This window comes from Lampris incognitus, chromosome 8 (assembly GCF_029633865.1).
Source record: "Lampris incognitus isolate fLamInc1 chromosome 8, fLamInc1.hap2, whole genome shotgun sequence".
Classification (NCBI taxonomy): domain Eukaryota; kingdom Metazoa; phylum Chordata; class Actinopteri; order Lampriformes; family Lampridae; genus Lampris; species Lampris incognitus.
The window spans coordinates 45,599,359-45,742,862 of record NC_079218.1 but is presented as its reverse complement, the minus strand read 5'-3'; the positions used below and the strand labels follow the sequence as shown (position 1 = coordinate 45,742,862).

Genomic DNA, 143,504 nt, shown 5'->3' with positions numbered 1-143,504 from the left:
ATCTGCTGCCAAGGCCAAGGTTTCCAGTACCTCATTGACTGGGAGGGGTATGGCCCAGAGGAGCACTGTTGGGTCCCACGTTACAACATACTGGATTCCTCCCTCTTCCGCAACTTCCACCGGGAACATCCTGACAAGCCCAGTGGGACATTAGGAGGTGCTTGTTGAGGAGGTGTTGGTGTCGTGGTGGTGGTGGGGGGGTCCTGTCATGACTCTGGCCATGACTCCAGTTTTCCCTTGTTTTCCCCTGAGTTCCCCACCTCCTTTTTGTCTCTGCCTCCTCTGTCTGTCTCTCTGTGTCAGTCAAGTGTGTGTGTGTGTGTGTGTGTGTGTGTGTGTGTGTGTGTGTGTGTGTGTGTGTGTGTAGTGTGGGTGTGGTTTCCCTCTTTCTCCCCTGGCGCCCACTTCACCTCCACACCTGTCTTCAATTAGCTCATCAACCAAGCAGTATAAGAACTCATCAAGAACTCATCAACCCATTGCCAAATTGCTCTGCCAACTTCCGTGGTAGTTGATCTCTCAGCCTCTCCAGTATCTTGCTTACTTGAGTACCCAGGGTTTTGTTGCGCCACTTACTGTATTCTCCTGTGTTTAGGGTTCCCTGTGCCTTCTCCAGTATTTTTCCTTGTCTGCCCACGCCACTTAAGTCAGCCCTCTGCCTCAACCTGTCTGCCAGCTCATTCACTAATCTGCCTTCCTGCCCTCTGCCTCAGCCTGCCCCTCATCTTCATCACCACAACCATTCCCACTTTATCCTTCACTAAACCCACTTCTCCCTACAACCTTTGCATTTGGGTCCAGAAACAAGCATGCCATAACAAAAGAAGAGGAGAAGCCCTTGAAGCCACCCGTTTTTGATCAGCCAGGTTTTATGGCACACAGGTCCTCTCAATGTTCAGGGTTCAAACTCAGTTTGCTTCACACACACATTAACAGTGATGTATGGGACATGTGGAGGTCGCTCAGGCTTGCAGATGAACTTAACACATCACATTGAGGTCAAAGGTCAAGTAACCACTGGCACATTTGCACTTTGAATTCGGTCATAATCTCAGAGAGCACGCTCTGAGCCCTTTCCATTTTCTAATTTAGGCATTTATTTTCTGGTAGTGATTAGTGGAAATCCATTGTTTATGGCACTAGAATCTCTGTAATTCCAAATAATGGAACAATCTCTTTCCACTCAGGGTAGCAGACGCCGACCTTGACGGATTGTGTGTGTGTGTGTGTGTGTGTGTGTGCACGCTTGTCAGCGTTCGTGTTCTTCATGCACGCAGCTTAGCAGGCATCTGCATTCATGCGTGCACAAGTGTCATCATGTCATTTCAGCACCGTGCTCCAGGTACACATTATTTGCAAAGAAATGCGTCAGAAGGAAACCTTATACCATACACATTTGAAGCTCATACCCAGTTTGGCATGCACTTAAGTTACTCCAATGAGTGAAAGTGCAGCACGGCCAAGCCTATCAGGAAAACTTTGGGAAGGTAAAGGAAAAATAACAGCAGACCATAAAATGAAATAAGATGGAGTTAAGTCAATTTGTGCTCACGTGAAAGGTGGCCCAGTCTGGTTTTTGGTGTCCTGGTTTTACTTAAAACATGCTGGCTACATGTAAATCTACACTAACTCTGAGGGACTCGGCAATTGGTGATGGGGGGGACATTTGATTGTTGATGTTTACTGTAAACCAGCACATACTGATCAGCACTTAAGGTGGGACTCTCATTATCCACTGGAGCACAAACTAGGAGTCATCGGGACGCTGTACCGCCGAGCTGACAGCGTCCTCACCAACACAGCCGCCAGGGAAGGGGAGAAATCCCACATTAACCAGGCCCTGGTTAAGTGCGGTCACCCTAACTGGGCATTTGTCAAACCCAGGAAGACGCCCAAACAGTGCACCAGCCAGTCGAAGAGAGAAGGGCAACAGCTGCCTGAGTGTAAACCAGTGGTGATTCCGTATGTGGCTGGAGTGTCGGAACAGTTGAGACGCGTATTTTCCAAACGCCACGTTTCAGTTGCTTTCGAACCCCGAAACACGCTGCGCGGCCCGCGCCAGAGGTCGGTCCAGCCCAGTTGATCGGGTGCCCCGGCACAAACGGAGCAATATAGTGTACGCTGTTAAGTGCCAGGAGGACTGTAGTGACCTGTACATCGGGGAAACCAAACAGACGCTGGCCAAGAGGATGGCACAACACAGAAGAGCTAACGCGTCAGGCCAGGACCCTGCAGTCTACACCCATCTACAGGCCAGTGGCCACTCTTTCAAGGATGAGGATGTGCACGTCCTTGATAGGGAGGAACGCTGGTTTAAACGGGGAGTCAAAGAGGCCATCTACGTGAAGAGGGAACGACCATCCCTGAACCGAGGGGGGGGCTAAGAGTACATCTGTCACCATCTTACAATGTGGTTGCAACTATTCCCCAACCCTCTGTGAATAGTACACATGGCCACTAAAACTCTAGTTAATGGTCATGCCCATATTTGCATATGAAACTGGTCGTTGGTTTCGGTTGTTATGCCACTGTGTTGTTTATAAGGGTGGGGACACCTGCAGTCAGTTGAGACTGGAGAGGTCACTTAGATGAGTGATGACACGTTTCTCTCAATAAACCTTGTGTCCAGATGAACTGAGTCAACCTGTGATTTTCTTACCTGGATTATTGAGCATGCATAAGCACATAACTCTGAGGGAGTTTATATCGTTATATCTAGCATTGATTATGGGTACATAGGGTCAGAACTGCCACAAAGGGATTGTTTCTGAGCTGCAAAAAAAAATGTGGGGTAAAATGCAGCAAACTAATATATCTATTGTAATGACACTGTACAAGATTAGGTGCGTGTCTAGTATTCATTCCAGTATTGGTTAATGAGCAGATCAAGCGTGCTGTGCAAGACATGTAAATAAAAGGCTAATGATACCTCATCATAACAGTTTTAGAGAGCCGTCAGTTACGGAGGTTAGCTGAAAAGACCAGCAGGGATATTATTACTGGACCTCTAGTCCAGTAACATTAGGTCATTGTTTTTCGCCAAGGTCGGAAAAAATTATTAATAAGCTGAAAAATTGCTGGAGGCAATCCTTTAACCATCCTCGACAACATACTTAAAGTCCCCTTGTATCCTCCTTGAGCTTTCCCTGTTATGACGTCATGAGCGTCACTGATGTCGAAAATAGTGTTTGAGCTAAGAAATAGTCCACACGAGTTCATCATTTACTTCTTCGCAGCGGTATCTTCATTGTTTGAAAAAAAAGAGATTGCTTCGAAATGAAACGTTATATCATGACGTCAAATAGACGTCACGACGCCGTCGTGGTGTCATGACGTCATGTTATAAATATGTCCTAATTGAGCTTCAAGTTTTTTTTTTCTTAATCTTTCACAGTATCAGGACGGTTCCCCCCCCCCCCCCCCCCGTGTTTTTCAGGGTATGTCAAGAAGTGAAGTTTCAGAAGAGTAAACACTGGATGAGGTCAGCGTTTGCATTCTGTGTGATAAAGAACTCTTAGCAGAGGAGGCAGTTCCTGTGACTAGAGGACGAAAAAGCAGCGTGCAGTGTTGTGACTTCTCTTATGTACGCTATTGTAGTGTTACTATTCGTGGGTTACTAACTTAATCACTATTATATATATATATAAGTACACGGAGACGAGGATGCGGCACAAGTCTGATCTTTACTGACGGAGACGTCACACACTACTAGGCTCGACCAGTGTATTACAGAACTCAGTAGTGGTGACAGTCCAACACAATCGAGCACCGAGTGCTCGATCCAATACACCACATGCAGCGAGGGGACGGCGTCGCAGAGAGGTTGACTGCTCTTTCATCCATTGATGTGCACAAAATATGTCGTAAAAACTATACACGTCAATCTAGTATTCTGTCCGTGATTCATCCTTCTCCAGAAAAAAAACCCTCAGATCATCACTGCCACCATTTCACTTGAAACAGCATGCTTGTTTTGTTGTGATGACTGTGACAGATCAGTGGAAGCAAAAAAGCCTTTGGGCAGGCGGGAAAGTATACACAAAGTACGAACAGTGTGCTGTAAAGACACTATTGCCAAAGCAGCAGATGAACGCGATGGTGACACATGGTACTTTCGCGCGTTGATTCCGGGATGGACTTGGCGGCTGCTGAAGCCAAGTACCATGGCAAATGTTAGGCAGAGTTCCTCAAGTTGCCATCGGAACGTAAGCCAGGCCGTCCACAAGACAACGCTGCGGCCGAGGCACATGAAAAACTGCCCCTCATACCTGAGGGAAAATGATGAATGCCAACACTCAGTTGATGAGTTACTTCAAAAAACTTGCAGAATATCTTCCACAATCTGCAGAACTGTGTTCCGAGAAGACGTTGGAGGGAAAACTCAAAAGAACATTTTGAGGATGATGTCATCATTGCTTGCAGACGTGGAAAAAACACCAGTTGTTTGTTTTGAAGACACAGGATTTAAGATTCTCAATAACTCTTGGTATAAACAAAGATTATCAAGCCCAGAAGCAGAACGTTTGCGGATGGCGAAGACTGGAGCCACTATTAATGAGATATTCGCTCAGAGGCTTTCGACACTGATGTGTGTGAAGCTTCTGAAACAGCGTTCAGTGACACGTCCGTTGTCCCCGAAACCCTGAGGACCTTCATAGATGATGTGATCAACAGACGAAAGAAGAGCAACGCGGCTGATAAGACACGAAAGTGCACGGTTATCAATCAGGCTATAATTGCAGCTACTAGACCCAGGTCTTTCCTCTCAGGTTGGACTCTCCGCGTACATACACAGGCATTAGCATCTCGACATTTGCTAGATATACTTTCCAGTATGGGTGCCTGTGCATCATACAGTGAAGCGAGGCGGTATGAGGCGTCGGCAATGCTTGATGATCAGCAAACGCCTAGTGAAGAATCATTCAAGCAATTCGTGTTTGACAATGCAGACTTCAATATACGGACCCTGGATGGATATGGTACATTCCATTCCATGGGTGGAGTCATGTGTGTTACTCCAGCTTCCGGAGTTAAACCTCCTTCTGACAGAGCGCATAAAAACGTGTCCTGTCATATTAACCAACGTCTTCTCTGGGCACCCACTGATACAGACACAGAACTCCCAGATAGTGTGAAGAAACAGGTTTAATAGTGGACGCTGGTCTTGTCGGTCTGAAGGGGTCTCACTGGCGTGTGGAAATCCAAAAATGGAGGCTGGGAGTTGGAGAGACACCAGGTAGGACGAGGCAGGGGGACGAGAGGCTGGTCGAGCAGGGCAGAGCTGGGTCTTGGGTCTTGGGTCAGGGCGGCTGGAGACAGAGCAGGAATGGAAGCTGGAGCTGATGGTCACAACACAGAAAGGGAGTACGAAGAGCACACGGCTGGCACAGAGATAAACGCAAACAAAGAGCCAGTGCAACTATACCACAAAGGTAAGCGGACGATCTGGCGACGAGTGGGAGAATGAACCAGGTTTTAAGGACCAGGAGGGCAGGTGACTGATGAGGCTTGATAGAAGACAGGGGTGCGGGTGATTAGCTCCAGCTCCCGGCCAACTTCCAGACAGACAGAAGGAGATATACTGCACCAAACACCCAAGGCATTGATGGCACAACGGTGAAAGACCCTGCAGAAATCCGATGCTTTGAATCAGCAAACTCGGTTCATCCGTTCCTTGGTTTGTCGTGGATGAGTGGATCCTGGCTCTCTCTGCCTAAACATCCAAGCTGGAGTGGATATATGGACTTAGTAACCAAAGACATTACCAATTACCAGACTTCTAAGGTGATGACGTTACCGTTCGTCAACTTGCCACCCAGCAGCTTGGATGCGATTTACACAGTCCTTGCATTCGCAGTTAATGAATGCAAACGATACGGACAACAGACATGTTTTGTCACGTTTGATCAGACATTGTACGAAAACGCTGTGGATAGGGCGGCCTCTTCAGCTAGCGACAGTGAACTCTCAGCTGTCGTCGTTAGGCTAGGCGGTTTCCATCTGCTGACGTCATTCATGGGAGCCGATGGCTACTTAATGGCTGGTAGCGGACTGAAAGAGCCGTGGAGTCTTAAATATGCAGTTGACTCCATTGAGAAGATGCTGAGTGGACATGCTTATGCTCGAGCATTACGAGCCCACCCCCGACACAGCTTGCACTGATGGTCGTCATCTTGCACAAAGTTGAAATCGATGATTCAACACGTGAACAGATTACTTCTCTCCACGAGTCGGTCATGAACAACGGTACATCTCCCCCGTAGATGCTGCTGAATGTCCTGCACTTTTTAGTGTAATGGAAAAGATGGAGGCGGTTGAGCATTCGGCAAGTAGTGAAAGTTGAACAGCCCCTTGGTGGATACGGTATCTCAATCAGGTCATGCTGATGCGTGATTTCATACGCGCCGAAAGATGTGATTGGGAACTTCGCCTTGAAACAATCCGTAAAACCCTTCCACATTTCCATGCATGGGCTCACCTAGCATATGCCAAGTGTGCTCACCTATATCTCCAGCAGATGTCGGCGTTAGAAGAGAAGGCGTCACCAAATGAGTTCGAAGCCTTTACATCCAGGGGTTATGTAACCCACTCTTGGGACGCGCAATGCTTTAGGTTCGGGAGGAGCTAAGGGCAGAGTAATAACCACACACAAAAAAATTAATCGGAACTGAACCTTTAGTGTGCTGGAAAATACAAATACAGTTTACAATTATAATGAAAATAATAAACTGAGCCCTTAAAATAAATAAATAGTGCTGAAGTGTGATTTTCTACACTTCAATGAGTCAATGACTAGTCAGAGTTAATTGTCAGAATGCACTCTGGGGTTTTGTTCAAAGGATACCAGTCTGGGTGACTGGCACAACTTGCCACACTGGATGGTAAGTAGAGTTGTCCTGCCGAGGTTCAGATCCGCTTCTTACTGCTACTCTGGTGGCTCGCCATCTATCAGCTCTCAAATGACTTCTCAGGATTCCGGTCGTAACAAAAAAAAAACCTGACCAAGACACGTGGGATGCGATAACCTCGTTAAAACGGCACTCTTCACAGCCCGTGGCTCGTGCAAGCTCACACACGCTGCGAAGCAATTATCGCTTGATAAGCTTCTCGCAGCGTCCACGCTCTCGTCTCATGTGTCACTGCCCCTCCCTTCTCTATTCACACAGACACGCCCTCTATCCTAGACTCGAGCAATCGAGGCAGGTAAGAATGGAGCCGATAGAGGTAACCGATTTTAACGAAGTAATAAATCGTAACTATAATATGAAATAAAATAAAACATGAACTGAAAACAAATTAATATGTATAACTTATATCGTTTTTAAATAAGTTTCTTTTTCTTTAACCCATTATTTCTGGCTGGGTTACAGTTACTTCACGGTCAGGCGAACGGATAAAATGTGGGCGGGAATATGGACAAACATGACCATAGGACAGGTGCTAATGCGAGCTAAGAAGCCATCAGAAGGTCTCACCAGAGGTCGTGGGATGACGGAGAGCATCAGCAGTCTTTGGGTGTTGGGTATGCCAGGTTGCAGTGAAATTACTCAACACTTTGAAACATTTTGTGGCGTGGCCTATACCACCAGGGAACAACGTGTCGAACTGAGAATGTCTCGTCAATTGCGCGATAACAAAGATGTGGATACTCTACTACAATGGCTTATGGTCCATAGTCCCATCAAATCGGGAATTGATGTCACTAGCAACTGGGGTCGTTGGTGTCGACACGACAAATTGGGATTCTGCAGTTGAAGTTGGAACAACAGCAATGGAGAAGATATTGGGTAAGACATTTGGAGATATCCGTCTGCACCAAAAAGACAAAGTTCTTCCACTGTCCAGCATCACCAACTCAGTCAAAGTGTGCGAGGAGCTCATTCCTGTGAACACTATGCAGCTGTTCAACAGAATAGTTTGTGTCATCAGATCTGATGAAGATCTTGCCTCTTGTCTGGGGTATGAACTAGCTCCTAGACCTCTATCACATTTTGATGAGATATTCATGAAAAAAAAACAGAAATCAGTCATTTATGATGTCATAGAGGTGGTAGCTGGTAGTCAACAGACACATCCTGCAGAAAGCACAGTTGTCTTAGATGGCGGATATTTACTGAGACGAGTTATATGGCCCCAACATGGCTCACACAGTGACGTATACTCAGCGTATGTGAAATATGTGCAGAAACACCATGGAACAGATAGTGTCATCGTTGTATTTGATGGTTACAGTGATGCTCCAAGCACCAAGGGCGTGGAAGGAGCGAGGAGCGAGGAGTGATGAAGTCACAGTCGACAGAGATCTTGTTCACAGATGCTATGCCTATTACGATCCATCAAGAAAGACTCCTGACTAATGGAAAGAATAAAGCCAGGTTTATTCGAGGTCTAACCGGACATCTGGAACACGCAGACATACAAGTAAAACATGCTGTAGCAGATGCAGATACGTTGATTGTGTGAACGACAATTAAGCTGTCGACCAACAGCATTGTCGTTGTGGTGGGAACTGATGTCGACTTGCTTATTTTGTTGATACAGTTGTCGAAGCAAGACAGCCAACTCTATCTGTACGAACCAGGAGCTGGGAAATGTCCTGATAAAGTTTTTTCCATCAGCTGTGTTCAGCGGCACTTGTCAGAAGCATCTAGCACGTTGCTCCACATCTGACACCACATCTGCCTTGTAAAGACAAGGCAAGAAGAAGGCGTTCACCCTTCTGCAGAAAAATAAGGAACTACAGCGCCATGTGATGAGGGTATTCAATGATCCAACCTCTTCACCAGATGCTGTGTCATCCGTGGGAGAACAGTTCCTGCTGGCCTTGTATGGTGCTCCCAAGACCACAACATCTCTGAATGTGTACAGACACAGACGATTCATGAAGACAGTAGCTAACTGTCCTCTTCAAAACAAGATACAGCTAGCAGCTTTACCACTGACATCTGCAAAGGAACATTCATTCAGAGTTTATCACCAAGTGCAGCAGTGGTTAGGAGTGGCGCTGCCACCAACTGAATGGGGTTGGGAATCGACAAATGGACAGCTACAACCGGTTCTCACCCGCCAACCACCTGCACCTGAAAAACTGTTGACTTTGATTTCCTGCAACTGCGAGAGTGGTTGTGAGCGATCATATGAATGCAAGAAGTCAGGTCTGTTCTGTACAGTTCTATGTGGCCATTGCCATGGAAATGGCTGCAGCAATTCTGAAAAAAAGTCATTTATGAATCAGCCACTGATGAAGAGCATGACTTCGGTGCAAAAGAGAGCGAAGATGAATTCAATTCCGATTCGCTGGTACTGGGATATGAAGCATTTGATTTCCAGATGGCTGATGAGGATTTTGCTCTGGAGGATCATTCTGATGAATGTGACTTTTCATCAGCAACTGAAAATCCACGAAAGCGAAAATGCAAATCATAACCTGACATGTAGCAGCAGTCTGATACTGTTATATGTTCGAACCGTAATACTTCATGAACTCAAGCCCCCGAATTTGAAAAGTTGGGTAGAACTCTTAGCCTGGACTGTATAACGTCATGTTTTAAGTGTATTTTTCTGTTTTTCAACATCCCAGAGAAAATCCCTATTATTACCGACTATTCAACATGATGTCATCCTATTATGACATCATAAATGAGGTCATGAGCTCATGCTCTTGTGTTTATTTACATTCAAGGCAATGTTCCAAAGCATCATATGGCCGTTTAGTCAAAATTAATCAAATCAAATATACTCGTGTATACTAAAATACATCTCCGATAAGACTATTTTTCACGTAAATATAACATGACGTCATAACGGTAAAAGCTCAAGGAGGATACATGGGGACCTTTAGTATGTTATCAAGGCTACTGAGAGGAGTGCATACACCAATTTTCAGCTCTTTACTAATTTCTTCCGACCTTTTGCCTATTTTGACTGGACTACTCTGTCAGGGGAAGGAAACGCTCACACCCCTGGCTGTTCATGTCTCAAAAGTGTGGAGGCCTAAAACACAGGAATGATGGTGGAACTCTCCACAAATAAACTTCGGTCTCACAACGTTAAATTTCTGTGTTGGGATAGGTTGTCTGTCTGTCCATCCATCGGTCCGTCCGTTCATCTGTCTGTCTGCCTGTCTGTCTAGCCATCTGTCTGCCCATCCGTCTGTCTGTCTGTCTGTTTGTCTGTCTGCCTGCCTGCCTGCCTGCATGTCTGTCTGCCTGCCTGTCTGTCTGCCTGCCTGCCTGCCTGTCTGCCTCCCTGTCTGTCTGTTTGTCTGTCTGTCTGCCTGCCTGTCTGTCTGTGTCTGTCTGTCTGCCTGCCTGCCTGCCTGTCTGTCTGTCCGTCTGTCCGTCTGTCCGTCTGTCCGTCTGTCTGTCTGTCTGTCTGTCTGCCTGCCTGCCTGCCTGCCTGTCTGCCTCCCTGTCTGTCTGTTTGTCTGTCTGTCTGTCTGCCTGCCTGCCTGTCTGTCTGTCTGTCCGTCTGTCTGTCTGTCTGCCTGCCTGCCTGTCTGCCTCCCTGTCTGTCTGTCTGTCTGTCTGTCTGTCTGTCTGTCTGTCTGTCTGTCTGTCTGTCTGTCTGCCTGCCTGCTTGTCTGCCTCCCTGTCTGTCTGTTTGTCTGTCTGTCTGTCTGCCTGTCCATCTGCCTGTCCGTCTTTCTCTTTGTCTGTCTGTCTGCCTTTCTGTCTGTCCGTCTGTCTGTCTGTCCATCTGTCCATCCATCCATCCATCTGTCTGTCTATCGGTCTGTCTGTCTGTCTGTCTGTCTGCCTGCCTGCCTGTCTGCCTCCCTGTCTGTCTGTTTGTCTGTCTGTCTGCCTGCCTGCCTGTCTGTCTGTCTGTCCGTCTGTCTGTCTGTCTGCCTGCCTGTCTGCCTCCCTGTCTGTCTGTCTGTCTGTCTGTCTGTCTGTCTGTCTGCCTGCCTGTCTGCCTCCCTGTCTGTCTGTCTGTCTGTCTGTCTGCCTGCCTGCCTGCCTGCCTGCTTGTCTGCCTCCCTGTCTGTCTGTTTGTCTGTCTGTCTGTCTGCCTGTCCATCTGCCTGTCCGTCTTTCTCTTTGTCTGTCTGTCTGCCTTTCTGTCTGTCCGTCTGTCTGTCTGTCCATCTGTCTGCCTGTCCGTCTACCTGTCCATCCATCTGTCTGTCTTTCTGTCTGTCTGCCTGCCTGCCTGTCTGTCCGTCCGTCCATCTGTCTGTCTGCCTATCTGTCCATCTGTCTCTTTGCCTGTCTGTCTGGCTGTCTGCCTTTCTGTCTCTCCATCTGTCTGTTCATCCGTCCGTCCGTCTGTCCATCTGTCTGTTCGTCCGTCCGTCCATCTGTCTGTTCGCCCATTTGTCTATCCATCTGTCCATCCATCCATCCATCTGTCCGTCTATCGGTCTGTTTGCCCGTCTGTCTGTCTACCTGTCCATCTGGCTGGCTGTCTGCCTGTCTGTCTGTCTGTCTGTGCATCTGTCTGTTTGTCTGAACAACTCTCTCCAACGTTTCATTTTCGACCTGTGAACTGGTTTGAGAGGAAGCTGCTGCTTACTGAGAAACAGCAGCCCCGGAGATTCAGCACAGTGTGTGATTCATCATCAGCAGAGGGGTTTTTGGCATATTGAATTGGCTTTTTGGGCCACTTTTCAAACACTTGTTTTCGTGTGAGGAAGTAGACACTCAGTCGTTGGAAAGGACGACCCAGGAAGGAGAGGGATTAGAAGCTATTCATACATTTGCATGGCATAAGTCATATAATATATAAATACAAGAATAACCAACAAGTTTATCCTTTTTGAAAATGCAAGTTACTTTGCACTAATCCACCCCAGTAGCGTGATTCAGCACCTTTGTAGGCAAATCTCCTCCCCCCAAAGAAGCTGTATCGTATTCCGGCACGATACAAACGCCAACGGAGACTCACAACAAAGCTGTGACTGAAACGCTTCGCTTTGTTTGCAGAAGACAGCCGAGCCTTTTCACAACACATCCACCTGGAAAGTGACTGACCTGCTGCATGCCCAGTCCCGTTGCAGGGCTTTCATTTCTTGTGTGTGTGTGTGTGTGTGTGTGTGTGTGTGTGTGTGTGTGTGTGTGTGTGTGTGTGTGTGTGTGTGTGTGTGTGTGTGTGTGGATTCCTCCGTGTCGGTGAGAATTCACGGATGTCTTCTTCAGCGACAGGCCGCCACCTGGGGCGAAACACGAAGTAACAGGACCCGAGACATGAGAAAGGGGGAAAACCAAAACACCTTGGCTCCAGACATCCTGGCACAGTGGTCCCGTCTCCACAACCCCAGTCCGATCCAGCGAGCCAGGCCATGTGCACCAAAGGAAAAGAAGATATAGTTGATCGGTCTGAAACGTCAAAAATCAGCAACCTCCAAAAATGTGTAGAGCCAGAGAAGATTCTCTCTCTCTCTCCCCCCCCTCTCTTTCTTCCCTCTCTCTCTCTCTCCCCCCTCTCTTTCTTCCCTCTCTCTCTCTCCCCCCTCTCTCTCTCTCCTCCTCTTTCTTCCCTCTCGCTCTCCCCCCTTTTTCTTCTCACACTCTCTCCCCCTCTCTTTCTTCCCTCTCTCTCTCTCTCCCCCCCTCTCTTTCTTCCCTCTCTCTCTCTCCCCCCGCTATCTTTCTTCCCTCTCTCTCTCTCCCCCCGCTCTCTTTCTTCCCTCTCTCTCTCTCTCTCTCTCCCCCCGCTCTCTTTCTTCCCTCTCTCTCTCTCTCTCTCTCTCTCTCTCTCCCCCCGCTCTCTTTCTTCCCTCTCTCTCTCTCCCCCCGCTCTCTTTCTTCCCTCTCTCTCTCTCTCCCCCGCTCTCTTTCTTCCCTCTCTCTCTCTCCCCCCCCCCTCTCTTTCTTCCCTCTCTCTCTCTCCCCCCCTCTCTCTCTCTCCTCCTCTTTCTTCCCTCTCTCTCTCTCTCCCCCCCTCTCTTTCTTCCCTCTCTCTCTCTCCCCCCGCTATCTTTCTTCCCTCTCTCTCTCTCCCCCCCTCTCTTTCTTCCCTCTCTCTCTCTCCCCCCGCTATCTTTCTTCCCTCTCTCTCTCTCCCCCCGCTCTCTTTCTTCCCTCTCTCTCTCTCTCTCTCTCCCCCCGCTCTCTTTCTTCCCTCTCTCTCTCTCTCTCTCTCTCTCTCTCTCCCCCCGCTCTCTTTCTTCCCTCTCTCTCTCTCCCCCCGCTCTCTTTCTTCCCTCTCTCTCTCTCTCCCCCGCTCTCTTTCTTCCCTCTCTCTCTCTCCCCCCCCCTCTCTTTCTTCCCTCTCTCTCTCTCCCCCCTCTCTCTCTCTCCTCCTCTTTCTTCCCTCTCGCTCTCCCCCCTTTTTCTTCTCACACTCTCTCCCCCTCTCTTTCTTCCCTCTCTCTCTCTCTCCCCCCCCTCTCTTTCTTCCCTCTCTCTCTCTCCCCCCGCTATCTTTCTTCCCTCTCTCTCTCTCCCCCCGCTCTCTTTCTTCCCTCTCTCTCTCTCTCTCTCTCCCCCCGCTCTCTTTCTTCCCTCTCTCTCTCTCTCTCTCTCTCTCTCTCCCCCCGCTCTCTTTCTTCCCTCTCTCTCTCTCCCCCCGCTCTCTTTCTTCCCTCTCTCTCTCTCTCCCCCCTCTCTTTCTTCCCTCTCTCTCTCTCTCCCCCCCTCTCTTTCTTCCCTCTCTCTCTCGCTCCCCCCCTCTCTTTCTTCCCTCTCTCTCTCTCCCCCCGCTCTCTTTCTTCCCTCTCTCTCTCTCTCCCCCCTCTCTTTCTTCCCTCTCTCTCTCTCTCCCCCCTCTCTTTCTTCCCTCTCTCTCTCGCTCCCCCCTCTCTTTCTTCCCTCTCTCTCTCTCCCCCCGCTCTCTTTCTTCCCTCTCTCTCTCTCCCCCCCTCTCTTTCTTCCCTCTCTCTCTCTCCCCCCGCTCTCTTTCTTCCCTCTCTCTCTCTCCCCCCGCTCTCTTTCTTCCCTCTCTCTCTCTCCCCCCGCTCTCTTTCTTCCCTCTCTCTCTCTCCCCCCCTCTCTTTCTTCCCTCTCTCTCTCTCCCCCCTCTCTTTCTTCCCTCTCTCTCTCTCCCCCCGCTCTCTTTCTTCCCTCTCTCTCTCCCCCCGCTCTCTTTCTTCCCTCTCTCTCTCTCCCCCTCTCCCTTTCTTCCCTCTCTCTCTCTCTCTCCCCCCTCTCTCTTTCTTCCCTCTCTCTCTCTCTCCCCCCCTCTCTTTCTTCCCTCTCTCTCTCCCCCCTCTCTCTTTCTTCCCTCTCTCTCTCTCTCCCCCCTCTCTGTCTTCCCTCTCTCTCTCTCTCCCCCCTCTCTCTTTCTTCCCTCTCTCTCTCTCTCCCCCTCTCTCCTTCTTCCCTCTCTCTCTCTCCCCCCCTCTCTTTCTTCCCTCTCTCTCTCTCCCCCCCCTCTCTTTCTTCCCTCTCTCTCTCTCTCTCCTCCTCTTTCTTCCCTCTCGCTCTCCCCCCTCTTTCTTCTCACACTCTCTCCCCCCTCTCTTTCTCCCCTCTCTCTCCCCCCTGCTCTCTCTTTCTCTTTCTCTCCCCCCTTACCCCCCCCTCTCACTCTCTCTCTCTCTCTGTCCCCCCCCTCTCACTCTCTCTCAATTCAGTTCAGTTCAGCGATGCTTTATTGGCTTATTGGCGCGACTGCATTAGTTACAATGTTGCCAAAGCAGGTGACAGAGAACCAGGTCAACAGAGCACCACAACAACAAGGAAGGAAAAAGGAATATGCAGAACTGGCAGAAACATAGAACAGCAACTGACAGTAATTGAGAGTGTTGTTTTGGTCACTCACTGACCTTTAGGCTATGACATTCTGACACATATTGTGCCGCAAGGTGTGACCTTTGGCCCTCTCCTAAAATAAGTGGCCATTGTTCTTTCTCATCCAGGAGTAGAATATTTGGAATCTGATGTTCAAATTTCTCCTGGTCTTTTCCTCTTGTGTTCTGGAATTTCTCACAGTTTAGGAGGGAGTGCACCTCTGTCTCGACCTCACCTCCCTCCCTCTCTCTCTCTCTCTCTCTCTCTCTCTCTCTCTATCACTCCCCCCCTCTCTCTCAACTACTACTACTACCACTACCACTATGACTATTCTCACACACACCTCATCCCTCCAGCCCTGCCTATCACTCCCCCCCTCTCTCAACTACTACTTCTACATTACTACCACTACTACTACCATGACTATTCACAGACACCACGTCCCTCCAGCCCTGCCTATCACCCCCCCTCTCTCAACTACTACTTCTACATTACTACCACTACTACTACCATGACTATTCACAGACACCACGTCCCTCCAGCCCTGCCTATCACCCCCCCTCTCTCTATCACTCCCCCCCTCTCTCTCAACTGTACTACTACTACTACTACTACATTACTATCACTACCACTACTACTACAAATAGTCACAGACACCACATCCCTCCAGCCCTGCCTATCACCCCCCCTTGCTCTCTCTCCCCCCCCCCCTTGCTCTCTCTATCACTCCCCCCTCTCTCTCAACCATACTACTACTACTTCTACATTACTACCACTCCTACCACTCCTACTACTATGACTATTCACAGACACCACGTCCCTCCAGCCCTGCCGGGCCACTGCTGGGTTTGTCACGCGGGGGAGACGGATTTGGCCGTCCCCATTGGCACTGGCACACCCCTGGCTTTCCACGGCGTGTGGGTGTGTACGCAGTGATTCATGTGTGTATTCTGGTATTGATTTTGGCATTTTTTGAGCCTGGTCTGAGGATCACAGTTGATGTCATCACTCTGACATGCCAGTAAAGCAGACAGGATCCATTTGGGTTCAGAGCGTCTGCGGGTGGGACAGTCGGAGTGAATGTAGCATGGTCAATAGCACGCCGTATGTAAGCACAGCAGAATAACTCTTGAGTCTGAGTGTAGTTTTCATGCACAATAATTTTATTTTAACAGGCGAGTAAGATGAAGACAAGCAGATGAAGTGAGTGGCGGTCTGGTATTTAACGTGCCGAAACAAGATATGAAAATGTTGTCTTTTCCTATGCGTCACATTAGATTGTATCACCATCCTTTATTATAGAAACGGTGGTGGCTGGCACATTGGGGCTTTGCTGGATGAACAAGAGAAGGTCAGTCACATGGCAACCGGCGCTTCACCGCTGTGGAAAAGGTAACACAAAAATAACAATGTCACCAAGCTGCCACAGGTCTTTTGAGCTGTAAGGTGTGTGTAAAGTGTGACTGTGTTTAATATATAAGTGTAAAACCCTGTTTATTTCAAAGTATGAATTCAATATGCGGTTAATTTTTTCTTTTTTGGGGGGGGGGGTTTCAGTGCGTTTCAGCCTTATTACATCTCGACTCGAATATTTGATCACGTATTCAACCGTGGAGTATTTATCTGTGTCGTTGTTATTTTAGCAAATGAAAGCTGAAGCTGAAAGCTGAAACAAAAGAAGCCAGCAAGCCTGCTGTTATTTCAGCTCGCTGGGTATAATCACAACCGTATGCGGCTCTCGAACCTGTCCAGAGGAAAGCAAGACGTTGCGACAGGAACAAAAATCAGTCCCTTGAAAAGGCCTTGAGTCAGTTGGTCGGACCGGTGTCAATTCCCTCTGCTTTTATGGACCCAATTACTCTGTGCATTTTGGCAGACCTCACAGCATGCCTGCCAGGGGGAGTTTAGTGGTGGAAGACGTTTAGGAAAACACAGCCCAACAATCTGTACCCTGTGCAGGACTGTAAAGCCTGTGTCCAGACGCTCCTCAGCGCCTGCCAAGCTGCAGTTCAGTGAAATCAATGTGTTTTCCCAGTGAAATCTTCATTTTCAAAGAGATATGGAGTATAGATATATTCAGAAGAGATGTCGAGTATAGATATATTCAGAAGAGATGTTGTAGCTCAATGGCACCTTTCTGGTTAAATCTGGGATCAGGAACATTTATTTGTCGTTTCCCCGCAGCCCCCAGCAGTGCAACACAAAGGCAAAAACACATATCCAAACTACAAGAATGCATATATCCAACATATCAACAAAAAAGTGTTTCACTGTCCAAGAGAGCAAACACCAGGATGACTGTGGGAACTGCCGGTCTGCGTGGGCTAGCAGTTAGCTTAGCCTGCCCCGCTTCCTGGTCCTGTCAAACCGCCCTCGGTGTTTCCCCCTCGGGCGCAGCTCCAGGCAGGGCCGTGGTCCCTCGGCCCACCGGACTCAGCAGACCAGGCTCCCCCAGCCGATCCAACGCCAGCTCTTCCAGCCAGACACCTTCATCACACTCCACAGGACGACACCAAAAACACAGTCAATGCTAGGCGAGGCCGCCGCCAGACCGTCCTCGGTGTTATCGGAACTGCCTGTCTGCATGGGTTAGCAGTTAGCTTAGCCTTGCCCCGCTTCTGCGTCCTGTCAGTCCACCCTCAGTGTTTCCTGTTCGGGCATAGCTCCAGGCATGGTCGTGGTCCCTGTGCCCACAGGATGCAGCAGACCAAGCTCACCCAGCTGATCCAGTGCCTGCTCTCCTAGCCATCAAACAAAGACGCAGACGTGGACAAAGACACGTGTGGGACAGTACTGGGTGAGGCCGCCGCAAACTTAAGTTCGCGCCACCATCTTCCCACACCGGTACTGGGTGAGGCCGCTGCAAACGTGAATTCACACCACCGTCTTCCCACACCAGAAGCGGCATGTTAAAAAAAAATTTAATTAATTAATTAAAGAGGCGGCACGGTGGCGCAGTGGTTAGTGTGGTTGCCTCGCAGCAAGAAGGTCCTGGGTTCGAGCCCCAGGGTAGTCCAACCTTGGTGGGTCATATCTGTACTTATAGCAGGCATCCCAGCCTACATCAAGACCACCAAGAAGTTTGGTGGTTAAGAACAAGAGGGTTAGACTGATGCACTTTGTGAATGTTTAACATTGTAGTTATATCAGAACTAAATACCACAACATGAATCTATGATCAGGGCTGGCATGAGCGAACATAGCAGCTGCTAATTTCATCAAGTAACAATAACAATCGACAACTGTGATTTCACAGAGTGTGGCTGCCAAAAATCTTGGTGTTACATTTGATCCCAGCCTTTCCTTTGAGCATTAAAGAAATCACCAAGACTGCATTTTTTTTCACTTACGTAACGTAGCTAAAATTCGGTTTTAATGTCCATGGCTGACGCCGACATTGTTATACATCCATTTGTTTCGTCCAGACTTGATTACTATAATGTTCTGTGAGGTCTACCACATGCTAGTACTAAAAGTCTTCAGTTGGTTCAGAATGCTGCAGCTAGAATCCTAACTAAAACCAGAAAATTTGGCCATATTACACCAATTCTTGCCTCCCTTCGTCGGCTTCCTACCCATGTTAGATCAGACTTCAAGGTGCTTCTGCTGACTTATAAAATCCTAAACGGGCTGGCCCCATCACACCGGTCTGACCCCCTTCAACCGTACATCCCATCTCGAGCTCTTCGCTCTCAAAATACAGGGCTCCTGTGTGTACCCAAAATTAAAAGAGGTCAGCTGGTGGCAGCAGGGCCTTTTCCTATCGGCCCTCGTTCTTGTGGAATAACCCGCCTGCTGCCGTCAGACAATCGGAGTCTGGTGAGTCCTTTAAATCCAAAATTACAACTCATCTTATTGCCTTAACCTACAATTAGTTGCCTTTAAGTTGAGTGCTTCACAACCTGTACTGCATGGCGGGTCGGTTTCTGTCTCAATGAATTTACCGACCACTGTTCTGCCGATGAGATTATAGAGTATAGATTGACTATTGCACACTCTTCTCTTCTCTCTCATGTCTTTTCTCTCTCTCCGAATGATGTCTTCTCCTTTCTCTTCTCCTGTGTGAATGGTGTGGTGGGAGTCTCCCTTGTGTGCACGTGCAGTCTGTCCTCCTCCCAGGCCTCCGTGGTGATGCCGGTCGCCACCTGGGCGCTGCTTGGCATCCCACTCATCACATTTTATTTTTATATATCTTATAAATCCGTATAATTTTGTTACCCTGTTTCAATGATATGTCCTTCTCTCACTCAGACGTGTGACTAATTTATTTATTTTACATGAGTTATAGCGGTTGCGTGGCTCAGTTCTTGGGCTGGTCCGGTGGCGTCTGGACACTGCTTGGCATCCTCCTCATCATATTCTTCATATATTTTATAATTCCGTTATAACTCTGTTATCCTCTTCATCGGCAGATGAGTTCGACGTTCATGCACTGATCCAATTCCAAAATGTACATTTCGGGAAAAACAAACCAATGTGTCATTGAAATCACATAGTCTAATATTATGTTTGTTAAAATGTGTGTGTGTGTGTTACATGGCTTATTTCCACAAAATCCGCGCTTGAGAAATTCATGATTCATGCCCGAGATCAAGCCCAAGACAAACTGGGTCCGAGACCAAGACCAAGGTCCAACACGTGACAACCGTAACTTATAGAGCATATTTTTAGGGGTTTTTTTTTTTTTACATACGTGGCAGCAATTTCCAACTTGTTCTGCAATCATGGTCCATAAATATCCGGGTAATCTGCTAGGACAATAGTCATCACATAGGCAGTGTGGTGCTGGAGTGAATTCGTCACTCCTCTGGGGGGGAAAAAGAGAGGATATGCATTCATTCTCTGGCTCTCTTTGTTTCTTTTGGCCGAGGCCTCATACTGAGCTGTCCTATCAGGGTTGTTCCACTGGTCCAGGCTCACATGGCTCCTGGCTCACAGACTATCTCACTTACATGCACACATGCAAAAGCCATGTCACACACAGCCTTGTTTTCCAAGCTCATCAGCATCAACACAACAACACACTGATTAAGCATCCCAGTGGATGGCCCCACATGTTTAACTGTTTGTATTCCTTGTATAAAAGCTTCTTTTTCTCTCCTTCTTTTTCTGCCCAGTTGTACCCGTCCAACGGCCCCACTCCTTCGACCCGTCCTGGTCGCTGCTCCACCCCCTCTGCGATCCGGCGAGGGCTGCAGACTAGCGCGTCTCCTCCGATACATGTGGAGGTACCAGCTGCTTCTTCTCACCTGACAGTGAGGAGTTTCGCCGGGGCGGATGTCCCTCCCCGACTAGAGGAGGTGCTACTGCAGCGAGCAGGGCACATAACCACATCCGGCTTCCCACCCACAGACACGGCCAATTGTGTCAGTAGGGACGCCCCGACCAAGCTGGAGGTAACACGGGGATTCGAACCGCCGATCCCGGTGTTGGTAGGCAACGGAATAGACTGCCGCGCCACCCGGATGTCCGATGAGGCATTTTATTTATTTCATAAGCATGTAACTTGTGAAAGTATAAACTGTAAAGCTTATAGTAAACACACAGACTCGCTTCCAAGGCACAGGCGGAGGATATCAATGATGATGTGCCCATGGGCCACCTCGACACCTGTGAGGAGAGAGAGACAGAGAGAGAGAGAGAGAGAGAGAGAGAGAGAGAGAGAGAGAGAGAGAGAGAGAGAGAGAGAGAGAGAGAGAGAGAGAGAGAGAGAGAGACAGAGAGAGAGAGAGAGAGAGAGAGAGAGAGAGAGACAGACAGAGAGAGACAGAGAGAGAGAGAGAGAGAGAGACAGAGAGAGAGAGACAGAGACAGAGAGAGAGAGAGAGAGAGAGAGAGAGAGAGAGAGAGAGAGAGAGAGAGAGAGAGAGAGAGAGAGAGACAGAGAGACAGAGAGAGAGAGAGAGAGAGAGAGACAGAGAGAGAGAGAGAGAGAGAGAGAGAGAGAGAGAGAGAGAGAGAGAGAGAGAGAGAGAGAGAGAGAGAGACAGAGAGAGACCGAGACAGAGACAGAGAGACAGAGAGAGAGACAGAGAGAGAGAGAGAGAGAGAGAGAGACAGAGACAGAGACAGAGAGAGAGACAGAGAGAGAGACAGAGAGAGAGACAGAGAGAGAGACAGAGAGAGACAGAGAGACAGAGAGAGACAGAGAGAGAGTCAGTATTACGTCAACATGCTTCTGACATGGTGCCGTCAATCTTCTTAAAGACTTTCCTAGGAAAGCACCCGGCGGGGTAAAATTTTGCCCTCTTAACTTGAATCTATCATAGTCAAGTCGTCAGTGCAAGTTATCAATCTCAAACCTTTTGCATGTGATCAGAATGGATTGCTTGTAAAACTCGTCTGAATTTCAGATCCACCGTGTCACCGGTGTGGAGTGCTGAGTTAAACGTTCCCACCCCGACGTCCGACACCGTCGCTGCTTCCAGTTCGTTTTCTCCTTCGCTCTCTTTGACAACCGGGCGACGTTTGTGTCATAAATACTTCTACTTTGTGTTGCGTGTCACAACCGTATGGCTTCAACGTACACGTTGACTAACACGATTTCTGCTCCCGGTGTGGGAAGAGGGCGGCACAAATTCACGTTTGCAGCGGCCCCAACCGGTACCGGTGTGGGAAGATGGCGGCGCGGATTCACCTCTGCGGCGGTCTCGCCCGGTACCGTCCATGCGGTGTCTTTGTCCACGTGCTCTGGGCCCACCTGCATCCTGTGGGCCCAGAGACCACGGCCCCGCCTGGAGCTGCGACCGAGGAGGGAACACCGAGGGCGGCCTGACAGGACGCGGGAGCGGGGCAGGCTAAGCTAACTGCTAGCCCACGCAGACCGGCAGTTCCGATAACACCGAGGGCGGTCTGGCGGCGGCCTCGCCTGGCATGACTGTTGTGTTTGTGGTGTCGGAGTGCAGGGAGGTGTGGCGGGGGGTGTCGTGGTGTCAGAGTGCGAGGAGGTGTGGCGGGGGGTGTCGGCTAACTAACTAAGGCTAAGCTAACTGCAAGCAGACCGGCGGTTCCGACAGTCATCCTGGCTGGCGTTCCTTCCCTTTGACAGTGATTTTTTTTTTTTGGATTTAAGTGTTAGTTTAGATATATGTGCTCGGAAGTGTGTTCTTGAAGTTCTTGTAGTTCTGGGATATGTGTTTTGGTCTTTATGTTGCACTGCTGGGGGGAAACCATATTTCCGAAGTACAGGAAATGACAACGTGTTCCTGCTCCCTGATAAGATGCTGATCTCATAACCCACGCAAGTAGATCTGGGTTCAGCTAGTCTGGGCTCTGGACACCTTATGCAGGAGGGAAACGTGGTAAAGTGGGTAAACTGGGTTCTGTCCTGTTCGCACTCGTCACCTCAGTCTTCAGCGAGGCCGGACCAACAGGAGCACATTTTACTATAATTACTTCCTTCATTCAGAAATCAGAAATGCTTTATTCGTCCCCGTGGGGAAATTGGATAATTCTCGCTGTCATTCGCAGGAAAAAAAGTTAAACCTGAGGGATTTAGAAAGTGCACCTTTGGATGTGTGTTATGACAGGCGGTAGCTACTAAGGATGTATGATGGCTCCTAATAGCTGGAAGCTGTCAGCCTCCAGCATCGCCTCGTCTCCCAACACACAGGCATTTGTTTGTCCGTGAGTTGGCCCGGTCTATTTAGTTTATTTACTCGCACCAAAATCCTCCCTTACATAAAAGCTGAAAATAGAGAATTAACCCCAGGGGTTTCCCATCCCAAGGGGTGAGAAAATGTATTTATTTGACTTTCCCCTTCTTGTTGGTGTCCCCCCACGCCTCCCCTGTCACTCCTTGTTTTCTTTCGGCTGGCCACAGAATGTACGTGACTCAGAAGGATGATGTTAGAAATAAATCATTTTCCCCATCAAAAAAAAACAGTACATGTTCGGCGTTCCTGGTGAGGTTATGGAAAAGAGGATTATCCGCCCTGCTCGAGAGAAAAGGTGATTGTTGTTGCTCTCCCCTCTTCGGGACTCATCTCTTCCATTTCCTTATTTTGTCGATGATGGTGTTCTTCCAGCGCCGGCGATACCCCGCCAAGTAAAGATGATTCGATAAATAGAGGTTACGAAAAACTGACCATCATCTCTCTCTCTCTCTCTCTCTCTCTCTCTCTCTCGCTCTCTCTCTCTCTCTCTCTCTCTCTCTCTCTCTCTCTCTCTCTCTCTCTCTCTCTCTCTCTCTCTCTCTCTCTCTCTCTCTCTCTCTCTCTCGCTCTCTCTCTCTCATGTTTTTCAGCTTATGACTCACCAAAAGTAAGGGGATATTTTTAAGTAGCCCCTCCATCATGTGCGTACGTATCAGCACATCTGTTTTGGCCAGTGTGTGTGTGTGTGTGTGTGTGTGTGTATATTCATGATGTGTGTCTGACTTTGCACGTGTGCATGCTGTGTGCATAATTCCAAAGTGTTGATAGGTGGTACATGCACACACGTCCAAGTGTGTGTGTGTGTGTGTGTGTGTGTGTGTGTGTGTGTGTGTGTGTGTGTTTTGGACTTTCAGTCTGCTGGTTGAATATTTATAAATACATGTAAGCTTTGGGCCCGGTGGTGAATTTCATTAAATAGGTCCTTTAATCTGCCCTCAGAAGAGGTTCGCTATCCAGCTGCTGCTGGGGCCTTGGCAAGTCGGGAAGCCAGCTAATCCCCGCTCCAACCCAAACACGCCTTCCCCTCCTCCTATCAGAGGGGGCGGGGGGAGGGGGGGAGACGCACAGTGTGTGTGTAGCCGTGTGTGTACATGTGTATGAGTCTGTCTGTTTTTGTTGCTGTTTTTTTTTTTTTTTTTTTTTTGCACGTGTACAGTACGAGTGTCGGCGCGTGTGTACTTCAGCTTGTATGTTTGGGTCTGCGTGGTTATGAGGTGATGGGACGGGGAGCGATACAGGCTGCGGAGCGAGAGAGCGAGAGACCGAGACCAGATCCTGGCCAGTCATCCTTGCCTCTGCGTGAATGCACACATTCACGTGTCTGCGCTTGATGCTGTTTCTCGCCGGTGTCCTTTCCAATACGTGTGATGGCGGCACAACAGAGTATCTGCAGAGTTCTGCTGATCGCGAAGTCGTGAGTTTGCCCCGTTTAACAGAAGACTCCTGCGGCGTGGGAAGGTTGTCGAATGTACACACAACATGCACACAACATGCACATATACATGCACATATACATGCACATATACATGCACACAACATGCACATATACATGCACATATACATGCACATATACATGCACACATTCATTTTTGTTTTTACTGTTGAGCGCCCAATGCTCTTTACCTACAAGGACCATGATGGATATATGTTTTTACTTCTTCTTTTTTAACCCCTGACAATATAAGACTCTGTCTTACCCCGCCCCCCGCCCCCTTTTCTCCCCAACTGTACTTGGCCAATTACCCCACTCTTCCAAGCCGTCCCGGCTGCAGACTACCACATGCCTCCTCCCATACATGCGGAGTCGCCAGCTGCTTCTTTTCACCTGACAGTGGGGAGTTTCACCAGGGGGACGTAGCGCGGGAGGATCACGCTATTTCCTTCCCCCCCCCCCAGTTCCCCCTCCCCCCGCAAGGCGCCCCAACTGACCAGAGGAGGTGCTAGTGCAGCGACCACGACACAATTGTGTCTGTAGGGACGCCCGACCAAGCCGGAGGTAACACGGGGATTCGAACTGCCGATCCCCTGTGTTGGTAGGCAACAGAATAGACCGCCACGCCACCCGGACGCCACTCCGTCTTATATTTCTGTCAAACAAAAATGAACTATCCCACTGCCTAATCTACTGCCTTCCCTAGTATACTTAGATATTCTCACATTTTCTACTCCATAATTTCAGGTTATGTCCTTTATAAGTTTTATTCGATCGTCCCATTAAGTGAGATTTCTTGTATTGGAAAACCTACTCGGTTAATAAAGCAGTTTCTGTTTCCGGACGCCACGTGTTTTGAGTGAAACATGACTGGCGCCAAAAGGCCTCGACAGTAACATATGGGAGAAAGTCAAGAGTTGGGCCGAGAGAAGAAGGATCCAGCATGTCCCCTCAGGATAATTATCACCTCTAGCCCGTTTCAGCAGCGCCAATGAAAACAGGGGAGCGTGTTAACAGGAGAAACTGAAGATTGATGGCCCAGTTAAAATGTGTTGAAAAATGAGCAGATGACGAAAAACATTAATCAAGTTCCAAGCGCAAATGAGGGGGCGGCTCGTGGCACCCTCAGATTTAGGGCGAAAACAAGCTTCGGACCGGTGGAGGGTTGCCCCGCTGCATTAGTCACCCACTTGCTCTTTAAGCTAACTCATGTGGGTAAACGTTGTCAGAGGCCTGTCATGCGTGAGCTTGTGGTTTTCACCCTTTCCTGGTGTGTGGAATGGCTGCGTGTAAAGAAACGCCCTGGAAATTGTAATTTTATAATGAATTCTGTATAAGACGGCTTATTGTATGTTCCCATATCGTCCTTGTTATTTTTCCACCTGCCATTTTTTATAGTTTGGGGGGGAATTGTTGGCCTGCAAATTCCAAGGCATTTTATTTAGACACATTTTCTAAACGTGGCTTGCTAGTTAAAAGCACTTGTTGCAGTTTTTGGGATTAGTTGGAAACGGGTCAGAAAAGCGAGGACACATTCGTTTAAACCGCATTTAGATGTGTTTATGCCCTCCACCACACCATTGGACATTATGTAACTTCATGCCCCACTGCCTTCTGGGAGATCCACCATATTGAAGCGCCTTTGTTGTGCAGCTAGCTAGCTGTAGTGCAGTGGTTGGCTCTTGTTTATTGTTCCCTTATTATTTCCCTTACATTATATAACCGACTGTGGGAGTCATTAGCGCGGGAAGACGTCATTGCATTATAAACTGCCATGACTGTCGGGGGACAAAAATAGAATAGGCAGTAAGATTTTACAGCTGTCTTACATATGGAGGCAAAATGAGCGAAGCCAGATAGCCAAGGCATCAAATGACTTGGATAACAGCCATAAGACATACCAACATGACATTCTTCAACATTCTCACAGCAACAAAATGATGTCGAAACGAGCAAGATATCCCCTTCCACACAACACACTTCACCCTCCACTGAGAGGCAGATGGGGTGAATTGGGGGAACAGTCACACAGCATATGGTCACTTGTACTGGTCACTCATACAGGTCTCTCATACAGATCACTCATACGGGTCACTCATATGGGTCACTCATACGGGTCACTCATACAGGTCTCATACAGGTCACTCATATGGATCACTCACACGGGTCACTCATACAGGTCTCTCATACAGATCACTCATACGGGTCACTCATACAGGTCTCATACAGATCACTCATACGGGTCACTCATACAGGTCTCATACGGGTCACTCATATGGGTCACTCATATGGGTCGCTCATACGGGTCACTCATATGGGTCACTCATATGGGTCACTCATACAGGTCGCTCATATGGGTCACTCATACGGGTCACTCATATGGGTCACTCATACAGGTCACTCGTGGGTCATTCAAACAGGTCGCTCATATGGGTCACTCATACAGGTCACTCATGGGTCATTCAAACAGGTCGCTCATACGGGTCACTCATGGGTCACTCATACGGGTCACTCATGGGTCATTCATACAGGTCACTCATATGGGTCACTCATACAGGTCGCTCATACAGGTCACTCATATGGGTCACTCATACAGGTCGCTCATACAGGTCACTCGTGGGTCACTCATACAGGTCACTCATATGGGTCACTCATACAGGTCACTCATGGGTCATTCAAACAGGTCGCTCATATGGGTCACTCATATAGGTCACTCATGGGTCATTCAAACAGGTCGCTCATACGGGTCACTCATGGGTCACTCATACGGGTCACTCATGGGTCACTCATACAGGTCACTCATGGGTCACTCATACGGGTCACTCATGGGTCACTCATACAGGTCGCTCAGTAAGAGTGTCATGAGCAGAGCCATTTATCCACCTTGGTGGATGTGGGGTGAGAGTGATGTAGTACAGTAATATAGGCAGAAGAAGAAAACTGGGCTTTGTTCAGTGTATGTTAGCTGTTAATAGTTTAATCATCTAGCGTTGCTTCTATAGTTCAGAGAATAGTTTCTTTGTTAAAAATTGTGGCGTCGCTTTCTGTTTCCCTCCCTCCCCAAAATGCCTCATTGAATTTAGCTCGCTCTTCATTCATAGTGTGATCAGACACATAAAAATGTCAAATAAACATGGGGCTCTTTCCACGGGCTGTCACTCAAATGCGCTTAACACTGTCAAATAAATCCAGCCACATTATATATATACTGTACTGTACATTGTAGGTAGACTGGTACCCTCTGTCATGTACGTCTACCTCAGGCGTGTATGTAAGTAACCTGCTAACATCTGTTTCAGCATCTCTGATGTGTTCTCTGCACCACTGCACTTCATCACCTCTTATGTCACCTGTATAAGTCAGTCCTTGTGTACATATCTGAAGATTGTCGTATTCCCAAACCTATATGGCCATTATACGTGATTCTGATTCTGACCCCCCCCTATTTTTTCTCCCCAATTGTATCTGGCCACCCCCTCTGCCGATCCGGGGAGGGCTGCAGACTACCACATGCCTCCTCCGGTACACGTGGAGTCGCCAGCCGCCTCTTTCCAACCTGACAGCGAGGAGTTTCACCAGGGGGACGTAGCGCGTGGGAGGATCACGCTATTCCCCCTCCCCCTCCCCCCAAACAGGCACCCCCAACCGATTAGAGGAGGCGCTAGTGCAGCGACCAGGACACGTACCCACATCCGGCTTCCCACCCACAGACACGGCCGATTGTGTCTGTAGGGACGCCCGACCAAGCCGGACGTAACACGGGGATTCGAACCGGCGGTCTGTGATTCTGGTTTCCTGTTATCGACGCTATTTATTTATTGATTCATCTTTTGGCAGAGCGGTGGACCGGCCCGAGTCTGCTGTATTTAAAGTAGCAGTCTCAAAGAGTCTCGCTTAAATAAATGTCCGTTAAGTTACTGTCGTTCGCCAAACGAGGTCGCGGCGTGGCCGATCGCCCACCGATGAAAGCGCGCGCATTTGCAGTTATACAGAGAAATACAACGGCGTGTCTGTGGCGACGTTCCCTCCCGAAATCCCAAGCGTTGCAGAGGAAGTGACGCGTTTCCCATCCTGCGGCAGCAGCCGCCAGAGAGGATGTGCAGAACAGACGCTCTGCGCTCTGGTATGGTGGTGGACAAACTAGCTAGTGGTTTGGTGACGAGTCCTGGGAGGTGTAAGAAGAACATAACTCGTATCTTCAGGAACGCCCGTTCAAATGTACCAAGTTACAACCCTGGAGCTTTGCACCAATCACACCGTTTGTCCTTGTCCCCTTTAAGGCCTTGGTATTTGTAACAAAAAAAACTACAAGTGGCGGCACGGTGGCCCAGTGGTTAGCGCGGTCGCCTCACAGCAAGAAGGTCCTGGGTTCGAGCCCCGGGGTAGTCCAACCTTGGGGGTCGTCCCGGGTCGTCCTCTGTGTGGAGTTTGCATGTTCTCCCCGTGTCTGCGTGGGTTTCCTCCGGGTGCTCCGGTTCCCTCCCACAGTCCAAAGACATGTAGGTCAGGTGAATCGGCCGTACTAAATTGTCCCTAGGTGTGTGCGTGTTGGCCCTGTGGTGGACTGGCGGCCTGTCCAGGGTGTCTCCCCACCTGCCGCCCAATGACGGCTGGGATAGGCTCCAGCATCCCCGCGACCCCGGTTGGGATAAGCGGCTTGGATAATGGACGGATGGAAAAACTGCAAGAATCAAAATTAGACCGGTTAACACAACTGAATGTTTCTTTTTGATTATTAAAAAAAAAAAACTCAGTGTACAAGGAAACCGGGAACGACCAATCCAGAGCCTCATTACACAGTAAATAAATAAAAACTGTTTATTATTGTTCTACAGAGAAAACACGTCCGAGACTAATTGCCGCACAATGCTAGCGGACTGAAATCAAACGAGGTTTGTTGGCATCCATTAACAGCGCCCATTGTTCGCTCCTCCCTTCCCCCCAAATCCATCCATCCCTCTCTCCGCAGGCCGCCCCGGCTGGTTTGTGGCCCGTCGTCCAGCGTGGATGTGTTTCTGCTGCTCCTGCAGCCCTCCTCCTGTGGCGACTCGGCCATATGGCCTATTAAACTACCGCTACGTCAGGAGGCTGCCAGAGAGCTGCGTTACTGAAATGTAGACGAGCCGTCTGCTGCCAGGCCAGTAATAGAAGACAGCAGCCGGGGCTTTAAGTCTCAAACTTAAATCTCCTACCCTGTTGTAATTGAACATGTTTACGGCGACGGTGATTTTAAATCACTGTCGGGAAAAAAAATCCAGGGTCGTAAAAAGTAAACTTTCATAGTTTCCGCTTACGGGGGAGGGGGGCCAGAGGACCCCCGTCGTTTTTACATGTGGATGCGTTCGCATCCACCGACCGCGCATGCACGCGAGTCGAGCGCGAGTGTTTTGCGATATTGACATGGCAACGGAAGCTGTCTCGGAGAAAGGAAACCTTTACGGGCCTCCATTTTCGTTCGCTGTCCCGAACCAGCTGCGGCTGTGGAGGACGTAGCCCGCCGGTTGTTAGCTGTAAACCTGTTGTGAGAGGATTCACATCCCAACCCCCCCCCCCCCCAAGCTGTTCTGCTGTCCAGTTCGGATGCCAAGCAGCTTGGACTGCTTGTTGGCCTTCGGGGAGGGGAGATTTAGGACTGCCAGGCCTTTAAATGCAAGAAGGAGACCAAGGGGGGAGTCACTGGGGGGTATTCTCTGTGTGTATATCTCTTTCTGACATATTCTTGGGCTCTTGCTCAAACACACACACACGCGCTCTCTCTCTCTCTCTCTCTCTCTCTCTCTCTCTCTCTCTCTCTCTCTCTCTCTCTCTCTCTCTCTCTCTCTCTCTCTCTCTCTCTCTCTCTCTCGCTGTCTCTCTCTCTCTCACTCACTCACTCATTCTGCCTCTTTCTTTCACTCACTCACTCTCTCACTCTCTCTCTTTCACTCACTCTCTCTCACTCACTCTCGCTCTCTCTTTCACTCACTCACTCTCTCACTCTCTCTCTCACTCATTCTCTCTCTCACTGTCTCTCTCTCACTCACTCATTCTGCCTCTTTCTTTCACTCACTCACTCTCTCACTCTCTCTCTCTCTCTCTCTCACTCACTCTCTCATTCACTCACTCTCGCTCTCTCTTTCACTCACTCACTCTCATTCACTCACTCACTCTCGCTCTCTCTTTCACTCACTCACCCTTGCTCTCTTTCACTCACTCACTCACTCGCTCACTCACTCTCTCATTCACCCACACTCACTCACTCACTCACTCACTCTCACTCACTCATTCTCGCTCTCTCTTTCACTCACTCGCACTCATTCACTCTCATTCACTCACTCGCTCTCACTCACTCACACTCGCTCTCATTCACTCACAATCACTCTCTCACTCACTCTCACTCACTCTCTCACTCACTCTCTCACTCACTCACTCACTCTCTCACTCAATCTCTCACTCACTCACTCTCTGTCATTCACTCACACTCACTCACTCGCTTTCTCTGTCTTTCTCTCTCTCTCTCTCTCTCTCTCTCCCCTGAATGTGAAGGAAGAGGTCAGCTCAAACATCACACAGTGAACATCAACCAGCAACAATATAGAAAACTGATCAGAGATCAGCTGTATGTTTGCAGGATGTCAGTAGCACAAATGTCTCTGAATGCAAGATGCCTAAACTAAGTTCAATTGTTAAAGGCGAGAAAGCCTTTACCTTTGTTTCCTCAGACAACATAATTTCAGTTTATCAACAAAGCATCTACGCCGTAGATAAGTTGTACAACTTTGCCCCCTTATTTGAGTACACAGTTTGAAACCGACACACCTGACGTCCGGCTGAGAGGTGACTTGATGTTTAGTAATTGTTGAATCAAACTTAGAATTCATATTCCATGAAAAAACACTGCTCTTTTTTAGCCACTTATCATGTTCAGAATCGAGGCACTATAGCTTAACCAGATGTATTCGGAGAGCCTTTGCTCCTGTGCAGATAACGAGTAGTTCTGGTTGGGTCTATATCGTGTTCTCTGCGTATTTATCCTCACATCGCCTGACTGTTCCACAAAACTGTAATCCCAGGCAACAAGAGAGAAGGCCATTGTTGTGAACAATGGGTTGATTCACGAGCTGAATTCTGAGAGGCAGCCATAAACCCTGGGGGATCGCGAACAGACCCCATAAACTGTTTACCAAACTGATGATGACTGGCCCCCCACCCGCCGCAGGGCAGCCGAGGGTTTCCCAAACAGCGGCACACCTGATGCTCCCTCTGACGCTTCCCACCCCGCCGTTTTACTGCAAGCCGAGGCTTTTCCCCAACAAGCTGACAATTTAATGCTCTAAAACCAGTCAGATCTTTTCAGTGGCTGGTTCGTCGAACCTTTCGCAGTGAGCTGTGCTAGAACAACAGCATTTAAGACTTTTATTTGAGCTTTTAATTCTGTTACCCTCTTTCAATATTGTATTGTGCAAACACAACATCCATTGCACGTTGTCCGTCTTGGGAGGGAGATCCCTCCTCTGTTGCTCTCCCTGAGGTTTCTTCCTCTTTTTTCTCCCTGTTAAAGGTTTTTTTTTTATGGAGTTGTTCCTTATCCGATACAAGGGTGTAAGGACAGGATGTTGTGTTTGCCCCTTGAGGCAAATTTGTAATTTGTGATATTGGGCTATACTAATAAAATGGACTTGACTTGACTTGACTTTATACTTTGCATGCAGGCCTAGCGGCTTCTGGGAAATAAATCTGTGGTGTTGTAAAGCTTTATTGGGCAATGGGATACTGACGCTGACTGAAGTGGGAGGTGATGTGTTCAAGCTACATTTCTTCCAAATGAAGGTGAAGAAATCAAAAAACGAATGTTTGGATCGTCCATCCAGCCATCCATTTTCCAAACCGCTTATCCTGCTCTCAGGGTCGTGGGGATGCTGGAGCCTATCCCAGCAGTTTGTAACAATATTCAGTTAGGACAATCCCAGCCATCAACTTCCGAGGAAGTGAAACATTTTACAGACAATCAGAAAAAATAACTAGAACAGCCAAGGTTAGTCATTTTGACTCTTGGATTTTCAAAGTTTCATAACTTTGTCAACAAACAAAAAAAAGAAGATAGAAACCTGCCGCTGCCTGAATGCTCCTAAAATTGCATATATTTGCATTAAAATTAGTTTTAGATCAATTGCACAAAAAAGTTATGATAAGATCTACCTAAAAAGACCACGGGCGGTCAAAATGACCGCCGGTTTTTAACCTTTATATTCTGAGTTCAAGATAAATACCCAATTGAGATATTAATGCATTGCGTGTTAGTATGTCTGTTAGGAAACGACTGACACCAAAATTAACATTTTAACAACTATAATATTATTTTTTAAACAATTTGAACTTCAGAGAGACATGGTCAAACTTGCATATCAAAATCGAAAAAGTGAAAATACAACCTGGAAAACAAAACGGAAAACACATGTTGCTAATCTAATAAACGTACCAAGGCATATAAAACCTGAAATGAGAAAAAAAAGAACTGAAAATAACCATTGAAACGGTCCCAAACAACGACCGGAACTTTAAAAACTACTAGAACGACCAATGCGGTCATTATGACCGTTTTGGATTTTCAAAGTTTAATAACTTTGTGGTGGGGGGGAGGGGGGATACAAACCTGCCGCTCCCTGAATGCTCCTAAAATTTGCATATATTTGCATATTGAAATTAGTTTAGATCAACTGCACAAAAGAAGTAATGGTAAGATCTACCTAAAATGGCCGCGCGTAATTTGTGCGTCAATGTGCGCGTTATGTCACGTGTGTTGTCGCGTCATTTCCTCCGCGACGCTCAGTTCTTTTTTTTTTTACATTTCACGTTTTGTTTTCCAGGTATTCTTTCCAACGTGTCTGGTTACAGACGCTTTTTCAGACGCACCATGACTACCACCGAGGCGTTGCAGTATGTACTGACGTTGGACAGCGGCGATTTTAAATTGTTTGAAAAATAGTATTAAAAATTTGTAAAATGTTAGTTTCGGTGTCAGGCGTTTCTTGATGCTAAGATTTTCACTGGGAGTAACGAAGAAGGACAGGATTAGGAATGAGTATATTAGAGGGACCGCTCAGGTTGGACGGTTTGGAGACAAAGCAAGAGAGGCGAGATTGAGATGGCTTGGACATGTGTGGAGGAGAGATGCTGGGTATATTGGGAGAAGGATGCTGAATATGGAGCTGCCAGGGAAGAGGAGAAGAGGAAGGCCAAAGAGGAGGTTTATGGATGTGGTGAGGGAGGACATGCAGGTGGCTGGTGTGACAGAGGAAGATGCAGAGGACAGGAAGAAATGGAAACGGATGATCCGCTGTGGCGCCCCCTAACGGGAGCAGCTGAAAGTAGTAGTAGTAGGTGTCAGGCGTTTCTTAACGGACATGCTAACATGCAATGCATTAATATCTCAACTGGGTATTTATCTTGATAGAATATAGAGTTTTAAAACCGGCGGTCATTTTGACCGCCCATGGTCGTTTTAGGTAACGAGTGAAATCCCGGTCGTTCTAGTGTTAGAGGTTTTGGATTGAACGTAAAACATCGTGAGTAAATCACACCACACTGTTGGCGGCAAGGTGGCCCAGTGGTTAGCAGTGTTGCCTCACAACAAGAAGGTCCTGGGTTCGAACCCCAGGCTGTCCCGGGTCCTTTCTGTGTGGAGTTTGCATGTTCTCCCCGTGTCTGCGTGGGTTTCCTCCGGGTGCTCCGGTTTCCTCCCACCATCAAAAAGACATGCATGTTAGGGTTAATACGCCTGTCTGTGCCCCTGAGCAAGGCAATGGAAAGAAGAACTGGAGTTGGTCCTCGGGTGCTGCAACTGCCTGCTGTAGGCTGCAGAAGACAAATTATTGTTAAGAATACAATTTGTTGTAACAACACAATGACAAAATAAAGTGGCTTTATAAAGCTTTATAAAGTGTCTTTAGTTTGATTTATGATCTCATCAAGGACATTATTTCATCTGACGAACCACTTATTGAAAGCATTGGAACTGACAAATCCTAATAGTCTTTCATCTGGGTTTGGGGGTCATTATAAACCCCTACACAGCTGCAGTCCTCATCTCTCCAATCAATAGGAAAAAACCAGGCTGAGATGGAAAAGTGGTCCCTTTTGCAGTTAACAGCCCCACATCATTCAAGATAAGAGGGGGGGGAAAGTGGAGAAATGCGAGCGTTGCTGGAAGGTGCAAGCAGAATTGTTGAACCGATGTCGATAGAAGAGATCTGTCAGAGAAAAAACAACGGTAGTGAGCCGTGACAATCACTCGGTCTAGAAAAGATAAGATCAAGAGACACGGCGGATTATCAAGTGGTCTTCTGCTACTTGTCAACATGTGTTAGAGTTTATAGCTGTCAGTCACACCGGCCTTCACGCTTCTCCCCCTCTCCTTCTGTCTCATCCAGACAAACACATTTGTGCACAAATGCATGTTTATACTTGTGTGCACGCATGGAAGCACTCAAACTCACATACACTTGTTCTCATGTACACAGAGGAAGAAATGTGCAACTGTTTTAAAACGGCAACCTTGAAGAACGTCGATTTAATTCTGGTTCAGCTCATCCCTCCTTATCAGAGTTGTGTGTGTGTGTGTGTGTGTGTGTGTGACACATCTCCTTGAACTGGAGACGCTGGAACGGTCCCCATGGCACAGAAAAACCAATGACTGCATCCGGATAAAGTGGAGCCACCCAACATCCGCGATGTAAACACACTAACAATGGCTCGTATTATTTCTTAAAATTCAGTTACAGATGGTTTAACAAATTCTTATGCTTCAACGCTTTCTGGATATGAAATCCTCCAACTGCGTACCTTGAAAAGCACGACACATCAAGGATACAGCAGGATAGCCTTTATTCTTATTGCTGTATCTATAATCTCATCTCTCATCTCATCATCAGCCGCTTCTCTGGGGTCGGGTCTCCGTGGCAGCAAGCTAAATAGGGCACTCCAGACACCCCCCCCCCCCCCGAGCAACGCCCTCCAGCTCCTCTTGGGGCATCTCAAGGCACTCCCTGGCCAGATTGGACATGTAGTTCCTCCAGTGAGTTCTGGGTCTACCCCGGGGTCTCCTCCCAGTTGGACGTGCCTGGAAAACCTCCAAAGGAAGGCGCCCAGGAGGCATCCTGATCAGATGCCCGAACCACCTCAGCTGGCTCCTTTCGACGTGAAGGAGCAGTGGATATACCCCGAGCTCCCTCCGGATGTCTGAGCTCCTCACCCTATCTCTAAGGCTGAGGCCAGACACCCTACGGAGGAAACTCATTTAAGCCACTTGTATCCGTGATCTCACCCTTTCGGTCACTACCCAAAACTCATGACCATAGGTGAGGGTTGGAACGAAGATTGATTGGTAGATTGAGAGCTTTGCTTTCCGGCTCAACTCCCTCTTCACCACAACGGTGATGCTGCACTAATCCACCTGTCAGTCTCCCGCTCCATCTTACACTCACTCATGAACAAGACCCCGAGATACTTAAAATCCTTCACTTGAGGCAACAACTCATCCTCAACCCAGAGGGAGCAATCCACCATTTTCCGGTAGAGAACCACGGCCTCAGACTTGGAGGTGCTGACTCTCATCCCGGCCATTTCACACAGCTGCAAACCGCCCCAGTGCGCGCCGGAGGTCGCGTTCTGATGAAGCCAACAAAACCACATCATCTGCAAAGAACAGAGATGCAGTTCTGAGCTTCCCAAAACGGACACACTCCTCACCTTGGCTGCGCCTTGAGATGCTGTCCATGAATATCACAAACTGAATTGGTGACAAGGGACAACCTTGGCGGAGTCCGACACCCACCGAAAACGTGTTTGACTGTGTGCCGAGAATGCGGACACAGCTCTCACTTTGGTTATACAAGAACTGGGTGGTATTTTTAATTACCAGTTAAAAATGTTTTTCACCATTCATTAGCTGTTTCTAAGTGTTGTCAGACAGGTGAGGTCAGCCGAAAAGACTCATGATCAACAAGTATTACCAGTCCAGTACAATATCCGAAGAACTCATTAAATACCAGCGTGTAACTGCAGAATACTGCTCATATGAATAATGATTTATTGCATGACAAAAACTTTCCTCGTGGCAAATTTGAGTATGGAAATCCTGATGTATGTGACTTCAACAAAAACATTATGAGACCTGAGAAATCAAGAGACTAGACCCTCGCCTTAATGACGTGCCAAGCCTCGGGAACTCATGTCAAAGTAGCTTGCCATGCAGACGCCCCTTCTGTCCATATGAGAGGGTTTTGGTGATGCTCTGTGTAGACGCCAAAGTCTGCAAAACGCTCAGACCCGGCGTTTGAGTCCATCCTCCTCTCTATATGAACCGTGAGCCAGTACACTAAACCTATGTGAACAACTCTTACAGGTCCAAATTTGTATGGTAGAATGATGAACCCTGACGAATCTGACTCATCTTTTGCATGATTAATCTTTTACAAGACCAGATGGTGTTTAATGAATATAGTGAAAATACATTTTCCAGCCTTTCATTAATGATCTGTGGTAGGTTTTATGATCACTTTACCGTGGACAGCCATCAGCTCTTTGGCTCGGTTCATGTTCCTGAGGCTTCGCTATGATCCAGTTCACTTTAGCAGCTCGCTCCATTTTCTACTTATTACCTACACACACACACACACACACACACACACACACACACACCACAACAGCCACAGAAGGGCCCAAGAGGATTTCCCTCAAGCCTTTGACAATCAAAAATGTTTAAAACGCAGGATCAAGTGCAGAGTTAGTCTGTCTGACACAGCAGCCATAAATAGCTCCTGGAGCACTTCATGTTGTGTTGAAGCTATACAATGAGCTCATATGACCAGGAAATACTTATGGTTAAAATATAAAGACCCTTGGTTGTACCGTCAAACACACGCACACACACACACACACACACACACACACACACACACACACACACACACACACACACACACACACACATACAAACACGCACACCCACATACACATTGACAAACACACACATACACACACATACACACACATCACACAGACAATATAGACAGACACTAGCACACACACAGACAAACACCCACATACACATTGACAAACACACACATACACACACATACACACACATTGACAGACAAACTCACACACACCCCACACACATAGACAGACAATATAGACAGACACCAGCGCGTGCACACACACACACATATATACACACACACACAAACACACACACCTCCGAATACACACACACCCCACACACACACCTACATACACATGCATAAACACACACACATAGACAGACACTAGCACACACACACACACATACACAAACATACGGAAGAACACACACACACAGAGACAAACACATGCACACCCACATACACATAGACAAACGCACACAAACACACTCATACACAAACACACACACACACCCCACACACACATACACAAACACACACATGCACAGACAAGCACACACACCCCACACACATAGAAAGACAATATAGACAGACACTAGCACACACGCAGACAAACACACATATACACACACACACACACACACACACTTACACAAACATACAGAAGAACACACACACACACACAGACAAACACACGCACACCCACATACACATAGACAAACGCACACAAACACACTCATACACAAACACACACACACACCCCATACACACATACACAAACACACACAGACAAACACACACACAAAAACACACACATGCACAGACAAGCACACACACCCCACACACATAGAAAGACAATATAGACAGACACTAGCATATACACACACACACACACACACACACACACACACACACAAGCAAACACACACACATACACATAGACAAACACACGCACACCACACACACAGACAGACAATAGAGACAGACACACACACACACACACCCACATTGACAAACACACACAAACACACCCACCCACCCACCCACCCACACACACACACACACACACACACATACACACACAGACAAACACACACATAGACAATATAGACAGACACTAGCATACACACACACCGCACACGTGCGCACACACACGTGCGCACACACACACACACAGTCGGCTGATGCTTGTATGAGCTTGAGTGTGTTAGCGCTGATGAACGCCTGCAGCTGTTTACAAGACAGTCCACACACTGTGGACATTTGTCCCCCACATGGTAAATCAGTACTGGCCCTGTGCCGTGTGGACTACCTTAGAGGAGAGAAATAATTGATTGCAGGTCCTTATTCAACCAAGAGCTTAGTCAAAATCTTTAAATCCTCTACCTTGCTTGAGGCTCAGGGCGGAAGAGGCGATGTGATGTCATATTTGAAATATCCCCGGGCGCCCAGCATACACAGTACTGATCCGGTGACACTACTATTTGGGTTTTGCGTTAACAGGCGAATGTAATAAAGCAGCATACATACCATCAAAAGCGTGCCGAGGCATCTTTCTAGCACACTACTTTCTTTTCTTTTTTTTTTGTTCCAGTTCTGTCCTGATTTTTATGGGGACTCAAACTGTAATAAAGCAGTCAAATGTGACAGTTGCTGGAAAGATCTGAGATGCGGAACGGCGATGAATTGTGCAAGCTTGTGGCACACGCAGGCCTTCCAGAAACTTCTTTGGGTTTTCATTGTAGAGTGAATTCATCATCATCATCATCATCATCATCATCATCATAATCAACACTGGTAACATTATGTTTATAATATTAAACTCCAAAATTCCCTCAACAGATTTACTCATAAATCAAAGTGATAAGCTACAAGACCGATCACGAGGACCCAAAGACCCAAGTGGGTGAACGGTGCATTTCGCTGAATGCAGATTCCCCACTTGCCAGAGATATTTCATGCACTGTAGCCTCCTCGGCCATTATGTCTTTTTTCAATTATAAAACTCCGCAAAAATCTGTAAAATTCCCCCAGCTGTTCAACATTACATGCTCACTCTTTCCAAATCCCAGCCGAGCGCAGCATTCCGTGGTACAGACCTGCAGAAGGCTCTTGTTCTATTTATCGTCAGAATCAGAAACACTTTATTTGTCATTTCGTCTCATGCACTTGCGCACATGAAATGAAACGAGCCATCGTTTCCCCCCCAGCCCACAGCAGTGCAACACGAAGGCAGAAACACGTATCCAAAAACGACAAGAACACATAGATCCCAAATAACACAGATATGTATATGTCTGCATGGGCTAGCAGTTAGCTTAGCCTTCCACGTCCTGTCAGACCGCCCTCAGTTTCGCCCCTTTGGGTACCGCTTCGGTCAGGGCCGTGGTCCCTGGGCCCACCGGATGCAGCAGACCAGGCTCCCTCAGCTGATCCAACGCCAGCTCTCCCAGCCAGACACCTTCGACACACCTCTCCGCACTCCACACGACCACACTAAAAACACAGTCGAGGCTAGGCGAGGCCGCCGCCTCGGTGTTACCTCTTCGGGCGCAGCTCCAGGCAGGACCGTGGTCCCTGGGCCCACAGGATGCAGCAGACCAGGCTCCCTCAGCTGATCCAAAGCCAGCTCTCCCAGCCAGACACCTTCGACGCACCTCCCCGCACTCCACACGACCACACTAAAAACACAGTCGAGGCTAGGCGAGGCCGCCGCCTCGGTGTTGCCTCTTCGGGCGCAGCTCCAGGCAGGACCGTGGTCCCTGGGCCCACAGGACGCAGCAGACCAGGCTCCCTCAGCTGATCCAAAGCCAGCTCTCCCAGCCAGACACCTTCGACACACCTCCCCAAACTCCACACGACCACACTAAAAACACAGTCCAGGCTAGGCGAGGCCGCCGCCTCGGTGTTACCTCTTCGGGCACAGCTCCAGGCAGGGCCGTGGTCTCTGGGCCCACATGAGACAGCAGACCAAACTCTCCCAGCCAGTCCGGTGCCAGCTCTCCCAACCTTCAGACGAAGACAAACTTAGACGCAGGCGTGGACAAAGACACTGCATGGACGGTACTGGCTGAGGCCGGCGAAAACGTGAATTTGCGCCGCCCAAATGTCCCTATAATATATAATATATGATATAACTTCGTTAAATGAAACACTCAACGGTAGGGAAAGTGTTCAACAAATAAGAAGCAAAATAACCCAGTGATTCAAGTAAATTCTTTAACGGGCAGTACAAGCCTGATTGCCCATTAAAGAATTTACTGGAATCACTGAATTTATATATTATATCATATCATATTACATTGTATTATATTGTATTCTCATATCATATCATATTATATTATATATTATATTATATTATATCATATTAATCCATGATGTGATATCAGGACAGCTCATGTCAGTGGAACAGAAATGCCCGGAAACTGATTCTGAATGAAAATGAACGGGACGAAACTCACTCAGATAGGATGAAACTCGTTCGCCCCCTCAAGTCTCTAAAACTTTCACTCACCCCCTTTCTTACTTTCCTTTGATTCTTACCTTTCTTTTCCTTCCTGTCTAACACACAGACACACACACACACACACACACATGGGAAGGTTTGATAATGACATGTTGTTAGCTTAGTATTTAACACGTGGTCTTGTGAGCGAGACTACTTGAAATCAAGTAGAGCAGAAGGAAAGACCGGTTCTGATCAAGTCAAATCTCTGCGACTGGAGTGAGAAACGTGCATTATGAAGGTAATCCGAACCGTTTCAGAGACGCCGTGGCCACACGATATCCTTTGCTTTGTTTGCAGGGGAAAGGCATGCTTTTCCAAAACAAACCTCTGCAGGAGGGACTGACCCTGTGCAAGCCCAGTCATGTGAGCTGGCGTGGAGCTCTTGTTGCACTTGTGTGTGTGTGTGTGTGTGTGTGTGTGTGTGTGTGTGTGTGTGTGTGTGTGTGTGAAAAAAAATGTACAGTTTGTGCAGGTGAGGACTGTTCCTGTCTGAACTGAACCCCACCCGGAATCCTCCACCCTGATAAATGGGCTACTTAAGGTGATGAGACATTGGCATTGAAAGAACACCCTTCAGAAGGGACTCCCAAAGAGGGGGGGGGGGTTACTGATGGGTTCAAAGACTAAAAAAAAAAAAAAAGGTACGTAATATAATCACGTGGAAGCATTTCACACTGTGAAATCTGCACAGTTGTCCCCCCGGCTCTTTGCTTCTTCTCTTTTTTCCACCTTTTGTCAGTTTGTCCCCCGATAACACAACAGAGCTCGGCTCTCTCGTCGACTACACTGGAGTCCACTGTGCTGCTCTATCCGTCATCCTCCCAGTAAGTCTAAAAAAGCACCGCCTGACAAAAGACAGATGGCTGCGGGTGAATCATGTGAGCGATTCGATAGCCAGCGAATCCCAAATAGCAAGACACACAGTCTCGCTGTTGGGGTTTCACACCAAGTCGTCGGGACACCATCAGGACACCGTCAGTTTCCACCGTTCTGTGTAATGGACCCTGGGGGGGAGGTCAGAGTGCTTGGACGAAAGTGTAGCGATGGGGGAGTCTGAGGTGAATGTTGAATAATTTTGGAGAACAGAGGTGAAAGGTCACTGCGGGGTCTCTGATGAGCTGACCGGGGCAGTGCAGGTCTGCAGCTGCATCCTTGCTGTGTCTAAAACCCCGTGACGACCGATTCCTTCCCTGCTTTCAAGGCTCAAGATCTGAGAAATAGCTCAAATCACACATCTGAAGTCCAAATTAATACACAGCGGGGGATTTACTTGCACCCCTTTTCAGTTTTGTCAGGGAACTATTGTTTTCTTTGACAGTATTGTGACTGTGATAGGCCAAGTAAATATATCGCACATATGACGGACACACTGTTGCCGATCACACAAGATCCATTTCAAGTTTAATTGTTGTTTTAAATTTCTTTTGTTGGGTCGTTTAACTGAGCCAGTCGGCCTACTTTAAATCTACTGTCCTGCTCTTCCCCCTAGTGTACAATCAAGGGACCGTCATAGTACCACTATCTTCTTTTTTAGGTTTTCAGTTTCTTGGTTATTTGACATTACTGTGCATTTTTCTTTTCATGGGAGACTCGAGATAAAGCCTCACTGGCTCCATGTACAAACAGGGACGATGACTAGTGTTGTGACTGTAATGTAATTGTAATGTAAGGCTAACGTGACAGTGTTGTAATGTAAAAATCCTTGCATGTTAGTTTGTGAAATGCTAATGTTGGAGTTGGATATGTTGGAGTATTTGTTGTTGGTGTCATGAGTAGTTTAACTACAAAACACATCGAGAGATCCTACATGAAGCTCGGTGGTTTAAAATGTGTAACTACATAACTGCAGTTAACTAAACTAACTAAACAGCTAAACGGCATAGAGGGTCTCCAACTACTAGAGAAAAACAACAGACTGACATTATTTTTGGTAACTTGGCGTATGTTTGCAGTGGCTACAGTAAATATGTCATGAAATTGGAGGCGACCACATTAGAAGTGGGAAAATTAAAACGGTGGTTTGACAAAAACAAAGTAACCTTAAATCGGGCATCAGGAACATTTAGTTGTCATATGAAATATGGTTTCCCCCAGCCCACAGCAGTGCAACACAGACAAAGACACATCCAAACCACAAGAACACATATATCCAAACTACAAAAAAAAAACTACAAAAACACATATATACAACATGTCCAGAAACAAAAACAAAATCATTTTTTTCACTGTCCAAGAGGGCGAACACCAGGACGGCTGTCGGAACTGCCGGTCTGCATGGGCTAGCAGTTAGCTTAGCCTGCCCCGCTTCCGCATCCTGTCAGACTGCCCTCGGTGTTTCCTCCTTGGGCGCAGCTCCAGGTAGGGCCTTGGTCCTTGGGCCCACCGGACGCAGCAGACCAGGCTCCCCCGGCCGATCCAACGCCAGCTCTCCCAGCCGGACACCTTCGACACACCTCCCCGCACTCCACACGACCACACCAAAAACACAGTCAACGCTAGGCGAGGCCGCTGCCAGACCGCCCTTGCTGTTATCGGAACTGCCTGTCTGCATGGGCTAACAGTTAGCTTAGCCTGCCCCACTTCCGCATCCTGTCAGACCGCCCTCGGTGTTTCCACTTTGGGCACATCTCCGAGCAGGGCCAGGGTCCCTGTGCCCACAGGACGCTGCAGACCAGGCTCCCCCAGCCGAACCAGCGCCAGCTCTCCCAGCCTTCAAACGAGGGCACAAACTTAGATGCAGACTTGGACAAAGACACTGCATGGACGGCACTGGGTGAGGCCACCGCAAAGGTAAGTTCACGCCGCCATCTTCCCACACCGGTACTGGGTGAGGCCGCTACAACCGTGCATCCACTGCAACCATCTTCCCACAATGGAAGTGAAAAAAATACTATGTGTGTGGGGGGTGGGGGGCCTGCTGGTCGTGTAGGTGAAGCAGATAGGAACGTAAGAAGAAGGGAACAGTGAAAAGTAGAGTTGATGCATTAAATCTATAAGGTGTGTGGAATCAAATAGAGCACATTTAAATGAAATCATGTGGGCACTGTCAGTGACAGAATTTTGATAATTGTGGTGATTTGTTTTGCAGGATTATAGAGAGGGCTGTCCCGGTGGTCCGCTGTGCTTCTTAGATTAACTGCATCAGTGCTGGGTTATGGATTGCTCTATGTGTGTATTTCTGTGAGAATGTGGTGTTTCTTTGTTGGATGGTTTGGCTGTGGATTTAGTGGGTGCCGGTGCAGAGTGGGAGTCTGTATGCCATTTCTGTTGCCTTGTTTTGGATGGTTTGTAGTGTGTTGAACTAGTGTTGTGAGGCTGTGATCCAGGTTGGTGCTGCATATTCAAATACTGATCTGATATATGTTTGATAAACCCTGAGGATGATTTCCGGTGATGCCCTGTGTTTGAGGTGGTTGAGTCTTTGACTGCCTTCTTTTTCCAGAGTCCCGAATCAACAGGTTGGCACCAGTGATTTTCTCTGCAGACTTAACTGCCCGTTGTAATCTGTCCCTGTCCTGTTTGGTGGCTGATCCAAACCAGACAGTGATAGAGGACAGACTGGATTATTGCAGATTAGAGCCGAATCGGCAGTTCCTGGAGCAAGTCGAACTGCCTGAGCTGGCGGAGAAAGTACATCCTCTGCTGAGCCTTTTTGATGATTGTGTCTATGTTGGATGCCCAGCTTAGATCCTGAGAGATTGTGGAACCCAGAAATCTGTAGGTTTTCAACCCAGACACCGTGCTGTTGAGTATGGTGGGGGAGGGGGGGGTTGGGGGGAGGGCTCCTCCTGGAGTCCACTGTAATCTCCACAGTTTTGAACATGTTCAGCTCCAGATTGTTATGGCAGCTCCAGAGGACCAGCTGTTCAACCTCCCATCTATCTGCAGACTTGTCATCATCCTGGATAGGGCCAATGATGGTTGTGTCATGCGCAAACTTCAGGAGTTTAACAGATGGGTCTCTTGAGGTGCAGTCGTTTGTGTAGAGCAGGTTTCCCTAAATAGTTTCCCCCAAGGGTGAAGTTATGTTATGCATGCCAAGCCAAGGGCCAAAACAGCCAGGATTTTTTTTTCATTGTGCCAGTAAAAGTTGTCTTAGGTGCAGGTGTTGTTGCTGCTATTACGATTATTATTATTATTATTATCATTGTTATCATCATCATTACTTATTATTATTAGTACTAGTAGTAGTAGTAGTAGTAGTGGTGGTGGTGGTAGTAGTGGTGGTGGTGGTAGTAGTAATAATTTAGGCCTTGGATTCTCAAAGCCTGTGTTGAGAGTCACACAAGAAAAAAAAATGCACTCTTGAAACAAAATAAGTCCAAAACCAACCATTTAATTATCGACAAACGGACGAAAATAAATGGAAGTTCATTCACCAATCAGTGAGAGAAGTGAGAGTGACGGGATGAGGCAATCCTTCTGATGGCGGGCCTGTTTCCTGTTGTGGCAAGCCTGAGGCACTGGCCAAGATGTGCGTTGAAGAGTCGGTTTCTTTCCTGGTTCTTGATCGAGTTCATTGGAGAAAACAGTGACTCACATACGTGTATGTGCATGGAGGGGGAAACTGTGAGTAGGAGCATTGCAATAGCGCTCATGTTTTTTTAATCGAGCTCGTGGAACCCTGTTGATCCAAAAGTCACTCACCCCAACGTCCATTGTGCTGTGCTCTTGAGCAAATCAGACGTTCCCATCTCCAAGACGTCCATCTGACGAGTTGCCTCATCTTTGGAAGGGACCGGGCCTCTGCAGTCCACTGGTCGTCAGCTGAAACGGCTGTCTCAGAAAGGCAGGAGGAGGTCACCTGAGGGTTTAGGGGAGCTTTCTAATCATTCCTTGAAGCTTTCTGCCAGGCTCGTCACAAAATCCTTCATCGCCGGATCCTCCCGCATTTCATTCTCCTCGTAATGCTCCTGCAGACATAGAAAATCCACATTTTCCCATGAATGTCTCTCTCCAAAAGTTTCAGCCTTGACCGGAAAGCTTCAAACATCTTGTACATGTACACAACAGTGTGGTTCTTGCCTTGTAATTGCAGATTAAGGTAATTTAGATGAGACATGATGTCACACAAAAAAAAACATGCCATCACCTTATTGTCACTTAAAAACCTCTGATATTCTTGGCCTTTTTGGCTCCGAGGTCCGGATAAAAACGGCAAAGATCTTCGCGCAGGTCGCACACCCTCTCCAACACGTGGCCTTTGCTCAACGAGTGAACATCATTATGCAACGAGAGCAGTGAGGCCACCGTGCCCAGCTCAGCATCAGCGAGCGGCTTCTTAGCTTTAACAAAGTTCCATGAAACATGCGATGATGCGGCTTGTCTGTGAATGTTCTCGTTCATCCAGGTCGTGGTTATCCAAAGGAGTTGACTCAAGTGCAACTGGACTTGGTATATATCCGTGAAGACGTTTCGCCTCTCATCCAAGAGGGGCGAAACGTCTTCACTGATGTAGTCCAGTTGCACTCGATTCAACTCCTTTGGGCGATGATGCGGCTGTTGCACTCTCTTGTGCCAATGTTGATTTAGAGATAGTAGAAACGGAGCGCTGGTACGATGTCTTATTTACTACTTTTTGTTGGTGGTGATCTGATCTTGTAGGGTGGTTGGCATTAAAACCGGCAGCATGCACATAGTGTTGACGTGCCACTTTAGATTATTCGCTTTGCAGGCAGCTGCGGTCTGCATACATAAAGCATGTCTGTTTGGCATTGGCGCAGTCTGGTGAAATAAAACAAAGCTGATCGGTCCAGTCAGATTTGGAACTGATAGTTTTCCTGGTCGACTCTGCGCTTTTTTGCACAGGCCGTATTCTTGGTTTAGGACCGTTATTGATTATCTGGGACTTAGCTGGTGAGTGGCTCTGTCTAGTCAAGGACCGTAGAGAGCACGGGGTATGTTTTTTTCTCCCCTTTTCTCCCTAATTGTATCTGGCCACTTACCCCGCTCTTCCGAGCTGTCCCGGTCGCTGCTCCACCCCCTCTGCCGAGCCAGGGAGGGCTGCAGACGACCACATGCCTCCTCCGATACATGTGGAGTCACCAGCCGCTTCTTTTCACCTGACAGTGAGGAGTGTCGCCAGGGGGGACGTAGTGCATGAGAGGATCATGCCCTGGATCACACTATTCCCCCTCTCCCCCCCTGAACAGGCGCCCCAACTGACCAGAGGGGGCGCTAGTGCAGCAACCAGAACACATACCCACATCCGGCTTCCCACCCACAGACACGGCCAATTGTGTCTGTAGGGACGCCTGACCAAGCCGGAGGTAACACGGGGATTCGAACCGGCGATCCCTGTGTTGGTAGGCAATGGAATAGACCACCACGCCACCCGGAGGCCCAAGACAAGCATTTAGAGTCATAATAGACCAAGCCAATGGTCTCACTTGCTTATTTTAGCCATGTCGAGGCATCAAACGTAAAATGAGACTGATCATAAAAATTAAAAATAAAATCTATGAAGCTTGTCAGGGGGGAAATAACATCTACAATACCATATTCTTTAGTTCTGATTTCATAAACCCAAATTACTTGCCGCTTACCCTGATGTGTCCATCTTCTCATCCTCTTTTTCTTCCTCTTTCACTTCTAGGAAAGAGAGGGAAAGGCTGTTATTCTCTTTGTGTGTGTGCATGACCGATTTGGATGAATGAGTGAATGAATGCCTTTATTTGTCATTGCACAGCTGTACAACGAAATTAAGCGCAACTCCCCAGGGGTGCAAAATAAAAAAATAAAATATATACAAATAGTCAAAATACAAATAGACACACATTTGCAGCACAATCAACATACAATGTATGTGTACGTGTAAAAATAAGTGTAATATCTGTTACACTAGATAAATAGTCTGTGTATCTGTACATTTGGCATGTGCAACAAAAAATATATATATGCTGACTTGGGTTAGCTTGAGTCAGCATATTTTTTGTGATTGGTGATCAATTTGATTGGTAAAGCAAAACGCAATCAATGATCCAATGCGTCTAGATACATTCTAAGCATCCATTATCTTAACCGCTTATCCTGCTGTCAGGATTGCTGGAGCCTATTCCAGCAATCATTGGGCCGCAGGCGGGGAGACACCCTGGACAGGCTGCCAGGCCATCACAAGGCACGCACACACACACACACACACACACACACACACACACACACACACACACACACACATTCATTCCTAGGGACAATTTAGTATGGCCAATTCACCTGACCTATATGTCTTTAGACTGTGGGAGGAAACCCGAGCCACAGAGGACGACCCGGGATGACCCACCAAGGTTGGACTACCCCGGGGCTCAAACCCAGGACCTTCTTGCTGTGAGGCAACCGCGCTAACCACTGTGCCACGGCAATCCCCCTGGCACTTAACAGCGTACACTATATTGCTCTGTTTGTGTCAGGGGACTCAATCCTTGGGGTGGACCAGTATCTGCCGTAGCGTGTTTTGGGGTTTGAAAGCAACCGAGACGCATGTTTGGAAAATATGTCTCTCAACTTTTCCGACACTCCTGCAACATACGGATTCGCCACTGGTTTACGCTTAGGCAGCTGTTGTCCTTCTTTACATTTTGTCTTAATGCCTTTTATGTATTATGTAAAGAACTTTGAATTGCCTTGTTGCTGAAATGTGCTGTACTAGATCTACCTTGCCTTGCCAGATGAACTGATTCAAACTCTGGGATTTCCTTTCATGGATTACAGAGCTAATGAATCATATAGGCTCCAGCATCCCCGCGACCCTGAGAGCAGGATAAGCGGTTTGGATAATGGATGGATGGATGGATGGATGGATGGATGGATGGATGGATGGATGGATGTAATATTACTGAGTCATATGTAATATGCAATATGTGAACAGTAGCAACTTGTACACTGTAAAACAGTACACCATGTGCAATATGCAAGATACGGTACAGTCACGTGGGTGACTAGGTCAAGTCAGCCTAATCATAAGTCAGAGGGCTCAGTGGCGGTCTACGGAGGTCAAGGAGTCGGTCCTAGTCAAAAATTCAGGATATCTGCAAAAAAACTTAGTCAATTCCTATCAGACTACCATAGACAGCATCCTTACTGGAAGCATAATGGTGTGATTTGCCAACCTGACTGAAAAGGGCCACAGACAACTGAGAAGGGTAGTAAAAACGGCTTCAAAAATCAGAGGAACAGCACTGCCACAGCTTCAGGACATTTACACCACCCGTCGCAGAAGGAAGGCCCTAAGTATCATGAAGGACACCAGCCACACAGCACATGGTCTGTTCTCACTCCTCCCCTCAGGACAACGCTTACAGCGCATCATCAAAGCTCCAACCAGCCACCTCAAAGAGTTTTTACCCCCAGGCAGTCAGAGTAAGGGAAAGTAGGCTTTCCCTTACTCTTCAGTGTTTTGTTATTTTCTGGGGTTTCTAATTTCTTATTTATTGTTTTTATTATTATTTCCTTACACACACACACACACACACACACACACACACACACACACACACACACACACATATATATATATATATATATATATATATATATATATGGTGTTAGGGGCTGAGAGAGCCAGGGCACATGCATTTCATTGCATTTGAAGGTACATGGTATTTTATACAGGCCCTGTGATGGCCTGGCGGCCTGCCAGTGTGTCTCCCCGCCTGCCGCCCAATGACCGCTGGGATAGACTCCAGCATCCCCGCCACCCTGAGAGCAGGATAAGTGGTTTGGATAATGGATGGATGGATGGATGGATTACTGAGCATCAAGACATTCCTCCTCCTATGTTATTCTTCAGTACCTGTATTTCTGAGTCTGTTTTAAGCCAGTAGGTCAGTACGTATGAGTCTTAATTGTTTGTTATATCTTAATAATAAAAGTGTAACCGGTTATTTTCTTGCCCGGTGGGGGATTCGATACGGGGTGTATTGCACCACAAGGCGACGTCACTAACCGCTCGGCTAAAGGGTCTGACCCGTTAGCTAGGGGCTAACGTGTCTTTTTAGTAGTTTACAGTCGTCACTCTCCCCGGAAGTGCGCCCTCGTGCTTTGTCATTCCTGCGCTCTGAAGAGTCTTCCGAGGATCTGCACACTTCCGGATCCCACCGCTGCCACCAATGTAACCGGTTATTTTCTTGCCCTGTGCGGGATTCGATACAGGGTGTGTTGCACCACAAGGCGACGTCACTAACCGCTCGGCTAACGTGTTTTATTAGTAGTTTACAAAAGTTACAAGAAATCATTTCCTTTTGTGAAAATAAACGCCCAAATAATTAGAATATGTTGCGCTTTTACATAACTTTGTGGCACGATTGAACATTACTTTGCTTTTATACTTTGGGATGAGTTATGAAGACGTATCCCCACTTTCTGCATACATTGCTGTTACCAAAGTGTCCAAAGTAAAAGAGAACTGAACGTGTAGCCAGTCAGCAAAGTTGGGCCGAGTTTGAGCGTCAGCTTAGGGCCCCTACTTGTTCTCGCGCGCCCGCCGAGGCAAACGCGACCCTCTCCACTTCCGCCCGTCGCCTCCCAAATCGGAAGTTCGGCGGTTTGTTGTCACACTGGAAGAAAATGGCTGCTGTTCGGACTTTTTTTCAATGAAGACACTGAAATTTCGTTTCGTTTCGTCCCTCGCGTCGGAGTTGCAGACGGCCGCCATGCAGTCTAAAAGGCGAGTCCGCCCCGTTTGTTCGCGCTGACGCCGCCTTATCGCTTTGTGTCCCGGCTGACGTGTAGCGTAGCTCGTAACTCGCATCACGGCCAAGGAACAGACTGGCATGCTAACGCTAGCCATGTTAGCCGCCGCCGTCGGCGAGCTTGTTGCTGTGCGTCTCTGTCCGCTCGTTCGCCTGCTCCCGCGGTCATCGCAGCAGCCAGGCTTGGTTAACTGACCTGAGGATACCGCATTTGCTCGTTATTCCTGTCTGATGTGCGGCCTTTCTCTGCCGAAACCTGCGAGGCGCCCCCAACGTTTCTTACAGTTTAATTAAAACTGTTAAGCTTGGAAGCCTTACGAGCTGTCATGTCTGGCAGCTGATTGAGTGCCGGTCGAAATATCTCTTGACTGCCTTCTTTCAGTATCAACTTCCAAGCTACGTCGAGTGCATGTTCATCTTGTTGATAGGCTATTTTAGTTTGCCGACATTACATGTGACATATACCTGCTATGCCACAGGGTGTGAATGGTCACTTTCGGGAGGTGACAGTGTGGGGCTGAAAGGACAGTATCGTCTACCCACCCGCCTTGTAACTGGCGGTGGACCACAATGGTAAGCATCCCATTTGTCTGTTCGTCACTGGCAGAATTAACTCGACTTCATCTTTGGCATCCTGGGGGTCCACATTTGGCTTTGTGTTTCTATTTAATGACTTTCTAACAATAAACCTTGATCAGTGCCTGCTCTGTTCAGTCTCTTCCCATTGTCTTAGTTCAGATGTGGTTCTGATCAAATGTTTCTTATTCCCCATTACAGCAACAAGTTTTGGAATATGCATTGGATCGAGCCGAGGTAAGGGCACTTGGTGCTAGTCTGTGTTAACTGTGTGTGTGTGTGTGTGTGTGTGTGTGTGTGTGTGTGTGTGTGTGTGTGTGTATACACGCATTTGCATGCATGCATACATAGATAGTGTTATATGTATTGAGTATGTCACTACCTATCCAGTTGTGCGTAATTAATATGGTTTATTATGTGTTTCAGTACATAGTTGAAAGTGCTCGACAACGACCAGCCAAAAAAAGACTGTCATCCGGTGGGAGGAAGAGTCTGTATCAGAAGCTGTATGAGCTGTACATAGACGAATGTGAAAAAGAGCCCGAGTTAAAGGTCAGTATAAATACCCATCTATTGTGACCTGTCGACATCAAAACCTTATTCGTCCCAATCTCAATGGAATGAATGTTGTTTGGAAGAAAATGTCCAAGCCACTGAAGAGCATTGACGTTTAGATTAGAGTAGGGATGCACCGATACCAATTTATTCAGACCAAGTACAAGTACTTACATTTGGGTACTTGCCAATACTGAGTACCGATATGAGTACTTAATAATACCACTACAGTTCTAAAATTGGCTTTGAAAACATATTTTATTTTCATCAGATGTTCCTCACTTTCTGACTGTAACAAATTAAATATACAACATGGTGCTGTTGCTGACATTTTAACATTCAACTTATCATTTTCCTGAACAAACGTGGCACTGTGTTGCGCGTAGTTGCGTGCCAGGCGTGTTTTCTGAGGAGATTTCTGCGTGCATATTGAGTTATGCCAAGCGATAATGTAGTTGGTTATGCAGGGTTTGGAAATGTAGGCTCTATTAGCCGGTACTGAATTAACTAGAGTGTTTTAACTACAGGATCATGGACACACATTGATTTAACTGATTTAGTTTAATGTGCAATAAAAAAAAAGGGTTACCTTTGGTAATCACAGAAAGTTGAATCAGTGAGTCATTTAACAGCATATACTATATTGCTCTGTTTGTGCTGGGGGACCTGGTCCTTGTTTTGGGGTTTGAAAGCAACTGAGATGCAGTGTTTGGAAAATACGCATCTCAACTGTTCCGAAACTCCCACCACATACAGAATCACCAATGGTTTATTCTTAGGCAGCTGTTGTCCTTCTCTCTTCGATCGGCTGTACTGTTTGGGCGTCTTCCTGGCTTAACAAACGCCCAGTTAGGATAACCACTCTTAACTAGGGCCTGTTTAATGTGGGATTTCTCACCTTCCCCGGCTGCTGTGGCGGTGGGGACGTTGTCAGCTCAATGGTACAGCGTCCTGATGACTCGTAGTTTGTGCTGCAGTGGATGATGAGAGTCAAACCTTAAATACTGATCAGTATGTTTTGGTTTACGGTAAACATCAACAATCAAATGTCCGCCATCACCAATTGCAGTTTCTTGGGGGATATTGATTGTAATTTTAACGTTTAATAATGTAATAATGTTTGATCATTTTGATGTTTGATGGTATCGGCTTTCACAGTACTGCAGCAAAGCCAGGCATGGTTGGCATTAATGTTGTCAGGCTTATTAAGACTAAGAGGAGAAGTGATGGGGGATATTTTTCATTATTTAAGTAATGTTTTTCCACGTGACAATTATCAACTTACCATGAACACAGGTGAGCTCCATCGTGGGCTACTCTGCACGACTCTGCTTGGGTCAGCTGATTGTTGTGCTTGATGGCGTTCCAAACGTGTGTTGCCAACAGTGGAGTTTCAAAATACTCAACAACACTCATAACATAGATGAAGGATCCATCTTCCGTTTCTCCATTTCTTTTTTAATTGTCATTTATTAGCCTTTATAAACACAGATATCGATTTATCGGCAATGAGCTCATATCGGCCGATAATATTGGCATGGTCGGGCCCTAATCCCCACTAGTTGTTAATTACTACAATTTATAAAAGCTGGGGTTCATTTGATAGTATTGGCAATCATATTGCAGCAACTAGTTTGGAAAAAGGATTATAACAGCTTCCCTCATTGGTGGATAGAAATTGTGCATGTTTATGTTTGTTTTGGGTTTTTTTATTCCTTTTTTTTTTGGAATTGGATACTTATGTCTGTGTTTTGTGGTTTCCTCTTCAAGAATTTAAGGAGGAATGTGAATCTACTAGAAAAGCTGGTGTCTCAGGAGTCTGTATCGTGTCTGGTGGTCAATTTGTACCCTGGAAATGAAGGCTACTCTCTGATGCTCAGGGGCAAGAATGGATCTGGTGAGAGACCTTAATTAATCAATTACCTGCCCCTTTGTAATGAAGGCTTTTAATGAAGGAGGTAAACTTAAATGAAACTCCTCCAACAAGCAGTGTCCTTTACACGTTTGGTATTTAGTTTTTCATTTGGCATTTTATAGGGCAAAGCAAATGTGAAGCAGTGCTTTCCTGTTTCGTTTGTATTTTAGTTCTTCTCAGTGCTTTTCAGAACCATTTCCTCTGTTTTATATCTTTTTATGACTCCAGACTCCGAGACTATTCGTCTGCCTTATGAAGAGGGAGAACTGCTGGAGTATCTTGATGCTGAGGAGCTTCCCCCTGTTCTGGTTGATCTGTTGGAGAAGTCACAGGTATGTATGCACAAGCATATAAGTTGTTTTCCAACATTAGTTGGTGTGGCCAAGGTTTCTTTTCATTAAACTGAATAATAGTTTGTGTTGGTCTACATGGTGATGCTGGTCACATAGCTCAGGTCCTGGGCTGTTTTGGCGGCATCTGGACACTGCTTGGCGTCCTCCTCATCATATTCTTCATATATCTTATAATTCTGTTATCCTCTTTCGGTATAGTATTCTGTACATTGTGTGAACACAACATCCATTGCACGTTGTCCGTCTTGGAAGGGTGATCCCTCCTCTGTTGCTCTCCGTGGGGTTTCGTCCTATTTTTTCTCCCTGTTAAAGGGTCTTTTTAGGGAGTTGTTCCTTATCCAATGTGAGGGTCTAAGGACAGGATGTTTTGTTGCTGTAAAGCCCACTGAGGCAAATTTATAATTTGTGATAAAGGGCTATACAAATAAAGCTGACTTGACTTGACTTGGTATTTTTGCTGAAGAGTTCCTCTGTCTCTCTGATGGTTCTTTCCATCTGCATATTTCTTAGGTCAACATCTTCCATTGTGGCTGCGTGATAGTAGAGGTGAGGGACTACCGGCAATCTGGCAATACCAAGATGCCAACCTATCAGAGCAGACACATCCTGCTGCGACCAACAATGCAGGTAAACCCCATACAATCCTACAATGAACAGTGCGGGAAAGTCATTATATTTTTAGATGAATGTACCTTGGGATCATCATCAGGGGAAAATTACTCTTAGCATTTGTTGTAAACTGCCTAGTATCAGACAAGTGGGGTTTACATCGTAGAGAAATATCATATCACATTCACTGAAAAGTATTTTCAGTTGACTTTCAAATACTTTTTGCTATGACTGTCTTAACTCTGTAACATTGAATTGTCTTATGAAGGGATATAGCATCCAAACATCACTTTAAATCTTCTTTATATATTTGTATTGTCTCCTCCCTAGACTCTGATCTGTGATGTCCACGCCATGACCAGTGACCACCACAAATGGACGCAGGTAAGGTAACCCTGTGCTTTAAGCAAAATGCTACATCCCTCTTGGTCTTTACTTTTTTCTGTCGAAGTTCAACTCTGTACGTTCTACCTGCCCTTTCTAAATGCCCTCTCACTAGCCTCAACACCACCACCACACAGATGCACATACACTCCTTTATCTCCTGCTGCTCATAAAATTTTGTCATATAGCCTCAACACCACCACCACACAGATGCACATACACTCCTTTATCTCCTACTGCTCATAACCTTTTGTCATATCTATCCACATACACTACTGCACAAAGTTTGGAATCACTAGTGAGTTTCACATAGAATCAGTGTTTCCAGTATACATACACTACCGTTCAAAAGTTTGGGATCACCCAAACAATTTTGTGTTTTCCATGAAAAGTCACACTTATTCACCACCATATGTTGTGAAATGAATAGAAAATAGAGTCAAGACATTGAAAAGGTTAGAAATAATGATTTGTATTTGAAATAAGATTTTTTTTACATCAAACTTTGCTTTCGTCAAAGAATCCTCCATTTGCAGCAATTACAGCATTGCAGACCTTTGGCATTCTAGCTGTTAATTTGTTGAGGTAATCTGGAGAAATTGCACCCCACGCTTCCAGAAGCAGCTCCCACAAGTTGGATTGGTTGGATGGGCACTTCTTTGAGCAGATTGAGTTTCTGGAGCATCACATTTGTGGGGTCAATTAAACGCTCAAAATGGCCAGAAAAAGAGAACTTTCATCTGAAACTCGACAGTCTATTCTTGTTCTTAGAAATGAAGGCTATTCCATGCGAGAAATTGCTAAGAAATTGAAGATTTCCTACACCGGTGTGTACTACTCCCTTCAGAGGACAGCACAAACAGGCTCTAACCAGAGTAGAAAAAGAAGTGGGAGGCCGCGTTGCACAACTGAGCAAGAAGATAAGTACATTAGAGTCTCTAGTTTGAGAAACAGACGCCTCACAGGTCCCCAACTGGCATCTTCATTAAATAGTACCTGTTAGAGCCTGTTTGTGCTGTCCTCTGAAGGGAGTAGTACACACTGGTGTAGGAAATCTTCAATTTCTTAGCAATTTCTCGCATGGAATAGCCTTCATTTCTAAGAACAAGAATAGACTGTCGAGTTTCAGATGACAGTTCTCTTTTTCTGGCCATTTTGAGCGTTTAATTGACCCCACAAATGTGATGCTCCAGAAACTCAATCTGCTCAAAGAAGTGCCCATCCAACCAATCCAACTTGTGGGAGCTGCTTCTGGAAGCGTGGGGTGCAATTTCTCCAGATTACCTCAACAAATTAACAGCTAGAATGCCAAAGGTCTGCAATGCTGTAATTGCTGCAAATGGAGGGTTCTTTGACGAAAGCAAAGTTTGATGTAAAAAAAATCTTATTTCAAATACAAATCATTATTTCTAACCTTGTCAATGTCTTGACTCTATTTTCTATTCATTTCACAACATATGGTGGTGAATAAGTGTGACTTTTCATGGAAAACACGAAATTGTTTGGGTGATCCCAAACTTTTGAACGGTAGTGTATATATATATATACTATGTCTGCTGTTAGTATTATGCACCTACATTGCTTTAAAATAATTTGAAAGAAGTTGTACAAATTTAAGACATTTTGAAATTGTCCAGAATCATTACATGAGTTGTAGATGATTCCAAATTCATTTAGAGAGCTGTATGTGGTTCCAGAGATTATTGGGAAATTCTAGATTATTCCCTAATGCTTTAGAAACCTCCCAGAATTCTCTGGGGTTGTCTATAAATTGATGGGTAACAGGTGAGAGCTGTTAGATAACCACTTGCAGTTAGTTAGAGGTGAATTGTACAAGGTTGACAAGGGATCATACCTTAATTATGGCAAGAAAAAAAAATCTTGAAAACAGAAGTGCTATTGTCACTCTTTATAAAGAACACCATTTCATGAGAGTCATTGCAAAAAAGGTAAAGCTTTAATTCAAGGAAGTGCAAAGCACCATTCAATGGTTCAAGCAGACTTGGCAGTATAAAGGAGAGGCCAAGAGCAGGAAGACCTCGGGCAACAACAACATCAGAAGATAAGAGACTGACACTCACTAGTAAGAGGAGTTGAAGGCTTACAGCAACCAGAATCAGTGCAGATCTCAACATAAACAGAGAAATTCCTGTGTCGTGTCAACTTTAAAATGCCACCTAAAAAAAGCTGGATTAAATGGGTGTGTAGCTGTCAGAGAACCATTATTAAGATGTCAAAATAAAAAGATAAGGTTGGCCTGGGCTCAGAGACATAGGCATTGGACCATAGAAGATTGGAAAAAGGTACTCTGGACTGATGAATCGAAGTTTTGTGAGACGAACTCCTCAAGAAAAGACGATGCCAGCATGTGTAGTGCTCACTGTCAATTGTGGTCATGATTCAGTCATGATCTGGGGTTGCATTAGCTGTTCTGGAGTGGGAGACTTTTCAAATTGACAGGATTTTGAAAAAAGAAGGCTATAAAAAGATTGTTCAAACATGCAGTACCCTCAGGACTAAGATTAAATGGCATGAAGTTTGTGTTACAGCAAGACAATGAACCAAAACATAAATCCAAACTCTTCAGGGACTTTCTGGAAAGGAAAGAACATGAGAGGGAATTACAAAATATGGAGTGGCCAGCTCAATCACCCGATTTAAACCCCATAGAGCTGTTGTGGGGTCACCTGGGTCATGAAGTTGATGGAGTGAAGTGTGCCCATCTTCAAAGACACACCCGTAGGAAATCTTGCAGTTCACGCAGAAATCCATTGAGAATGATTCCATTCCATTATCCAAACCACTTATCCTGCTCTCAGGGTCATGGGGATGCTGGAGCCTATCCCAGCAGTCATTGGGCGGCAGGTGGGGGGACACCCTGGACAGGCCGCCAGACCATCACAAGGCCAACACTCACACACATTCAAACCCAGAGACAATTTAGTATGGCTGATTCACCTGACCTACATGTCTTTGGACTGTGGGAGGAAATCGGAGCACCCAGAAGAAACCCACATACATAGGAAACCTATGCAATGCATCAACATCTCAGCTGGGCACCTATCCTGACAACACAAAGTTTAAAAACTGGCAGTCGCCCTGACCGTCCATGGTCGCTTCAGTGCTAAAGCGAAAGAAAGTAGTGTAAAGCTAAATTTGACATCGCTTCAAGGCACATTTAAGACTGATTCAAAAGTATGCCTCAACCCTGGACAGCCAACTGGCCTGTTTTAGGCATTTGCTAAAACTAGCTGAACCGAGAGCATCATGAGTACGAAAATAAAATTAAGATTTAGGAAATCTCCTCAGAAATTTGGTCATAGGATGAAGCTTTCTGTTCAAGCACAATGTGTCATAGTCCTAATGAAACTGCATTTGGGAGTGAGCAACAGTTTTCTTTCAAATGTTTCTGGCGTAAGTGCGAACTCGTTCTCAAAGATGTTCTTTTCATGGATCAGGTTGTTGAACAACTTAGTGTTTTGGCCAGACAAGTCGTCGGTCAGGCAGATGATACAAAAGTCATTTTCAGTGACATACCCCAATCTGAGGTATGCAATAGACTGTTCATAAACTTTTGAGTTGCCGAGAGACCTCAAGTTCCAGACACCAACATGGTCTGACTGTAAGCATCACAACATGCTCCATTGAGAATTATACCTTAGTAAAATTAATATCCGAAATGCCTACAATTTGCAAAGCAGTGATTAAGTCTCACAGTGATGTGATCACTTTGATGAGAAGTCACTAAAATAGATAACTGTGTTATTTATCATTTTAAAACTCTTTTTTTCCCCCCTAAATACTTGAAATACTAAATACAACGTCTCAAAATACATTTTGGTGTTTGTTTCATATAATTAAAAAAACACCTATTGAATAAAATGGCAAGAACTACTTAGATGACAAGTGATTCCAAACTTTTGAGCAGTAGTGTTCATCATGATATGAGATAGTTATTTGTAATTCGCAGTGTCCGGCCTATAACACAACCTGTGTATGTATACATAAGAGCTAGATTAATTACCTGACATTTTCTCATTGCCATGAATAAGATGTGCTACATAAAATCCACATTTTTCTGAACGACGCTGAACGATATCTCAGGTCTTTCGTAATCCTCTTGACTATAAGGATAATCAAATACAAAATGATTTTCATCTTAATTTTCCCTGAGGCAATATAAACAAATTGTCTTTTTCTTGTGTACTTTTGAACTTAGAGGTGATTGTGAAGTAATTGTGCACACTAATGTTGTTGTTAGGGGCTAAGCCACCTCTTGTTAGTTGTGCGCACATAATCTCTTGCCAGTGCAATGATATAAGCATCCTCTGATTCTGCAGTCATTGTCTTAATTGTGTTTGTTGTATCTGATGTAGGATGACAAATTGCAGTTGGAGAGCCAGTTAATTCTGGCCACGGCTGAGCCTTTGTGTCTGGACCCTTCCATCTCCGTCACCTGCACAGCTAACCGACTGCTCTACAACAAACAAAAGATGAACACTCGCTCTATGAAACGGTATTGCATATACACAGACACACACACAGAAAGAGTTGGGGGTCATTTTACTTACATGTCAACCTATTCAGGTGTTTTGGCTTCAGCATCCCAAAGATAATCTCTTATGAATGCGTTGTGTATGAATATTCAAACATTTTATTCCTTGTAAATAGACAGAAAATTAATGCTTCATGACTAGCAGTTTCATAAACACATTTTTTTTCTTTTTTTGGGGGGGGGGATTTTCCCCCCAGTTGCTCTTGGCCAATTACCCCACTCTTCTGAGCCGTCCCGGTCGCTGCTCCACCCCCTCTGCCCATCCGGGGAGGGCTGCAGACTACCACGTGCCTCCTCCGATACATGTGGTATCTCCAGCCGCTTCTTTTCACCTGACAGTGGGGAGTTTCACCAGGGTGACGCAGTGCGTGAGAGGATCACGGTATTCCCCACAGTTCCCCCTCCCCCCAAACAGGTGCCCCAACCAACCAGAGGAGGCGCTAGTGCAGCAACCAGGACACATACCCACATCTGGTTTCCCACCCGCAGACATGGCCAATTGTGTCTGTAGGGATGCCTGACCAAGCCGGTGGTAACATGGGGATTCGAACCGCCGATCCCCATGTTGGTAGGCAACGGAAAAGACCGCTACTCTTCCCGGACGCCCTCATAAACGCATGTAGAAACATCTGAATCCCCCTGTCTCTGGCATGCACAAACATTCACACACACACAGGACACAGGAGGAGGAGGCGACACAGGAGTTGAATCATTTCTGACTATGTTCTAGGTGTTTCAAGAGGCACTCTCGCGCAGCTCTGAACAGGCAGCAGGAGTTGTCCCATTTGCCCATACCGCCACAGCTACGTCTCTATGATTACCTGCAGAGGAGGAAGGAGAGGAAGTCTACCCCTGTCATAGACCTCAAAATTTCCAAGACTGGAAACGTTAGTCAGCAGCATGCTCTCTTCCTACGGAGACAATCATACACATACCATACAGTGTACACAGGCATATTCTATACATATACCAGATAGTTGTCTGTGACCATTTGCCTTTTATGATGTTGTCATGGTGACCTTGTATTTTTAGTCTCCCTTTGAGAAACACACAATAGGTTTTTCATGTTGTGATGCTGGTCTGATATTGTTCAGTTCCTTATTTCTTTATTCTGTCTCATTCGCTCCTCTCTCTCATTGGCTATTTCTTTTGGCAGTGTGTTGACATGTGGAAACGGAATAGCTGCCAACTAAGTGTACCGAACGAAATCGATGTAAGTCAGTCAATAGTCCTCATTAACTCAGAGCACACAACCCACAGCTCCCAGCTAAAACCTCACCATGAAGCATTACAACCCGAATGGATTTTGCTTGTTTTTCTTCCTTAGGTGGAGAGGTATGCTGTGGTAGAGAGGTCACTGCAGCTGGATGACCCTCAGCCCACTGTGATTTGGCCGGCTGAGGTAAATTCAGCAGCTTAAGCACACTTGTGCTAGCCTGAGAACCAGACAAATTCGCAAATGCTAATTAGTCTGACTCCTCTCAGTTCATTTTCATCCAAGAGGCTTTATCAATGGACGCAGACCAAAATGCCTCTGGACGCAATTGGATAGACCTACAACCAATCAGAGCAACAAAACGTGTGACGTAGGGCTTAAAATTTAACGAAATCCTGTTTGAAGTACGGCAAACACATCTTTCTTATCAACAAAAAGCTTTAAGTGCAGTTGTTTGTTATTCTTTTTGAGAAAATATCCCATCCAGTTCATTTAATACTGTCGCAATAACGGATTCAACAGACCGTTCCAAATCAGCGGCAGCCAACGGCTCTCCTCTGTATATCAGGGTTATTTTTTTTCCGCACCCGCATTCCGGGAAGACCTGCCCCTACTCTGCCTCCGATTGCCTAACCCTATCCCTAACCCCACCCTAACCTTAACCAACAAAGGCAATGAGTACTAGCCAATCAGAGGCAGAGTTCCTAGAATGCATGTAGGGGAAAAAAATAGGTTGTATGTCATATCAAACCCGCTCCATATTAAATAAACAGTTGGGATTGGCCCGACCTGGGCCAGGTCGGCTGGGAATCTTTCTGGAGGGTGTCCAGATGTATATGCCAGAGCAATTGTAAAACATGAGCTCGCAGATTCATCTGGCTCGCAGACTATACTCGTAAGTGTACAAATTCAGTGCAGTTTTTCATATGGACTAGCTGAGCATGACTGTAGAATTCTCCAGAACTCATCAGTCTGATCCCCAGCAGTGTGTTAGGAAATAACAACACAACTTTAAAACATATTTATTTCATTATAAATCATGAGGAAAAAGACTCCGCGCGCAGCAAATGCACCTCCAGTGGATCCATACCTCTTGGCCATCTCCTGCTCTGTTAATCAGTTGCACATACTGTTGTTTTAATCTCAAATTGTCTTGAGTAAATATTGAGCAGACCTCACTCGACATGTCACACACAGCTCTGCTTCTCTGAAACATATGGGGCTATTGGGCTTTGCTCTGCACTTCCTATGAAAAGCCCATTGTTACCCCTCTGCTGCTCCTGTTCATGCAGGAGGTCATAGATGACTACACGTTTGAGTGTGAAGTGGGGGGCCAGGCCCAGAGGACCAAGGTGTCAATCTTCCAGTCCATGGGAGACCCACTGGTGTATGGCAAGATATACTGTGCTAAAGAACCAAAAACCGAGGAGGACGGCACAGACCTAAAGCTCATACACCCACCGTAAGAATACTCTATTTGTAGGTGTGGGTCTGTGTGCATGCGTGTTTGTGTTTATTTGTCTCATTACATTAGCTTTATTCTGAATTTATTGTCCGTGTTCTCTTTTGTGGACAGATTCCTTATAGGCTCAAAGATAGATGCAGACAGGTACGATACTTTGTTTGCTTCTGTCGTGACTAGTCAGTTCAATGCACAAGTCAGCAGATTATCTTTTTAGAAAATATATCATACCTTTTAAATTTCTCTTCTTTAAAACAGGTTTCTTATTCAATACAAAGGAGTATATGAGAGAGATGTGAAGTGTCAGGTGAAGATGTCCCATAACTCAGGCAACATAGGGCAGGGGCCCCCCTCACCCAGCAAAGATAATGAGGTAGGTATAGCCAGCTAGTGCTGCAAAACTATGTTTTCTGGAGTTTCAACTCAACACCAGCTCTTGCATGGACATTGACAGGACCTGATTCCTTAACACCATTACTAAGGGGAGATGCAATTTGTCAGTTTTGATAGTTATGCAGCCATAGATTCTGCAAGACAGAGTGCTTCAGTTAACCATATCTTAACATCTAGCATCAATTATTTTTGCTGGATGTACCAAAAAATTGTATTGAAATTAAAAAATAAGATTGTCATATAGTTGATTCTACCACATTTTAACTCTACAAATAACTGATAAGAACTAACTGAAAAGTGTTTAAATATGTGCTATTGTATTGTAGGGGTTGCAAAGAGTACTCGAGCATTCAAGTTCTCAAGCAGTTACATCAGTTCTTGAGTTTGTACATTAACATCACATACTCCTTAATCATGTGATGCTACATCTCAAGCGCATTCAGTTTCCAGTTCGCACGCACTCAGTTTCCAGTTAGAGCCCTTGGTAAACAAGAGGAAAGGAGTACTATTGTTGTAAAATCATGCACTTGTGCAACCCCTGTTGTATTTTAGATTTCACTAAGGTTTCACAAAGGGAAGTAGCCTGAGCTGCTGTGGGAGGTGGAGCGGTACCAGCTAGATATAGTTGGGCTCACCTCCACACATAGCATGGGCTCTGGTACCAAATTCCTGGAGAGGGGCTGGACTCTTTACTTTTCTGGAGTTGGCCAGGATGACAGGCGTTGGGGAGAGAAACCACTTGTGGGATAATAGCAACTCTCAAATTAGCACTCTGTATTAGAACCAAAGAACAATGCACTTTGCCATCTAGCTCTGCAGTTAGTATTTTAATGAAACAAATTACCTTTTTTATTTAAGATTTGATGTATAGGTGGATGAGAAACATTTATTCATTATTTATTTATTTGGAGATTGTGTTTGCTTGAACCTAAATACTCTTTGCTTACATCTACAGGGTGATAGTTTTTCTGCACTGGTCCAGACATCTGTGCTGGGGAAAGGAGTTAAGCACCGGCCCCCACCAATCAAGCTACCTTCCGGATCAAGTAGCAGCTCCTCAGGTACAAGTGCTACTTGACTTTCTCGACTTTGGTTCTGTACGTTTTCATCTCTGTGGCTGTGAAAAGAATCCTAGGGCTCAGGCATTACCGGACGGCGTGCATAGCTCCATGAAACATGAGCATATTATGCTGGCAAACAGGTGGAGGAAGGAGACAGAGAAACGAGTTCTGCAAGCTCATATTTGATCCAACTATTAGCACAGACCACTGACTAAGATGCTGTTCTTCTGTTTGTCAGGTAATCCATACAGCTCCCAAACCACCAGTAGTCTACTCAAGTGTCCTACGCCCCCTCCAGCCAAAAGCCAATCACTGAACAGGAAGCACTCCCTGGAGCTAGGCCAAGTGGGCCTGCTGTCCCCCGCCGCCCTCTCCCCCATGGGATCCACACAGAGTGAGTGCATTCAAGCCGTAGAGAATGGTCGATGGATTGCTTTCATCAGGCAACAGGCACAGTCCTAAGCATGAATTTTATTGGAATGTCTTACATCAGCTCTTCTTAAGGCTCTTCAGTTTCCCAGGTCTAGGGTGTTTGAGCATGATTGCAAATGATTTTCACACTGTGCAGATCTGAAAATAAATGGAAGAGCTCTAAAGCACAGAGTTTGGGGAAAATGTCTGGAAACTGACTAGCATACAGCAAATTGCTTTGACACAAGCTTTTGTCTCCCTCAGACTCTGAATCCAAAGCAAAACCAGCTGTAAAGAGAACCACCAGTCCTAATCACATTGCTATACTTTACACTGCTCCAGGTTATGCCCAAAGACATCGTGAAAGAAAGAAAAAAATACCATTGCTATTGCAGCAGATGGGAGAATCAGTCAGCTTTTAAAAAAAAGAAGATAATCCCTTCCCTAAGAGTTGAAAGAAATGGAAATTTGAATGCAAATGAAAAACTGACCTCGATGGAATTTTATAACAGAATGCATATAAATCCTGTCAGACTACAATCCAGATACAGCGTTCATTGATCCATCTGTAAATAAGTATTCCTTTGTGACATAGACTTTCCTTAATCTCTTTTGTCACTGTTCTGAACCATTTCCTACCTGTCCATCCCTGCAGGATCTGGGACCCCTAAGCCATCCACCCCAACGCCGACCAACACGCCATGTTCCACCCCGCACCCTGCTGACTCCCTTGGTGCACCTCTCTCAGTGACCCCGACACCCTCAGACGCTCCCCTGGTGCAGACCCAGTCACAGCCCACCCTCCTCGCTCCTTTTCCCCAGCAGCAGCTGGCTTTGAGCCAGCCCCTGTCCGCCGTTATGAACATCCCTCTGCCCACCATGGGCACATCCATTACCACAGGCACCACTTCTTCCCAGGTCATGGCCAACCCTGCAGGCCTTAATTTCATCAATGTGGTGGGCTCTGTATGGTAAGAATATGCACTTTTGCCATGGTCATCCCTTTGTTCACATCATTCAACAAATTTTTTGTTCTGTGTTCTAATCTGAAAAGATGTGCCAAGAGTGAGACATGACTGTGACTGTATGTTTGTGTTTCCTGCACAAAGATTTTCTTTCCTCCCTTTCATCCCTTGTTCATTTGATATTCCTAGATATATAGATACTCTTAAGGTGTTTTTACACAGAGATCCCGTAATAACAGCATAATGAAGACTCGTCTTTATGTCGGCTTTGTACTTTTACACTGAACCAAACAAAGGCGGCATAATCGCGCCCCATTGTGGGATTTTACAGAGCATGCTGGCGTTCCAGAAGCAGAGGCGCCACGACGTAGAACACAACAGCATCGGCCATCCCGTCTTGCCGGCTGTTCCTTTTACACAGAAGTTGATTCGGCTTTGTGACTACCTCCGCTGCCGGCTTAATGCCGGTACAACAATGACACCCCCCCCCCCATTCCATCTTCGTACCTTTTACACAGAACGGCGAGGCGGCTTAATGGCGCCACATTACCGCCTTGAAAAGGCTGTGTAAAAAGCCTCTTAGATACTCATAGTCTTCTTTTAGAATGTTATGGCATGTGCCTTGTGCATTGTATGGGAGCATCCCACCAAGTCAGTATAATACCGTGTATCTGAGAACTTACAAGGCTAAAGCCTTGCTCACTCTATCACAGAATCTGTCTTCGAAGTTAATTAAACGTCACAATGCATGATGGGACAAAAAGAAATTCTTAACATAGGGCCGCCAGGCTAGATTGTGCAATGCTGCTTAAAACACTAGAACGCCAGGGACTTCACTCCTACCTAAAACCACCATGGGCCGTCAATATGACCGCTGGTTTTTAAACTGATGACGTGCCAATACGAGCGGGGTCATTTTAAGTAGATCTTGTAAATTTTTTCCATGCAATTGATCTAAAACTCATTTTAATGCAAATATATGCAATTTTAGGAGCATCCGGGGAGTGGCAGGTCTGTATTTCTTTTCCCCACAAAGTTATTAAACTTTGAAAATCCAAAACCGTCAAAATGATGGCCTCGGTCGCTCTAGTGTTAAATTATGACACTACGATACACTGTCGATGTGATGCAGACAGGGCTTTGTTTGGAGAAATGAAAGAGAGGATAATGGAGAAAGAAAAGAGGATATGGACTCAATCATGGCCAGGTAGGAGAGAAACAGTATGGGCTACCGTTATTTCATCAAAGAGGAAGTATTTTATCTTTTTTTTTTTCTTTTTTTTTTTTGCCTGTCCTGATATTCTGGGCACGAACTGTTATAGAGAGCCTCGTGATGTTGCGACAGTTCCACAAGTCTTCCATCATGTATTTTTTTTTCATAGTATGCTTCTTCTTTGAAGATGTGATCCCAGCTGACTATCTCTTCTACTGTGTTCCACATGCAAGCACGGTGATGCCCTTTGCAGTCATATTCCAACTGGTCGCACACTCGAATCGGCTCATAAGTGAAGCCACGCCAGATGATCTAGCAAATACATTTCTGACACTGCCAGAACTCTATCGGAGTGTACAGCCGCATGCCATGGGTGGGCGTAGACTCTGTCACATTGGACCAATCGAGACGAGCCAAAAATGTGCACGCTGAGGAATTTGGCCACAACACAGGACATTTTTCTGTGACTCGCAAATGTGACAGGCCAAAAATTGCACAGTATGTGTTGTCCCATAAAACAATAAAACTTGAACTTCTTTTGTGTGTTTGTGTGTGTAGCAGTCCGCAGACCCTGATGAGCGGCTCAAACCCGATGCTGGGTCCAGGCCTTAACCTGAGTGGAATCCTGCCACCTGGTGGGCTAATGCCCACCATGCAGTCTACAGCTCAGCCCGGTAAGACACCTGACTGTGAACTCCTCCTGTGCATTTACTCTTTAAGTATTCAGGGCACTCCATCGCTATCTAACATCAACACAAACCAGGGTTGCTTAATGAGTAAGGAGGCTGTTCCCAACTGGAATATTTGGGTTCAAGCCCCCCGTGTCCCCCTGTGTCAATTAGTTTTCTCTCTGAGCAAGAAAATGAATTTGAACCCTCTCATGGGGGCTGTATAGCTGACCTCATCCTCCCAATGGAATCCTGACAGCCCTTTTTTCCAAACCCCCTCCTCAGTGGAGGGTTAGAGAAAAAACTATTTCGTAAACAGGATTGGCAAATCATCACATTATGAACACATGTAATCTAACAAGGTCAGAGCACAACCCACGCATGGGTTGGGTTCGGGGTCTTCTTACTCAAGGGCATTTCAATAGGGATATTTCAGTTACAGGAAAAAACCCTACAACTACCCTACAACTTCTAAAAGGAAAAAAAAAACTTCTGTTGCAACCCATGCTTCCCTCTTAGAACGTCACACCTTGAACAGGTATTTTGTCCTGTCCGTTATCAGTCGGTATAATTGGTAGCGTTGTGTCTATGTTAAATTTTGCAGGGAGTCCCTTTGGCCTGAACAGCAGCGCTGGGCTGAGACCGCTGAATCTGTTGCAGGTATGAGGCTGTACCGGTTGTCCTGTAATGCTGTGGGCGGCATGCATTCAATGTGTTGTTTTGCCTACAAGCCTGTGTGGTGCTTTTAACAGTACCTGAGATGGAGAAGGACTTTCCATTACTTCACAACTCTTACTGCGCCTCAGTACCATTTGATAGGCTAGCGTTATAGTACATCTGGGGTGTATATTTTTAATATGTGTGGTGCCAGTGGAAATCAAACTGCCAACCCTGGCAGGAAACGGTTAATTTGAACACAGCAACAGATTGCTTAATAAACCCCAACACCCCACCCCACCCCACCCTTGTCCTCAGTTATATTACGATGATAGTTAGTGAAAATGGGCTAGCTACCCTGTGTCGGTGGACTGCTCTGTTAACTCTCCCCCATCCTCTTGCTCTTGTCCCTTTGGCTTACTTGTGCATCGTTCCACCCCTCTCTCCTTCCTCCCTCTTACTCCCCCCCCCCAACTTTTTTGTGTGTGTGTGTGTGTGCGCGCGGCATCTCCAGATCCCTACTGGTCCTCTGATCTTTAACTCTCTGCCGCAGCAGCAGCTGTCTCAGTTTTCCCCTCAGCAGAGCCAATCAGCCACTTCCAGCCCTCAGCAGCAGGGGGAGACGGTGAGACCCATACACAGACAGACACATACCCCCCGCCCATGCACAACTTAGAAAGACACCATATATTTTCCCCTTATTTTCACGTGGGGGGGGGGGGTCTTTCATTGAACATGTAAATGTGAAATTGTAAATTAAGGAAGTTAACCTTATTTCCCCCATGACATAAACTTAAAGACTTTGCTCTTTGTACACAATAAAGGAGATGGCACCAGAACTGAGACTTACACAATGACTAAAAGTTAACTTTATTGGGAGAGACTCGGTCCCGTATTCCCAACAACCCCCAGCTGCCAGTGCAGGGTTCTCACACATCCTGAAATACTTGTAAATTTATAGACTAATATTCCAATCATGGAAAACACCTGGAAAATTGTAAAATTGGTCACGTCCTGGATTGAAATTATAAAGTTATGAATTGGTATACATTAGTATACATTGATAAATTGGTATCTTAATCCACTGAGATTGCATATTTTTGCCATACTTCTAACCCCCAAGATTGTGCATCAGTGCTTAAAGTTTGGTGGTATTTTCAGTGACCCGCTAAACATTAATGCAGTCCGGGGGCATCCAGGTAGCGTAGTGGTCTATTCCATTGCCTACCAAAATAGGGATCGCCGGTTCGAATCCCTGTGTTACTTCCGGCTTGGTCGGGCGTCCCTACAGTCACAATTGGCCGTGTCTGCAGGTAGGAAGCTGGATGTGGGGGTGTGTCCTGGTCGCTGCACTAGCGCCTCCTCTGGTCGGTTGGGATGAAGCTAATTAGCTTTCTCGCTAGCGTCAAACAATCACAGCAGAAAGGGTCCAAAAATAACAGTCCAGCTTGAAATCCTCCTTCCAGCCGAGTGCAGGATACACGCCAGTGCCGTTTATCCTCGTCAACACTTTATTGTATCTTCACTTGGAGTATTTCTCCAATTTATGTGGGTGTTTATTGACAGTCATTCAGTTCGCATGTCCATCCATAAGGGTTGTAAGTGAGGCTTCCACTGATAGTTCATACTGAATAACACGACCTACCATGAGCAGCAACTGCTGTCATCTATGTTCAACGGGAAGGTCATGGCAAAAAGTCCTGGAAAATGAATTTTTGAAAAGGGTGGGGAACTCTGCACTGCTGGAAAAAGCTAAGACCTGCATCAGAGTAGATTTAGCCCTCGTCCCCCGGGTAAAAGGCAGTGAAAGACTTTCAATTAAACATACAGCATCCCTAAACCTAACACTACTATCATTGTTTTAAGTCATTTTACGATTTGCTGGCTCAAGCCTCCTCCCTTCCATCTGTTGGAGATTTCTGTGATCGCAGTAATCATGTGAGGATATAGAATATGCTGATGATGATGACGATGACCTCATCATCTTGTGTGACATTTGACCCTGGACCTTTGCAGGGTGACCAGGGATCAGATCAAAGCTTAGGAAACCAACAGACAGCAGTTATTAATCTGGGGGTAGGAGGCTTCATGTCTCCACAGGCAGCAGGTATGACAACACACACACACACACGCACAAACACACATAAACATGCATAGCTCTTCACCTATTACTCACAATGATCCCACACGTCTTTCTCTCTCTCTCTCTCTCTCTCTCTCTCTCTCTCTCTCTCTCTCTCTCTCTCTCTCTCTCTCTCTCTCTCTCTCTCTCTTTCTACGCATCGTTCTCCAGTAACCTATCAAACCTGATATTTCACTAATAAGATGAGTTATACTAATATTTTCATTGTTCTGATTCCAACAGAGAAGGCCTTACGTTGTGTGTAACTACATGTAGTCATTTTGCAGCAGTCAGCCATTGTGTTGCTCTCTGGAGCATTCATCATTTATCTCACAGTTAGGAGAAACTCAACTTCCCCTTTCTTCTTCTTTTCTGCTACATTCTCTTGTTTATGTTTTTCCTCCGTTTTTACCCCCCCCCCACCCTTATTCCTCTTTCACTCACTCTGCTCCTCTGCTGCACATCCTTCTTTCGTTCTCTTCAATCCTCTTTCTTTATCCATCCACTCATATCTACTGTGCTTCCTCCGTGTTGCTGGCCCCCTTTTCAAACTCGAAACTGTCCTGTTTATTTCACACTACGGTTCTGTTGCACACACACACACACACACACAATATTTGTCCTCCATCAACTCTCTTCCTTCCACTATGTCTCCTCTGCTTGTGTCCTTGTGTGGCCTTTTGGTTCGTCACGCGCCACTGAGTTTCCCCTTTGCTCCCATATCCTCTCCTTCACGTCCGGCGGCCTCTTCTGTGTCTGTCTGTTTGCACTGTCCCTCCATACCTTACTCCCAATTCCTACTTCTCCCCTGTCCTCCCCTGCGGGACTCCCCCCCCTCCCCCCCTTAGTGCTGTCCCAGCTGGGCTGTGGGCTGGACGGGCCTGGGCCCCCACTGCCCCCTCCAAGGCTTCAGCAGCAGCACCAGCCACAGATCCAAGTAATCCAGCAACCTTAACATCTATCTACACATATGCATCACTGTAGGACCCAACCGTGGTTGTAGTTGTGGCTTATCTGTGTGAGATTAGATTCAACAGGAGAACCAAATTGGGGGGGGTGCAAAGCCAGCTTTTCACAGCTTCTTCTGTGCAGACGAAAGAGGCACCCTGGCCTACATACTGGCAAAGATTTAGGAAATTTTTGTAATGATCTCTGTATTATGATTCAGAAGAAAACACACTTAAAAGGCTGTATTTTCATGAGACTTGTTTTATTTTATTTTTTTCAATCAACCACAGAACTATAACAAAGCAAGTATTTTTTCTGCAAATGGTTAAAAAGTCCCTGAAAACATTCATAAAATATTTTAAAGGTTTAAACACTTGCATCTATATTTTACTGTTGTTTGACTTTAACCATAGAGACAGCCGTCAAAACAACATCCATCCATCCATTATCTAAACTGCTTTATCCCAATTGGGGTCGCGGGGATGCTGGAGCCTATCCCAGCAGTCATTGAGCGGCAGGCAGGGAGACACCCTGGACAGGCCGCCGCGGTCTATCACAGGGCCAACACACACATTCACACCTAGGAACAAACAACATTTTACAACATTCAGTTCTAAAAAATGAAAAAGTTTTGCTGTTTTTTTTGTCAACATATGTGGTCAACAGATAATGTCCCTCATCACATGGCGTTCATGTAAATGTAGAACAGACTTAAATGGACAAATGGTATTTAAAAGGATGTCTTTTACTTATAAATGAAAAGCAGGTGAAGTGGAGTAAAGTGAAGTAAAGACTGCTCATCCCAGATCTGATTCTGATCAAAATTTCTTTATTATCTGCTGTCTGGATTTTGTTTTTTGTTTTTTTGCTGTTGTAGCTTTATTTGGTGCGCTCACTGCCCCTTGCTATCTCCACACCATTTTGCACTTCAATGTTTTGGTTTATATAAATTGCAATGCTCCCAACTCTCCCAATTTCCAGAGCTTGCGGCACGTCCGCCACCATGAACTAACAATGTGTCCCGCTGGGAGGCATGTCCCTTACAGAGCACTGAGTGACAGTCTGCTTTTAGCACCACACATAATGCTGCCACGCTGTGCAAGCTGCAATATAAAGGTCTGACAGGGGAGCCATAGCTGGCTGTTAAAGACTGTAAGCATGTGACATGTGACACATTTTGGATGTCACTCGTAAATCCGACCTTCAGTTTTTGCCCACTTGAAGTTGAAGTTGCTGGCTCGCTCTGGGTGGAAAGCACAGTTGCTAAGCTGCATGTGTGTTGTTGCCAGGTTGTCAAAGCGGGTGACAGTTCTTGACATGACATGACATCCGCAGGGCGGGTGACGACATCTAATGTGACTGGTGCTGCTTGACTGTATCTTGCCTCACCCCCTCACCCAACCACAGCCCTCCTCGGTCTTGAGCCCTTTTTTTCCTCCCTTTCTCTCTTCTCCCGCCCTGTGCAACCCATTAAAACCACTCCTCTCTGTTTCTTCGTACTCTTCGGTTTGTGTCGCACCAGGCTTCAACCCAGCTTCGCTAACTCACGCCATCCTTCGGACTCTCTACAGCAAAATGTTTCTGCTGAAACTCTTAGGGCAGTTCTTGGACGAGCCCAGTGTCAAGTCACAAAGCCACTGGTGCCAGTGGATGTGTGTCTGTGCTGCAGATGCACATTCAAATATTTCTGCTGCTTATTACAAAATACCCTAGTGGAGAGGTTCAAAAAAAGTTCTGTTTGTATTGCATTGAAAGACCCTCTGATTTTAGGTTTTTGTTTTTTTTTTCTTCTCTTGTCTTTCTTTCTCCACCGGACAGTTGCAATTCTTGCAGCACCAAATGCAGCAGCAGCAAATGGCTATGGGAGCAACAGCTCCTCTGGGGGGAGCGCCACGGCAGCATACCGCCAGCCAAGCAAGAAGTAAGAGGAAGAGGAGCATGCCGCAACCAATCCCTAAATCATGACAAAGAACACAATCACACACTAAAACCCTACACACACACACACACCCTCATCACTAGGACATGAACAATCCATACTGTGTTCGCTGCCTGTCTCACTGTGGAGACTGCAGACAAAAAAAAACTTTTTTTGTCTTTTCGTCTTTTTTGTAGCTGAGAAACGGAATGATTTGTACGTAGTGGTTGTCGGAGGTTTTGGAGAACCATATCAGACGGGATATAATTTTTTTGAAAATGGAGCACTACGTGTGAGGAACCATACACATTTTTTTGGAAAAGAAATGGGTAACAATAGTTCTCACGGGCAGGGGGCTTCCACAATAAGACCGTTCTTTCCCCCTCTGGATGGCTTCCTTCGTGGAGGTCCCGTCGACGCACAGGATTCGTCACACATTCTCCAGAGAATTCCTTGCGAGCCTGCCCGATCCTCGACGTCTTAGATTGGTTGACCACGGTAGAAACTGCCCTCAAGCACAGGTCCAGGCTGAGCCTACTTTCACCAAATCCTCCATGTGACATTACCTGTGAAAAACAAACCAATCTGATCTTCAGAGTAGTGCTTTGGGGCAGCCCCTCTACCTCTCAAGTGTGTAGGAAGTCTCTTTAACAATCCTGGTGCAGGGCTCCACTGTGAACTCAAGATCCCAACATGCAAGACGGCGTATCTGCTTTTTTTTTGTACAGCACATTTTGAAAAAGCATTTCCTTTTAATTAGTTCGGGAGCCGTGAGTGTATATTCTTACAAGATCAAGAGAGTGTGTGAGCGTTGAGACATTTCTGGACACAGGAATAATTTTTTAAAGGGTCTTTGTCAGCAGTTTTATTGTTATTAAAAAAAGAATATATATTGACAGTGAAAAATAAAACTTTTAGATAAAAGTGTTGTTTGTGGTCCTTATTGTGCTTCCTTGATGCTCTGTATGACTTTGTCGATGAGCTTCTGGATCTCTCTCTGCCGTGCCGTGGCTCTGCTGATACATTCCTGTAGCTTCTCCTCCGATAGTGATGTCCCACCTGAGCCAAAGAAAGCAGAGGCTGGCATTAACTTGGCACTGATTCCTTAAAACAAGCAACACGTAATCCCCGAGAACATTTATTAGTCATTTCAGTCAAAGGGGGAACTTTCACTGTAAGGAGATTTGCCTCCTTAATCACCTCGGTGACCAGCCTGCAATAATATACCCGACCCTGAAACATCAGGATTAGGAGGCTTAGTTGAAGGGTGCTGCCTGTGAGATGGTCTGGCACAGTGATACACCAGACCATGTCGCCCAACGTCCTCACCGTTAACCATTTGTCGACAAGAACGTAACGTATGAGCATCTGGGTAGCGTAGCAGTCTAGTCCGTTGCCTGCCAGTACGGAGATCGCCGGTTCAAATCCCCGCGTTACCGCCAGCTTGTTCGGCCGTCCCCACAGACACAATTGGCCGTGTCTGCGGGTGGGAAGCCTCCTGTGCTCTGGTCGCTGCACCAGCGCCCCCTCTGATCGGTCAGGGAGCCTGTTCGAGCAGAAGAGGGAACTGGGGGGGGGGGGGGTTGGGTAGCATCATCCTCCCACGCGCTATGTCCCCCCTGGAGAAACTCCTCAGTCAGGTGAAAAGAAGCGGCTGGCGACTCCACATGTATCAGAGGAGGCATGGCTTCTGCAGCCCTCCCCCGGATCGGCAGAAGGGGTGTGGAACAGTGACCGGGACAGCTCGGAAGAGTGGGGTAATTGGCCAAGTACAATTGGGGAGAAAAGGGGGGGGGGCCCAAAAAAAAGAACGTAATGTATCCATTTATTTATTTATTTATTTCTATTAGGTGGGCTTCTGTGTGAATGCTTGTCCTAAGTTTGGTACAAGCAGTTGTTATATTTAGTTTATTGGTTAGTAGGAGATTAAAACTCATGCAGTAGGGGTGGACTCTGTTCAGATGGCTGCCTAACCTAATGTTTAAGTCCCTGGCGGCAGCAAAGAACTAAGAACAATGCAACATTTCTTAAGTTTTCTAAGTCAGCGGTTGGTTGTTGGTAGTCACACCATGAAAGCACCTTCTGAAGTGGCCAAAAGTAACCAATGGCCAATAGCTCTGGTTAAAAAGATGCCTGTTGGTTCCAAAACGTGAAAGTCTATGTCATGACTACAACGGCTCCTTAGTTGGATAATGGCAAAGTTGTTTTTGCTGAGGTGGGTGGTCATACACTGTTACTAGCTCTTCGTTTGCTTTTTTTGTTTGAGTTATTGATATTAGCCTGATTGTGATCCATAACAGAAATGTGTGGTCAATAACAAGATCAATGAACTTGAGTTCCTGTTCTATCATCAAATGGGCGGCATGGTGGCCCTGTGGTTAGCGCTGTTGGCTCGCAGCCGGAAGGTTCTGGGTTCGAACCCTGGGGTTCTCCAACCTTGGGGGTCGTCCAAACTTGGGGGTCATCCCAGGACATCCTCTGTGTGGAGTTTGCATGTTCTCCCCGAGTCTGCGGTGGGTTTTCTCCGGGTGCTCCGGTTTCCACCCATCCATTATCCAAGTCGCTTATCCCACTTAGGGTCGCGGGATGCTGTGGAGCCTATCCCAGCGGTCGCTGGACAGCAGGTGGAGAGACACCCTGGACAGGCCGCCAGTCCATCACAGGGCCGACACATTCACACCTAGGGACAAGTTAGTAGAGCCGATTCACCTGACCTACATGTCTTTGGACTGTGGGAGGAAACCGGAGCACCCAGAGGAAACCCACACAGACAGGGAGAACATGCAAACTCCACACAGAGGACGACCCCCAAGGTTGGACTACCCCGGGGCTCGGACCCAGGACTTTCTTGCTGTGAGGCAACCGCGCTAACCACTGCGCCACCGTGCCGCCCTGCTCCGGTTTCCCCCACCATCAGAAGAAACATGCATGTTAGGATTTATATTCCCGTCTGTGCCCCTGGTCAAGGCAATGGGAAAAGAACTGGAGTTGGCCGGGCGCTGCATGAAGGCGGCAGCCCACTGCTCCTAGCTACACAGATCACAGCGCGGATGGCTTAATTTGCAGTAAATGCATTTCCCCAAGAGGATTAATAAAGAAAACTTGGGCTAGAATTGGTAAATGTACAAAACCACTTGTCTTTCTAATCAGACGCCAAACCTCACTTTCAGGACAGAAGTGAATAGAATTGATAGCAAAAAGATCCTGGAGTAAGAATCTAATTTTCAAAGCTTTTCAAATAATTTCACACTTTCAAACTAACGTGCAATTAGAAGGCCCAATATGGAAAACTTTAGTTTAACTGTTCTACTGGACCAGATGCAACTTTATTGTAGGAATTAATTATAGTGTAGAAGGGAAACTTGTGTTGTTTGATCCCACCAAGAGCACAATACAAAGTCTGCATTACCTTAAATGTAAATATAGAACAAAGTGAAATTGGGATATGAGACGCAATCTCACTTGGACACTCAAGAACAAAATTCATAAAGGAAAGCTTTCTTTCCCAACCCGAGAATTTCTTCAGCTTTGCATTCTGTACAGACAATGCAACTGAAAGTTTCTCTTTGAGGCAGATTGGTTTGTGGGGATTTCTAGGCTAAAAAGTGAGGCATTTTCAGTACTGGTGCTGTTTCTTACCTGGTTTGTAGACAGAGCAAAGACGTCCCTCCTCATCTACGACCACAGTGAGATGAGCGGTCGAAAAATTTTCCTCCTCCGCAGTCGGATCCACTGTCAGCGATGAGCTACACATAAGACATGGCAGGCAGGGTTTGCAAAAGATGCACACCGCATCAATGGAAGAAAGCTACATTAACAAGGCGTCCAGGTTCTTGATGATTCACTTACTTGTCAAACACAGAAAAAGAGATGCCCACTGGATGTTTGTGAATTTGCAGCCCGCTTTTCTTAGCCAGGTTTACCTCTGGTGCGTCTGTCTCCGCATTGATTGTGACCTCTGGAAGTTTTGCTGCAGGTAGAATACGGAAAAGTATGCTATCAACAAGCGGTCAGCAGAAGAGGTATGAAGCAGATGAAAACACTGATGTATCAATATATCAAATTATCACTGGACAATCAATGGCAAATGGAATCATGGTGATTTTCTCAGTCATCCCACCAACATCTTACTAAAGATTTGTTATGAGAGTTCCTGCCGCCGAGCTTGTGTTGTATTGTGTATGACTGAATGGGAGGAGGAAGAGACATTGTTAAATGTAGAGGTGGTGGTAGTGGTGGGGGGGTGAGCAATATAAATGCAATATAGTGCTTATACCAACTGCTGCTTATACAAACTGCTAGGTCTCATTTATGGTGTGTGACACAGTACCTTGGATGTTTAGTTTTACTGTTACTTTTTTTTTGGCATATTACGACTATCGTAGAAATCATCCGTCAACATCCCGAGCTCCATCAGACAAATTTTAAATACTTTTGTAAAAATAATACATGTGCTAAACCTAATCTTAGCTAACTTGCTCCAGCCCCCACTATGTTTGAGCTAAAATTTGGATGTCAAAACACAGCACCAGAGATCATATTAAAGCCAGAATAAAGACATTTTTGCAATGAAATGGCAAGAAACTGATCTGTAGGACAGTTTATTGAGGTGTGTGTGAGAGTGGGGCGGGTCATTGTCTATTAAAGCTGTAAAATATAGTTTTGTTTTTTTTTGGGGGGGGGGTCCCCATTTTTCTCCCCAACTGTATCCGGCCAATTACCCTACTCTTCCGAGCCTTCCCAGTCGCTGCTGCAGACTACCACATGCCTCCTCCCATACATGTGGAGTCGCCAGCCGCTTCTTTCCACCCGACATTGAGGAGTTTTGCCAGGGGGATGTAGCACGTAACGTAATGCTATTTCCCCCCCGAACAGGCGCCCTGACCGACCAGAGGAGGCGCTAGTGCAGCGACCAGGACACATACCCACATCCGGCTTTCCACCCGCAGACACAGCCAATTGTGTCTGTAGGGATGCCCGACCCAAGGTGGACCCAACATGGGGATTTGAACCAGGATCCCCGTATTGGTAGGCAACGGAATAGACCACTACACTACCCGGACGCCCCTGTAATATATAGTTTTGATGGTTGATGCTAAATTAGATTCAATGGTAAAATCTTTTGGACAAATCCTTTCCAAGTTATCATACATATGTACAAAAATCTGTGACTCCTGAAAGATAGTTTAAGTTGCTGTAACAAGGAATTGCACAAATACTCGTAACATGTCACCCAATTCCGCAAACACTTACTGGTTTTCATTGCAGCCAGCAAGGCAATGATGCAAGCATCCATCACATTCCCATCGTAGTCGAGACACATGAGATCACAGTACAGCACCCAGCAGAGCTAAAACCAAAATCGCAACAGTCACTCACAAAAGGATTACGCCTTAACGGCACCATTGTGTTGTTTTCATGTAGTGTGGATTTACCTTTTCTCTCACAATACACAGGTCTTCTGCCAGTATCACTTCAGAGCTACAATGCCAAACACCATGAAGTCAGTAAAAGTTTGCGGTTCGGAATCAGATGAGTGGACACATATCTGTCCCCCCGATGAAATTCACAAAACTGAGAAATGTGGACAGCAGCCTATGGTACCTCTCTATGACATCAGCGATGAACTGGCTGGCAGCCTGTGCCTGTTCTCCCGGAGGCCCCTGGCGGAACTGAGAGGAACACAGAGGTGGCAGGTCCACATTGGGTACTAAGACACACACACACACACACACACTCAGTGTTGCATACTGAGGTTGCCTTGACATAAAGAAGCACAGCCCTTCATTACTCTAAAAGCTTACCAATGTAACCCTTGTTTGGTGTATCAACAGCAGGGTTTGCCAGCTCCTTCGGATGACAAATAAACAAAGTTTACCTTCATCACAGAAACAATGCGGAACGGGCCACTTTACAAAGTTGCTAAATGTTCTCTGTATCATTTACCGCTTTGATCCCACAGATGACAGTGGTGTTTCCGACTTTCACTAAGGCTGAGCCATCTGCTGTGGATATAGACCCTGAGAGAGCAGTCCAGAGGAGAGATGACTCCATGTGGATTACACAATGGATTTTTTTCAGGGATCATACAAACAGTGTATCAGTATTGTACCTTACCTATATTCAGCGTTGTGGTTCTAAATTCCAACAGGTCCCTTCCATCGGGCCGACAGTTTTCTTTCTGAACAAGAAAGGTTTGTAATGTTAAAAATGTATGACACTAGTAAAATCCCCACTACTAAGTAGTGATGGTGTGTAATTCTCTGATCCTGTCAATCAACTGATGAAATTAGGGTTGCCATGGATAACCAATCGGATGCAGAGAAAACAGAGTTGACTTTGTGGCACCAACCAGAAAACTCCTGTGGTATTCCAGGGGCTCAGCAGTTCTGAAAGTGAGGAGGAGGAGAGAGATGTTAAGCTAAAGATGTTATTATACCGGCCACTAACATGGGCCCACATCCAAAATAAGCAGCCAGTCGCTGATAACGGTCGGGAACTTGGACAGCAGCCAGTCAGAGCGGTGTACAAGAGAAGCCGTTCAGTGTTTGTTACGTATCGTGGGGGTGTTTCCGGTTATCGGGCGGAAACATCAAATCTACGTAATCTGTGACCCGAGTTACATCAATATAACAAAGCCACAACAATATAACAAAGCCACACCAGTCCCATCCAGGTGGCCTGTGAATACAGGACAGACCGTCTGGAGGGGGCATAACGCTAGCAACGTTTAACGGAAAGCGGGACCTAGACTTCCTGTTTTGTTTTGGGGTTTTTTTAAACTAGCGGCAAGTTTTGAGATTCTTTTACTGCGGATCAACTCACTTCTTGTCTCTAGTAAGGACATACGTACAGAACAAACTGTTTACTACAACGTAGACACGCTTACTTGTAACCAGCCGCCATGATGTTTTGATTATTCACGTGGGTTGTGATGACGTAAGACGGAAGCCGTGTTCATTCTTCTTCGTTAGTTGTATTGGCGGTTGGCAAACAACGATTTGGCGCGTTACCGTCGCCAACTGGAGTGGAGGGTGGATCAAAACGTCTGCTTACTTTAAAGAAAGCCGTGTCTTCTCAATTAAACGAGTTATTCCACAGGTTTCTGAGAGGGACTGAAAGCCGCTCTCGGCAGCTGCTGCACACCTTCCCCGGAAACTCCTACAACACCCAGAAATGTCCTCTCTGCATCTCCTACTAAGATACTACTAAGGTAGACATCCTGACCCAGTGCGAACCTTGCAGACCCTTTAGGTTGGCTGGTTCTGGATTACTGGCTGTTCCCAGGGTCAGAACTACACGTGGTGAAGCTAGCTTTAGCTTCTATGCGCAAATGTGTAAAATAGCCATAAGAGCTGAACATGAGACGATGCTGACTACTTTCAAATCCAAGCTAAAGACCTACCTGTGTACCATTGCATTTAATTAACTTTCTTTGAAATCAAATCTGTTTGCCTGTTTGATCATTTTTACTCTGTGTGCTTTTGCTTGCTTGCTTTATTGTTTTTTATTATTTGTTTCTTGTGCGTTTGCCTGTGTACTTTGTAAAGCACGTTGGGTTGCCTTTGGGTAGGAAATGTGCTATTTAAACAAATGTGCCTTGCCTGGCCTCGCTGCTGCTACTTTCAGCTGCTCCCGTTAGGGGGCGCCACCGAGGATCATCCGTTTCCATCTCTTCCTGTCCTCTGCATCTTCCTCTGTCACACCAGCCACCTGCATGTCCTCTCTCACCACATCCATAAACCTCCTCTTTGGCCTTCCTCTTTTCCCTCTTCCCTGGCAGCTCCGTCTTCTTCATCCTTCTCCCAATATACCCAACATCTCTCCACACATGTCCAAGCCATCTCAATCTTGCCTCTCTTTGTCTCCAAACCGTCCAACCTGAGCTGTCCCTCTAATATACTCGTTCCTAATCCTGTCCTTCTTCATCGCTCCCAATGAAAATCTTATCATCTTCAACTCTGCCACCTCCAGCTCCCCCTCCTGTCTTTTCATCAGTGCCACTGTCTCCAAACCATATAACATAGCTGGTCTCACAACCGTCTTGTAAACCTTCCCTTTAACTCTTGCTGGTACCCTTCTGTTACAAATCACTCCTGACACTCTTCCCCACCCACTCCACCCTGCCTGCACTCTCTTCTTCACCTCTCTTTGGGACTCCCTGTTACTTTGGACAGTTGACCCCAAGTATATAAACTCGTATGCCTTCGTCACCTCCACTCCTTGCATCCTCACCATGCCACTGTCCTCCCTCTCATTCACGCACATGTATTCCATCTAGCTCCCACTGACTTTCATTCCTCTTCTCTCCAGTGCATACCTCCACCTCTCCAGGCTCTCCTCAACCTGCTCCGTACTCTCACTACAGATCACAATGTCATCTGAAAACATCATAGTCCACGGAGACTCCTGCCTGATCTAGTCCGTCAACCTGTCCATCACCATTGCAAACAAGAAAAGGCTCAGAGCTGATCCTTGATGTAATCCCACCTCCACCTTGAATCCATCTGTCATTCCAACCACACACCTCACCACTGTCACACTTCCCTCATAAATATCCCACACCACTCCTACAAACTTCTCTACAACTCCCGACTTCCTCATACAATACCACACCTCCTCTCTCGGCACCCTGTCATACACTTTCTCTAAATCTACAAAGACACAGTGTAACTCCTTCTGGCCTTCTCTATACGTCTCCATCAACATTCTCAGAGCAAACATCACATCTGTGGTGCATGAAACCATACTACTGCTCGCTAATCGTCATCTCTCCTCTTAACCTAGCTTCTATTACTCTTTCCCATTTTTTCCTGCTGTGGCTGATCAACTTTATACCTCTGTAGTTGCTACAGTTCTGCACATCGCCCTTGTTCTTGAAAATCGGCACCAGTATACTTCTTTTCCACTCCTCAGGCATCCTCTCACTTTGCAGAATTGTGTTACAATCTAGTTAAAAATCCCACTGCCATCTCTCCTAAACACCTCCATGCCTCCACAGGTATGTCATCAGGACCAACTGCTTTTCCACTCTTCATCCTCTTCATAGCTGCCCTCACTTCCTCCTTGCTAATCCACCGCACTTCCTGATTCACTATCCCCACATTCTCCAACCTTCTCTCTCTCTCATTTTCTTCATTCATCAGTCCCTCAAAGTACTCCTTCCACCTTCTCAACACACTCTCCTCACTTGTCAGCACATTTCCATCTCTGTCCTTCATCACCCTAACCTGCTGCACATCCTTCCCAGCTCGGTCCCTCTGTCTAGCCAATCGGTACAAGTCCTTTTATCCTTCCTCAGTGCCTAACCTCTCATACCACCATACGCCTTTTCCTTTGCCTTTGCCACCTCTCTCTTCACTTTACACTGCATCTCCTTGTACTCCTGTCTACTTTCTTCATCTCTCTGACTATCCTACTTCTTTGCCAACCTCTTCCTCTGTATACTTTCCTGTACGTCCTGATTCCACCACCAAGTCTCCTTGTCTTCCTTCCTCTGTCCTGATGACACACCAAGTACCTTCCTAGCTGTCTCCCTCACTATTTCTGCAGTGGTTGTCCAGCCATGCGGCAACTCTTCACTACCACCCAGTGCCTGTCTTAACTCCTGCCTGAACTCCACACAACAGTCTTCCTTCTTCAACTTCCACCATTTGATCCTTGGCTCTGCCTTCACCATCTTCCTCTTTTTGGCCTCCAAAGTCATCCTACAGACCACCATCTGATGCTGCCTAGCTACGTTCTTCCCTGTCACCACCTTGCAGTCTCCAATCCCTTTCAGATCGCGTCTCCTACATAAGATATAATCCATATGTGTGCACTTTCCTCCACCCTTATATATCACCCTGTGTTCCTCCCTCTTCTTGAAATATGTATTCACCACAGCCATTTCCATTCTTTTCGCAAAATCGACCACCATCTGTCCTTCCACATTCCTCTCCTTGACACCAAACCTACCCATCACCTCCTCATCACCTCTGTCCCCTTCACCAACATGCCCATTGAAGTCCGCTCCAATCACCACTCTCTCCCCCTTGGGTACCCTCTCCACCACTTCATGCAACTCACTCCAGGATTCTTCTTTCTCTTCTATCTCGCACCCAACTTGCGGGGCATATGCACTGATAACATTCGTCAATACACCTTCGATTTCCAGCTTCATACTCATCACTCCGTCCGACACTCTCTTCACCTCCAGCACACTCTTGACATACTCTTCCTTCAGAATTGCCCCTTCCTCATTTCTCCTCCCATTCACACCATGGTAGAAGATTTTGAACCCACCTCCGATGCTCCTGGCCTTAAGATATAATATAATATAATATAATATCCATCCATCCATCCATTATCTGAACTGCTTATCCTGCTGTCACAGTTGCAGGGATGCTGGAGCCTATTCCAGCAGTCATTCAGCGGCAGGTGGGGAGACACCCTGGACAGGCTGCCAGGCCATCACAGGGCCGACACACACACACACACACACACACACACACACACACACACACACACACACACACACACACACACACACACACACACACACACACACACACACACACACACACATTCATACCTAGGGACAATTTAGTACGGCCAATTCACCTGACTTACATGTCTTTGGACTGTGGGAGGAAACCGGAGCCCCCACAGGAAACCCACACAGACACGGGGAGAACATGCAAACTCCACACCGACGATGACCCGGGACGACCCCCAAGGTTGGCCTACCCCGGGGCTCAGGACCTTCTTGCTGTGAGGCGACTGCGCTAACCACTGTGCCACCGTGCCACCATAATATATATATATATACCTTTTTTTAAAAGAAACAATGGTAGGGAAAGTGCTCAACAAATAAGGAGCAAAATAATCCATCAGCTGATGATTGCTTATGGCACGAAACAGGCTTGTACTGTCTCGTAAGGAATTTACTTGACTCACTTGATTATATATATATATATATATATATATATATATATATATATATATATATATATATATATATATAGTCCCATGCTCTTCAAAGTCGTTCGAACACATAATTTCTTGAAGTTTAATTTCCCTCTCAGATTATATTCCCCTTTTCTATCTGAGAATATTTTTTGTATATTACTCGGTAGTAGATTGTTTCTTGCTTTGAACATTATTTGTGCTGTGTTAAATTCTACTAAATCCCTGAACTTCCAGGCACTTGACTTGAAAAATAGCGTGTTGGTGTGTTCACGATATCCTACATTAACGATCCTTATGGCTCTTTCCTGTAGGTTGTAGGTTTGTTTTGGAGGTGTTACCCCGTACCTTCACGCAGTAGATCAGATATGGCAAAATAAATGAACAATACAGAGTGTGCGATGATTTATGGTCCAGACGTCCTCTCACTGAGAAATTGCCTCGCACTTAAACAGCCCTGCCTTTTGCAAACAATTATAATTTTACCTTCACACTGTGTGCTGTTTGAGAATATGAGGTATTTACTAGAAGAACCCCGCTACAATGTAGCGGTTTGGTTATCCACCCGTCTAAATCTCCCTCCTCTTCATCCTGCCAGCTAACCACCTTCCCCCTGCCCTAACCCCCCCCACTCCAACTCCCTCCCCCCAAATGCTCAGAATCATCTGAAATGCCGAGAAAAGTGGTTTTTAGCCATTTTTAGAACATGCATATTTTGCATAATTTTTACAGTTATTTTAATTTTCTGCTATTTTTCTGGTCCTCTCTGGAACAATACCTACCACCTCCAAAAAGAATTAGGATCTATCTACACTAACACACACACACACACACACACACCCACACCCACCCACACACACACACACACACACACACACACATTACGAAAATATATGAGTAAGATAGTCGTAACACATTACAGCGCCGTAAAGCGGAAAGTCCTTCACCTCCACGCTACGGGCGCTTTGCAGTCACGCCGTCATTCCCTAGGGGGCGCCGTTTATATCTCGCGCTCGCGCGCGTGGCTCGGCCGGATACGCTGTCGTCTGAGAACGATGACGTGTTCCGGAAGGACGCGGGCACTTCCGCGTCGGCGTGGTTGTGTTCGGTTGTGATTGGGAGTGGGCTTCGGTGCGCCGCGTCCGCAGCGGAACGGGATCATAAACGGTGTTGCTTTCCGCGTTCCCCTCAAAACATCTGCGCGGCCCGGAGGAGCTCCGAGACCGGCTCGAAGACGGGGAGAGGCACAGACGGGTCGAGGAGCTAACGCTGGGCTAGCCTGTCTTAGCTAGCCGCAGCGAGTTGTTGGTGTGTCTCGTCAGTGGTGCCAGGGCATGGAGGATGGATTTCATATGTGATGTGGTCCAGGGCTCGGTTGCGTTGGCAGCGGCCGGATTGATTGCGGTATGTAAAACACTAGCTGGGTCTTCCTGCTATTAGGGAGGGGGGGGGTCGGTAACAGTCTGTCGTTTTTGCAGATCTGTCATTGCTGTAATGCCCCTCATAACCCCCCCCCCCCCAGTAAAGGTTCAGGTAAAGATGGTAGAATGCACAATCACAGTCTTTGTCTCGCTTTTTGAGGTTGTGGACTGTCAATGGATGTGTTTTGTACTGCTGCACAGAGTTGTCAATAGCACTACATTTACACCATCACTGCACCGGTATGGACTTCTTCAGCCCAGGCTGAGTTGGTCTCTTGATGATTGCAGTGTTCAAAGCAGTTGAATCGTCACTGCTTGTAACACTGCAGTTGTTTTGATCGAGGCCAAGAACTATGAATGAGTTGCTCACCCTGAAATGTCATTCTAGCACTGCTCCAGAGCAGAACCAACTCTTGTGATTTGCCAGTTTAAAAATGTATGTATGTAGTTTATGTCCCGGCACAGTCAGTCCAGGCTGAAAAGGGTTCTGGACTAAGCAACCAACCGTCTTTTCTCATCCACCTCCCTTTTCAGGTGTTTGTAATAGCACATGTCACGGCTACTATGATAGATGTGAAACGTCATGAGAAGGAGAAATACTTCATCACTGACACGGGGGAGAAGGAGCCCTTCCCCAGCCTACACGATCCCCACTCCAGGGAGCTCTCCGTCGTAATCCCAGCCTATAATGAGGAACTCCGAAGTGGGTGATGTATATGACAGTGGTTATTACATTATATACAATACCTCTCTGGAGTCATGTAACTGGTGTGAGCTTCACCCGTAGTGTGAGCTGCTTATCGGAGTACGGCGTGCCTTAGACTTAACAACACGGTGTTAAGTTCATGGATGAAAACCGTAAGAAATGTAAAGATGGCGTTCTAAACCGCTTCTCGGCGCTCTCCATTTAGAAATGCACTTTGATGTTGATTAGGGTTGGGCATCGAGAACCGGTTCCAAGTTCGAACCGGTTCCAAAATTCCAATTCCAAAGGAATCATTAAGAAGTTTTAATTTCAATACCGCTTATTGGTTCCTATTTCACTCACGCTAGTTTCAGTTTCAGTACCAGGACCTGGCTATTCGTCTGCACGGCTGCCCCTATAGTCATGCGAGTTGAATGCGTGCATGTCTTCCCGTCTCCTAAGCAACACACCGGTGCTCTTTTTGGACTGGACGATGCTGCACAAAGCGATACGTTTGGTTTTTGTTTAGTGGGAAGATCAGTAAGAGTAGCGAGGGCTCGAGTCTAGGCAGAGCCGTGCGCCATCATGGACTGCAGCAAGAGCTCAAAAGCGTGGCGTCATTTTGTTGGAAAAAAAGACGGGTTGGCACAGTGTAACACCTGTGCCAAACGTATTTGGTGCAAGGGAGGATGCACTACTGACATGACAAAATGCCTTCGTCAGCATGGGATACAAATCAACGAGTGCACCATGTTTGACGTGTTGCGCCACCGTGTTTGACATGTTGTGCCATTCTCCCTCTCCCTCACATGCCTCGTCCCCCTCAGTCGACCCTCGGCCAACAGCCAGCACATCACTGTAATCGGAAAAGTGAAAATTAAATAATGTTTGTCTTATTCTTAACAGCGAGACAGCAAACTAGCTATACACTTCATCGAATTGCTAAAAATTTGTGCAAATACTTAAAAAAAAAATTTGTTAATGAACATTCACACAGTCATTCCTACTTCTCTCTCATCAACTCCCACATGGGCTGCAGCTCCCTAAACAGTAAATTAATTGGTTTTTAGGCTGTTGGCATGTTGTCATTTCGATGGGTTTCAGTGTTAACAGTTACAGCACAGTGAATGAAAAAAGAAAACAGATTATTATTGAATCATATTTAAAAACGGCAACCAAATTAAACTATATGAGATTAATTTACAGGCTCCATCAACTGTATGAAGTCAATTGTGAATATGAATATAATTGAATATGACTTCTGTAAGGTTTTTAAAAAATAATAATTGTGAAATTAGCATATGACCTGTTTTGACTGAGCCCCTCAAAGAATCGGAATTGAGACTCGTTAAGAACCAGAATCAATAAGCAGAATCGGGATCGGCATCAGAATTGTTAAAATCCAAACGAGCTTCACTCATGATGGTTTTCCAAGAATATTGGGTAAATTGCAAAAGCATTTTCATTGTGAAGCTGTTAACTGCACCAACCCTGCCCCTTTTTATTTTATGGAATACTAATCATTCTGTAATTGTGATTATAAATATAATATTATTATAGTAGCCAATATTTGGTTTGCATCCAACATCTGTCTTCCTCAGCACCATCTACAAATGGCTGTGGTTGCCTGGTGTTAACCCAAGTTCTTTTGTGTGGAGTTTGTGGGTTTACGGTGTCCTCCATTTCCTTTACATGGGTGTTTGCCCTTGTTAAGGAGGACTATACTCTTGGAAACATTATTTAATAAAACAAGGGAGCCCTTACTCAAGTGTGCTGATAACTTTCTCACCTCTTTTTTTGGCATTCACTCTGGTTTCCTACAGCGATTTAAAAAGCAAGCCTTTCACATGAATTGGTGATTCTAATTGGCCTGTAGGTAATCCCGTCCTCACCACTGGTAGTCCCATTTAGACTCCAGTTCGTACTCTCATGTGAGTGGGTGTGTGTTACTGTTAGAGGGTGGATACCCGACCCAAGCTCGTCGGGACCCATGAGGTCCGGATTGGACAAAAATTTAGAAATTATGTTTGGGTGGGGTTGGGTCACGTAGGCTTCAAATTATTTTTAGTGAAAATATAGTGCTGGGCGGCACAGTGGCGCAGTGGTTAGCGCAGTCGCCTCACAGCAGGAAGGTCCTGGGTTCGAGCCCCGGGGTAGTCCAACCTTGGGGGTCGTCCTCTGTGTGGAGTTTGCATGTTCTCCCCATGTCTGCGTGGGTTTCCTCCGGGGGCTCCAGTTTCCTCCCGCAGTCCAAAGACATGTAGGTCAGGTGAATCGGCCATACTAAATTGTCCCTAGGTGTGTGGGGGGGGGGGGGGCGTCGGCCCTGTGTGATGGCCTGGCAGCCTGTCCAGGGTGTCTCCCCACCTGCCGCCCAATGACTGCTGGGATGGGCTCCAGCGACCCTGAGAGCAGGATAAGCGAATTTGGGTAATGGATGGATGGATAGTGCTGGGGTGACGGTGCTGAACACAACACGTAGGCTATTTCAGGCAGCAAATGCAGCCTAGCTAAGGATAGAGGACGTCAAACAAAATGTGTCATCGGGGGAGTTTAAAGCTGCCAAAAACCATGCTGGGAAATTGATGGTATGGGGGCATTTCAGGGCTTCAGCTTACATTAACTGCGTCGGGCTCAGGCCGGGTTCGGCAAAAATATGCGGCCCGAGTGACACTCTAGTTACTGTGTGTGTCAGTTAGTTATGGAGTAAATATTCGTTCAAGTTATCACCCTGCCTTCTGCCTAATGCCGGGATCAAACTATTTGAATTTAGCCCGACCCCCCCCCCTTTTTTTTCTCCCCAATTGTATCTGGCCAATTACCCAACTCTTCCGAGCCGTCCCAGTTGCTGCTCCACCCCATCTGCTGATCCAGGGAGGGCTGCAGACTACCACATGCCTCCTCCGATACATGTGGAGTTGCAAGCTGCTTCTTTTCACCTGACAGTGAGGAGTTTCGCGAGGGGGACGTAGCATGTGGGAGGGTTACGCTATTCATTCCCCCTCCCACCTGAACAGGCACCCCAACCGACCAGAGGAGGCGCTAGTGCAGTGACCAGGACACATACCCACACCCGGCTTCCCTCCTGCATACACGGCCAATTGTGTCGGTAGGGACGCCCGACAAGGCCAGAGGTAACACGGGATTCGAACCGGGATCCCCGTGTTGGTAGGCAACAGAATAGACCGCCATGCTACCCGGACGCCAACTTAGGCTGATTTTGACACGACTTTGTCATCGCCGACAAATTTCCAGCATCGGGCCCGATTATGAACGTCAGGCATGACGAACAGGCGTCTTGACCCCGTGTAGTGTGACATAATCGAAGAACAGCGATGTGGTGTTTGGGACGCCCCACGACACCCCGACGAAAAGTCTAGCATGTCACCATTTTTTGCATTTCCCTGCCTAGTTTGACGACTCCTACGACGTGATCCTTGACATTGGCCAATATGATGACAGAGTGCTCTCTGGTGCACATCTGTAAACATGGCAAAGAGAAAGACAAGGTTCGTTGAGCAGTGGCAACAACACCCCTGCAGGCCTTTTTGACGTTTCCTCAAGGGAGGACCATGACGGAGTCAAAAAAGAGAGGCTAAAATGTTGGTGAGAAATGGCAGAGGGGCTTCAGCTGGGAGTAGCTGGTTATGCTATGCTGGGTTATCATTCCCCAGTAGCGCTAGCCGCAACAGCGCCCACAGTCGTTTTTCGTTTCTTTTCTTTTTTTTTCGGAACAGCAAGACCACCAGCATCACACATAGCGGTTCTGTAGCCATGCTTGACCCTCCTCCCCGATGAGACGACCTGTGAGCTCGCGCAAGATTGTGAAAGGCAGCATACGATGATTGGTCGGGGTCATACTTGTAGTGTTGCCAGTCTCCCCCATCCAAGACACAGCAAGAATTTATGACTCTGTGATTGCCTAATCTGACATGGTGACCATCATGAAAGACAAAAATATTGTGTAGTCTGGTCTCGGCATAAAGTATGCGAGGACACGCTCTAACCTGTGGGGAAATTACCAACAAATAACTTAGCCTTGCCTGTACAATTATTTAGGAAGACATTACTTTTAAATTGTGTGGTTATGACTTTGAAATTACAGTCTTCCAAGACTGCTCTGGAGGGGTACAAGACAGACTGTATAATTAGAGATAAGCGCTGTTGAAATCGTCTTTGTCAAGAGCCCCCCTGGCGTGGCTCTTTGAAACTTCGGTGTTCAAATACAGCAGTTTACTTTGTGCTGACTGAGGAATGTTCCACCACCTTGTTCTCGAGGACTAACATTTAACAGTTTGCTGTGTTTCAAATCCAATGCCCCCCCCCCCAGCCTGCAAGGCCATGGTTATTTTACACTCACGTAAGATAACAGAAGTTAATGTCATTTCAGTGCCTGTAATGATGGACGAGGCTATGGAGTACCTAGAGAAGAGACAGGTCAGTGCTTACCCCTACAGTGTCAGTGTCATCAATACAGGGAGAAAGTAAATTCAGTAACTGATGAGTGACATATTTCCCCACCGTGTCCAATTAAGATGTTCGCTGACAAATGAGAAGGCTGTAATCACGTGTTATTAAAGTGACCACTAGAGGGCAGCATGCTACTTAAAAACTGCCCTTTGTGACTCAAATCCCACTTCTGTTCATTTTTTTTGGTACAGAAACTGCACCCCTTATTTACTTATGAAGTCATTGTGGTCGACGATGGAAGCAAGGACAAAACCACAGAGGTAACATTTTTCACCCTTTTTCATAGATAGGTTTTCCAAAGAAAAACATTTCAACCCAGAAATATTTGAAAGTAGCACTATATTGAAGTAATGCAAGTAGAAAGAACTCGTAATTATTTATGAACTCTGTTACGTTCAAGGACATGCCATCCTTATAGCACAGTACATATTGTTTGCCTGATGAAATTAGGACGAAATTACCCAGTGAAATATTCAAATAAGGGTATTGGACAAGGTGGTTTTGTTTCAACAATGGATTCTCAGTGGAGTGCTAAAACCCAAAGTCCAATGAGCATATTCCACAAAATGTGAAAAGGTTGCACATCTCAAATTCTCAAGTCAAGGCGGACAACATTTCACTTGTTTCTATGGCTCACATCACAATAGAAAAACACGGGTTTCAGCACAGAGTCTTCATCAGAGCGTTTGAAGTATATAGGTTCAACTCTGTAATATACACAAGGGCAGTTAATACACAGCTGGGGGTTGTTGGGAGTTGGACCCAATTATTTAGGAACCAATCACTTTTCTTATCCCATGGCAGGGTTGCCACGGGTCTGGAAAGTGCTTGGACTAAAAAAAAAAATCAAGAACTTGAAAGTGCTTGGGGCAGCACGGTGGCGCACTGGTTAGCGCAGTCGCCTCACAGCAAGAAGGTCCTGGGTTCGAGCCCCGGGGTAGTCCATCCTTGGGGATCGTCCCGGGCTGTCCTCTGTGTGGAGTTTGCATGTTCTCCCCGTGTCTGCGTGGGTTTCCTCCGGGGCTCTCCGGTTTCCTCCCACAGTCCAAAGACATGTAGGTCAGGTGAATCGGCCGTACTAAATTGTCCCTAGGTATGAATGTGTGTGTGTTTGTATCGGCCCTTTGATGGTCTGGCGGCCTGTCCAGGGTGTCTCCCCACCTGCTGCCCAATGAATGCTGGAATAGGCTCCAGCATCCCCGTGACCCTGAGAGCAGGATAAGCAGTTCAGATAATGGATGGATGGATGGAAATTGCTTGGATTTACCAAACAAAAAGGTCCTTAAAAGTGCTTGGCTTTAGCCTACTGGCACGTCTGAGTTGGAGCCTTGTGTGCTCTGTTATCACAAAGTTCACCCGATACCATTGTTATACATCTGGAGCACTGGGCCATGCTTGATACACCTTCTTCCTGTTCAATCATCACTCTCCATGTAGGCTACAAGCATACAGCGGTTTCCTGATCACCATGCTGTGTCATTGGCTGTTGTGCTCTCTCGTAGGCATTCCTGGCTCAAATATACGGCTGGTCACCTAGGTAACCCGTATCATTTAGCTCCACCTCCCTCTCTGGTTTTTGACTGGTGACACACCCAGTGGCACAAGCTATGCTAACCACAGCTAACTATTGGGAGAAAATAATGAATGAATGTGTGTGCTCACTTCAACAGTGAGCACACAGTTTTTAGCTAATTGTACTGGGTTCTGTTGGTTGTTTGACTCTTTGGGGAAAAAAAAATACAACATTGTGCATTGTATTTAGTGTATTTGTGTCTCTGCTGCATCAAGGCTAGGCCCAAAGCGCGCGCACTCATCACCTCGTCAAAAGTAGCGGCTTTTTCCCCCTGCCTCGAGTGCTGTCCCAACATGCCCAGCCAATGGCGGTCAAATGACCTATGGTTGGTAATTCTGAAATAATTTGTAATTGAAAAGTGCTGGAAATGGTTCATCATAGAAGAGTGACAACCCGGCCATGGTTCTAGGTACAGGGGCCAGTCACAAGTATATTGTTAAATTTGGTTTGAACCCCGTTACATATAATATGAAGCTTCACAAAACACTGCTGGCCATCATTGATTCACTATTAAGACCATACAATAGATGGCAATCAAGGGACATTTCAGTAAATCTCATTCATTTTCTATTATAGGATGATCTTAAGGTTGATTCTGCAACCTTAATTGGTCAGTGGTAACATTCATATTTGTGGGTTTCAAAACAGTCCCAACTTAAAAAGCGTTTTAAGATGAAGTCATCGTTAATTTGGAGTCATAGTGTTGAGTATGTGTATCCAAAACGTTTCTCTCTGCACCAGTTTCTTTAAAACATCACCACCTCTAATAGGCGTCGTGGCTTTCTCAATCCCACAGAATTTTAATGGAGAGGGTGAACCGTGACTTGTTTCAACATAATGTTTTGCAGTTACATAATCCATATTGTCGTTATGGATTGCAGTTTTGATCTCCAGTATTTGTTGTTTAAGGGGTTGTTTTGTTTGTCCAAAATGTAAACTTAGAATTAATAAGTTCCTGATTTCATATTCATGGTATTGTTGCAGCTGGGGCGGCATGGTGGCGCAGTGGTTAGTGCAGTCGCCTCACTGCAAGAAAGTCCTGGGTTCGAGCCCCGGGGTAGTCCAACCTTGGAGGCCGTCCCGGGTCATCCTCTGTGTGGAGTTTGCATGTTCTCTCCGTGTCTGCGTGGGTTTCCTCTGGGTAATCCGGTCAGTGTTGTAGTACTCGAGTCCAGGACTCGGACTCGAGTCCTGAGTTTCAGGACTCGTGACTCGACTTGGACTTGAGCACTGATGGCTTGGACTCAGACTCGAACACTGGGGACTCGGGACTCGACTCGGACTCGGTTTAGTGACTCGACTACAACACTGGTGTGTGTGCACATGCTTGCGAGTGCATTTGTTTGGCTGTTGTGTCACAAAGTAAATAAACTCTCTTTGAAATGGTGACAGCTGTGTCTTTTTGTTTCATGGCGACCTTTTTTATTTGTATGGCAGCTGTTTTACGGTGCCAGAGTGGAGCACTGGAGCCCATCCTGGAACTCGACTCAGACTCAACCTCGATATGACTCGGACTTGGACTCAGGTAATGAGGACTTGACTCGGACTCTACCCGGACTCTTCTTTGGGGACTTGGACTCGAACACTGGGGACTCGGACTCGAGGTTTAGCGACTCGACTACAACACTGGCTCTGGTTTCCTCCCACAGTCAAAAGATGTGTAGGTCAGGTGAATCGACTATACTAAATTGTCCCTAGGTGTGAGTGTGTGTGCTGGCCCTGTGATGGCCTGGCGGCCCTGTCCAGGGTGTCTCCTCGCCTGCAGCCCAGTGACTGCTGGGATAGGCTCCAGCATGCCCGCGACCCTGAGAGCAGGATAAGCGGTTAAGACAATGGATGGATGGATGGATGGCTGTTGCAGCAGACACAGTTACCACATCTATAGATGCCAGTTGTTGTCAGCCATGTGGTCTTGTTTTGAGTCATATTTTTGCACATGATAATGTTTTTAACTATAGGTGCTCTCCTGGATGAGAACAGGGGTGGGGTTTGCAGAAGTCCTTCAAAGATTGTTCTGCTTGAAGCGCGTGTCGGTGTTGCTTGAGTGTCTCTTTTATTTGTGACACACAATGATTATATTCTGTAGAGAAACCAGCCCGGCTTGGGTTCCTTGTTTTTGCGTATTGGATATGAGATCAGAACGAGAGGTGGCGTTGGCACGTTGTGTGGCTTTCTGAGTAGCATGGGAGGGATAATCTCTTTCCTTGAACCGAGTAGCCATGATGGGGTTTTTTTGGGAGCGAAAGTCATCAAGACCTGGGCAGTTGCATTTGAGCCTCAGAAACCGACCAGCCGGGATGGTCGCCAGCAGCAGGCAGCACTGAGTTGCGTTCCACGTCTTTTCGGTAGACAGGAGTGAAATGTGAGTATTTCATCCTCCTTGACTTGAAAATTTGAGCTGCGCTACCTTTTCACGCTGTTTAATACTGTTACAGAGAGGGCAGGGAAAAACCCATTGTATTATAGTCAGCGAACCAATCAGGTTCTTTCTTTCTGCCACCTCATCTTCTATTAGGACTCTTAGGAAGGTTTTTTACTATTATACATTGTCATGTTTAAGTAAGTAGCAGCGTGCACAAAACAAGAGATTGAAAATAAGATTAAAACAAGATGGTCGAGTCCTGTAAATTTACATCCACATTCAAGCAAATTTCCTTGACCCCCGCACTTTCTCACCCATAGCAGTTGCACTGGGCACAACATTTGACTATGCATCTTAACTAAGCAGTTGATTAATATGCATGTACAACAATGCTACATCGCCTTCACAGGTTGCCTTACACTACACAAGAAAGTATGGTGCAGACAAAGTGCGGATCCTGACACTGGTGAAGAACAGAGGCAAAGGAGGGGCTGTGAGGATGGTGAGACCCCAGCTGTCACACTGCTGTCTGAATGAGTCTGGTACAAGAGTCAGGGGTCACACGTAGACCTGTTAAGTCTCAACATGTATTGAAAACATTCATCAAAACAAACATTCATGTCTTGAAAATATTTGGAATTACAGTTGTCAAAGGGTAAAGGGGCGTCTGGGTGGCATAGCGGTCTATTCTGTTGCCTACCAACACGGGGATCGGCGGTTCGAATCCCCGTGTTCCCTCCGGCTTGGTCAGGCGTTCCTACAGACACAATTGGCCATGTCTGTGGGTGGGAAGTCGGATGTTGGTACCTGTCCATTAGCGCCTCCTCTGATCGGGTCGGGGCACCTGTTCGGGGGGACTGGGGGGAATAGCGTGATCCTCCCACGCGCTCCATCCCCCTGGTGAAACTCCTCACATGTATCGGAGGAGGCATGTGGTAGTCTGCAGCCCTCCCCGGATCGGCAGAGGGGGTGGAGCAACAACCGGGACGGCTCGGAAGAGTGGGGTAATAGGCCAAGTACAATTGGAGGAGAAAAGGGGGACAAGAAAAAGGGGGAGTAAAGTTGTAAAAGGAGAAATATTGCTTCCCCGCCCAAACACACACTTGACTTTTCATATTGTGTGGTTGTAGACCCACCTGCTATGTCGCAGTATTTGGAGCTACAGGATCTATTGAACACCCACAATCTTCAGTACTTTCGGAATTTTGTACATTTGGAATTAAAATGGAAAATATACAACAACATATATGTCGAAAGTTGATTTTATGTTCATCTGCCTTGTCTACTTTTCTTTTTTGCATTGCTGCATTAGTAAGTGCTTTCAGTAAGTCTGTTGTTATCTGCCACCACATTGTGTTCCTCGTCCACTTCTTCTTCTTTTCCATGAGAGTCTGTTTGCTCTGGAGTTTATCCGTTCATCAGAAACGAGGTCCGAGGATTTGTGTCTCGCTGTGGAAACGTAACATCCACGGAAATTAATTCTGATTTAAGGTGACACAAATGACCCAGACTGGATTTGTTTGGCTGTCAGGGAATGCTGAGCTCCAGAGGGAAGGTCATCCTGATGGCCGATGCTGACGGAGCCACCAAGTTTGCAGACTTGGAGAAGGTTGAGGCAGGCCTTCATGATCTCGACCCTAAACCAGTGGGTGTTTTCTTTTTTTCTTCTCTTACTTAGCCATTGACTACTGCATATTACTAACAGTGCATGTTGTTAACGTGTGCCGTGGTAATAGATGTCCGCCATCTTTTTGACAACTTAAGAAGCCTGTTTTTTTTTTATTTAGGAAAACATGGCTATTTCCTGTGGCTCCAGAGCTCACCTGGAGCAGGAGTCAGTTGCAAAGGTAAATGTCTGTCAGTATGCGTGTTTTTTTTTTCCTTGTCTTTCAATCAATATTACTTAACATGCTTCAGTATATACCCACCTCCTAAGTGTAACTGACAGTTAAAGGTGTCAGTAATGTGCATTTGTATCCCACCGTAAGCTGCTATTTCTGTGCCTCTGTCGTAGCGGTCTTCCTTTCGCACTGTCCTGATGTATGGATTCCACTTCCTGGTGTGGTTCTTCTGTGTGAGAGGGATCAAGGACACGCAGTGCGGCTTCAAGCTCTTCACCCCGCGAGGCGGCCTTAAAGACCTTCTCATCTCTCCATGTGGAGCGCTGGTGAGAATTCAGTCTCTACCCACAAATATTTAGTGGTGCCGGGGCGACCGGGTGGCGTGGTGGTCTATTCCGTTGCCTGCCAACCCTGGGATCGCCGGTTCGAATCCCCATGTTACCTCCGGGTTAGTCGGGCATCCCTGCAGACACAATTGACCGTGTCTGCGGGTGGGAAGTCTGATGTGGGTATGTGTCCTGGTCGCTGCACTAGTGTTAAAGTTGTTAGAATTTTAATTTTGGTGTCAGTTTCATAACAGACATACTAACATATGCAGAGCATTAATATCTCAACTGGGTATTTATCTTGACAGAATGCAGAGTTTAAAAACCGGGCGGCGTTTTGACGACCCGTGGTCATTTTGGGTAGGAGTGAAATCCCGGTCGTTCTAGTGTCAGGCAACAGCAACTGGGAAGCTCGGGCTAACAATGGCTGGAGCCAAGCAATGGACAAATTCTTGAGGAGAACCTGCTTCAGAGTGCCAAAGACTTGGATCAGGGAGACAATTAATCTTCCAACAGGCAAACAATGACCCCGAGCACACAGCCAAATCAACACTGGGTTGGCTTCACAACAAGAATGTCCAAGTCCTTCAGTGGCGGAAGCCGAAGCCCAAACTTGAATCCCACCAAAGATCTTAGAAACGATTTAAAGATAGCTGTTTATGGGCGCTCGCCGTCCAGCTTGAACCGGCTCAGACAAATCTGAAAGGATGGCAAACTTCTGTGATAAAGTCCCTCAATCTACAGGTGCCAAAACTGATACACACTTTTACGAAGGATGAGTACTTAAAGCTAGATACCTTTGTAATGGACTTGCAAAACTTTCCAAAAACCTTGTCATTATGGGTTATTTTGTGTAGACAGTTGACCAAAAAAAACTCAATTCATTTTATTACACCACAAACTGTGCAACAGCTCCGAGGGGCATTTTATGAAGCCACCTTGTATTGCCAGTTGCTCACCTTCGTGTCTCCAATTCACGGGAAAGTTTTTGACATTGTCTGACAATATCCTTGGCACCGATACAACACATTTTTTCATGCAACAGTTCAGGAAGAGATATTAATCGTGACGGTGCTGCGCCCGTCTGTGGTGCATTTCTTTCGTTCTCTGCTGAAGGGCCTTCGATGTGGAGCTGCTATACGTCGCCCAGTGTTTCAAAATCCCCCATAGCGGAAGTGGCTGTCAACTGGACCGAGATAGAAGGTAGGTTTTACCCAGAATGCAGGTATTTGTCCACACTTCCAGTGATGTGAATTATTTGGATTTCTGCAAGGCAAAGCAGCACATTTATATCACCATCCATCACTCCCTGTTGGTTTAGCCGCAGTATTTACACGTGTATCTAAACTTGTTTGTCCTTGTTATACAAACTCTTGAGTTCGTTGGAATGAAGGAAATGGCATGGCCAAATGGTGTTGTTTACTCTGCCTTTTAATGTGTAATTTAATACTGCTTTTCATTGCTTTCTATTTGTGTCTTTTGACCTGCTGAATGACCTCTGGGAGTAAAGCACAGTGTGTGTATTCAAGTTGCTTAGCACCCCTGTGTTACAGCCTATCCGTAGTTGTCGTGCTGTCGGCAAATTGTCAAGTTTTCCGCTGTTGGACGATGAAAATTTCCCCTGCAGTTGAGCGCCGCCTGCAATGGTGTGTCTTTCTGCTTTGCCAGGATCCAAGTTGGTCCCGGTGTGGAGCTGGCTGCAGATGGGACGAGACCTGGTGTTCATTCGCCTGCGTTATATCACCAGGTGCCTGGAGGCTGGAGTCCCCACAGAAGACCGACTAGTCGGATCAGAGACAGTCTGTGATAGGGCCATTAAACTTGACTGAGTGGGATTACCAAATGCCATAATCATCAAATGCCATACTGGCGTCATATTCTCTCTCTAAACGCTCCGATTGGAGAAGAGGTGATGACACAGTGGAGAGTTTCACATGGTCCTGCTTGTTGTTAGGTTGGCAGTGGCTTGTGGTGGCCGCAGTTACTTCACTGTTACCACAGCTGTCAAGATGTGTTTCGTATGACTGATCCGTGTACTTACTTACTTGTTTTGTTTTTTTTATTATTATTATTTTGTGGTAACGAGCGGCAAGCGCGAAAGACTTCTTGCATAATGTGAAGGATATGTCAACCACATTTTTATCAGGATTTTGGCAGATGGAATGAAAAATTCATTTTATTAGGTTTCCTCACAAGAGCAGGGGGGGTCTATTCGTTGGAATTGTGTATGTGGGTTTGTGGGCTGGCTGATTTGAGCCGGAAAAGAATGAATAAAAAGATGAATATATACTTAAATTTGCCATTGTGACTGCAATGACTTCACCATCATGGTACACGTCCAATAAATTGGCTGTTCCTTGGCATCTGTAGCGCTGATGGAGCTTTTATATCCCCATGTAGATTCTTCACTTCACGGTTTTACTGCGGATGATGTGCATAGTCCGGATTTTATCGTGTCCAGTCCACTCGTGCGGGCGCACCTACCGTCCGGGGTCAGCATCCACCGCCACTAAAGTCGTCCATTCAGAATGGGTTTTTTTTCCCCTATTTCCCAAGATTTTTTTTTTCTTTTCTTTAAGTGTCCTCCCAGCATTTTTGTGGTCCAAACAAATGGAAGTCTCCACTACAAGGCTGCTCTTCATGCAGTTTGAGGGGTTGCCGCTAGTGCGCATGTCTCCTCGGGGGGGGGGGGGGGCACGAGCCCGGGAAGCGCATCCTGTCTGTGCCCTGTTTGTCTGGGTGTCCCGTGGCACTGGCGAGACGAGACTTCTCATTAAAACGGAAGGAACCTCATGGTTACGTTTCGCCACCTCTCGGGCCCAACTGCAGAAAGCCGGGGGGGGGGGGGGATGTGGGTGGGGGTGGGGAACTTGTCCATCCGCAGCAGCCCCTTGATCCCTCTCCCCCTCTCTCATCCAGCACGCACACATGGGGTGGAGGGGGGGGGGAACTTGTCCATCCGCAGCAGCCCCTTGATCCCTCTCCCCCTCTCCCATCCAGCACGCACACGTTGCCGGGCTGAGCGAGGGGTGGTGGGTTAGGCTTACCTATACTGCCACACTGACCCGCCACCCACTTGAGGCTGTGCGGCGTGATAGCTGCGCTGGCGGGGTGGCTATGTGGCTCGGAGTGACCCCCCCCCCCCGCCGAAGCGGCTGGCTGTTACCTGCCCGCTGCAGCGTTGTTACGTCCCACGGCAGTTGCTGTAAACTGCGAAAATGTCAAACTTGCAGACTCGCTGTCGCCAGCCGGGCTTGCGTCATTAACTGGACCAGTCAAGGCACACACAATAAAAGCGTCGTATCCATCCGCGGGGTGGAGGGGTAAAACCGTTTGGCTCTCCGCAACAATAGAGCGCCCTGTTGAAATAACAATGGCTATTGAAATAAAATCGAAACTGGTTTCCCGATAGGTTTGGTCTGGCGGGGGGTGGGGTAGGGGGGGGGGATAAAGAGTAGTCTTAGTCCAGGACACGTGTGATCTGCCGCACGTTATCTAGAGTACAGGTGCAGGGATCCGGGTTTATGATGCGTCTCGTTTGCGTGAGCACCCCCCACCCCCACCCCACCGGGGGGGGGGGGGGCGCTTCGCACGTGTAGTCGCACGGTTAAATGAAAGATGTCTTAAAAACTACCGTTGGCCGCATTGATAGGAACCCCCTTGGTCCGTAACCTCCGCTGAGACGGGCGTTTTAAAAACCGCCTCATCGGGGAGCCGGAGCCCGGGGGGGCAGTGTCGTTAAATACAAACGCCGTTCGGTTGGATTCATGAGAACCGCGACGGGTTCGGGGGGGGGACAGGGGAAGGGGAGGGGGGCAGGGGCTTGGGGGGGGGGAACAGGTGTGAAGGTTCTCTCGTCGCCCCGTCCCGGGCGTGTGGACGTGATTCGGCGCAGCATCTCCGGACACACACTCCCCGCACACTCGCGTTATTGTCGGAGCGGGTCCGGATCCCTCAAGTCCTGGGAAAGTTCCAGGGGCCGGCGGAGGGATCTGACATGGCGGCGCTGCGGTTCCAGCCAGCCTGACGCCGAGGTTGTGGCACTCGTGAAGGGATCCGGGCGCCTCGCGAGCGCGCGCGAGCGCGCTCGCACACACACACACACACACACACACAGACAGACACACACACACAGACACACACACAGACACACACACACTGTGTCTTACTGCTGCTCCGGTGCTGCGCCGGCCTGACCTGAACGATACGGCGCAGGCTGCACCGCGGACCCGTCCGCCGCCGCGGCAGTGCACTTGTTGGAGAGGGAGAAGGAGGTGAGAGAGAAAACGTACCGTCGCTTTTATTGTCTGTCGGGCTCAACGTCTAGTTAGCTGTGGTTTCGGCTGCTGTCGTTTTGTTTTGTGTTGTTTTGTTCTTACGGAGCGATACCAGGAGCCGATCGCTCGCACTTCAGAGAACTTTCCGTGCGTGTGTGTGCGTGTGTGCGTGTGGTCCGTAACGTCTCTGGTTCTGATGAAAGAATGTAGTTGGACCAGCCGCTCGGGCCGCCCGGGGAGATGTGACCGGGCGCGTGTGGGCACTACATACTTTACACCGTATCATGACTGACAGACAGGCGGGGGGGGGGGGGCACGAGTAGCATCATGCGGCGTACCTCGTTTAGCGCGCGCGGTTTCGGGGCTAATTACACCGGGCTCGGGAGCGCCGTACGCGGGCCGGGTAACCGCGACGCCGCTGGCGTCCTGCTCGCGGACGGCGGTGTTTACCCCCCGTGCGTGCGCGTGTTGCGTGGTAAAGGTGCGTTGTGTAGTTTACGGGTCGGGGGAGAAGTAAAACGCTTCACTGTCGTAGTAAAAAAAAAAAGGAACTGGTGTGTTTACTTTTAGGAGGTGGTGGTGGTGGTGGAGGGGTGTGGGTGGGGGTGGGGTGTGGGTGGGGTGGGGGGGGTCCTGATGATAAAGCATTGGGTAATTAGCCTATCTGAGCCTGTAGACACGCTGACGCCAGTGTCAGCGAGCAGCGGCGCACTGATGCCGCATTGGAATGAGGTTGTGCGCGCGCTGCTGTCATTGTGAACTCAGCTGTCTCGCGCACGGGTTCACTGCGCTGTTCACGCTAATGAGCGCGGGGTAGCGTGGTGGAGCCCACCTTTATTTAATTATTCACCTGTTGTTTGTTTGTTTGTTTGTTTACTGCCTGCGGTCACTTTGATCAACAAAGTCACTCGTGTTCCCGGAATGTGTTGTGCACTGACGTGGTGTAAAAGTGTGTGTGTGTGTGTGTGTGTGTGTGTGTGTGTGTGTAGGATAGCGGTTCAGATAAAGCGCTACGTAAAATGCAACTTGGTTTATTGATTGATTGGTTGGCTGATTGATTGATTGGTTGGTTGGTTGGATGGATGGATGGATGACTGTCATTGCTTGATTGGGCTATTCAAATCACACCACCCTCCTAATGACTTGAGATTTATTTCTATAGACAAAACATGATGTAGAGCACTGCTCTCTCTCTCTCTCTCTCTCTCTCACTGTATTGCCCCCCCCCCCTCTCTCTCTCTCTCTCTCTCTCTCTCTCTCTCTCTCTCTCACTGTATTGCCCCCCCCTCTCTCTCTCTCACTGTATTTCCCGCTCTCTCTCTCACTGTATTGCCCCCCCCCTCTCTCTCTCACTGTATTGCCCTCTCTCTCACTGTATTGCCCTCTCTCTCACTGTATTGCCCTCTCTCTCTCTCTCTCTCTCACTGTATTGCCCTCTCTCTCTCCCTCCCTCTCTCTCTCTCCCTCTCTCTCACTGTATTGCCCTCTCTCTCTCTCCCTCCGTCCCTCCCTCTCTGTCTCTCTCTCTCACTGTATTGCCCCCTCTCTCCCTCCCTCTCTCTCTCTCTCTCTCTCTCACTGTATTGCCCTCTCTCTCGCTCTCTCTCCCTCCCTCCCTCTCTCTCTCTCTCACTGTATTGCCCCCTCTCCCTCCCTCTCTCTCTCTCCCTCCCTCCCTCTCTCTCTCTCTCTCTCTCTCACTCTCTCTCTCTCTCTCTCTCTCTCTCTCACTGTATTGCCCTCTCTCTCCCTCCCTCTCTCTCTCTCACTGTATTGCCCCTTCTCTCCCTCCCTCTCTCTCTCTCACTGTATTGCCCTCTCTCTCTCTCTCACTCACTGTATTGCCCTCTCTCTCTCTCTCTCTCTCTCTCTCTCTCTCTCTCTCTCTCTCTCTCTCTCTCTCTCTCACTGTATTGCCCTCTCTCTCCCTCCCTCTCTCTCTCTCACTGTATTGCCCCTTCTCTCCCTCCCTCTCTCTCTCTCACTGTATTGCCCTCTCTCTCTCTCTCACTCACTGTATTGCCCTCTCTCTCTCTCTCTCTCTCTCTCTCTCTCTCTCTCTCTCTCTCTCTCTCTCTCTCTCTCTCTCTCTCTCTCTCTCTCTCAGTCCCTCTCTTTCCCCCCTGTCCTGTGATGTGTTCTGGCCAGACAGTGTGGCTCCTGGGCGTTAGTTGAACGATCATAGAAACAGAAGTCACAGAAAGGACATCTGTCGCTGTTCATCCTATTACGAATCCATCCACCTCTATCATCTCTCTGAGACATTGGATTTTTTTGTTTTTAATCCTTGATAATGTTCTCGGTGTTACCTACAGAGAATAATTAAGATAGTCAATACTGTGGAAATCAGACTGGCGCAGGCAGGGAGGGACATCCCCACAATGAAAGCTTATCTCCTTATGCCCCCGAGAACGTGGAACAGGAGTACGATGGGCTTCTGCGGTGTCGCTTTAACCGAGTCAGGCCATTGTAATCTATCCAGGCAAGTCTGTACCGTGGTTAAGTGGCCCAGGGCTTTTGAATCCTTAACAAGTGTATCGCGAGTCCTCTGTTCTGTCTAACCTCTGAGTTGTCTTCCCCTAGCCGTGGACCTTCATTTTTGGCTAAATTAGCAGTTAACGCCGTCTCTCCCTTCTCTTGCCAGACGATTGAAACTTGACCCTAGACTTCTGGCTGTGTGAAGAATAACCTTCCCTGTTGGAGATTGTAATTCCAGAGCTGCCGGGTCTCTTTCTGTGCCAATGCAGAGAGAAAGGATTTAGAGGTTTGCTCTGCGCTGGACGTGGTCCAACTCCTCCACCGACGCTGCTCTTCCTCGAGACGGGAACGGCGGATACGAAAAAAAACAAAACTGTTTACAGAGACTCATCGCACTACCTCTCTACCCTCTCCCCCATCCCATTGCCTCTTCTCTCTGTTGACTTCTTATCCATTGACTTTTTTTTTTCCCTCTCTCGTGTGAAAGCGTATCCCTCTCCCCGCGCCCGTCTCCTCGTCTTCGTCGACCCAACCTATTCATCCAGAATGAACACCTCTACCTCCATCACCTCCCTCTTCTCCTTCACCAGTCCAGCAGTGAAGCGGCTGCTGGGCTGGAAGCAAGGGGATGAGGAGGAGAAGTGGGCGGAAAAGGCTGTGGACTCGCTGGTCAAGAAACTAAAGAAAAAGAAGGGGGCGATGGAGGAACTGGAGAGAGCCCTGAGCTGCCCTGGCCAGCCCAGTAAGTTTTCTCTGCAGCCGATGTAAGGCATCAAACGCCGAAACCATAAAAAGGATTCACGGTCACACTGCACCCCGACGATCGGCTTTAGATGCACGGCACACCTCGGTGTCTCCTTTCGACTGCACTACGCACTTTGGTGAAACCTCAGTGAGAGATGGCGGTATCAGTTTTGTTTTTTTTAATTCCCCCTTTAAGGCAAGTGCATCACCATCCCTCGATCCTTGGACGGCAGACTGCAGGTGTCCCACAGGAAAGGCCTTCCCCATGTCATCTACTGCCGGGTGTGGCGCTGGCCCGACTTGCAGTCCCACCATGAGCTCAAAGCCCTGGAGTGCTGTGAATTCCCGTTCGGCTCCAAGCAGAAGGACATCTGTATCAACCCATACCACTACAGGCGTGTGGAAACTCCAGGTACAAACCAGAGAGGAAGCATATGTTAGATGAATATGTTAATAGATAAGTGTGAAGGTACACTAAAGAGGACCAAGTGGCGTAAGCATAGCAGGATAAACACAGCTGCAGAGAATAACATTAATTAATGGTGGATGTTTCATTATGGTGTAGCAGTGAGCAGGCATTGACAGTAGTTGATAGCTTTGCCAGTGTTTGCTCATTATCCTCTGGATGGTTTTATTTTCAGATGGTTTTTCACAGTCTGATGGTAGCAAACTCGCAAAAGTGGCACAGGGTGTATAGTTGCTCTTTAATATCAAAATCAATGCAGCATTTATGGGTCTTAAATTGTAGCCCTTAAAGAGGTATCAAACCCATATTTGTTCGTATATTGGCATTCCCCTAGCGTGGTAAAACTGAGCGCCCTGGTGATAAATTCAACAAAAACTACATCACGTGGGCGTCCGGGTGGCGCGGCGGTCTATTCCGTTGCCTACCAACACGGGGACGGCGGTTCGAATCCCCGTGTTACCTCCCGCTTGGCCGGGCGTCCCTACAGACACAATTGGCCGTGTCTGTGGGTGGGAAGCCGGATGTGGGTATGTGTCCTGGTCGCTGCACTAGCGCCTCCTCTGGTCGGGGCGGGGGGAACTGGGGGGAATAGCGTGATCCTCCCACGCGCTACGTCCCCCTGGCGAAACTCCTCACTGCCAGGTGAAAAGAAGCGGCTGGCGACTCCTCATGTATCGGAGGAGGCATGTGGTAGTCTGCAGCCCTCCCCGAATCGGCAGAGGGGGTGGAGCAGCGACCGGGGTGGCTTGGGAGAGTGGGGTGATTGGCCGGATATAATTGGGGGGAGGGGGGAGGAACACATCACGTGGTAGCTTTGAAGGAGAACATCTATGCCATCTTTTGTCTTCCAGAGTAAAACGCACATTACAATCAACACCCCCAAAACCTACTTTCCCATATCGAGGAGAGGCATTAAAGACACTGATACCACAGACATTGAATATGAGCCAGACATTTCAAAAAGCAGGCAATTAATTCTCCATCCAGTTTGCTGCCAAACAGACCACTGTCGTCTTTTGAATTCATGGTTTTCTACGGGACAAGGTACAATCTGGTTAAAAAGATACCCCTTCAGCGGGCCATAGTTGACTCATACCCCGATCAAGTAATTACAATTACTTTTAAATGATATTCATACATCCTGATATCTGATCTGTTGTGAATTTCGGGTCAAATCATGAAGTGGCACTTTGGAGCATGTGCAGTTAGAGGTCGGGGAAGCGGCCCAAACATGTTGTTAACTGTCTGTGAGTGACGTTGGACTCCACCAATGATGAGACCTCGGTTGATTGTGTGACCCATTCCCACCCTCACCTGTCTAACCGGATGTGTCCAAAATACTCAGTGGGGTCACATAGGACATGAAACCTCTTCTTATAGTGTCTAGTCCTCCCTTTGCCGATACTCCACATTATGACGGCGACACAAGTATAGTCTATCGTGTTAGACCGGTAAAATATGAGGCGAGTAGAACGATGACACACTGGCGTTAGCCAACTAAACTCTGTGGACAGACATGTGAGAAGCTGGGATGAGATGTTCAGCTACAACACTGACACCTTCAGTCTAACCCACACCACCATCACTGTCCTCTACATCTACACCCCTTTATATCCTTTATACATGGACGCCATCATTACTGCCCTCTACGTCTACACCTCCTTTATACATGGACACCTCCATGGCTGTCCTCTACATCTACACCCCTTTATAGCCTTTATAGATGGACGCCATCATTACTGTCATCTACGTCTACACCCCCTTTATGTCCTTTATACATGGACACCTCCATGGCTGTCCTCTACATCTACACCCCTTTATATCCTTTATACATGGACACCTCCATGGCTGTCCTCTACAGCTACACCCCTTTATATCCTTTATACATGGATGCCATCATTACTGCCCTCTACGTCTACACCCCCCTTTTATATCCTTTATACATGGACGCCATCATTACTGCCCTCTACATCTACACCCCTTTATAGCCTTTATGCATGGACACCTCCATCACTGTCCTCTACGTCTACACCCCCTTTATATCCTTTATACATGGACACCTCCATCACTGTCCTCTACATCTACACCCCTTTATAGCCTTTATGCATGGACACCTCCATCACTGTCCTCTACGTCTACACCCCCTTTTATATCCTTTATACATGGACACCACCATCACTGTCCTCTACATCTACACCCCTTTATAGCCTTTATGCATGGACACCTCCATCACTGTCCCTCTACATCTACACCCCTTTATAGCCTTTATGCCATGAGACACCTCCATCACTGTCCTCTACGTCTACACCCCCTTTATAGCCTTTATGCATGGACACCTCCATGGCTGTCCTCTACATCTACACCCCTTTATATCCTTTATACATGGACGCCATCATTACTGTCCTCTGCATCTACACCCCTTTTTTATCCTTTTTTTTCCAAATGTGAGTAGGGCAAAGTTAGGCTACAAACAAACTCTTACTTTCTCTTTCATATCTTTTTGTTTTAGAGGTAGCAAGAGATAATGGAGGTCTAATCCATTACAGTGCTCCTGTTTTTCTTCTCTTATCTCTCGCGCTCTCTCTCTCTCTCTCTCTCTCTCTCTCCATGGTTTTAGTGCTGCCCCCAGTGTTGGTCCCACGCCACAGCGAGTTCAACCCTCAGCAACAGTCTACTGGCCAAGTTCCGCAACACCTCGCTGCACAATGAGCCTCTGATGCCCCAGAACGCTACCTACCCCGACTCCTTCCCTCCCCTGCACTGCTCCTCTTTCGCCTCCTCCCCTTTCTTCGTCCCTTGCTCAGTCCCCCACCTCGCAGAGCTACCCCCAGCTCCCCCAACAGCGCTGCAGAACCCGGGAGCCCGTATCACATCACAGGTAGGCACCAAAGACAAGCTGCTGTGATATCTCAGTCGTGCCCCGCAATGCCTTGCAAAGTTGGACAACAAGCACATGATGGTTGTTACCAGATAGATCTGCACCCCTGCTGTACCTCAGAGAGTCACTTTGCAGCTGGGTGTGACGCTAGCTCACTTACTCTCCCCTCTCCCGTTTCCTCTTTGTCATGTGCAAGCCGAGACACCCCCGCCTCCGTACAGCATGATGGAGACCACTCCTCAAGAAGACGTGAAGCCCAGCAACTCCTCAAATACCAACAAACTCATAATTTCCACCCCTCACAGAGGTAATAGCCAGAAAGATAGACACAGTACAGTGAGTATCAGCGCTGTCATACCAACCGCAACCCTGTCTAGACTAAGTAACATGTATATACCAAAATGTAAAGCCTTACAGAAGGTATTCAGTATGGGTCATCCCCTCTCTCGGTCTTCCTCTGTAGATTTACGACCGGTGTGTTATGAGGAACCAGAGTACTGGTGCTCCATCGCGTACTATGAGCTCAACAACCGGGTGGGCGAGACGTTCCACGCCTCCTCCCGCAGCGTCTTGGTGGACGGCTTCACGGATCCGTCAAACAACAAGAACCGCTTCTGTCTCGGCCTGCTGTCCAACGTCAACCGCAACTCCACCATTGAGCACACACGCAGACACATAGGCAAAGGTAAGTTGGACAACATGCCTAAGTGTGTCTGTTTAACTAAGCGGGAGAATTTCAACAAGAATTTAGGACAAACGTGAGTCATTTATAGGCAGGAGATGTATTTCAAGTTGCAGTAAAATAATATAATATATTATTAATACCAACTCATATTATTAATAATATATGTCCACAGGATGTTGCAATGAAACCTTCGGTGTAGAAAAAAGGGCTCAACAATTCAGGAGCAAAGATATGTTTTTTATAGCGCAAAGTTGTTAAATGGCAGAACAAGCTTGTTTCGTGCTCAATGCACTCATCAGCTGCCTACTATATTAGCTGCCTAATATTATAAATTAATATTATTATTAATGATATTAATTAATAATATTAATATATAATTATAACATATTATTCATATATATTATAATATATACCTTTAATATATGTTATTATATATTGATAATATATTATAATTAATAATATTAATTCATAATATTAAAAAATTATAACATTCATATATATTATAATATATAACTTTAATATATATGTTATTATATATTGATAATATCTTAATATTATTAATATATATTATTATAACATATTATTCATATATATTATAATATATAACTTTAATATATATGTTATTATATATTGATATATTAATATTATTAATATAATTCATAATAAAAATTATAACATTCATATATATTATAATATATAACTTTAATATATATGTTATTATATATTGATAATATATTAATATTATTGATAATATTATTATACAATAATACAATACTACTTGTGAAAATCCTGTATTCCATCTACAATTCAGATGGTTTAGTTCTTTTGATGCACATATTTATGCTTTATAATGACAAATGTACCATGGTATATTAGTGCAATGGTAGTGCGTGGTACATTAGTGCAATTCAAGCTAAAGAAATCCTCGATTAGTGTGAGTTTAGTGAAGAAATACCTTGCAGGGTGATTTAGTGTGTCTAGGACATCTATTCATAGCAACCATGGAAAGTAGGCCCATTTGCGCGCGTGTGTGTTTGTGTGCGTGTGTGTGTTTGAGTGCACTCTTGTCTTGTCAGCAAACATATCTCAGCTAGATTTACGGTTAAATAGCCTAATGCAGTTTGGATCCAGCGAGCTGAACGTCTGCTTTTTTCACTGTCAGAGAGCAGAGAACAACTGCCGTGGCTGGACACAGATCAAACATTACCCCGGGTTACAGTAAACCCGGCACTGGGAAGAATCATGTGGTGGGAAATGGCAGAGGCAGTAGAAAGGGGGTTTGGGGGGGCCGCAGGAGAAATGCCAAGCGCTATCTTCTACAACACACACACAAACACACACACACACACAGACTGACACTGTCCAGACATGCTTCATTTAGAAGAGTGAACCTTATAGCTTGTCCTGCCAAAGGATGAAAAACACTGATTTGACAATTAGCAAATACTCAAGTATTGGAATTGAGACACTGATCAATCATTAGTTAGCAACAGACATCGGTCGATATTTAGCATATATATATATATAAAACTTCGTTAAATGAAACACTCAATGGTAGGGAAAGTACTCAACAAATAAGGAGCAAAATTATATATATATATATATATATATATATATATATATATATATATATATATATATATATATATATATATATATATATATATATATATATATATAGCAGTGTTAGCATGGTCGCCTCACTGCAAGAAGGTCCTGGGTTCGAGCACAGGGTAGTCCAACCTTGGGGGTCGTCTGTGTGAAGTTTACATGTTCTCCCCGTGTCTGTGTGGGTTTCCTCCAGGGGCTCCAGTTTCCTCCCACAGTCCAAAGACATGTAGGTCAGGTGAATCGGCCGTACTAAATTGTCCCTATGTGTGTGTGTGTGTCGGCCCTGTGATGGACTGGCGGCCTGTCCAGGGTGCCGCCCTGCCTGCCGCCCAATGACTGCTGGGATAGGCTCCAGCATCTCCCCGCGACCCTGAGAGCAGGATAAGCGGTTTTGATAATGGAATGAATGAGTGACTGGAAGAAAGAAAAAAAAATAATATATATATATATATATATATATATACATATGTATATAGATTGATAGATAGCCTTGTAGTCTCTAATTAAATGATTTGGAATCTGGCCAGCAGGAATGAGTAAAAGGTACAGAAGCATCCATTTCTTCTGTAAAGCATTAAGTTGAATTATTATGGTGTAAATGAATTTATTAACCCTTTAATGGCAGGAATAGTATATTCCCTGCTCATTGGTGTCTTGGCCTTCTCCTCTCTCTCCCACACTCTCTGTTCTCCATCGTTGCCCCCAGGCCTGCATCTGTACTACGTGGGTGGGGAGGTGTACGCCGAGTGTTTGAGTGACAGCAGCATCTTCGTCCAAAGCCGCAACTGCAACTTCCAGCACGGCTTCCACGCCACCACCGTGTGCAAGATCCCCAGCGGCTGCAGCCTCAAAATCTTCAACAACCAGCTGTTTGCCCAGCTTCTCTCCCAGTCTGTCAACCACGGCTTCGAGGTGGTGTACGAGCTCACCAAGATGTGCACCATCCGCCTGAGCTTCATCAAGGTAACCCAGAAAGGATGTGGGGTTTGCTTTGAGGGCAACGAGCTAAACTCTGACAAAGAGCCCTTTCCAACGGCCACAGCGACGCATAGTTCAAAACCACCAGTGACAAACATATAGGCCCCAAACGAGATAGCCAAAGGGAAACAAGCGGTAGGCATACGACCATATCTATAATGAGTCATGCAATAACCGCCGTCAGCAGGTTTTTTTGGTCCACAGGATCAGAAATTTGTTTTCTTGATGTGTAGGCACATTAACATTTCTTGATTTATTTATTTTTTGGGGATACTTTATTAATCCCCGTGGGGAAATTCCTTCTCTGCATTTAACCCATCTTAGCTGTGTAGCTAGGAGCAGTGGGCAGCTGCCATGCGGCACCCGGGGACCAACTCCAGTTCGTCTTGCCCTGCCTCGGTCAGGGGCACAGACAGGAGTATCAACCCTAACGTACATGTCTTTTTTTTCCCCTTTTTTAAAAAAAATGTGACAGTCTACCCACCAGCAGCACTTGACCTCATTTATATACTTACTAGCAGAGGTACGTGGTGTTGCCCGGGGAAAATGTTGTCACCAAAACAACCAACACAATCTGATCTTTACGATATAATCGATGATGAAATATAGGATAATTTATATGATACGTGTGATAAACGCATATTGACTAAATTATTAACGAAAATGATCAAATGTCCTAATTTTCAGTCCATTCATCAAGCTTCTTTGCCAATGTGTGTATTAATCGCCACAAATCCGCCGCCGCAAATCGCCACAAAATAAACTCCAGTTGGCAAATAAATCAAATTTTTTTACTTGGGTTTTGAAATCTTTTTCGAGCTGTGCAATCCTTGGAAAGTGCTGATTGTAAAGACGCCTTTCTTTTTGTTCTACAATGAGTACTTCTGGAGTTTTAAGCAAACATACAAACATACACTCTCGCTTTATATATATATATATATATATATATATATATGTGTGTGTGTGTGTATAATGATGTATTCTATTTCTATTTGAAATACACTTGAATTTGTCCCCGCTTCCAAAAAAAACCCAAAACTTCTATTCTGGTAAACAAACTGAATGAAAAGGCTCTGAGACATACTGTACAGGCCGATCTTGTTAAAAAAAAACAATATTCGGCGTGTTGTATTGTCTCAAAAAAAATCCCAAATCGGAGCATCTCTAGTAAAATCCCACCCTTCCCCCTGGAAGCAAGTCCTTAGATATCATCAATGTCTTCATCATCATCGCCAATGTCATCAAACTGGACCGAAGGTGTCTGTCTCATTGATTTTGGCACGCTCGGGCAGCTCCCCGTAGGCTTTCAAACCGTGAGCCTCATCTGCATTATACTTGAGGATGACGTCAGCCGCGTTGTCCTGGTAATCTCTCAACCGGGTTGGGTTGAGAGATTACCAGGACAACGGAGTTGACGTCATCCTTATTGTTATCTTATTACCCTTATTTCTCATTAGAGGAGGCAAAGGAATCCTTAAGACACACATCTCGAGGGCACTAAAGCAGCAGGAAACCACAAGAGTGACGGTGGTAATGTAGGTATCGAGTTGAATTTCTTTGTGGGTTGTCATGGTAACTCGATACGTTGTTATTTTCATCTGTTGGCTCCCGCCTGGAGCGAGGTGAGCATGCCAAAGGCCAACCGTATACGAGTGTGCGAGCTCCTCCTGTTACCAACACACAGACTGGCATGGAGTCAAACATGAATAGATACGCCGCGTTTCAGTAAACACCTGCTAGTTTGTGCAATAAATCCAGCTGCCGACATGCACCGATGACATTTAAGACGTTGAAAATGCTGTTTCCTCTCAATCCAGGGCTGGGGCGCTGAATACCACCGCCAGGATGTGACCAGCACCCCCTGTTGGATTGAGGTGCATCTCCATGGACCTTTGCAGTGGCTGGACAAGGTCCTCACACAGATGGGCTCTCCGCACAACCCCATCTCTTCAGTCTCCTAACACACACCCTCTTGTTGTGTGCTCTTGGTCCTAGTCCTAGTTTCTGAATGTATCACCGGGTTTTCCTGCCCTGCTGTCGTTTCGTCATTTCATCCTGACTTAAGGTAGTGGTGAAAATGTTATTATAGCTTTGTCAATTCATCTCGGTGAGCTGCAGTCTTTTGAGGCAAACATCTCTGAATTTCGTTTTCCCTAATTTACTGCCAACGTAGTTTTAACAGACGAGTGTTTCTGCACTTCGGCAAGACTACGACGCATTTATTCGATCTCTATTGCAACATAATGGCACTCGGGAGACGAGACAGAATGGGATTTATGTGTAGGTACTGAAAGACTAGAGTTTAAATGTTATTCGTGTGTGTACCATGTGTTGAGCTTGCGTACTTACTGTTTGACAACATGCCCCAATTGCTTTTTACTTGTTCCATTAAAGTTTTTTCTTTAAAAAATTTATGTGTTTTGTGATTTGGTTCTTTGGTACACTACGTGGCGCAACCTGGACACATCGTCAGTAATGAACCCGGGGTCATCGGGTGTTTTGGGTCTTAACGTCAGACACCCTCGCCCGAGCGACCCAGCCGGGGGTGATCAATCCCCGACTTGTGCCCAGGTAGCGCATTACGTCACCCCTCTCCACCCAGAGCCAACAGGAAGCCTTTTCAGGGGTTTCCAAGATGTTCCTAATGGCCCTTCTTCTTTGCAGCCCACAAATCCCCAAGAGTCCCAGGACTCAGTGTAGAGACTGGCCTGCAAAGCTCCTGCAGCCCACGTCAACTGGCTCACAGTGGGCCTTCCACCCATTCCTCCGGCACTCGGCTACCAGATCTGCATACCCGGCTCTCTTCCTTTCTTGCGCCTCCTCCATCCAATCTGCCCCGGGGACCGTTAGCTCCAGCAAAACCCCTTGCTTGGTTGCCATGGACATCAGGCCCATGTCTGGCTTGAGTGTGGTAGTTGCGATGGTGTCCGGGAACTTCAGTTGTGTCCATAGGTCGACCAGGAACTGCCATTCCCTTGCTGTTGCGAGTAGTCCACTCTGGGCCTTTGGTTGAGGCTGGGGCTTCTCCCCTGCTCGAACAAAGGCGATGGTGCATTTTGTTGGGTGTTGCTGCTTGCTGTAGCTGATCCCAGTGCAGATTGTGTGTGCTACTGCCCGCAGAACTTGGTCATGGTGCCAACGATACCACCCATCTCCCAAGGCCTTTGGAGAGCAGCTCAGGATGTGCTCAAAGGATCCCCTTTTCTGGCACAGTTGGCAAGCAGGTGAGTTCGCCAGGCCCCAGCTGAACAAGTTGGAAGGGCTCGTGGGGACATCATACACTGACTGGACCAAAAACTTGAATTGGTATGATTCCGCCCTACAGAGTTCTGCCCATGTGATCTTTCGGCTGATTGTATGCTCTGACTTGGTCCAGGCCCCCTGCTTGCACATACCCACCATTCTGCAGTTGCTTTTTCCTTTTTCCATTAAAGTTTGTTTCTGTAAAAGAATTTAAATGTTTTGTGATTTCAATATATGCGTTTCAATACTTACTTAAAGGTACAATCCATAATGGTGCGCCGCCATGGGTATGTGTAGCACTGCCACAACACATACTGACAACAAACGCCACGTACCTCACCGTCAGGTCAACGTCGTCAATCTGCCTGGGAAACGGAAACAACTGAAAGCTTCATGAAGCGAACGCTATTTAGAAAGTCTGACCGAGGGGCGTCCAGGTAGCGTAGTGGCCTATTCCGTTGCCTACCAACAACAGGGATCGCCGGTTCAAATCGCCGTCTTACCTCCGGCTTGGTCGGGTGTCCCTACTGACACAATTGGCCGTGTCTGCGGGTGGGGAAGCCGGATGTGGGTATGTGTCATGGTCGCTGCACTAGCGCCCCCTCTGGTCAGTCAGGAGCACCTGTTCGGAGGGAAGGGGGAACTGTTGGGGATAGCATGATCCTACCATGTGCTATGTCCCCCTGGTGAAACTCCTCACTGTCAGGTGAAAAGAAGCAGCTGGCGACTCCACATGTATCGGAGGAGGCATGTGGTAGTCTGCAGCCCTCCCCGGCTTAGCAGAGGGGGTGGAGCAGCGACCGGGACGGCTCGGAGGAGTGGGGTAATTGGATGGGTACAACTGGCAGTTGGGGAGAAAAGGGGGGGGGGGTCTGACCAAAACAGCAGAATTGGGGCACAGACGCTGTGTGAGTCAATTGTGGATTGTACCTTTAAATGTGCACGTGAAAGAAGTAAGGCTCCAAAAAGCATCATAAACAACCGAGAAATGCCATCAAGTTTAGCATAATTTTAATCCATCGTTCACAGCCAGGGATGAAGAACACAAGAAAGAGCATGGGGTTTAACACAAAAACACAATACACTCACTAAGCCATCTTGTTCACAAAATGATCAACTTCGCTGGACTACTTGGCTATGGCACTCACTGCCATATCAAACAAGGCTCGCCGGCCGCGGCTCTGTTACCATTTATTATGGCACAAACCTTGCACCAGAACTGAATTGTGGATTTTATTGCGTTTCCTTACCGGCAGTTATAACTTGCCGGCTGTGCTACGGTTTGAAATAAATAGGTAAGTGCTTAAGATCTCACGTTATACCCTTTTTGGAGAGGACCCGACTTGGTCCCGCCATGGGAAACAGGCTACCGACACGCTCCGAAGCGTGACTTGTCACGAGTAAAAATGACCCATGTTGATAAAAAAAGCGCCTCTGACAGAAAACAATCGGAACAGAGCGACGAAAATGCACCGAGAGGCGAACGCCATACAGAGGCGAACGACGAGCAGTGTTTTGTTGTATACCTTTACAATAAAAAGTAAAGTAGTCATTTAAAAAAAAAAAAAAAAGTTAAGTGTTTCTCAATGACAGCGATGAGGCCCCAAAGCGGTAGAGGTAAATCCAACTTTAAAACCCAATTATTCAAGTGAAATGTGTACCTGTTACTCCAGAAGATGTTTTGACAGGACAATTTAAGTGTATCGATGAGGTATGTCTTCCAAAATCAAATCCCTTTAAAGTAAGGGAGGGGAAGTGGAACATTTTAAACTTGTAAGTTAAAGAACACTAACACTCAAGCTGAACAAAGCGGATGTGGTTATGAGAAGAATTGTTATCGCGCAAGAAAAACGACTGTTTTAAAACTGATCCTGGGCCAGAGAGGATGTTGTGTAAGTCAAACCAATACTTACGAGTGCTGTGAAACTTAACGTTCACCCGTATCACAGGTTATCCGAGGGCTTCGATTTTCCGAACGTCGCCGGGCTGCAGCTTGACCGGATTGTCAACTTGCTTCGAAGGCAAAAACCTTGTGGTTCCTCCTATAATTCAACCAGTAGAGTGCTGTGCCATGCTTTTCACAAACAACTTTCACAAACATAGTAAAGGAAACAATTCACTTTGAGCACCGACTGTCTTTTTTTCCGACGTTTCCTCTGAGCTTGTGCCACGTGACGCACGGCGAGTCGGGCCCGCGGTCGGTTCGGTGGTGTCAGCAGCCCGGGAACTCCTGCTGGGACTGACTGCGGTTCTGCGTGGCCAGAAGATGCTGCTGCTGCTGAAGGAAGCTGATGACCTCTGGGCTCCTGAGTAATGACTGCAACACACACACACACACACACGCGTACACACACCACAACACAACACACACGCAGAGCATCATGACAAACTGTACGCCAAAATCCCACAATCCTCATAAATTCAAGTAAAGTGAATTGGAGACTCTACCTTGCTCATGGGTGTGAAAGGTCTGCATGTGTGCATGTATGTGTGTGTGCGTGTGTGTGTGTGCGCGCGCGCACACGGGCCCTGTGATGGACTGGCGACTTACTCAGGGTGTGAACCCCCCCCCCCCCGTCTTCATTCCAATGCCTGCTGGGATATGTTCCAGCCACCCGCAGCCCAAAATTGGATTAAGCAGATAAAGACAGTGGATGAATGGATGGTTTGCATTGGTTTGTACTGTTTTCCTGCACTATATTGAAGCGACAAAGGGAAATAAATGTCTGACCCCACATTCACCTGGCGTCGGATTTCAGGTCTGGACGAGTTTACGACCAGGAAATGCCAAATGGGCACCTTATAACGTCGGCTGACCAAGACGGCGAAATCAGAATTCCAGATTCAGCACAAATTGGCCGAGTTGTGACGTAACCGCTCTTCCCAACATGGCTGAACGCAGAGTTGTCTGTGACCGGTAAGGAATCTCAAACAATAAAGCTGAAAATTAACCAGAAGTAGGAATTTAAAAGACGGACGCATATTCCTAGATAATTACAATGCTACGGCATTCAATATCCGGCGGTACTGATACAGCAGATACTCGCCTCCATCTTAGCTCACCTCCACCTTTTCTCCAATTTTCCTACCATAAATCGTTGTCTATTTCCCCTGTGTTGCTTATCAATGAGGTATTCCAGACAGGACTATCAGACCGAGAGTGGGAATTATGTTGAGATGCAATTATTCCAACAATCCTAAATTGTAGTAAATAAACAGGTGGATGCTGTGAATCCACCGAAGTAAGGCTCATTTGTCATTCAAAAGCCTTTAAGTTGGTCGCTCCGGCATCTCTCTGACACTGAATATGGTGATATCTTTACTATGCTTATGTTCCTCAGCAGGACATTTAATGATCAACTTATATTCAAGTTTAACAGCTAATTACTATGTATCCCTGCAACACAAAGGATTCAGAATACTTGTGTTCGGATCCATGTGATTTGTGTTGGACCCCAGCATTTATCGACATGGCTGTGTTAAATTCAGCTTGGTGACTAAGTTCTGCAGCTAATAATAAATTCTCCAGAAAGTTAGTGAACTGCAGAATGAGTTTAGGGTTGACTCTAAGCTCCACTGGCTCATCTACCGACATGTTGGGTTGGATTATAGTCAATGCACAGCTGAAATTCACAAACATCACCTTAACAAAACTGAATTTATTCAAGATGTTAAGCACTGAAGTCAAGGTAACTTGCTACAGGTCATTTACCCCTTTTTCTTCTCTCTTCTGCTACTTTGGGGGAATTACATCAACTAATAATTTGAGTCCGCAATCCTCAAATGTTCCACTTATTGCAATACACCATTTTTTTTAGTTATGTTTTTGCCTTATTTTTCTCTTGATTTGCATGCACAACACCTTAACCCCTGCAAAGGAGCAATTCTCCATATTCTTTGGAACATTAAAGACCAACACAAATGTTTAACTTTTGAGACAAGATTCAGACTGAATCAGACTGTGTGATCACTTCATGTGTCTTAAACCTCATCTTTGCCCCAACCATTTACTGTGCACTCCTTTCTGGCAGCAAGGTAGTGTTGCTAGCACTGGGATATAATAATGGTGACCATCAAAATCTCCCCACATGTGTTGAGGTTCAGGAGCGTGTGTGACTCACCAGTCTCTTTTGGTTGAGCACCTGCTCAATCAGGGAAGGCCTGGCTGGCCGGTCTCCCATTGTACCGAGGCGCTGTTTGTTCACAGATACCGGCCGCTCTTCAGAGTTCTCCTGTCCAAGAAACGGGACATCAGCATGGGATTTAGTCAGGATGTGAATACACTCTTTGATACAGGACTGGCTCATTTAGGTATCACCCAGATCCCAAAGTACTGCAAACGTAAGCCTACATGTGGTCGACCACCCGTGACTTTTGCCCTAGCCAGCTGCATGCCTTACTAGAGGTCGGAAAGCAGGGGGAATAAAACAGCTGACTCGCAGGTTTTGTATGACACATGCACAACTTACTACGGCGGGTTCTAACGAATAAGTCTGCGCAACAAGGTCTTACGTCGAGTTTCCCACTGGACATGGCTTGGTCGCTCTTCTTCTTCTTGTACTTGTCTTTGTACATCTTATTTCGGTGTTTTTTGCACATCCAGGGTTTCCTCTGCTTCGCCGGATGTGTCGTGGTGGTCTCCGTGCAGCCCTCGTACGTGCACTGCTTGGGAGCGTTGTCGCCCTCGGACGCGTCCTCGTCGTTGAGTTCTTCGGGGCTGGCGGCGCCCTCCCTGGGATCCGAGGTGTCCAGCACGTCGCTTTCCTCGTCGGCGTCGTCCATGTCGTAGGAAAACATGTTATTGTCGGACTCCTGCGGAGTGGTTACGTTGCGACTGTCCACCACGCCGCTCTTGTTCACATAGTACCGCTGCCCGTCCTTAGTGAGCAGCAGAGTGGAGTCTTTGTCTCGACTATTCGCCGGCGTCGAGCCGTCATCCTCGTTCATGATGCTCGCCGGCGCTTCCCGACGAGCTTAGCTAGCTAGCTAGGCTAGCTTCGTTAGCCAAAGCGGGCGGTCGTCAACATTTCCCCGCTCGGTTTTCCAGACAGCGCGCGCTCTGAGACGCGAGTCTGTCAAAATTCGCGTAAGTTCGGCCGGCGCCGCTCAGAGGACCGGTAATCGCGCGCGCGCGCCTCGGTGCCGTCCACGCCAGCCCGTCAAGCTCCCGCACAATAGCGCGTCGAATTCTTCTTCGCCGAGTTGGTTTCGTGTACACGTTCGAAGGCGTTTGGCTGCCATCTGGTGGCAAACATCGGGACGACCTGACATTTGGGAGTTGTCCACAAATAAAAAAAGACACATTGAAGTACACATTGATATAATTCAACTACATTTTTATATATGTATATATATATATACACACACACACACACATATATATACACACACACACACACATATATATATATATATACGGAATCTATCAAAATCAAATAAAGTCAATTTTATTTGTATAGCCCAATATTACAAATGTGCCTCAGGGGGCTTTACAGCAATACAACATCTTGTCCTTAGACCATCGCATCGGATAAGGATAAACTCCTAAAAACCCTTTAACAGGGAGGGGGGGGACCTCAGGGAGAGCAACAGAGGAGGGATCTCTCTCCCAGGACGGACAACGTGCAATGGCTGTTGTGTACAGAATGGAAAACTATTTACAGAATACAGCGTTGAAAGAGCATAAAAGAATTGTAATGGAATCATAAAATATACGAAGAATATGATGGATGAGTAGGATGCCAAGCAGTGTCCAGGTGCCACCGGAACAGCCCAGGCAGGACCGTAGCAACGCGACCACCATCACCATGGAGACCTGACAGGAGGACAGACTACACATGCACACAGGGGAGACTCACGTCACACCGTTCACATACACGGGAGGAGACAAGAAAACACTCTAGTCACACATTAGAGTGAGAGGACGGAACACTGAAACAGGATAACAAAATTATAAGATATATAAAAAGAACGTGACGAGGCTTTCCTCCATCTCGTTTTCGCTGAGCGTGCCCTTGCAGTTAGCGAGCCGGGGTAATATATTTTCATCGCAAATGGCTAAAACGTATTTTATTATCTTGATAACGATTGTTGCGCCTCAAAAAAGGGAGGCCGACGAGGATGGGATTCGAACCCACGCGTGCAGAGCACAATGGATTAGCAATCCATCGCCTTAACCACTCGGCCACCTCGTCACGAGCGCCCTTATAGCGATGCGACTGGAGATTTTCCAATGCATGCCGGTGTGGTCGCCATTGTGTGGCACACGCGTGTTTGACTGTTTTAAGATGCCGCAGCTCTGTGGATACCCTGCACCGGACACGACGCTCCTGGATAAGCCCGCCAGATCCCATTACTGAATATCCACCCTCAACAACAAGACCCCTCCCCCACCCAGTTAAAATCAATATCATGAACGTCCGGGGTCAAACACGAGGCTGAACTCAATACGCGATAGTGACACGGTGGCAGGACGAGGGAAAACACAGGAGACGAAGGCGAGTTTGATGTTTATTCCTCAGCTCCAAAACCAAACTACAGCAGGAACAACCCTGCACCAGCAAGCCCGGGAACGTAAACCACCACGCCCCCAGCTCACAGCCCTGCCGGGTGGGGGCACAGCCCCTAGTGTCCGCCACAACACGGTATTTAACCTGGAAAGACTACTCTAAACTACTAATAAGTCCCGTTAGCTAGAGATCCTTTAGCCGAGCGGTTAGTGATGTCGCCTTGTGGTACAATACACCCCGTATCGAATCCCGCACCGGGCAAAAAAATAACTGTCTACACTAATGACTAAAACTTTGAACTGACTCAAAAGAGATGACAGAAGATGTGTTTGTTATACAGCTTTTTATTAATATCATTGTTATTATTGACAGACCATCTTAAGAGAAGTACAGGTATTGGTATTGCCACAGGTTTGAACACCGTTGGTAAACCCCGGCCAACGCGCTGCTGCAGCAGCAGCACATCAAATTCAGACCGCTCTGATCACTACCATGGCACATTTACTGTAGTTATCTTGTGATATTGTTGTTAAATACGGAGAATTACAGACACGTGTGAGAACTGCAAGGAGACGTTTTCTGTTTTTGTTTTTTTTTCATTTCATCGTTTTCTCTTGCCAAGACTGACAGGACTGCTTTCACCGTCTTGCCCTCGCTGTGGAAGTGACATCCTCCTCCGGCACCCACCTGGCAAGAGACAAGACGGCCTCCTCCCACCCTCCATGTTTGTGTGTGTGTTGTTGCTGTTGTTGTTCGGAAAAAAACCTATCACTAGTAAAGAAATATAGTGTGTTGTGAACTATCAAAATAAATCAAATTATGTTATTTACATATACAAACAAGAATTCATCACTAAACAATTCTTGAGAATAGGCTACTGTAACTCTGTCATGCTTGTGTAAATGGAGCTATGAATGAGGTTCCTGACAAGCTTGTACAGAGTTTAAATTGTTGACCCCCCCCCCCCAACTCAAATATGGATGCTTTAACTGTGATGCTTACCAGGGGGCAACGGCTGGCTACCTGCCCTCAAAAATGCACCCCCCCCCTCCAAGACCTGTTGGTCCTGTTAAACTTCCAAACATGGAGGATGATGACCAGCCTGGCAGAGCTGTGAAGTGGCGTCCACAGGCTCGCCTGAACAACGCAAGTGTGGCTGTTTCCATGTGTAGCTAAACGTGACTTCTTTTTTTTAAAGTCGTGAACAGGACTTAGTATATTAGTATATTGTAGCGAATTCGGGGGGCAGTTCGGGAGACCGTTGCCACAGCCGGGACGCGAACCCGTGTCTCCCGCTCCGCAAGTGACAACGTTAAACCAGTCGACTAAAGGGTCCGACCCGTTAGTCAAGGACCAACGTGTCTACTTATCCATGCACGTTACACTATCCCCGTGTTACCTCCGGCTTGGTCGGGCGTCTCTATAGACACAATTGGCCGTGTCTGTGGGTGGGAAGTCGGGTGTGGGTATGTGTCCCGATCGCTGCACTAGCGCCCCCTCTGGTCGGTCGGGGCACACCTCAGATCGGCAGAGAGGGGGTGGAGCAGCGTCCGGGACGGCTCAAAAAAGAGCGGGGTAATTGGCCAGATACAAGTGGGGAGAAAATGGAAAAAAAAATACTGAGAGAAACGAGGCGGTGAAATTCCCCGAGCTCTCGGCGTCTCCTGGTCGTCTCATGGACCCACACACGACGGCGTTTGGTTCTCCTGAGGGACCTTCTCAACAACAGATACAGAGCCGCAATTCGCAGCATACCGGCCATGGTTAATGACGGACACGAGAGATCAGCGTGACGTCACAACAACAAACAACCGCTCTTCCGGGTGGCTGCACAACACAGAAGGCGGAGTCGAAACGCGTCTGTAGCAAGGGGTCTGTAAGGTTTGTCCCATGTATGTATGAAATAAAGAGCATAATAAAGTAATTTTGAGTGCAGTTTAAATTAAACTATTGTTTTTGTGTTCATTTTATCTTCAACTTGCTGCGAATAACGTGTGTAAACATCAATACAAAAGTTTGTTGGATAATGCCCTCTAGCCTAGCTATCGTTATTTGTGTTGGAGCCTAGTCCAACAGTGGGACATTCAGCTCAAACCGGTCTCGAGGCATGATATGCCTATGTCCCGTCTCGAGACATATCTCTCGAGACATTTGTCCACCTCCGGACGTTTTGCTCCTAACGGGACATTTGGGACATTTTTGGATGGCCTAGCTGAATGAGAAGGTAAGGAAGTGTTCGCGACTAATTAATTAATAATTCTGTTGAAAGAAAAATAAAGTAGTAGGCCTAGCTATAGAAAGCTGGGTGTTTCATGAACAATATTATATGTTGTTTTCATTGGTAATGACGCGATCGGGGATTTACGTTACTTTGACTGATGTAAAATGTGGTTAACGTTAGCTAGCCAGGCGGTGTTTGGGGGAACACAAAAGGCGTCTGGGTAATGTAATGCCGGGTGTCACAACAATGTATCTTGTACACCAATGTTTATTTTGGGGATAACAGGCGCATGTGTTTGATTATTAGGCTATAGCCTACCTCTTTTGTGAACCTAACCAGGTATGTATTTTCTACAAAGCCTATCCTACATAGCCTGAGTCTAGCCCACCATTACGCTTCGAAGCTCCACTGACCTGACCATCCACATAAATGTGAGTGAAAGAAGGATTAAAGGCTACACCATGTTAATTTGTTTAAAGAGAAGCAATATTAACAGTAGGCTACTGTAGTGGATGTCAGGTGATTTTGTTCTATTTTCACAAGTTCATAATGTAATAATGTTAATCTCTATTCTTCTTATCAGTTAAGAGACCAGGGAGAACAGACAGCAAGGACAGACAGGTAGCCTAATTTGCTAGGAGGAAAGAGAGACCGGAGAAGAAACAGGGAGAGACAGAGCAATTTCCAAACAGGAAGAGATACGAAGGACACTGAGGCCAACAGGACAATCAAACTTGCCAGTGTGAGAGAGACAGATAGGGGCCTACCAATGATTTGACATGTCTAGTCTTTCTACATAAGCCCTTCATCTGGAGAAATCTGATTACAATAGGTACATTAGTAAACTGGAGCTCTCATTTGAACATCAGACTCTCTCACTACCAGACCCATTCAGTCTAGATGATGGATGGTATGCTGCAGATCCTGACAAGTTGCCTCCAGTTCAATATATTGACCTTCATAACTACCTGGTCAACACCCCAGGCCCGTGTACTGGTGAGGCTTTGCGTGCCTATAAGTCACTAGAGGCTTATAACTATTACATTTGTGGACATGTCAAAAACATCAGACAACATGATGTATCAGAAATAAGTCCTGTTGTTTTTATCGCTGCTGCAGTAGCTCCAGGACAGCGAGTCAATGAAGCACCATACAAACCCTGGGTTTGTGCTGATAAAAATGGCCGCATTGTTGCAAGCCACTGCACTTGCGCAGCAGGTTTAGGGGAAGCCTGCAGTCACAATGTTGATGCTTGCCTTCCACAGGATATAATCAATGCCGCCATCCCCACCAAGCAGCAAATTAACAACCTGTCAAAAGCAACAGTTGCTCAGTCCCAATCAAACCTTTGGAGTCCCCAAAGGAGAGGAAGAGCGACTGCCAGCAACATCCACCGAGTTGTTAATTGTAAGACAGATGCTGCCTCTGCTACAAGGACCGTCATACAGTATGACACCCGGAGCATCTCCCACATTCCCTCGGTAAAATGGGCTACTGAGCACGAAGACACTGCAAGGGATGAGTTTCGCCGGCACATGGCACCATTACAAAGAAACTTTGTTCTGAGACGCACAGGCCTATCATCTACGAACCGTGCCCATTCCTTGCGGCATCACCTGATGGGATCTCAACCTGGGACTGTCACGGAGAAGCAGTTCTGGAAATCAAGTGTCCTTACAAATACAAGGACTTGTCTCCTGTTGAGATTCTTCATATCCAAGACTCCACCTTCTGCTTGGACAGCCGTGGGGAACTCAGAAAGTCACACCAGTGACAACGTAACGTCAGCTAGCGGGTGAAACGGATACACAATCTCCCACTACACCACGGCAACAATGTTAACTGTTACCTGTAATAAAATGTCTCCCACAAAGCCGGTCATGAATGGATGGTTTCCATCCTCCTCCCAGTTCAGCACCAGCAAGTCCTCCTGGCAAGTTCACTAACTTTGTAGCGTTAGCAGTGCTCTTCGTCCGTTTTATCCTCTGTACCCACAGACTTCGCTGGGGAGATTTAGATTTATCTGATGGAAAACGGAAAAAGCCTAAAAACTTGTTTGCCGGGGTACATTTTGGCATTACAGCCCCACGCACAGCACGATTTCGGCATTTTGAAAATCAATTTGTCTGTTCAACTGGTGCTATCTAACCGTTAGCTACTAGGCGCTACCCAGCTACTAGAATCCACCCGGAAGTAGCTTGGCGCTCCTTGTTTACAAACATTCTGATCTCACAATCATTAGCCCCTCCCCCTTTTTCCCCCGTTCTGTAGCGCGAGCGCTTCTGTGGCGCGACAAAATAAAAGCCTGCGCGACGTCTCAGGGCGACGCGGATTATTCTGCGCGTTTCGGTGCGAACACGGCGTAAATCGAGCGGTCAGCGACGCGGGTTCGCGTCCCGGCCGCGGCACTTCCTGTGGTTGCCCTCCCGAATTCGCTACAATATCGTCATCATGAAGCAAACGCAGCGATAAATACGGAAGCCCGTTTCCGCCAGTGAACGCAAAATCGACTTTTTTTTTAAATCTCATAATTATGACTTTTAATCTCATAATTATGACTTTTAATCTCATAATTTTGATTTTTAATCTCATAATTATGATTTTTTTATCCCATAATTATGACTTTTTGTCCCATAATTTTGACTTTTTATCCCATAATTTTGACTTTTTATCCCATAATTTTGACTCACTGTGGGGATTTATTTTGTTTTAACTGGTGGAAATGGGCTTCCATAAATAAGTCACATATACACCGTGATGACTTCAATATGGCCAAATCATATGAACGGTGCAGAGAAAAAAAAAGGTTAAGGTTGAAGTTGCTACAGGTAGTCATCATATGCTGTTGTGTATTCAAGTTGGTTGTGACGGCAAACGTAACACTTAAACAAGATGACCAGGAGCACCCAGCTGCACCAGTATTGGAATAGTCGTCTGTGTAAAATGTAAACTGTAATACTGCAGTTAAACGTTACAGGAAGGCATCACCCACCAAGGCCTTTCCCCCCCTCCATCTTGATTTTTCTTTATACACCTCTCCTCTTTATATATATGTGTTTTGTTTTTGTTTTGTTTTTTTACAAATGCTTCCTTGTATTTTTTTTAAGAAACAATTGACCCTTCTCGCTTTACTTGAACTCTTACCCTGTCACCGTTGGTGTGTTATTACAGTGCTCGTTGAGTCTGGTCTAAGGTCCAGACATCTACATTCATCTACACACCCTCTGCTGGTCTCCCCCCCCTCGAGCCAATATATCTACGTCTTTTTATGAAACCAAAAAAAAAAAGGCCATACATATTAAAACAAACTGAAGGGTAATAAATAGATAGGAGTCCGGTAGGAGATGAACAGTTATCCATATCCTCATAGGTATCGTCTTTTGGAGATGAGGTCCACTTCGAGAAAGCATCGTTTCCACGTTGAGCCCCGATCATCACCAAAGGGTAAAACGCAACGTGTTGCCCCTTTCTCGCTCCGTGAGCTCTTTAATAACATGTGCTCAGATGAGAGAACGGTGTATAAAAAGTCCTTTACCCTCGTCTGCCTCAGGCCTCGCTTTCACCCTCTTTGCCGGCCCACCCCCACCCCCACCCCCAAACAAACAACCCCCCAACCCCCTACTTCAGATTACAAGGGGGAGCAGACTGTTTATTTTGTCTCTGTTTCAGATACGGTCCTCTGCACTGCTGCCTCCTCACCTTCCCCTCCGCCCTGGACGATGGTAGATAGGTCAGGGGAACTTGACTTGACATCACCTCTTCCTTCCCATCCTCCTCCTCCTCAGTGAGAAGGAGGGGTTGGAGGAAGACCCCCCCTCGACTCCCTCCCTCCCTCTTCCTCCTCCTCCTCTTCACCCCTTCGTCCCTCCCCCCTTCAACACCGTCATGCTCCTGGTGCACTCCCCCCTTCCTCCTCTAGAAGGGAGAGCTGGGGGAGCGGACGGTGCCGGCGGAGCTGATGGCGATGTCGTCGGAATCGGACGGGAGGCTGGGGCTGAGTGAGGGGCTGGGGCTGGGGCTGGGACTAAGGCAGGGGTCAGGGGTCAGAGAGGGAGGAGCCGGGTCAGGGGTCAGAGAGGGAGGAGCCAGGGACAGGCCAGGGAGGCAGCCGGGCGGCTCCACCCTGGCCACCGAGTGCGTCGCTGATGTCGTCGTCGCCATCGGCGTCACTGGCGACAGCGGCGGGCTCACATCCTGGTGGCGTCCTCGTCCGAGAACCTGCCCCTCCTTATCAAGAGAGGTGGCCTTGAATGGAAGAAAAACAAAAACACTGTAATTAGAGCTCCTCATAGTGGGATGGAGAGGTTTGTTGCAGGGTGGGAAGTCCAGCGGGTAACAACAGCAATGAGGCAAAGCTGGTTAGCGAAGCATTTACTAACTAGCAGCAGCAGCAACGGGGAATGGGGGCGACAACAAACAGGGGAAAGCAGCGGCTGTGTCGATTACTGTGGCAGCAAACAAGGGAGCGGGGGGGTATTTCACTCAGTGAGACAGCATTCACAGAGAGATGACGCTCAAAAACAAGCTCCTGTCACTCACTGTCACCATCAGCACACATGTCAGTCAATGTGTCCTGCATGGTGTCTTCGTAGGCATGGACGGCTCGCAGGCAACAAACATGTTTAGACAGCGGGGGAAGGCACAAAGACAATGCACGGTTGGACACGGGACGAGGACGCGGGTGTGACGGGGCCGTGAGATGGAAAGGGGGGGGGGATGCATAACACCAGCCCCTGATGCTAATAGCAGGGAGGGAAACACTGAACAACAACATCCGGTCAGCAGGCTCGCACACAGGAAGGCAGTCAGCCAGGGGTGGACGTAAAATCCAGGGTGAACACTTTTTCTTTTTTTAATGTCTCGTCTGCGACCATGAAGCAGGTCATGTTTCTATGGAAACCCGGCGTACCTTATCCAGTACATGGCCGGGTGCTGGTAGAAATCCAACGACCCAGATCTCTGCATGGAAAAGCTGTCATCCAGCTGAACACAAAGAGAAACCAGCACAGTCAGTCTCTAATCTCTTATGTAGTCCACCGGCAGAAACGCCGCAGGCAGGCCTGCGGCGTTTAACTGAGGCGAAACCGCAAATTGGAGGACACCAAAAGCACCGACGGCCTCCATTAACACCAGCGCAGCTCATCTTAACCAGTAATTCACGAATCGGCTGTGAGCTAAAAACAAACTGCACAGAGTTTACCATTAACATATATATCAGTTTAGCCAAAAATGAGTTAAATTGATATTGACAGCAGCTCAAAGTGAGGTTGGAACAATGGTTGCATTGTGGGTACAGCGGCACGTTGTGAAGACGACTTACAGAGATGACTGACACTCCAGCAGTGGTGTCGTTGACTTTGGGGCTGGTGTTGAAGTGTTTCTTTATCTTCCCAGCTACCGACAACTGGTGTTCGTTCTCACAAAGACCCTCGTCCTGTAAGAAGCGAGGGAGGAGGGGAGAAGGAGAATCGGTGATAGGTCAGAGGCGGAGAGGAGAGGGCCAAACCAAAACGAGACAGACATCCGAGGGTCAGTAAGCTAGATGATAGGACATCTAAGTTCTATGGGAGGGTGGATGGGTTTCACCGGCGGTGAACTTACCGTGACCCAGGGGTGCTCCAGCACCTGGAGGGCGGTGTATCTCTGATCTACCTCCACCTCCAGCATGGACCGAATCAGCTCCTACAATGACCAGCGTTGAGATCATTAAGCTACATACGTTACACATGCATTCAATTATGCCCGTTATCAGCCCGAACGCTCATTTCCACGTTCACTCGTATTCCACACCACAGCAATGCGGTAAGATTTTAAATTATTTTAAAATTATTTATTTTAATTTTAATATTTATTTGACTATTCTATTATTTATTTTTTTATTTGAATTATTTATTATTTATTTTTAAAAATTTCTTTTTTTTTCAAAACAATTTTTTTTGTTTTCAAGATGATGCAGAACCTCTGTCTCAAATACAACAGTAATTATCTTCATAGCAATCAGTTCATTGCTGGACAGTTTATTTGTCAAAAAAAAAAACCTCCAGGCTTGTTACACTTTTACCCAGGGTTCACTCTTAACCGCTTGTTTCACATATGAACTCAGCCCTTCGGCTAAACTGTTATGTTTGCATGACTTTTATCAGATATTATCTGAGCACTTCATTCACAAAGAGTGGCCTAAAATAGATGGTGTTTATGACTGATTTACAGTCCCGTCAACAACCTCAACTCCCATGACATATGCAAATTGCAAGAGAAGTGCTGGATTCTTAGTTTTTGATTTGAGGAACAAACACAGACGCAAGAAAAGTAACACGAGGTAGACGGTCACCTTGGCCGTGTCTGAGATGTTGTCCCAGTACGGCAGAGGAAACTCCAGCTGGCCCATGAGGATCTGGTCAAACAGCACTTCTTGATCATCACTGCTCCTAAGGATGGAAAAAAAGTGTGTATATTAATATATATATATTTCAAAAATACATACACATATATTCTATAAATAGACATATATTTTCACTTAACAGCCTCTCTGCATTGGTTAACACCATTGGTAAAGACGGGAGCTGCATTATGGTAACTGACCACAAGAGGGAGTCAGACACCACATCTGAAATAAGGCACTGCTTCCTCTGAGAGCAGTTGCACCCTGGGTAATAATATTGTTCTGGAAAAAGTGATGGGAGAAATTGGTTCATTTGAATGTGATGCGGTTAGACATAGCCACCAGCTCACCCGCGGAAGGGTGGGAAACCACACAACAGGATGTAGGTGATGACGCCGGCTGCCCAGATGTCCACCTTGAGGCCATACCTGCACCAAAGACAGAGTGGATATGAGCTAAAGGCAAAAAAAACTCAGAGCCATGTAAGAGACCAAGCTGCTGGGCTCTTGTTGAGCACTCGTGGACTCACTAAGGTAAACGTCACTGACAACGATGACAATATAGAAACACTCCCAAAGTATGAACGTTCCCTTTTCCATCCGTCACCAGCCTCACCGCTTGTATTTACATATTTGATAACACAAAAAGCAATGTGTGACCATATGATACAGAAAGTGATCTTTTTAATCAGCTGGTTTGAAAGGGTTGGTCCAGTCTAGGCGGTATAAACCCGCTGACTGGTACGTACGACGCTGGTACCATGTAGGGGAAACGGGGCATAAGTGACCTCTTCGGTCTCAGCTGACTGCAGGTGTCCCCACCCTTATCAACAATACGGGGGCATAACGACCGAAACCACCAACGACGGGTTTCATATGCAAATTACCATGAGCATTAACTAGAGTTGCAGTGGTCGTAATCTGAACCCATGGCTAGGTGGTGTCCCTGGATAGGACATCAGAGCCCTCTTTTCCACTTCCTCCATATACAAGTTGGCCACTACAGGTGAGACTGGGGAACCCGTAGCACAGCCATGTCTCCGCCTATAGTACTGCCCCCTGTATGTGCACTTCACATACATGGTTCAGATTTGTAGACGACGCCTGGGTTAAAACTAAATCTCGGGACGGACCACATTTCACCGACCACATTCACTCTGTGGACAACCACATCAAGTTCAACAGGGAGGATGTGAAAAATGGCAGGTTAGCCTTCTCAGACTGTCAAATTACAATTGGTGATGGGGGACATTTGACTGTTGATGTTTACTGTAAACCAGCACATACTGATCAGTATTAAACAGGCCCTGGTTAAGTGTGGTTATCCTAACTGGGCGTTTGTCGAAGCCAGGAAGGCGCCCAAACTGTGCACCAGCCGATCGAAGCGAGGAGAAGGACAACCGCTGCCAAAGTGTAAACCAGCGGTGAGTCCATATGTGGCGGGAGTGTGGGAACAGCGGGGTCGCTGCCCATCTTTCAGGCACAGGTTGGAAACTCACCTCTTCAAGAACTACTACCATGTTACTTGTTCTTAGCACTTATTGTATTCACTAATTTATTTTTTTTAAAATCTCTTTCTCGCGCTTTTACTTTAGCACTGGTTTTGCTCTTAGATGCTTGTTTAGAGAGAAGATGCACTTATCACCTCTGATGACTCGCAGCTCTCTTGATTTCCTACATTAAATGCACTTATTGTGAGCCGCTTTGGATAAAAGCGTCGGCTAAATGGCTGACTGTAATGACTGTAATGACTGTAATGACTGTAATGACCGCGTATTTTCCAAACATCGCATCTCAGTTGCTTTCAAACCCTAAAACACACTGTGCCAGAAGTTGGTCCAACCAAAGGATCGAGTCCCCCGGCACAAACAGAGCAATATAGTGTACGCTGTTAAGTGCCAGGAGGATTTTTGTGACTTGTACATCAGGGAAACCAAACAGACACTGGCCAAGAGGATGGCACAACACAGGAGAGCTAACGTGTCAGGCCAGGACTCCACAGTCTACACCATCTACAGGCCAGTGGCCACTCTTTCAAGGATGAGGATGTGCACATCCTCGATAGGGAGGAACAATGGTTTGAACGGTGAGTCAAAGAGGCCACCTATGTGAAGAGGGAACGACCATCCCCGAACCGAGGGGGCTAAGAGTACATCTGTCACCATCTTACAATGCTATCCCAAGGAGTTGAATCGAGTGCAACTGGACTTGGTATATATCCGTGAAGACGTTTCGCCTCTCATCCCAGAGGCTTCATCAGTTCGTGCCTTTCTGACTAGACCAAGCTAGTCGACTGATGAAGCATGCGGATGGCAGTCAAGCTAGACTAGCTTGACTAGCTTGGTCTAGTCAGAAAGGCACGAACTGAGGAAGCCTCTTGGATGAGAGGCGAAACGTCTTCACGGATATATACCAAGTCCAGCTGCACTCGATTCAGTTCCTTTGGATAACCACGAACTGGATGAACGAGAACATTCACAGACATCTTACAACGCTGTGACTGCAACCATTCCCCAACCCTCTGTGAGTAGTACACATGGCCGCTGAATCTCTAGTGAATGGTCACGCCCATATTTGCATATGAAACTGATCATTGGTTTGGGTCGTTATGCCACTGTATTGTTTATAAGGGGGGGGGGGGTACCTGCAGTCAGTTGAGACTGGAGAGGTCCCTTAGATGAGTGATGAAACGTTTCTGTCGATGAATGTTGGGTCCAGATGAAGTGAGTCAGCTTTCTGCGATTACATCATCGTGGCCGTCAACCAAGAGCACACATACCCTGTTTCTGCAATTATTTCAGGTGCCACATATGTGGGGGTCCCACATACGGTGTAGAGTGGTCCGTCGACCACTGTGGCCAAGCCGAAATCTCCCAACTTCAGGCTTTTGCTGCCGTCCGCATGCTCGTACACCTGGACACACGCGTAGGCCGGCAAACGCACACACACACACACACACACACACACACAGACACACACAGGGTTCCAATTTTTCAATTACAACTGTGGTCTCTTGCATAACAAAAGGAAAATTCATACGTTTGCAAACAACACGTAATCAAACACCACACACACACACACACACACACACACACACACACATACACAAAGCTGTTCACAGTACAATGCAAATGAGATGAAATGATCCAGACAGGCTGACATGATAGGTACTCTGTCTGCTGTTACATAAATAAGGCTTGTGTATCTCATTTTGTACATTTGTGTGTACGTGTGTGTGTGTGTGTGTGTGTGCGCGCGTGTGGTAACGCTTCAAATCCCCAGTCAATCTCTAATGTGTGTGTAATCTGTTAAAACAAAACAAACGCTTCCAGGAATTTGAAATCAGCCTTGCTGCAGCCAAGCTCACTGGGTAGTAAATGCGTCCACGCGCGCAGGCGACTTCGTCTGGGTTCGCCTTTGTCGTGCGTCTGTGATCCGTTTCGTGCACCGACCACGGGACGTTATAGCTAAATTCCCTAAAATGAGACAACTAACACAAATGAACTCATCAGCAATCCCGACGCGTCAGCACAGAACACGTGCTAGCCTCGCGCCGCCCGGTAAGGGGCTAGCAAATTTGGCGCCGTCTACTTTTGTGTGAATGCGGCACTGCGTTTTGACGCACGCTCAATAATGGCGGCGAGGACATCGAAGACACGTGCGTCAGTTCATCCGGGTACAACGTTTGTTGACAGAAACGTGTCATCGCTCATCACAGTGACCTCTTCGGTCTCAGCTGGTTGGATACAATGTTGCCGTCGATTAAACATTGTATCCAGATGAACTGAGTCAACCCTCTTCGATGTGGTACTACGGTTCTGCCTCCTTCTCCTCTTAACGAGGGTCTCCCTGCACAGGGAGGTCAGGCCGCGTGGTCAACTTGGACCAGATCCGCAGTCTAGCGACACATTGGAGAACTTTCCGGCACAGCGGGTGCTTGATGGCGCCGGGCACTATCACGCAGACTAGCTGGTTGAAGGATGGTCTAGCTAGTATCAAGGCTTCATCCCCCCTCACCTTGAACCCGGTCATGCAAACCGTCACCCGAGGGAGGGGAGGACGCTCGGGCCGACAGAAGGGAGAAGGACGAAAGAAAGGTGCGAACGAGGGAGGCTGAGGAAAGAGTGAGAGAGATGAAAGGGCAGCAGGGATGAGTCATCTCTCTCCCTCTCCCTCTCTCTCCTCCTCCTCCACCATGTGAGCTAGTGACATCACTTCATCGTTCATTCACAAAATAAGGGCGAGAGAGGGACGGACGGAAGGAAGGCGAGAGAGAGGAGCTGGAAAGCGAAGGGAGGAAGTGAGAGAGTAGTGTGCGATGCTCTCTTTTTAACAAAGATACACACATATACAGACGTGTGTGTACACACACACACACACACACACAGGCCATGCATAAGCTCACCAGCAGGTTCTCTGGCTTGATGTCTCTGTGGACGATGTTGAGGCTGTGCAGGTATTTGATGGCGTTGGCCAGGTTGTAGAGCATGCAGCTGGCGTCTCTCTCCGTGTATCTGTTGGTAGAGGTGATGGCATCGAACAGATCTCCGCCCTAGGGGCACATCAGGAGGGCGGGTTGAGGAGAGGTTTTGTTTTCATTTCACCCCACAGTGGTGGTAGTAGCAGTAGTAGTAGTAGTAGCAGTAGTAGTAGTAGTAGTAGTGCACACTACCGTTATAGTTATTCAGCGCTGTTTGTGCTTTTACTTGCAAAAAAGGGTGCGTCTGTAAGCCGACCGCGTCCTCATTTCTCGCTTTGATAGAAACATCTCTCACGTCTATCTCTCTCTCTCTCACCTCCCTCTCTCTCATCTCTCTCTCTCTCACCTCCCTCTTTCATCTCTCTCTCTCACCTCCCTCTCTCTCATCTCTCTCTCTCTCATCTCTCTCTCTCATCTCTCTCTCTCTCACCTCCCTCTCTCTCATCTCTCTCTCTCCCACCTCCCTCTCTCATCTCTCCCTAGTCTCTCTCTCTCACCTCCCCTTCTCTCTCTCTCCTTCTCTCTCTCTCTCTCTCTCTCTCTCTCTCTCTCTCTCTCTCTCTCTCTCTCCTCAGAAATGCTCGGTCGCACTCACACAGACAGTCATTAATATATGAAAGCTGTCAAATGCCACAGCCCGGCCACTACCCGTGGATTCACACCTCTCTTCAAATCACTGCTCCGTCTCTCTCTCTCTCTCTCTCCTTCTCACTCCCTCTGTGTCCCTGAGTAACCTCTGTCTCTCTTGAAACGCATCCATATTTTTCTCACTCTGCCTCACTTCCCTCCCTCTTGCTCACTTGCGTTATCGTTTCCCCATCTCATTCATTTACATTCTTGCTGTGGCCTCCCCCCACACACATACACACACACACAGTTCTCCATCCTACACACACACACACACACACACACACACAATTCCCCCCACAGATTGTGTCTCATCTATATTCTGTAGTAGCCTACTCTACATCACAACACCAACAGATGGATCACACTCCCGGCTCCTGAATAATACACAGACGTGTCTTCGCTCAGAGAGAGAATGAAGAATGTGAACACACGACTGCTCGAGGCCACACAGAGACCGAGTCTCAACTCCTCCACATGCGGCTGGGGAGAATTCGTTACCCGCCTGACCAATTGAGTGCTACAACCAACTGGTACTGGCTGCTACTCCCTGTTTCTGCTTCTGCGGCTCCCCCTCTTGCCGAAACTGAAGATAATGACCAGAGACAGACACAAACGGACAAAACATCTCTCTCTCTCTCTCTCTGTCTTCATCACTCCGTCCAAACGCACCCTCAGTTTTGCAGGATCTCCCTGGCTCAGCCGACACACAACACACGTTTAACTCGCACACACAAACAAGTGCACATGCTTACACACCTTGACGAGCTCCATGACCAGGTAGAGCTCGCTGTATGTGTCGACCTCCTCTATGAGCAGCACTACGTTGGGGTGCTTGACCCTGCGGAGGATGGCCACCTCGTTCTGGATCATGTGCTCCTAGCATACACAGCACACACACACACCTTTTAGTTCATTTTGGGTCTCCTTACTGCAGACGTGTCCAATGAAAAATGTTTTTTTTCTCTTCCAAATCTTATTATATTTTTTTGAGAAGGTTTGCGAATGTAAAGTTACCCAGCAGTTAGAGCCGCTGTTGCTGTGAAAACACGACCAAACCCCCCTCGGAGAAACTCTCCTGATTATCAACATAATCAAACTGTTTCGGAAAACCGATGTGTTTCCGGTAATAAATGACGCCACTGAATACTCCGATTTGATTGGACGGCCGATGAACTGCCGTCATCCCTGTCGGTTAGCCTGTTTTTGAACAGTTGCCTAGCAACATCGTGTAAGTTAGCGCGCTAGCTAGCTACCAATATAGAGTCTTGTGAACTCGGCCTACTGAGAATTGGCTGTGGTCAGAAGGGGGCGCTAAGATAGTTAGAACGTATACCGCTGAATAAAACGACACTCCTAACATTAATTAGGAGTCCCACAATGAAACGTGTCTGACTACCGGACTGAATCTGGAGATCTGCAGTCTCCGGCACGACTACGAGACGGCTTTATTTCTGTACTAACTAGACAACCTCAGACGGCTGTCAGACATAGAGGCCTACTTTGCGGTCCTATGTGAAGTCGTTGGACCACATTATGGTGGATCTGGACCGAGTGGCCCATCTTCTGCTTTACCTTGCCCCTGCATTTGCCCTTGTTGATGATCTTCAGCGCGTACTCCCGGCCCGTGGAGTGCTCCACACATTCCCGGACCACCGCGAAGTTCCCGTCGCCCAGCATGCGGCCCACCTTGTAGCGGTCCGATATGTAAGACGGCAGCGCGGGGACCTCGTCGACTGCAACGTCCGCTACCGGGAGGAAGGAGACGAGGGTTGGGCTGTTGTGTTCGAGGTGCAGAGGTCACCAGCATGTGAAATGGACTCACCCACTTCATCGCAGACAGTCAGATTCGAACGAGTATGTCACACGAGAAATGAGATCTTGTGTGGGAGAATGAGTCACCAGATTTCAACAGAATCATCTTCAGAGTCCCCCCCCCCCACCCCCAACAATGGTGTTAAAACATCTCCAAATGGACGACTTGTGAGAGGTAAAAGGGTTTATGGAGAAAGCGTGACGGAGACGGGAGGGCCGGACAGAAATGAAGGTTATGAGGTCAGATTATGAAAGATACATGGCTAGTCCCATCTACCCCCCTTCTGTTGAGCTATTTTATTGCATTTCTTTGTATTTATTTATTTTGTGGTGTTCACACATGAAATGGAGTGAGGCTGTAGAAACGAGGAGGAAGACGTGCAACAAAACCAAGGAGACTCGGACGCGTGACTATACTACACATATGTGCATTTGCCAGCCGATGCAGCGCCCGCATTGCCCACATGGAGACGTAATTCCAGCTCGTTTTGCGGTACCTTCATTAACAGGTCTGTCCTCATCTTCCACTGAGTTCGACACTTTAGCGGAGGACAGAGAGGCGGAGGAGCCCTGGGAGCTCTAGACAGAGGGAGATGGGAGAGAAAAATGGACAGACAGGGGAAAACAGCAGAGGATCACTCAACTCGCAGTCCTTCATCACTCTCCTCCCTCTTGTCTGACTCATCACGAGGTCTATCTTGGTGTATGTGTGTGTCTGTTGTGTTGTAATGTGTTGTGTTGCACTGCGTTGCATGCAAACCGCAATAGCTTCACGAAGGTGGGAAGAGTTTTTTGTTTTGCTTTTTGCCTTCCTGGGGCTGCTTAGATTAGTGTGTTGAATATAAAATGGCTACTTATTCATCCGCTACCTGTCTGCAGGAATATTACACACAAGGCTGCAACTCAGGAAGGTTCTGGGCAATTCAAATGAGCTCCGTTTACCATTTCCCCTCATTTCTCAGACACAAGGCCTCGAACACAACGGGAAACAGGCGTTTGGTAAAACTAATAAAGGTTCGGTGACTATGTGGGAAGCGGTTTTCATCTCTCTCATCCGACTAGCGAGTAGGAGGTCGCTAAGGAGAAGGAGGCTGCTTGGGATGCAGCAGCGGCCTCTGTGCTCAGGCTCATTACAACCTCCACCTGCTGACCTTTCTAGTCTCGTTGTCGGTGGAGGTGAAGGGCGAGGGTCCGTCTGAGACTGTAAATGAGGAACTATATCCCCCCCACCCCCACCCCACCCAAAAAAAAAATCCTGGACAAATATATCAATATAGCCTCAAATAGTTCGACTGCTTCTGGACTACTTGGCTGAGCATCATTTATCAAGCCGGACACCCGAAGAGCCTCGAGCGTGTCCCCACAATTCAAAAGTCAATATGAATCGAGCGCTCTTAAAGCTGTTGTGACTATCAGTCTACACGCCCTCTGCTCGACATTATCCTCATTTCGCCTCGTCTTGTCGACTTTCCCTTCTCTCTCTCAAGCTTCTTCTCTCACCGTCACCTCCTCTACTCCACTCCTGTCCTCTCTCTTCTACACCCTCTCCTCCACATCTTCTCAATGTGAGCCTATCAAGTCTTGCAGGCTGCACAGCGGTGAAAGTCCTCTGAGGCTCTCGAGTTTCGGGTAGGGCTGTGAAGCTGCCTGAGAAGCCCATCACTCTAGCAGTGAGGGTGGGGGGGGTCATTGTTCATGATGACATCTAAAAATTAATTGAGTTTCGGCCGATAGCTCAAACAAAGCAGCTGCCAAGTGGACTGGGAACCACATGAATCTGCGAGCTCATGTTCTGCATTTATGTTCTGCATTTACATTTGCTCTGGCATATTAGCATCTGCGAAGTCGTCTGGTTGCCGGGCTGGCTGCCATCGTCCTCTCTGAAATGTTTTCCTTCTGTAAACTACTAATAAGACACGTTAGCCTCTAGCTAACGAGTCCGACCCTTTAGCCGAGCGGTTAGCGATGTCGCCTTGTGGTGCAGTACACCTCGTATCGAATCCCGCACCGGGCAAGAAAATAAGCGGTTACATTGGTGGCAGCGGTGGGATCCGGAAGTGTGCAGATCCCCGGAAATCTCTTCGGAGCGCGGGAATAACAAAGCGCGAGGGCGCGCTTCCGGGAGAGGGTGACGACTGTAAACTACTAATAAGACACGTTAGCCCCTAGCTAACGGGTCCGACCCTTTAGCCGAGCGGTTAGTGACGTCGCCTTGTGGTGCGGTACAGCCCGTATCGAATCCCGCACCGGGCAAGAAAACAACCGGTTACACTTCTTTTCTTTTTCCCTGTAAAATGTGTCTCATTTGAACGGAAGGTCTGCGGACGGAGGGTGTCCGTTGCCCTTTACTGCATCTGCCCGTTTTCTCACCGTGTGAACGCAAACGCCCTCTGAGAGCGTAATTGTGACGTAGGGCCATTACCTGTCAACCCGGCTCGATCTGTGCACCGGAAGTAGGAAAAAACCCACCCCAGCCGGGTGGAGTTAGCTGCGCGGGGATTACGTAACAGCGGCTCTCACTTACGAAACGTTCTCACACGCCCACTGGTTATGTTAGCCCTCCGCTTTGTCTCAAAGTGCACACATGGAGCCTGGGTAAACCCTGATGTTGGAGACAAACTGGCTAACGTTTCTATAGTAACGACCGTGACTGACTAGGCTCGCTAGCCCGTTGGCTAACGGATCGGACCCTTTAGCTCAGTGGTTCTCAACCTTTTTGGGGTCCTGGACCCCCTGCGTATTTTTGATCTACCCTGAGGACCCCTCCACCTGATCTTGGGGGAGGGGGGTTGCAATTTGATAGAAACAGTAGAAACTGCATTTTAAATTGCATTATAGCATTTATTCACTCTTTGGGGCAAAAATAAGAGCTTTCAGTTGTAACTTAGATATAGTTAACAAAACAGAATTCTTATGCAGTAACTTTTAACAATGCAAACGGGAGCGAGATCTCTTATTAAAATACAATAGATTACACTTGTGAAACAGATGTAATTAGAGAAAAAAGTCCTGTTACCCTTTATAGTTTAGGTAGATAAAGGTCTCAGTCACATTTGAGTAAAATAATCCTATTTCTATAAATGTCATAGGATCTTTTTTTTAAAAGATATTTTATTTTCACGGACCCCTTGAGAAACACTGCTTTAGCTGACTGGTTAGCGCAGTCCGGGCGACGCGGGTTCGCGTCCCGGCTGCGGCGGATTTCCGGCTGCCCCCCCCCCCCCCGAAGTCGCTTCGTTGCAGTTCCGGGTGACTGCTAGTTGCGAGGGGGTTAGACAACAACATGTCGGCCGGGCGGCGTTTACAAATAACCGCCGGGCTTCTCTGACGCCTGTGAGACTACAAAATATTCCACGACTGTGTAAGAACAACATGTGTGCGTCAGAACAAGGCATAGTGTAACGTGCATGGATAAGTAGACACGTTGGTCCTTGACTAACGGGTCGGACCCTTTAGTCGACTGGTTAACGTTGTCGCTTGCGGTGCAGGAGACACGGGTTCGCGTCCCGGCTGTGGCGACGGTATCTCGGACTGCCCCCACCCGAATTCGCTACAATACATAAGGCTCGTTGTGCTTGGTGGGGGGGACCCCGACCCCCCCCCCCCATCGGGAGCAAGAAACCCCACCTAATGGCCGTACGGCCGATAAGCCTGCCTGGGTTCCGTCCGCCAACCGCTCCCCTCTGGTCGGTTCTGACCGGCACGCTGACCACTCGGCATTGTGCGCTCCCGCTGATCCCTCATCTAAAGACCTCCCTCAGCCTCCCATCCCGCCACCGAGGGAAACAAAACACCGTTGCCATAGAAACTGCTGGGAGAGAGCGGCGCTCCTGACACCGCCGGCCGGCGGTGGAGAGGGAACCCTATACATGGCCATTTCCTGCTAAGGGGAAGAGGGGGGAAGGGGGGAGCGGATTCACCCTTCTCCCAAACAACGCGGTTCAGTCCCAGAGAGGCGGGCAGGCAGGCATAAAAAGAGCGAATCTGCTCCAGCGAAGCATCGGGGCTGGCAGGAGGAGCCGTCTTATTTATTATTAGACCACGACGCCATTCTGACGGTTACACAATAGAAACACGTTGCTACTCCCCATGTGCTCATACCGACACCGCCTCAGGGGGGAGGCAAGAAGCGCGGCTGCCCCACACGCACCCCCCCCCACCCCACCCCCCGTCTGCGCAGGCACCCCTAGCTAGTAAGGGTGGCGCTCGACGAACGAGTATTGGGTCACTTCACGGGTGCCAGTTACACCGGAAGTGCGGAATGAACCTTTAAACCCCCCCCCCCCCGAGCCAGCGTCGTGATACGCAGAGCGGCGGAAGAGGTCGTTCTCAAACATGCAGCAAAAACCGTTTATGTAACCGGGGTTGGCTGTCACATTAGTCACGGTGGGGGGATGCTGCAGAGGCTGGGGGGCGTCTGGGTGCTCTCTCCGGGACGCGCCTGCGCGAGCGGCCTCCCTCCCAGTGGCGCCCCCAGAAATTTTTCATCGGGGGGGGGGGGGCAAATGGGGCCACTGAAAATCTTGAGGGGGGGGCGCACCAAAACCAAAAGCCACGACTGAATTTGTCGGGAACTCTGTGCTGCTGTTGTAGTATACTGTATAGGCTAGTGGAAAACTGTCAATATGAGAGTTAAGAAAAATATACATTATTGATTTAAAGGAACAGCACCTGATGTAAGATATCAGATAGAAGCATGTTATGCATAACCGGAAGCATATTCTGCATATGCGACTCGTGGCTGGGGGGGGGGGGGGCAGGGATGGTATCAGGGTGGCCGTGGCCACCCCTGGCCACCCCTTGGGGGCGCCACTCGTGTTTACATAAAGGTGGGCAGGGTCCCGGGTATTATGCCGGGCACCGGAAGTGACTCGACTCGCCGTTATTCCGTTTCACTGTTATTTGGGTGTCCAGACAGACGGTAAACATAATCCATCTGGTCCCCATCTGAAAAGATAAGCTCCCCCCCTCCCCTCCCCTCTCTCCCTGTCTCTCCCTCTCTTCTCAAATTCAAATGGCTTCACTGGCAGGACATAACGATGTACGTGCTGCCAAAGCAAGGGTCCAAACATTGGAGAAAAAGAGGACCAACATCCCTTCTCTCTCTTTTCAACCCTTTCCTCCCCCTCCTCGGGGCTGCGTTTTTCTGCAGAGCTCGGATAAAAAGGGGGTCTCACCTGTTTGGTTTGGTTTTTTGTTACGTTTTGAGTTGTTGTTGTTGTTGAACGGTTGTGTTTGGGGATTGTTAAAAGATGAGCATTGAGTGTTTGTAATTTGACAGGTATTGTGCATATGTTTGGGAAGATTTCAAGTCTTGTTTCTGTTCAAGACTTGTTTTAAAATTCAAATTCTCTCTTTCTTCCATCTCTTCTCCCTGTTTCTCTCAGTGATTATTTCCGGGATTGTTGAAAGATGCATGTTAAGTGTTTGTACTTTGACAAATATTGTTTATATTGTTAAAAAGATAGCAGGTCTGTTTTTTGATCATGTTTTTGTTGAATAGACTTGTTTTAAAATTTAAAATTCTCTCTCTCCATCTCTCTGTCTCCTCTCTCTCTCTCTTCTCCATCTGTCTCCTCTCTCTCTCCTCTCTCTCTCCTCTCTCTCCATCTCTGTCTCCTCTCTCCATCTCTCTCTCTCTCTCTCCATCTCTCTGTCTCCTCTCTCTCTCTCTTCTCCATCTGTCTCCTCTCTCTCTCCTCTCTCTCCATCTCTGTCTCCTCTCTCCATCTCTCTCTCTCTCTCTCCATCTCTGTCTCCTGTCTCTCTCTCTCTCTCTCTCTCTCTCTCTCTCTCTCTCTCTCTCTCTCTCTCTCTCTCTCTCCATCTCTGTCTCCTCTCTCCATCTCTCTCTCTCTCTCTCTCTCTCTCTCCATCTCTGTCTCCTCTCTCTCTCTCTCTCTCTCTCTCTCTCTCTCTCTCTCTCTCTCTCTCTCTCTCTCTCCATCTCTGTCTCCTCTCTCCATCTCTGTCTCCTCTCTCTCTCTCTCTCTCTCTCTCTCTCTCTCCATCTCTGTCTCCTGTCTCTCTCTCTCCATCTCTGTCTCCTCTCTCTCTCTCTCTCTCTCCTCTCTCTCCATCTGTCTCCTCTCTCTCACTCTCTCCATCTCTGTCTCCTCTCTCTCTCTCCATCTCTGTCTCCTCTCTCTCTCTCTCCTCTCTCTCTCTCCATCTCTGTCTCCTCTCTCTCACTCTTCTCTCTCTCTCCATCTCTCTGTCTCCTCTCTCTTCTCTCTGTCTGTCTCTCCTCTCTCTCTCTCTCTCCATCTCTGTCTCCTCTCTCTCTCTCTCTTCTCTCTCTCTCTCTCTCCATCTCTGTCTCCTCTCTCCATCTCTGTCTCCTCTCTCTCTCTCTTCTCTCTCTCTCTCATCGTCTCTGCCCAGCTGATCAGATAAGGGTGGTGGTGGTGGTGGTGTGTGTGGTGGTGGTGGTGTGTTATTCTAATCACGATCCTCAATGACTCGATTCTGGAACCCTTGAGAATAAAGGAAACATGATTAAAAGCTTCAGGGAGAATAGGAAAGATGGGACAGTCTTGGGCCATCTTGGGCCACCCCCCCCCCAAAAAAAGCAGTCCTGAACAGAGGAGGTGGGCTGGGGGGGGGGGGGGGCGACTCAACGTCTGTGTCTACTCTGATCGCGTCATGAGTCATCAACGCTGCTCTGCTGCTTTGGTTTTCGATGAACAGAGGACTGAATCTGCAAAATAAATAAATAAACAAACCTGCTCATACAGGCGATTATGTAACACGCAGAAGCCTCCCTGTAACAGAGATGCCATTTTACAGATGTGTTGGGGTGGGGGAGGGGGAGGGGGGAGATAACAGACAACGCTGGTGATGACGGACCACAGGGACCAGCGCATCACGTCCACGACACAAATCAATGAACAGGCAAAAAGAAAACACACAATGGAAATGAAATGAAATGACAATGAATTTAATGACATAATCCAACAGAGAATATTACATTCAGCAAAAAAATAAAACAAAACCAAAAAAAAAAAAAGAAGAAGAAAGAAATGAAGCAAGTGAGCCGGGAAGAGCTGGCAGCTGGACACGAGGAGATGAAGGTGGTGTAATATTTAGATGGCGGGCGGCGGTCCCCGTCAAAGGTCATTTGCCTTTGAATAAATCATCAGATTCAAAGCCGACGCCTCGTTCAGCAAAGCGTCAACAGTCCCAACGTGGATGAAAGTGCCGAGGCCTGCTGGAGGTTCAGACCCCGTCTCCTATTAGCATGTCTTTAATGTTTGAAAACAGCAGCAGTAAAAAAGACTCGGTGGCGCTGATACAGCCCGGAGGAGGAGGAGGTGGGGACCTGCACACACCTTAAAGGGGTGTCGGAGGTGAAACGGGACCGGGACCGGGACCGAAACCTCCCGGCGAGCTGCTCCCAAAGACACGTTTAAACTAAACCTCCGGTAAGTGGCACCCCACCCCACCCCCACTTTTTCTCCCCCCTTGGCCAATTACCCCACTCTTCCGAGCCGCCCCGGTCTCAGCTCCACCCCCTCTGCCGATCCGGGGAGGGCTGCAGACTACCACAGGCCTCCCCCCCATACATGTGGAGTCGCCAGCCGCTTCTTGTCACCTGACAGTGAGGAGTTTCACCAGGGGGAGGTAGCGCGTGGGAGGATCACGCTATCCCCCCCCCGAACAGGTGCCCCGACCCACCAGAGGAGGCGCTAGTGCAGCGACCAGGACACACGCCCACATCCGGCTTCCCCACCTGCAATCGTAGGGCCAATTGTGGATTCGAACCGGCGACGCCCGTGCTGGTAGGCGACGGAACAGCCCGCCACGCCACCCGGACCCCTCCAGGTTAAGTGGCGTCCTCTGGCCATCCTTCTGCACAACACATGGAGCTTGCGTGCCGCCATATTAATGCGACTCCCCCCTTCAAACGGCCCCTCGTTACAAACAGGAACCGCCGCCACTTCTCAGCGGCGACTCTGCAGGAGCTCCCTTGTTTGTCCGGCGGAAAACTCAGTTCGGAGGTTCTGGGGGGAGGGGGGGGGGGTTCTGATTAATGAGCCAGTTTTCACCCTGTGTGCTGCTGCCAATCTTCCTGGCGAGTGTTACACGAGAACACAAAACAAACTGGACAAAGACTCTACTGACAAACACGCACAACACGAAATGAGAAAGACACGCGGCCGAATGACAAACACGCGCTGAAGTCGTCGCCGACACACACACGAGGGTGAACCGAAACGGTATTCAGCCAATTCAAAATGGACGCTTTGTCTTTCTCCTTTTTCTTTTTCACACACACACACACACACGCGCGCACACACACACAAAATACAATTAGGAATCACCCGAAACGACAAAAGAACAATTATAACGAGAGGGGGAGCATGCAATTCAATGGGCGAGGGACATTAATGACTCGATGGTGAGAGGACGATGCAGGTGAGACACTGGTGTGGACAAAAACCATTCTCAGTTGTCTACACACACACACACACACACACACACACAGACACACACACACACGGTGACGCCAAGCTACCGGATGCTACCACAGTGCGGTGGCAGGTTGTTTGCTAGTAGTGACTGTGGGCTGACTCACAGCGCTTCTCTCCTCCCTGTATCCTTTCACATCGTAGAGAGAATAAGAATA

At 47.1% G+C, this 143,504-nt stretch overlaps 6 protein-coding genes and 1 non-coding gene across 15 annotated transcripts in view; 3 read left to right on the top strand and 4 right to left on the bottom strand.

The window, feature by feature from the left end:
• The first annotated feature begins 49,826 nt into the window (after positions 1-49,826).
• supt20 (SPT20 homolog, SAGA complex component) lies at positions 49,827-72,045 on the top strand. 6 transcript variants are annotated; one of them, XM_056284649.1, is made up of 24 exons: positions 49,827-49,851; positions 50,356-50,449; positions 50,654-50,689; positions 50,879-51,004; positions 52,778-52,904; positions 53,151-53,254; positions 53,786-53,902; positions 54,215-54,268; positions 58,645-58,784; positions 59,554-59,710; positions 59,980-60,036; positions 60,151-60,225; positions 61,332-61,501; positions 61,616-61,648; positions 61,760-61,874; positions 62,850-62,955; positions 63,194-63,349; positions 64,022-64,337; positions 66,103-66,218; positions 66,817-66,872; positions 67,384-67,494; positions 68,895-68,976; positions 69,840-69,928; positions 71,758-72,045. In XM_056284649.1, exons 2-24 carry the CDS (start codon positions 50,447-50,449, stop codon positions 71,902-71,904), a joined length of 2,493 nt encoding a protein of 830 aa, XP_056140624.1. In that variant the 5' UTR covers positions 49,827-49,851; positions 50,356-50,446; the 3' UTR covers positions 71,905-72,045. The 6 variants fall into 6 exon arrangements, 4 of the variants coding, with proteins under 4 accessions (XP_056140624.1, XP_056140623.1, XP_056140625.1 ...); XM_056284648.1 differs by having other exon boundaries at positions 68,886-68,976; XM_056284650.1 differs by lacking the exon at positions 69,840-69,928 and having other exon boundaries at positions 68,886-68,976.
• Positions 72,046-72,695: 650 nt separating this feature from the next.
• Positions 72,696-79,185, bottom strand: exosc8 (exosome component 8). The gene is made up of 11 exons (XM_056284660.1): positions 78,747-79,185; positions 78,210-78,246; positions 77,975-78,038; positions 77,804-77,877; positions 77,662-77,707; positions 77,462-77,567; positions 77,293-77,338; positions 77,111-77,207; positions 75,707-75,827; positions 75,497-75,603; positions 72,696-72,916 (listed from the first exon to the last, which is right to left on the bottom strand). Exons 1-11 carry the CDS (start codon positions 78,761-78,763, stop codon positions 72,798-72,800), a joined length of 834 nt encoding a protein of 277 aa, XP_056140635.1. The 5' UTR covers positions 78,764-79,185; the 3' UTR covers positions 72,696-72,797.
• A 4,693-nt stretch (positions 79,186-83,878) lies between these two features.
• alg5 (ALG5 dolichyl-phosphate beta-glucosyltransferase) lies at positions 83,879-97,698 on the top strand. Its single transcript, XM_056284659.1, is given in 13 exon segments — positions 83,879-84,208; positions 84,760-84,928; positions 89,301-89,347; positions 89,572-89,640; positions 93,725-93,817; positions 94,847-94,960; positions 95,103-95,162; positions 95,330-95,434; positions 95,436-95,482; positions 96,599-96,644; positions 96,646-96,685; positions 97,151-97,227; positions 97,229-97,698. Coding segments are annotated over 13 exon segments (969 nt in total). The 5' UTR covers positions 83,879-84,145; the 3' UTR covers positions 97,268-97,698.
• Positions 97,699-99,307: 1,609 nt separating this feature from the next.
• Positions 99,308-111,979, top strand: smad9 (SMAD family member 9). The gene is given in 11 exon segments (XM_056284658.1): positions 99,308-99,756; positions 102,404-102,979; positions 103,178-103,393; positions 106,065-106,111; positions 106,113-106,232; positions 106,234-106,272; positions 106,274-106,325; positions 106,522-106,632; positions 106,789-107,010; positions 109,328-109,584; positions 111,417-111,979. Coding segments are annotated over 10 exon segments (1,404 nt in total). The 5' UTR covers positions 99,308-99,756; positions 102,404-102,783; the 3' UTR covers positions 111,561-111,979.
• A 1,862-nt stretch (positions 111,980-113,841) lies between these two features.
• rfxap (regulatory factor X-associated protein) lies at positions 113,842-118,005 on the bottom strand. 2 transcript variants are annotated; one of them, XM_056284661.1, is made up of 3 exons: positions 117,355-118,005; positions 116,964-117,074; positions 113,842-115,148 (listed from the first exon to the last, which is right to left on the bottom strand). In XM_056284661.1, the coding sequence occupies exons 1-3, from the start codon at positions 117,787-117,789 to the stop codon at positions 114,921-114,923; spliced, it is 774 nt and encodes a 257-aa protein (XP_056140636.1). In that variant the 5' UTR covers positions 117,790-118,005; the 3' UTR covers positions 113,842-114,920. The 2 variants fall into 2 exon arrangements, with proteins under 2 accessions (XP_056140636.1, XP_056140637.1); XM_056284662.1 differs by having other exon boundaries at positions 114,906-115,159.
• A 949-nt stretch (positions 118,006-118,954) lies between these two features.
• trnas-gcu (transfer RNA serine (anticodon GCU)) lies at positions 118,955-119,036 on the bottom strand. Its single transcript has one exon. It is a non-coding gene; the product is annotated as a tRNA-Ser (tRNA).
• Positions 119,037-125,759: 6,723 nt separating this feature from the next.
• dclk1a (doublecortin-like kinase 1a) overlaps positions 125,760-143,504 on the bottom strand; it is a 78,779-nt gene continuing 61,034 nt past the window's right edge. The window contains exons 7-17 of one of the 3 annotated variants that reach the window (XM_056284656.1): positions 135,373-135,454; positions 134,636-134,796; positions 133,820-133,939; positions 132,359-132,505; positions 130,733-130,866; positions 128,305-128,382; positions 127,904-128,000; positions 127,174-127,254; positions 126,893-127,006; positions 126,482-126,555; positions 125,760-125,817 (exon numbers count right to left, since the gene is read on the bottom strand). In XM_056284656.1, coding sequence (XP_056140631.1) covers positions 125,760-125,817; positions 126,482-126,555; positions 126,893-127,006; positions 127,174-127,254; positions 127,904-128,000; positions 128,305-128,382; positions 130,733-130,866; positions 132,359-132,505; positions 133,820-133,939; positions 134,636-134,796; positions 135,373-135,454 — 1,146 coding nt within the window. Of the gene's footprint in view, positions 125,818-126,462; positions 126,556-126,892; positions 127,007-127,173; positions 127,255-127,903; positions 128,001-128,304; positions 128,383-130,732; positions 130,867-132,358; positions 132,506-133,819; positions 133,940-134,635; positions 134,809-135,372; positions 135,455-143,504 lie in introns of those variants that run through there. The other 2 variants (XM_056284655.1, XM_056284654.1) reach the window with 2 other exon arrangements.

What these genes read in the sequence shown, in the direction of transcription:
- supt20 (XM_056284648.1), top strand. An exon ending in ATGCATTGGATCGAGCCGAG is followed by an intron (nt 50,690 to 50,878) that starts GTAAGGGCACTT and finishes TATGTGTTTCAG; the next exon opens with TACATAGTTGAAAGTGCTCG. An exon ending in AACACTCGCTCTATGAAACG is followed by an intron (nt 58,785 to 59,553) that starts GTATTGCATATA and finishes ACTATGTTCTAG; the next exon opens with GTGTTTCAAGAGGCACTCTC.
- exosc8 (XM_056284660.1), bottom strand. An exon ending in ACCAAACAAGGGTTACATTG is followed by an intron (nt 77,568 to 77,661) that starts GTAAGCTTTTAG and finishes TGTGTGTCTTAG; the next exon opens with TACCCAATGTGGACCTGCCA. An exon ending in TCTTTTTCTGTGTTTGACAA is followed by an intron (nt 75,604 to 75,706) that starts GTAAGTGAATCA and finishes TCTTATGTGTAG; the next exon opens with CTCATCGCTGACAGTGGATC.
- rfxap (XM_056284661.1), bottom strand. Translation starts at nt 117,789, where the DNA reads ATGAACGAGGATGACGGCTCGACGCCGGCGAATAGTCGAGACAAAGAC. An exon ending in TGTCCAGTGGGAAACTCGAC is followed by an intron (nt 117,075 to 117,354) that starts GTAAGACCTTGT and finishes TTTCTTGGACAG; the next exon opens with GAGAACTCTGAAGAGCGGCC. An exon ending in TGCTCAACCAAAAGAGACTG is followed by an intron (nt 115,149 to 116,963) that starts GTGAGTCACACA and finishes GTCATTACTCAG; the next exon opens with GAGCCCAGAGGTCATCAGCT.